The sequence below is a fragment of the Danio aesculapii genome, chromosome 5 (assembly GCF_903798145.1).
Source record: "Danio aesculapii chromosome 5, fDanAes4.1, whole genome shotgun sequence".
Classification (NCBI taxonomy): domain Eukaryota; kingdom Metazoa; phylum Chordata; class Actinopteri; order Cypriniformes; family Danionidae; genus Danio; species Danio aesculapii.
In genome coordinates, this window is record NC_079439.1 from 37,267,419 (window position 1) to 37,411,597 (window position 144,179).

The window sequence follows — 144,179 nt, forward strand, 5'->3', positions numbered from 1 at the left end:
GTCTTGTCTCCCAATTCAACTTTTATAAGCTCAACTAAAAAAAATTTTATATCAAATGTATGCACATATAAGGAGCAAGGTTAACCCAGCAGCACACAGCATTTTTGCGGGTTTTATAAGTTCATCTGCAAAATCATCTGTCATAAACCTTTTTTTAATCCTTAGGTTTGAAACTTAAAAATAATTTTGTGAACATTAAGTCAACTGTGACCAAATATATAATATTATTCATTGGTAAAGCAACCAAAATACAAGCTTGAATTTCTTTTAGTTAAAAGTTATTTTTTTTCAAAAGTGGGAAAATCCAAATGCTTCTTCTCTGTGTGCTCAGTGCACAATATCAGGAATGTTAATTTCCACTGCTTCCCAAGGATGAAACATTAAAAAAAGTATGGATCCATAATGTGAGACTTTAAATTAGGCAATTAATATAACCACAGCAGCCTGTAATATACATTAATTTCATGTCCACGGATGTAATTTAAGGTTGGCAATGCAACAATGCTTCCTGTGCCCATTTCTTTTGTTTTTGTTTCAGCAGAATAGATTGATATTCGAATCAGGCTTTGTTGTCTGACTTTCTGTGACTAAAACTCTAACCTGCAGCTATACAGGGTCCAGCTCAGTAAGCAGATGACTGACCTTGGATGCTTTTTATTAAGCCTGAGCACTGCAAGGGAGATCAGGGAGTGTCTTTCTTCAGTAAAGCTACTCTTTGATAATGAACTCTATCCTAAGTCTTTCTTACAAGACATTGTCTGAAAGCTGATTACAATACGTAAGATGTAGGAAAAGAAATCAGGACTGCCAAACAGCTTCAGTTATGTATATTTAAATAATTATTATTTATTTGTTGCAATTATTTGGTTTTTACATTCATTTTTACATACTTTAGACAAATGACAATCACATCAGACAAATGAAAGCTGTGAACTTCATGGATAATAAAATCACACAATAAAAGTCATGTAATCTTAAAAACAGCAACATGGATCATTTGACGTCAATGTGAACACATAATTATCTTTATTTCTTTGTACTTTTTAGTGCTGTGATTGTTTTTATTGTAATCTTTCATGGTTGAATCGTTTCAATACACATACTTCCTTCTCCACCATATTTATTTTCAATTTGGTAACACGTTACTTGAAGGGGGTGTTCATAAATGTCATGAAACAATTATTACATGACACATATCATGAATATGAATGACATTTTATGCATGCTTTTATGCATTCTCAACTGTCATTGAGTGTCATTTGTCAGCTGTGTCATTTTAAATACAAAAGTGAAATTGTTTGAAATGTCGTTGATATCACAACTTTACAGAACCAAATACATCACAACCTGTCAGTGTCTTTGTCATGACAATTTGACATTACCAAGACAACATAACTTGTCATAAATCTGTCATAAACATGAATGTAATTATGTCATTATATTTGTGTCATGGATTTTATAATCTAAACTACCAGTGGTACCAATTGAATTTGGCATTTAAATGTCATCAATTATTAATTATGCTGTTATAAGTTTATTGACAGAGTACTGACACCTGAGAAACTGTAATGACAAACTCTGTTTGTTGTTGGGATAAAAGTGATCAGAAAAATATCAATGACGCAATGGGCTATATGCACAGCTAGGGTTTTTCAGCCAATGATGAACTTCCAGTAAAAGTTTAATGTGACTTTTTTTAATCTCATAAGGTTCCTTTTACAGCATTGATGTTGTGATGTAATTTGAATATAATCAGTTAAATAGACTTAAGCGTCCATTTGGTTGTTAAGGCATAAAAAGAAACAAAAAAAAAAATGTTTAAACGCAGGTGCTGTCATTAGCTGCAGGCAAGTGCAGAAATTCCAGTGAAATTACTGGGGTAAAATTAATTTCCATATTTTAAAGACGTGGCACGGAAAAATAACATTTATTGCAGTGCTTCTTGTTTGGTTTGAGACCCACTTTAAATCACATCTCAGCCAGGCAGTGAAGGTAGCTGTTTTTTTTAAAGAAATCAGATCTTAAATGCGGCGATTTTAAGATGACAGTTCACTGAAAGCCCTGGGGCTGGCTGCATATATATAAAAGTCTGTGTGCATATACCCCATCATAATGGCATCATGACAATCATGTTCATGACATATTTTGATAAGTTATGTTGTCTTAGTAAAGTCAAGTTGTCTTAAAGACATATCAAACAATGTCACATTTGCATTTAAAATGGCAAGTGACACTTAATGGCAGTTATCATAAAAATTCATTCATATTCCTGACATGTCATGTCATGATTATAAAGCTGTCATGAATGGCCCTTCAAGTAATGTGTTTTTAGATCCTGACTATATGCAACTGCCATCCCTGATTCTTTGTCTTCCAAACACAAGCAAACAAAAATGCAATTAAATCAGTCGGAAGTATTCCAATCCTCATCCCGCCGGGTCCGTCCCGAACAGTCTCCTATCTGCTCCTCTGACAGCCACAGAGTTTGGCTTTCTCCGCGTACACATGCGCTGCTCCAGGTCTTTATGGCAGTTGAAGTTTCTTAGGTTTACTGTATGTGCATTCTTTGCTTTTCCATATAAGGCTGGTTTTACATATTAATTGCATAAGCATATATTGTTGATGATGGTCTGCTGGTTAATGTGGCCGTGTGCGCTCTCATTTCTTCAACCCTGCAGGCTTCTGTAAGCCTTATTAACTTGTGCCGAGGATGAGAGCGTCTTGTGTGTGTTTGTGCGTGTGTGTGCTGAATGTGTGTGGGGTCATTATCCTGTCATCTATTAACTTTTTAATCCACATGGAATATTAATCTCAGAGCAGATGCATAGTGTGTGTTTGTGTCAGTTAGTCTGCTGGCAGCGATATTTCAGGCACTGTTTAAGTCGCTGCTGAAATGCGCTGGTTGTGATTGTGTACAGGATGGGGTTCAGGGCACTGTTTATAGGAAGGATAAAAATCACCACCCACAGAATGATAGTACCTGGAGAAGAGAGACAGACAAAACGAGAGCGAGAGAGAGAGAAACGAGCTTGCAGATTAAATTGCATTGTCCAAGGGAAGAACTGCAAATCCATTCTAGCTGATAAGTGTTCGTGTGTGCTCATGGGGGTTGAATGTCTAATCTACGTTGTACCTGGAGCTCCAGGTCTCAGACATCTGCTAATCAAAATGCACCTCTCAGCTTAGACTGGCTACTTGCTTTTCTGTTGTGTTTTTTTAATGTTATTGGTTAACTTTTATTTGGCTTATAATTCAGCATGAAGGAAAAAAAGTACCAACAAAGTGATTGTAAAACTTTTATATAAAAATTGTATATATGTAAAAATATTATAAATAAAAGTTAAGAAATGTGTATTTGGTAGAAGAAGAAATAATAATAATAACAACAATAATAATAATAATAATAATAATAGCAGCAGCATTAATATAAATAATAAATAAAAACTTCATGATTTTATTGATTATATAAACTTACTTATTATAAACTAAGTAAGATTGATTTTCTTTTTCAATTACAAGAATGTATAAGTCTTCCCCTTTAAATTTAATTCTTTCATTCTTTTCATTTTTTCATTTGAAGGATAGCTATCACCAAGTACCTTCACTCTCGAGGTACATTTACTTGACAATAATTTAAAAATGTAGTTTGTTAAAACAGATACAGATAACAAGATGCTAAAAACAATCCCCATTTACATCCACTACATGCCAGCATAAACAAATTCTTCTGCACACAGTCTTGTAGCCTGTTGTTGATGTTTTGGTTGTCTCAGGTGTCTTATGTATGCACTCATACTGTACACAGTAAGCCTGTTGACTTAATATGCAATATGCACAGGATTTAGACATTTTCAGAAATGCACTTTTTTGTCAGTTGCAGTTTTTTAGAAACTTACGCTTTAAAAACTGTTTTTAGAGTAAGTTTTTAAAGTAAATATAGTAGCCACAAAGCTTTTTTTCTGAATCTGATACATCAAGCTGATCTAAAATCGCCATCGAAAATCATCCATCTTTATATGTTGGTTTGTTACTTTAAATTTAGGATTTATTTAGTCCTGCTTTTCAGTCTTTAGTTATTAGTTGTGCTGTATGCCATAACTACATGTCTGTTTTACCTCTACAGATCAAATATTAGTTAAATGTTCAATACTACATTTTTTGGGGTGTACAGTTGATCAAAATTATTAGCCTTCTTGTGATTTATTTATTTATTTATTTATTTATTTATTTATTTATTTATTTATATATATATATATATTTTTTTTTTTACATTTCCCAAATGTTGCTAAACAAGGCAAGGAATTTTCCCACAGTATTTATTATAATTCTGATGTCAACTGTTTGTGTCTGTAATTTAGTCTCTGTGAAATAGTTTAATTGGATTCATTGTAGTTATGTAAATGCAATAGTGAATTTTTAAAATGAGGTCTGCTGGTGCAGAAATCAGATCTAGTTGTTAGGTCCAGTAAATCCTCCTTTATACATTCAACACCAGACCCATAAGAGCAAGCCTGGGGAATTTGCATTATCATTGATTGGAAAGCAGGCACTGATATTGCAGTGATTTGCAATACACAGGCTTTATTTCTCCACAGTAATTAATGGGCTGCCTCATGACCATCATTAGCTAATCTGCATCTAAACTGCGGTCTCACCAATTATGAGTTAAGACATACACTCTGTAGCCTGAAAATTGTGATCACACATTTTTTCCCCTACCTGCGATCTGTACTCTTAGCAGTGAGAGTATCTTCAAGAGGAAGATGGGGATCCAGCACAGGGCATCTGTGAACACGATGAAAAAAAATCGCTTTGCAATTGTCACTTCCCGATCAAATACTGTTTGACGCGCTGTCTTTGCTGTCTTCTGGACAGAGTAAAACATGCTGGAGTAAGAGAATACGATCATCACAAAAGCCAGCAGATTCAGACCTGAAAAAAAACAACACACAACAAATATCAGTTACGTCCACTCAAAAATTCATTCATTCATTCGTTCATTCATTTGTTCATTCATTCATTCATTCATTCATTCATTCTTTTTGGCTTAGCCCCTTTATTAATATGGGGTTGCCACAGCAGAATGAACCGCCAACTTATCAAGCATATGTTTTATGCAGTGGATGCCCTTCCACACAGTCATTCACACACATAAAGTGTTCAACAACATAAATAACTATTCAGCAGATGTGCAGTAATTGTTTTGTTATATACTGTAAGAATAACTTTTTTCTTTTGTCTTTGGGTTGGTTATATGGTTTTGCCTTTTTTTTTTTTGAGTTGAGTGTAAAAATGACAAACAAATGCAGGGTTGTTTCTAACCAACATTTTTCAACTTTTTAAAAGGCTTAACATGGTGAACAAACCGAATATTTGGGATAAAGTCTTAAATGTAATTTTATGTAAAACATTTTATGTAAAAAATGCAACATTTTACCCAAAGTGGGTCTTCAACAACCCCACATTTTTTAAGCATGTATTTGAAACATGCCCAAAATGAGACATCTACTTGGAAGCTGTTTTATTTTTAAAGTATTTTTACACCATTGGGAAAAAAAAATCAATAGCAGAAAGTGGTGGAAAGAGTATTGAAAAATCATGTTCAAGTAAAAGTACCATTACTTGCCCAAAATGTAGTGAAGTAGAGTAAAAGTATCGGTTTTATATATTACTTAAAGTATGAGTAAAAAGTAGCCCTTTTAAAAGTACTCAATAGTAGTGAGTATTGAGTATTACTCAGTGAAAAGCTGATGCGTTTACATGCAGTTTCTGCAAGGATGTGTAAACGTAACATTCTGTAGAGCATTTAGTGATTGTTTAAGTTCATTTGGCAATTTCAGTCATCATAAATTAAACATCCGCCATCTCATCAGTGACAGGCAATTTAAACAGCTTCTGGGTCATTGCATGTAAAGATTTTGGACATCATTTTGGACACTTTTAATAATTCCTAATGGTTTGCTGCATTCATAAAGTGCCTGAGGTTTTTCATTATTGTGTGATTTACTTTTCTATGTGCGAATTGATTGGACGGGAATCCCAGAACTGATTTTTCTAATCCCCATAGACAAGAAAAAATAAAGTGGTTACGGCAGGTTGAAGGAAAGTAGTGAAGGGTAAAAGTACCAATACTGCACCAAAAATGTACACAAGGGAAAGTCAAAGTCCACATTTTTAAAACTACTTAGTACATTAAAATTCCTGAGGAAAAACTACTCAATTACAGTAGTTTGAGTATTTGTAAACTTTGATAGCAGAACAAATATGATTTTCTCTGCTAAATTGAATCAACTGAAAGCTTGATACAGAGTGTTGTTTAATTTAATTAGTAAATGCGCTGTAAAATTTTTAGATGATCCAGAAAAAATGTAATTAATTGCTAAACCATCTTCAGAGAATAAACAAACGGATAAATGCACACATACTGGCTTATCCAGCTCTCAAACATGCACAAAATCTGTACACTGCAGTGACCTTACCGAGAAAAATGGCTGTGGAGTAACATCTAGCACCAGGTTTCTCCGTCTGGTCTGAGTGAAGAGGGAAACACACTCCATTCCGCCCATAAAAATTCCCAAATGTCTGTTTATCCCAGAAGGGAATAACGGCAATGATAAATCCTAGTAGCCAGATGAAGGTCAGTGAGCACAGGGTCTGTTTTCGCCCAGCACGGTAATGCTGGAACGGGAAGACGATGCACAGGTATTTCTCTAGTGTCATGTAGGTCAGCATCATGACAGACACTTCTGTAGACAACATGGCCAAAGAGCCAATCAGCTGGCAGGACAGGCTCTCCATCCAAATCTGAGCATGACGGTTGTACTCGCCGCAGTACTTGATGTCAAAGGCACCAATGAAAAGCAGATATACACCCATGAGACAGTCTGCACCTATTGGAGACAAACAAACATCACATTACATAATTTAATAGCTGTCATCAATCTGTCCATTGCCATCAGTTCATCCCTGACCCATTTGTCCATCTGCCCATGCAGCCTTTTGCCATGTCCATCCATCCACCTTTCCATGCATTCATTAATCTTTCATTCATCTAGCCTTTTACCTGTCCATGTATCGATCTGGCACTTTTAGTCCTAAAAATATTACTGATTATTTCAAGTGAAATAACTTCTGAATGATAGTTAGAAATGCTCACTTGGAAATTACCTGAGATGAGGTGAAATAAGTAGAAAAAATACAATTGCTAAAATTAAGACTGTATGGAAAGGCACAAAAGAAAATCATGAAAACATGCCATTTACAGGCTTTATATATATATATATATATATATATATATATATATATATATATATATATATATATATATATATATATATATATATATATATATATATATATATATTAGGGATGTAAGGGATCACAGTTGATTCTTAATTCGTACAGTTCACAACCCACAGTTTTGAACACACGTGACCTGCGGTTAAGGCTAATTTTTTTTTTTTTACTTGTAAATTAATCCTAAATCACGCATGTAGGCTTTCCTGTATAATATAATGATGACGGAAGAAGTTGCGGTAGGTTTTTCGGGATGTAGTGGGTTTCATTAAAGGTGTTTTCTGTCACTACTTGTTTAGCCTGCATTATTATTAATCATTAAATGATTGGGATCTCAACACCCACGCAACATAAATTATAAACGATGGTGATTTGCATATGTTTATTAATCCTTCGAATCGCTCCATTCAAATCTGTGTTTAAAAAAATGCAAAAATCAAGAAAGACATTCAGTCTTTAGTCTTTTAAGTTAGTTATGAAGTTACAAACAGTCAAATAACACAGGAGTACTGGGATAACAGTTTATAGTTTAGATATAACAACTGATGTTTATGGTAAAGATCACTATCATATGCATTTAACGATGCTAAAAAATGAAAGTTGTAGGCAGCAATTACTTTATATAACCAATTGGTGGCAACAACCAGCCATCAAAAATATGCCACTGAATAATTCTTCTAAAGTGATACATCAAGCAATGAAACATGAAGTTTTATAGTATGAGTGAATAACTGAATCATTTATTGAAAATGAGACAAAAAATAAATATGAGTTGTACAAATTATAATGTTAGATTTCAACATTTAGAGTTATCAGCAACAGTTCAAGTAACAGTGATTTTTTTTCACAGTACTGAATATTTTACAATATATTTTTAATCAGCGCATTATTTCTTCATTTTATTTTTAATAAAATGTTTTAAGTTCTTTTTGTTAACTTTTTTTTTGTTAAAAAGTTTCTTGCAGTACTGTTTTTGTAATAAATAGAACGCAAATTACATTTGTCTCCTCCCTTTTTGGCTGATCCGAAAAATGGTCCGATCTGAGACAAAAAAAAACAAACTAATATATTTATACAGTGGATGTAATATAACCCATACATGGATCCTAGTACTCTATGGGTAAACAAGTAGTCAAGTCCAACCAAAACACATATAATCAAACCCAAACTAGACCAAATCCAATTAAAATGTTATATGGATAAGGTGTGATTTAAAACTTTAAACCTTGTCTGTTTAATATGGCATGATAACACTTGATCACAGTGAAATGCTAAAGGTGTGCTCATGTGCAGTGATGAAGAATTGACATGCCACTTGGAACAAATGAAAATTATAAATATTAAAACAAAGAGAAAAAGAACAGCAGAATGTACTTTTAAAATGAGTAGGTAATCACCAGAAAAAAAAATCATTTAAAAGATGAATATTTTAGTGGTCGGTTCTTAAAAGAGCTATTTATGTAAATATTATCTTCAATTTCATCATTTGAAATGACTTTATTTCTGTTAAAATAAAAGTTGTTCATGTGCTCTCTTAAAAATAACATTTCTTCATTGGCATAGATGGCTCCATGAAATCCCTTATTGCTCAGTGACCGTTCTATGGTTTCTTGGTTTCTTTCAGTATTTATCTCTAGTAGTGTATGGCCAGGCCTGTTTGCGTCTCTTTTATTGCTGCTCTCTATATCTCTGTATCCCAGAAACCTGCTGAGGTGTTTGTTCATCTAATAATTAACAAGCACTGAATCCCCATACACTTTCATTCACTCCAAAACATTTTCCTCCCCTCACAGAGCTCTCTCCCCACTCGTATTTTCATTCATCACTTCAGGGCTTCTGAGATGAGACACTTCACACATTGTGCGATTGTGTTTTTGCAAGTTAGCATTTATAAAGCCAGATTTTGTAAACTGAATAACAGTGTGTGAATTAAAGAACAGAGATGCAGCAGCTCATTTTCATACTGTCTTACACAGTGCACAAACCAGAGAAAGTTAGGATGCAAACAAAAACCGATGATGGTAAGACATGTGCAAAATGCGTTAACATTTTGGATGTGCGAGACATGTCAAAGTATAAAGTAAAGTATGAGGGACAGCAGCATCATTTAAAATCTGTAAGATCCAAATTTGCCATCTTTATTTTACTAGGGCACATTGATATTCTTTAGGTGAACCCATGCACTTTGTAAGTTAATACAATGAAAATAACAATTGTTTTGGTAATTTCCCTGATGACATATATATATAAATAGAACCGTCATTTTAGTACAGGGTAGCGCTCCTTTGAAATGAATGTAGGACCAAGGTGCAGTTGGAGGACTGACCATCCTAAGCCAGAGATATACAGTTGAAGTTAGAATTATTAGCCCCCCTGAATTATTAGCCCCCCTGTTTATTTTTTTCCCCAATTTCAGTTTAACGGAGAGAAGATTTTTTCAACACATTTCTAAACATAATAGTTTTAATAACTCATCCATAATAACTGATTAATTATATCTTTGCCATGATGACAGTAAATAAATTTTTTTAAGACACTTCCATACAGATTAAAGTGACATTTAAAGGCTTAACAAGGTTAATTACGTTAACTAGGCAGGTTAGGGTAATTATAGGCAAGTTATTGTGTAATGATGGTTTGTTCTAGACAGTCGAAAAAAACTATTGACACATGCTCAGGGTCCGTATGCGATATCTAGTGTATATATCTGTGTGTATATGTACTTTTTATACACAAGCACATTTAACAGGCAAGCAACCAGTTTACTGTCTAAAAACGACTTTACATGTGCTGACTTATGCTTATTTATTTATTTATTTAGTTTATATTTATTCATCCTACATTGCCTATTGATCCAGTGTTTATATGTTCACATTAGTAAATGCTGAATAAATGAGTGCTGAAGTTTATTATGTAGGCCTGCAGTGATCATAAAGCAAGCCATTGCAACCCATTATAACAGATTTTCTAGGGCTATTTTAAATGCGTACTGTTTCTGACTGTCTGACAGTTAGACTGACTGGATTTCATTAACCCTTAAAATTTCTGTTTAATTGTTATTGAAATTAGTTGTGCCCCAGGTCGTTTAGATCAGTTCACTCTAATAAATGTAATTCCGCTATTGATTACTCATCGTTATGTCATTATAATCCCCCGAAACCTTCATCTTCAGAGCACAAGTTAAGATTTTTTTTATGAAATCTTGAAGCCCTCTGACTCTTCATAAACAAGAGTCGTGAGGTCCAAAAGTCCAGAAAGTGCAGAAAAGAAACCAAAAACACTGTCAAAACATTCCATGTGAGTTCCAAGAACACTTTCTGCACCTAAAAAAACCCCTATAAAAACAACTTCAGTGTGTCAGTTTTGCCAATGTTTTCTCTCCCTCATCAGCTCATCGGATTGAATACAGGCAATACAACATAATGCAATGAGAGTTGACAGCACAATATGGATGTATTGTGTTTCCCCTAGTATAAGGGCGCTAGGACCTAATGAGAGGGGCTAATGAGAAGTTTCTACAGGTTATTTGGTGCACAAAAGTCATCTTAGAGCCTTGTATGTGTAAAATTGAACCGCTGAAGTCACATGGAAAGTTTTGACTATGTTTTTGGTTTCTTTACTGGACTTAAAACACTTCACGACTCTTGCTGTTTATGGAGGGTCGGAGAGCTCCAGGATTTCATCTAAAATATCTTAATTTGTGTTCTGAAGATTAACAAAGATCTCAGGAGATTGGAATGACATAAAGGTGAGTATTTAACAACAGAATTTTCATTTTTGGGTGAACTAATCTTTTAATGTACACTTTTTGGGGGTCTTAATTAATAGAACAAATACCACTGACTACAGCAAACCTTCCTAAATCATCTTGCTAGATTCATTTAAACTAAAAGAAAAACTTTTTGGAATGCATATGCAATATGGTCCGCAGCAAAAATAACCATGTCCATGCATCTTCATCACTCATGTGTCACTCATGTCCTTATTAAATCCTAAGAGTATTTTTTTTAACCATCAAAAGGGCTGATGCAAGCTGTTAGTAAATCTGCCCCGTTGTGTGTAACTCTAATCTGAACTGAATAAGAAAGGCCTACAAAGACAGCTTGAAACCCCACTTCCGCCACCACCAAACATATTGCACTCAATCAATAGGAAAACTCAAGATTTGCAGAGACACAACACAAACCCTTCACTCTTTCTGCATGTCTCTCATCTGACGAGGTGACTGGGATTGATCATTTAAGAGAGCGATGTGTCCTTTCAAAATCCATGTGGGTTAAAACTTCACCTATCTAGCCTTCTGCCTGTCCATCCATCTCTTTTCAGCCGCCTGTCTGCTATCTCTCTCCATCACCGAGACACAGATTAGTCTTCAGACTCTGATCCCCAGCTGAACAGCTCTAGATATCGCACACTGATCCAACCTTTTCTAATAAGCTTCCATTTCTGTGGGCGAATGAAGGTGTGTGTGTGTGTCCAGGTATGAATATGAAGTCTGCTTCATACGGGTCGGAGAGGTCCTCCATAAGTCGACAAGCTCACTTTGTGCGACATTGATATAATTATTTATCTGCCCAGCAGGCATGGAAGAGTGTATGTGTTTTGATGTTTATTAAAAGCTTGTGATACTGCATAGATGTATAATTTAGTGAGTTTCAAGGCTGTGTGTTGATGTGTATAATTAGCTGAGTGTGTATAACACACTGTGTGTAATTTCTGCAATTAGAGGGAACTACGACCCTTTAAGCTTCTTTGTTTGATGCCTGCGAACTTCCAAAATTAGACCCTGCGTTCACACACTGGCATTTCTGATTACCAGTCTCACATTTATTTATTTAATATTTATATATATTTATTATTTGAGCAAAAAGGAAAACAAAAAAAACAACAAAAAAAAGTTGTACTCTCCCATTTACTTCTAAATTTATCTAACTTTGACAAATTATTTTGCTGAGAAACCCAGAAATATGAAAAGGGTCCATTGCAATTTTGACTGTATTTTGATCAAATAAATGCAGCCTTGAGTAAGTTTTTAAAAATATCTTACGTGCCCTAAAGTGCCCTATAATCAAAATCTGGGTATACCAAAGCAAAATAAAATAATTAAAGATCAGTATATGGAAATTTGCATAATCTGAGCCTCAGACACCACTGTTTCCTCATTCTCATGTAAATTCCATGAGTGTAAAACCCTGGTGTACAACGAGCCAATCAGAGGACAAAACAAACTGTCATGAGACCTACAGGCCATACCCTTCTCATTTGCATGTCTGCCTACTTTAGGTCATTCATCCACACCTGACGAGCAGCTGATGTCATCAACAGAAAATATATGCGTCTCATAAAAAACCTTTGAAATGATTAATATGCACGCCTCAGGCTACGTTTGACAATCTAAACATTTTCTAGAGATACAACAATGATAATTTTTCTCCCTTAGTTATTTTATGCGTATATTTCACTTACTATGTATGTGGGAGTTTTATTTTGAAACCGCAAGCCCCAAATCGTTTACTGTGTGTTACTTGGCAATGACAGCACGGGGCATGTTCAAACTAGCCTCAGGATGCAAAATGCAATATTTACAGATTACACATTTATTCGTCTCATGGGGTATGATTAGCTAATTTATCAGGTTTATTATGAAATTCGATCCGTATGTTTTAACAAACACGTGTAGACTGCTCTAGTGTCAAATCACTCAGCTCAACTGTCCCCTGTTCATGCAGAGGTTCATAATAATTCCTGGCTGTTTTCTTTGACTATAGCTTCAAAATACAATGCAATACATCTCTATCATTCTCTTTTGTCAAGTTTAATTATAATTTAGACTTTATCCACAACAGATCTGGTTAGCAAAATAGGTTAGCGTTACTCTGTGTTCAGCATACATCATGTTCTGTGTATGTGTGTCTGTAAAGGGTGGCACGCCAGAGCAGAGCTTATAAATATTCACAACATGAACTATATATGGTCAATCATGGACATTTGCGTTGGTATTTTATGGAGTAATAAATGAGCTTATAAAACCTTTTCTGGAGATTTTATTAATTTACCGACGCCATGAACCAACTATGTAGATATCAAAGAACAATTTAACTTATTAAAGCAATGCAATATATGGCATATTTATATATATTTAACGACAAACCTGAACTGTACTAGTATCTAAAACAATATTTAATAAAAACATTATTCTAGACCTTCCTACAAAGTCTAACTTTATAATCTAGTCAGCTCATGATGGAAAAAAAAACGAGTCTGACTTTTTTGATGTTGAAAATCTTGTTTCAATCTGAAATGTCTGAAGATCGCAAATGGCATTTTTGTGTGTGTGTGAAGTTCTTTAGTTTAATGCTTTGACTGACTGATTGATCTTTTGAGCTTGGGGTTGAATATGAGCTGGATATTGGCCTTGTCATGCTCATGTTTGATGTATAATAGACTCACAGCAAAGAGATTTGATGGCCATGGTGTGATGTTGATTCTCTGAAGCAATACAGGACCGCAGACAGATGACGAAGATGTTTCCGAAGCAAATGATGAAGGCGACAACCCAGACAAACACCCGCAGAATGATGTTTGCGAGCAGATTCTCAAAGGACGAGATTCCGTCTGTGTTTGGTTTGCAGCTCCGCACATTTGGAGAATATCCACAGAATTCAAATCGCTTGAAATATCTGAAATTGTTCAACACAAAAAAATGACAGAAAAAGACAAACATAAAACAATCATATGAAACTTAATGATCATATATAATTTCATAAATGGTCGTTTAATTGTAATTGGTTAAGAGATTTGCTCACGTATAAATGAAAATTGGTCATCATTTTTTTCATTCTCGTGTCTTTCGTGTGGATTTGAAAACGTATCTTAACCACTTTATTTTAGCATCATGAAGTGCATGGAGACTGAGGATGTCAGGTTTCAGAATGTCAAAAACATGTCATAAAAGTGTGTCTGAAATAGTCCATGCAACTGTCAGTCATATGCTGTTGTTTGGAACAGACTGAAATTTAAATCTGAAAATCATCTTCACTTTGATCAGCTGTGGACAGCTGAACACTGAGGCAATATCTGAAAACCAGATCAGACTTCAGACCATTCAGATGCATTTTGTGAATTTATTGAAATGATCTGGGTAAAAAAAAGTGTTTACAGTTATGTTTTTTTTTCCCAGTGACGATTCTTTTCATGGCTTCAGAAAACTTGGAATTTTCCATCATATGAAGCACAATTACTTGTTCACCTTAATTACAGACATTTCTCTTCTCACATTTGTACTCTACAGATGAAGAAAATAGTTTAGAGTCACACGAGGATGAGCACAATATGGCAGTTTTCTTCAAGAAATCATGCTTGAGCGTGTTCAAGTAAAAACAGAAGCTTTACCTAATACTGTACCAGTGATGGATAAGTTACTTCAACAAAGTAATTAATTACTGATTATTAACAACATCATTAAAATTGTATTTAAATTACTTTTGTAATTACTTTGTCTGATTATTAATAAATGAGTAATTTAATTAATTGTCTCAGTAATCTGTAAGATCCCTATAAATCTCATTGCATAAACAAACAATACTTCAAATTTTTTACATTCGAGACAAACAGAGCATTTCAGATTTATTTGAAAAATAACGTTTAAGAAAAGTCAGATATATTTAGCAAAACAAGTTTCTTAAGCATGTGCAATTGTCAATCAAATCTAACCTTCTTTAGTTATTCTACTTCTTATCTACTCTGAATTTATACCATATTTGAATTTCTTGAATTTCTAACTTAAATATTTTTTAGCACGTGTATTGTTATTGTCTTGATAAATATAAAGTCCTTAAGCTGAAAAATTTATTAATTCTTCAAAATATATTTCTATAACATAAAAAACAATCACAATTGTTTCATTCAGAACTGTTGAATAAATGTATAGTATTAAAGGCAAGTTTATTATAAGTAACTGTAATTACCTAAAAATGAAAAGGAATCCATTTACCCTTTCAGTGCAAAAGTAGTTTTATTACAGTAACTACTTACTTTGTATTACATCCAACACTGTCAGAGCACATCGTACCAGTCCAAAGGTGTTTACACTGGCATCCAGTTCATTTACGATAGATTTAAAAGTATTAGTAATTGTTTATACATTGCTAAATGGTCTATATGTTCATTGAAAACAAACCTAGCAGATCACTCAGATCATTATAGTGTTAAATAAATCAGAAATTACAAGAGTTCACTCAAAGCAGGGTGATTTTTCTTTCAGCTATTACACCACTCGCTGCTGAATCCAGCTTCAAGAAGTGATCAGATGTGCTCCAACATTAGGCACTTTTAAATCTAGACTGAAAACACATCTGTTTAGCAGTGCCTTTCCCGGATGACCACTGGGTTACGTCCAACACTATTTTAGGCTATGTCCGACACTATTTTGTGTCTTTATTTCATTATTCATTTTAAACCTGTTTTACAACACATGTTTTAAATTTGTTTTAATCGTTTTAATTCTTAGTTTTTTATTTCTTATATATTTTCTTTTATTCTTGTTTATGTAAAGCACTTTAAATTACCATTGTGTATAAAATGTGCTTTACAAATAAACTTGCCTTGCTTAATGCAGCACTTACTCCAACTGAACGCTTTACCCTGTTGCACAATCAAATCAAACAATCCAGCCTGAGCCGAGTACGTGTTTCTGTCTTTTCTCAAGACCCAAGTGCTTACACACACACACACGTACACACACACACACACACACACACACACACACACACACACACACACACACTTCTGTGCACATTTACGCCTCATCATTCTCATCAAGAGTTTTGTAAAATGCAAACCTAACCTTCTATTGCTGTCACAGTCTGCTAGAGTGGGCCTGTCTCAGATCAAAAGTGAATTTTTAGCATGGCTGATATCTGCAAGTAACAATTCAGAAAACCTCATCTCCACATCAAAGTGCAGACAGGTTCAGCATGAGGTTCAGCACTCAAAAGACTTTGGTGCAGCATCTCTCCTCAGCACGCGGCGCCTCTTTTGTTCACCACTGGTGAGGAGGGCACTCGTTCCTCATAAAGAAATACTGGCATTCCATTTAAAAATCTCTCTGAAGACCTACACTCTACCACTTTTTTATTTCATTTTCATTTCCCCAGAGGGGTACACATCTGTTCTGGAGATATTAAATCTGATGGAAGAAAAGTTAGAGATAATTCTCAAGCAGAGCGAAGCACTGTAATCTTGTCACCTGTAAAAAAAAAATCAGGGGTTCATGTTGAGATGTATTTACCAGCGGGTTTGACTTCTCAAATGTAGTAATCATTCACCTGTGGACCGACAGTTACCATCCAGCCTACATTCAACAGTAATGACCTCTCTCTGCCTCTCGCACTCTTTGAATTGCTGGCTTAATAGAGGCATTTGTTGTATTTGTCTCGACTCATGAGAGACTATGCTGTGCAAGCCTGGAACACCCAGATAACTCTCCATAGAGGGCACACAGTGAAACAACATAAAAAAACAGTAAATATATAAGATAATAGCATAGAACAAAAGAAAGTAAACAAAATAGTTCAATAAAATGTATTTTAAATCCTTAATAATTTATATTTAGATAATTTTATATAATTCATAACACATTATGACAAATATGACTCCCTGCCTAAATCCTCTGTGTATTACCAAAATTACAATGACCTGCAGAAGCATAGACTTCTGAACGTGTCCAGTAATATTGGGCTCTACAGTTAGACGGTAGCTGTAGATCATTCAAATCCCGAAGATTATAAGGTGTAGCCGCCATGGATTAAACTGCTACATCTCACAGATGAGTTATGGGGAATTTGAAGGGCAGGGAAGCACCTTCAGCTCTTTATCATGCTCTTCAAACCATTCCCGAACAACATCTGCATTTTTTTTTTTTTTGGGTGAAAGAGGGCACTTCTACCAGGAAACACCACTTTCATGATGGTCTATGTTAGGTTGGTAGAATCTGTCAAATTTGCATTCACACGAAAGACTTGATAAAGTGTTTCCCAGCATTGTACAAAACATCACAGACCCTCTTATCAGTGTCCCTCAGTGCTTCCTAGAGGCATCTCTTCCTCGAGTAAATGTTGCACTGCTTCCACTTCTGCAAGGTCCAGTTCTAATTCATGCACATTGTGTAGGCACTCTGATGATTGGTCTACAGAAATGCAGCAGCATGCGATGCACTTGTGACACATTCCTCATATAAACATCATTAAATGTATTGTTGACTGGCAAGTATTTTCTGTTTATTTGGTCCAGACAGGGCTGCCTACGTTGCCCTCGTGCATCAGTAAGCGTTGGGTTCACAGCACCCCAGAACTGCTCTGTGGTTTGTCCATCCTTGGACTACTGTTGATAAATTCTGTTGACCAGGAGCAACCCACAAGCCTTGACATTTCAGTAATATTCTGAGCTGTCTTGTCATAACAATTTGCCACTTGTCAAAGCCCTACAGCTCCCTTTACTTTGAATTAAACTACAAAGTTAGTTGCAGTTTAAGGGGTTGGCTTTAATATATATTTTAAAAAAGATTTTAAATGATTTGGAATCCAAAACAAGAGGTTCTGTCTAGGTATAAAGGTCATTTTATGTGTGTATGGATGGATAAATTATGTTATCTGTTATTTATTAACCACATAGGCTATGTACTGTTAATCTTGACCAGAACACTCTTGTAAAAGATTAAAAATTTTCAAAAATCTGCAGATTGTCTTGCTGAAATATAGGCTATAATAACAGATTTTTGTTCTTGTCCATTTCTCCTGCTTTCCATGTAATCGACTCAGACCTTAATATGAGGTTTTGTTTGGAGACAATCAGTGGTTTTCGTTTCACCTGTGACCACCTTGTTTTGGCTCATCGGTGTATATATGTGACTAGAAAACCAGTGCTTTTGTTTTTTGCTCACATGTGAGTGAGGTTGGTTAGGGGCCGGAACATCCTGATGCTGATGTTAGGAATCTCCACCTCTTCCATGCTCCTGCACACAGAACAGACAGATGCAAACTTTACATTTTGTAGGCTTTGACTGTACTGAATAAACTTTAGAGAACTGAAACTGAAATAATGTCCAGAAAAATATCAGTGGATGCATGAACGAACACAAGCCGGTGAAAACTGCAGTTCTAAACATGAATCTCACTACATCTCTCAGCTGCTACATTCACTGTGAAAGGATTAGACAGTCAAGAACATAATCTTATTTCTTTCTGCCTTGCTGTTTTCTGTTTGTTACTAACACACAACCAATCACATATTTGTTTCAAAAAAACCTTTTACTTATCAGGGCAATATATTTTCACTGAACTGAGCTGTTTTACCTTAGTGGTGGCATTTCTTAAAAAACAGAGCTTGCCATTCATATATGTTAAATTATTCAAATGAATATTTCTCCTGTCTAATACAGAACATAGTTAAATAGAATTTCAAAACTGGGTGCAGCATCAAAGGTTTTACAAAATAATGAATTCAGGGACAATTTTCAGTTGTTTTCTTTTGCCTTTTTGCCATTCTGACCCTGGTCAGCAGGACTCACTGGAATTAAAATAGTGTGGGGGTTTGTAAGAAGAGGACTTAAGAATGTTGTTCCATGTTGTACAAGAAATCATATAGTTCTGGAATGTGGGCCTTCAACTTCTATTCTTATCAACAAATGTCTGATTTTCGAATTATAGTTAATTTATACTGTAGCTCCACTTTAAAGGTACTTTTTGTAACTTTTTGTTTTAAAATTGATTGAGTCAGAATGAGAGAGTAAAAGTCATTACATTGTGAAACTATCCTCCAAACCATGTGAATAAACCATCATCACTGCAGGGAGCCTGGAATAACTTATATATTTTAAACCTATAGACAACTTCAATGGCGATATCATTGTTCCATGAACAGTTCCTGCTTGTCGTCAAACTATTTCAGAATTGTAATAAGAGGTGATTAAGTCATAACTAATGTTAACACAGCTGTCATTAAAAATGTATCAATATGTAGAGCTTTCTAAGTTCTTAGAAGCTATGGAAAGCAAAATCTAAAACAGGAAATACATTAGGACCATTGCTATTGTTTACATCCCTCAAAATGGTCTATATGGGCAGAATTTACAAGAAGTGAAGTTTAGTTATAAACAAGTTTCGAGAGGATCACGTGCTTATGATTGCTAGCGGCTGGATCCGCATTATCCAATTCTCAATGCACCAATCAGACGACTCCTAAGCTACTACAAATACCCTGGGTTACGTACCACCGCTATCTTCGTTTTGAAGACAGCTCTGCTCCGAATCAACTGCTACTGGCTACAACAACTACTTCAAAACGACTACATCTCCAACTATACTCCAACAACATCAAAACCTTCCACTTCAAGTGCCTCACACAACGCATCCGCTGTGTCTTCAAACCAATTCTCCAGCAAGATCACAGTCAAACTTGATCACCGTCCATGAACTCTGCTCACTCTCAAGACGCCAGCGATTACGCCATGGCAATAAATAACTCACTGCTCTCCTAGCGGTGCACCTGCAGTAACGTATATCGCATGCTTTAAGGGGAAGCCTCGCAGAAAAATAACTACTTTCCAACAAAGACTAAACATCTATAAAGCTTTTGAAAGACAAGACTCGCATGAATAGAGAAATTTCAACCAATAACTCACCTTTCCAGCCTCCTGCCCGTCCACTGATCCATAACATTCCAAGTAATTCGACTGCAAAGATCCAGACAATCTAGTCCCTAAGCTTTGGTCCGCGGCATGTTCGTGCGTAGAGAAACATGACAGAATGCGCTGTCATCATCCAATCTAGTCACGGAGCGCAGCTGCGTCTCCTACACATTAACTCTAGTATTCTGGTCAACAAAATGGCCGCCGATCTTTTGATTGACACCTCATTGAGCCAATAGCTAAAAGAAGACTTGTCACCATCCAATGAGCTCCCAACTCGAGATGGTCCCGCCCTCTCTGACAATTTATGAATGAACTCGGCTACAACACCTTGTGAATTATAGGCTCGTGATTTAATAGCATTGAGATTCCAAACTTAATGTTAATGGATTAAAGTAAAGCCTATAACAACATTCCATTCACAGTTCTTCTAAGTGGTGACTTTATAGTTCAGAATCTGATGTTGGCAGTTGATTATATTTATATAAAAAAAAAAAAAAAAAAAAAAAAAAAAAAAAAAAAAAATTAATAAATAAATTTTTACCCAATCATTTAAATTCAACACATCTAGCACAGAAGTTAAATCGTAATGTGATTCATATGTCCATACCAAGCGGCAACCTCCCGCTCTCCCTCGGGAAGCCAATACGGAAGTAACTAAAACTGCAATTCATCAATTCCGCTAGTCCCGGATCCATAATAGAGCAAATTGCAGTTGAGCCCACTGTTAGAATGGCCAACTTTTAAAAAAAAAATATATATATATTGTTTACACCCTGGTACAAAGAACGATTTGGCTTTTATTACCCTCCATGACAACTGCGAGGGGGGTGAATCTTTTATAACTCATCCATTTCCTTTATATTAAGTTTGCATAATTAAGGGCATGGCCACTTGAGTGACAGCTAGGTCTCGCTGGTCGCTGTCACTTCACCTCAGCTGAATCCGGCAGATTAGCCACTGATCTCGGCATATTCATCGTATTTTTGTGTTGTTTTATGTGGCTTTACACAGTCAGCTGCCTTTTGGACTTATTCTTACAATTATCAGATATGGGATGCTGTGTGCACTTAATTGTGCTTACAAACCATTAATGTGGCCTCCGTTTCCCATGTGAGTAAAGTTACATACTTATACACCATCTCTATAAATGTGTGTGTTTTATTTAAGTTCATTTATCATTTATAATGTTCTTTAGAGCTGTAAAGCACTCCAGAATGTGACAGATGGATTAGCTGTAGGCTCTAGATCAGTCATCTGAAGCGTTATCATACAGTGTTATGCTGGAGTTCATCAATAGTCTGGCATTCACTAACACACACTATATCTGAAGTGTTTGGAAGTAATTCGCGTTTTCCTCCTGTAGAAAACGTCATAAGAACAATGCTTCGTGGCTCAATGTATTACAACAGTGTTTTTAAATGTCTAAACTCTTTACTGATATAGTGTACAGCCAAGCACATGCGGTCAGAACACAACGAGTTGCAGGTAATAAAGTATTAAGTGTTTCTCCCAAAGTAAAGTCTGTCTGCCAGGTCTAAGCAAAGTGCCAGCAAGTGTCTGTAGCTCCGCTCACTCTCCGCCTCTTTGCCCTTGTTTGGTATCCCGCCCTGGGTGCGATGACGCACAAACAATGGCGACGGTTGGCCGCACCCACTTGTAGCTTCTTTTGCGCTCTTCAGAAACCTATGGGTGACGTCACGGATGCTACGTCCATATATTTTACAGCAGGGGTGGGCAAACTCAGTCCTGGAGGGCCGGTATCCTGCACAGTTTAGCTGCAACTCTAATCAAACACACCTGCTTATGGATTTCTAACCATCTTAAAGACACTGATTAGCTTGTTCAGGTGTGTTTGATTAGTGTTGGAGCTAAACTGTGCAGGACACCGGCCCTCCAGGACCGAGTTTGCCCACCCCTGTTTTACAGTCTATGGTCCATACACAAAGTGACATGCAAGGTCATAATAACAATTCAGTTGAATCTGAAATGGCAAAGGAACAACTCCATGCTTAATAAGTAGGAGGAGGATATTTCTGACAGTAGATCTTCAAGAGGTATCTGTCTTCAAAAAGTACTTCCAGAACCACCAGACAAGCCACACCCCATATCCTCAGCTCTCAATCCATCTGCCATCCCGTGGGGGGACGAATGACCACCCCTACCATCCTTGCACTTCATGTCAACGAGGCTATCATACCATGCATTAACAAAGGCGCTTGAATTCACAGTTACCCATGCCCTTATTAAGATGCCTCGCATGGATATCAGCTAAAACAAATTATTATGTCTGGCGTACATGTATCATGTTGTAAAGATTTCATTTCTGATTGTCTTTGGTTTCTCGTTTCAGAGATCATGACTGCCGGCCCTAGAAGCTGACCCTCATCCAACCTATTACAATCCACATTCATTCCAAATACATTCACATTCCATGCAAAGGATACATTTTCACTAACCCAGCCCACACCATGATGCCATATTCCCACTTGCCCCTTTTAGTTTTAAGATGTTCTGAACTAACATCAAACGTCAATCCCAAAATCCACCTCACCACATATGATCTAACTTTGCTGGATGAAGAAACTCCATGTTTCTTTATTAAGCAAAGCAAATAGCTCAATTTCATAAAGGACGTTCTGGATACTTCCTCGCTATCCCCTCCCCCACACACCCATTCCAAACCCTCCAAGCATTCTTACACAACAGTAGAGCAATACCCCCTCAGGGAAGCCCAGCTGATCCTCTCCAGCCGAATTCCACCCACACGCATTTCTAGGTATAAGCACGACTATGCCTTTTCCCCCTATTCCCTCCTACTAACATAGGCGCTCCTTCACTGCCCTTCCCACTTTTTACTTCCTTTAACTTTCCCTCCAAACTTGAGCTATTCCATACTCCTATTCACTCCCATTCACCACAGCTCACACCCATTTCGGGAGCACCCAGAGTTTCAATTGCTGCAGCAGAGACGCTCTAAACAAGCTCACATACACCTTAATTTCCAATACCACTATCGTGACACTCCCACGTACTCATACAGCAGCAATGCTTCTACGGGTGCGCACATTACCTCCATATTGACCCACTGCACCTCTTCAGTAGCATAGATGCTCTGCCGAGCTGCACTTACCCATAGCACCACCGCAACTGTAGTGAAGCTCTAGCTAAGCCCTTATTTTCCTTCATCTCTACATATCACTACGGACAGTATTTACATTCCAGTAGGAACACTCATAACTCCAATACTGGCCACCACTGCACCTCTGCAACCGCAGAGGCACCCCGCTGAGCTACACTCACCCATAGCAACCAGCAACTGCGGTGACGCTCTAGCTGAGCCCCATTTACTCTCATCTGTACACATCACTATTGACAGCATTTAACATTCCTGCAGGAGCACTCATAACACTTCAATATTGAATACCACTGCACCCCCGCAACAGAGGAGACGCTCTGCCGAGCCTTATTCTCCCTCTCCACCACTGTTGCAGCAGTGACGCTCCACCTGAGCTCACACACATCTCCATTTAGCCATTCACTACCAATACACTCCCCAGCGCTACAACATCAGTTAAAACGCCTCTGCGGAAGTGCACTTGCCTTCCAATTTTGACTTCCACGACACATTTGCAACAGCAGAGAAGCTCCGCAGAGGTTACTTTCCCCTCCTCACCACTGCCGCAGCAGTGACGCTCTGCCTGAGCTCACATACACCTGCATCTAACATACCACTACTGACACACTCCCCAGCACTGCCACAGCAGTTAAATTGCCTCCACGGAAGAGTACTTGCCTTCCAATACCGACTTCCACTGCACCTTTGCAACAGCAGAGAAGCTCCGCTGAGCTTCTTTTTCCCTCTGCTCCACTGCCGCAGCAGTGACGCTCTGCCTGAGCTCACACCTCAAGGAAACCCAGCTGGCCCTAACCAGCTAACACAATACTCCAGAACAAGGGCTCGAGCATGACCCTCTGTATGCGTGCGTATGTGTGTACACGGATCTATGTGTATGTGCGTGTGGGTGTATATGTGTATGTACGCGTGTGTATATATGTATATGCATGCATATATGCGTACATGTATATGTGTACGTGTGTGTGTGTGCTTATGTATACATGTATGGGTTTGCGTATGTGTATGTATGTGTTATGTATGCGTGTATTCATGCGCGTACTTGTGTATGTGCATGTGTGTGTCATGTATGCACGGTATGCACGCATGTGCATTTGTGTGTGTCATGTGTGCACGCATGCATGTGATGTGCATGTGCATATGTACCTGTATGTACATACCTACCTTTCTGTTTCCAAGCTTTGCTATGCTTTGCCATCCCACCCAACAGCTCTGACCCCCGCAGGGGTCTAACCCGAGCTTCGACTCCCGCAGGAGTCACTTCAAGCCCATCCCTGGCCACCCCTTCACAGTCACACCTCCAGTAGGAGCATCCCTGCCCCCTCCTTTCTCCCCACTCTTACTGGAACCCCACCCCCCCATGGCTCTAACCCCCGCAGGGGTTGCTCCGAGCTTCGACTCCCGCAGGAGTCATCACCGCCCCCCAGCCTTTAGGAATGGTATGCACACACGTACGAGCAGGTATATGTGTGTGCATTTGCATGTGTGTGCGTGCATGTGCACGCATGCAGGTACATCCCTTCTCCTTTGCTTCCTTCCGGCGTCGAGATCCTCCGCCACCCTCTTTTTATCCATCTCTTTTCAGCGAATTACTTCGCTACTCTTTCTCTTCCCTTAGGCCCTCAATCCTCAGCTCTAACTCCCGCAGGAGTCACTAAAACGAGCTTCGACTCCCGCAGGAGTCTCGCCCCGGCCACCTCCTACAGTAGTCTCCACCGCCCCCTCCCTCCCTAGACTACAGCAGGAGAAATGCCCACATCAGCTCTGACCCCCGCAGGGGTCGCCCCGAGCTTCGACTCCCGCAGGAGTCATTCACTGCCCCTCCCTGGCCCTTACTTATCGATTTTTATATATGTATATATATTTTACATTTATACTCTCCTTTTCTTCTTTCCGGCGTCGAGATCCTCCGCCTGGCAATTATTTGCCCTTTCTCTACTTCCTTACAGCGTTGAGTGCTTTTGCTACCTTTCTACCGCTTCTTTTATCTCCTCCCTTATCTCCTTATCTGTCAATTCCCCCAATAATTTCCTCCTTCCTGCGGCAAATTTTCTCCGCTAACTGTTTTCTTTCAGCATTGATTCCGCTACTTTTTACTTCCGCTTAGGTCCTCAATCCCCAGCTCTAACTCCCGCAGGAGTGACTAAAACGAGCTCCAACTCCCGCAGGAGTTCATGCCCCCCCTGGCCCACCACACACCATCTCATGCAGGAGTCTTCACCGCCCAATACCTTTCCCCACTCCCGCAGGAGCCTGCCCACCCCAGCTCTCACTCCCGCAGGAGTGTATCCAAGCTTGACTCCCTCAGGAGTCAATCCAGCCCTTCCCACGCCTCCGCTTGGACTCACGCAGGAGTCTACTTTCCTCTGCTCCCGCAGGAGCCTCTCTTCCTAAAATATCAATATATCCAGCAGCCGGATATGGCATTGTTACATCTGCATTTTGGGGGGTTCTTAAATACGCGGCTGCTGTCCCGAGCTATATATGGCATTTTGGGGAGTTCTCGAGATCTACCTGAGCTCAAACTCCCTTCTCGCCTTGCAACGGGAGGGAGCCCCGGGCTCGAGGATCTTATGAGCTCAGGGCTCTCTCCCGGGACAGCATGCCAAACAAGCTTATAATTAATCATCAGCTAAGTGTGAACTCTTGAAGTGAAGTTTAGTTATAAACAAGTTTCGAGAGGATCACGTGCTTATGATTGCTAGCGGCTGGATCCGCATTATCCAATTCTCAATGCACCAATCAGACGACTCCTAAGCTACTACAAATACCCTGGGTTACGTACCACCGCTATCTTCGTTTTGAAGAATCCCCCCATCCACCCCTACTCCTCCTCCTTCCTAGATGGGTGACACGGTGGCCCAGTGCTTAGGACTGTTGCCTCACAGCATGAATGTCTCTGGTTCTAGGCTTTACCAAACCAGCAGACATTTCTGTGCGGAGTTTGCATTTTCTCCCCGTGCTCACGTGGGTTTCCCCCGGGTTTCCCGGTTTCCTCCCACCGTCCAAAAAACATGCAACATAAGTTAATTGACTAATCCAAACCGGCACTATAGACATGCTCCTAGTAAATGGTTATCTCTCAAGAGCAATCACTGGCTGTTCATTGGTTATTACAGCGGGGGAGTTCTCGAGATCTACCTGAGCTCAAACTCCCTTCTCGCCTTGCAACGGTAGGGAGCCCCGGGCTCGAGGATCTTATGAGCTCAGGGCTCTCTCCCGGGACAGCATGCCAAACAAGCTTATAATTAATCATCAGCTAAGTGTGAACTCTTGAAACAACCTTTATATGTTATTCAACTGATATGTGAATCTTACACCTGAACTAATAGGTCTTCAGTTGTCAAAATAGGTCACCTTTCCATTTAAACATAGATGACAGTAGATTTCATTTTGTAAATGGTGTCGCAAATCGCACAGTATTGCACACATAGTTACAGCACAGCCAGAAGAAAGATCTTCTGCACGATGCATAGTTTAAAGTGCTAATAATTACATATTGTAAACGTAAGTTTGATTTCTGTTACCCAGAGAAAATTAATCAGTTAGATTTAGTTCATATCTATTCTTTCTCTAAAACTTTCTTCAGTTAAACATAGAGTAAACAGAAGTCATTGCATTTTGGAACAGAGATGAGGTTCTCAAGGTGAATGTGTACCTTGGCTCTAAAGGTCAAACAACAAAAAATAAGGTCAAGAATCTTGTTGTGATTCTGGAGTCAGAAATGAGTGTCAATAGTCATGTCAAAGCAGTTAGTAAATCAGCATACTATCATCTCTAAAACAAGAATTAGGTGCTTCGTTTCCAGTGAGGACTTGTTCATGCTTTTAACAGCAGCAGGGTGGATTACTGTAACGGCCTCCTCACTGGACTTTCTATGAAAAAGACAGCCAGACAGTTGCAGCTCATCCAGAATGCTTCTGCCTGGATTCTGACCAGAACCAGGAAATCAGAGCACATCACACCTGTCCTCAGGTCTTTACACTGGCTCCCAGTTACATTCAGAATAGATTTTAAAGTATTACTACTTGTCTATAAATCACTAAATGGGACCTCAATGCATTACAGATATGCTGACTGAATACAAACCTAACAGATCACTCAGATCTTTAGGATCATATAAACTAGAAATTCCAAGAGTTCAGTCAAAGCAGGGTGAATCGGCTTTCAGCTACTACGCCCCTCACTGCTGGAATCAGATTCCAGAAATGATTAGATGTGCTCCAACATTAGACACATTCAAATCAAGACTGAAAACACATCTGTTTAGCTGTGCCTTTACTGAATGAGCACTGTGCTACATCTGACAGATCGCACTACTGTGTCTTTTTCATTTTTTTATAAGCTGTTTTTATCTGTTTTTATATTATTTGTTTTTATTTTCTTATACTCGTCTCTTTTATTCTTGTTTTATGTAAACCACTTTGAATTACCACAGTGTCTTGCCTTTCTCCTAGACAGAATTAAGAATAAATTAAGAGAAAAGAGCAACTTTAGATTTTTCAATGAAAGTCGTACTATTCAGACTAAAAAAATCTCATAATATTAAAAATGACCCTTCCAAAAATGTATAAGAGATAAAATTTACTTTATAGCTTTAAAAGCTTCATATCAGCAATTCTTTGGTTCTATTTTTATTTCGACTAGGGATTTGGGGTTTGATCCTCTAAGCAATAGACATGTCTTGTAAGTAGGGCTATGACTGGGTGAATGGATTGACTTTCCAGAAACGCATGATGCTGATCCAGGAACATGTCCCACTTCTGTAAATCACATGGTAGTGTACAAGTCTACAGAGTGTAATCTAGCAGACCTCTGTAGACAACCCTGAGCTGCAACACTAAAAAAGATTCTGTCAAGGAAATGGCAGTGACAGAACCAAGATGTTTCAAAAACTCTTTCAAGTTCTCAATTAAAACAAACATGGTTATCCTAAACAACTAAATTCCACCCATTTTTCGAAACTTTACCCTTGGGGAAAAAAAATTAATCACATAAAATTAAAATTATATGCATTTGTGACCATGATTGCTACCTAATCAGAGTGAACTGAGAGTATAAAAAGCTCATTCAATGTGACTTTAGATATTTGATTGTTCTCTGATTAACAGTCTGATGTTGTTAGTCCTGTACTGAATGTGAATATCTTGTAAATATTATGTAGATTTCTGCATGCATTATACAGAGATAAAGGATCTCTCCTAACATGCAGCATTAATGTAGTAACTGATGGTGTGTTCACTCACAGAGACTGCAGATTCACCAAACTGTCAAATTGATTGCTGTATATGTTCACCAGGGGATTGTTGGAGATATTTCTATAACACACACACAGACAGAGAGTAAAATAGTTATTGATGAAGCCAATAATATGCTTCTGCGATTCATAAGACCTGTCACTTTGTCCGAAAGGCTTTCTACAAATGAATCAATCACTGGGCAGATCAGAACGACTACAAATGAAAAACACGGAGATGCTGCTCCAGTGAGTAACCTCACAAACAAAAAAAATATTGTATAACCTTTAACTTGAAACAATGTGTTTTAGAAAACATAATTTGCAACATAAATAACAAAGTTCAGAATGTGGCTCTCACAGCTGCTTGAGGTTCTGGAGGTTCTGGAACAGAGATGGAGGCAGATCTTTAATCTGGTTCATAGACACGTCTCTGTAAATCAAATCACAGGAGATTCAGCAGCTCATTTTTCATCTTAATCATTCATGAAATAAAACAGAGCTTCAAACAGAAGCTCTGTTCCAACATTTGAGCTTATCGGGCTGAGATTATTTACACACAGCAGGTGTCTCTCTACGTCTTTCTTTCTCTGCCTTCCAATCTCAGTAAGGGATTTGCTTAAAGGGATAGAAATGAGAATTCTGTCAACATTTATTCACTCTCATGTTATTCCAAATCTGTGTGACTTTGCTTCACAGCAAGCCTTTCTTGTGTTTAGAAAAAGTCTAATAGATGTCTAATAGACATCTAAACGTAAACATCTTAGTTAAAACAAGGCTAAATTTGGGTTGTCAGTGTAAATCTAATAGACGTCTAACAATAGCCCAAAAAAAAGACTATGGAATGAATGACTACACATGTGAAGTCTGCCTGATCTGTCTATTTGATGACTAGTCTAGTTTTCGACTATTGTTAGACATTTAGAGACCTCATCAAGATGGCGCCGCGGATGGCCGCTTCGGTGTGGGGCTCTCCAGTGTTTGCACTGTTTTTGTTAGTCTGTCCTGTTTTATGTTTATCAAATATGATCAGTTACACCAGGGACGAGCTGCTGAACATTCGGCAGTGCACTTACTTTCTCATACGCACTTGTACACAGCACCTTATATCAATATACAATGCAATACTCTCTACATTCGCACTTGTACACAGCACCTTATAACCTGTATATTTATAACAATCTGTACATACAACTCAACATCCAGGTTTCTTCACTAACCGCATCTGTTTAATGTTCATCATTTTTTATTATTATTATTTTATTTTTTCAGATTTATTTTGTGTTGTCACTTGTCACTTTATGTACACTGGAAGCTTCTGTAGCCAAAACAAATTCCTTGTGTGTGTGAAGCACACTTGGCAATAAAACTGATTCTGATTCTGATTCTGACATTTGTTACAATTCCAAGACTTCTATTAAACATCTTTTAAAAGCTAAATTGTTTGGTTGGACTTTCTGTGAAATAATATTGAATAACAGCAGTTGTCCAGTTCTGAGAAAGGCTTCATATACAAAACATGTGCTCTGAATTCCAGGTCTTGTAAAAGAATATATAACCTTTGACTGAAAAACTGAACAAAAAGAAATGTATTGACCCAAAGTCTTGCCCTCAACCTAAGCTTTCAAATCTCACCTATGCATTTATACAACTTTCAGGCTTTGTATACAACCTTCATTTCTTTATGCTTTTGTTGTGTGGTGGAGAGCTATAAACATTTTTTTTTCTGTTCCAGGGCAAGCAAGGAAGAAATACAGGATGGAACAACTTGAGGGTAAGTAAATCAGAACGACAGACAGAATTTGCATTTAGGTGATCTAACCCTTAAACGCTTACAAATACAATGTCTTTTTCTCTCTCTCTTGGCACACACATTTTATAAACAATGAACTGAAAAAAATGATAACAAAAATGTAATGTAGTGAAAAACGAATGCCTCCATTCATTTGTGATTGTGCAACTACTCACAGGTCTATCAATCTTTGCATGTCTGTGAAAGTTCCCTGCTCAATGGTGCTGATGCGGTTTCTCCTCAGCGCTCTAAACCACGAAAAGACAGTCATGTAAAAACACCATCTCCGACTTATACTGTACTTCAATTCACCATTGCAATGAAGTAATATGCTGTACATCTATATGTAAATCAGTTCTGAGTCTTAAGAGACTCTGAAGATCAAACTTAAGAACCATCCATGTAGTTCCTGCTTCCAGGAACTATCTCGAACGTTTCCTGTAAATGCTTGAGTACACGAAGACAAACTCACAGTCACAGATTGGGTCTCAAAAGCACTGGAAGTATCAAATATTTACATATTTGCAGAAATATGGTCTGCTGTGATAACTACAGCTTTGAATTGGGAATAGAGTGATTGGACTGGATCAGATATCACAACAAACACACTGTCACTTCAGTCGATGTAAGATTCAGTAACATCTTGTCCACACAGAAATGAGAACCCAGTCTCACAAATGGTAAAATATTAATTTACTCTTCAGTGAACTGTACATTTTTTTCATGGTGTCACTGGGAGTTTCTTTGGACTATAAGCACTTTTGGCCCTGTGGAATTCCAAAGGAATCAAATTCCCTTTAAACATGTTGCATGCTTATGTGTTATTTGTTTACTTACAGTCAGTATGTATTAAATGAGAATTATGTGATTTATGTCATATTTTCTTAACCAATAGATTTCCAAAACATCTATAAGCATTATACAACATTCTCTAGTGGAAATGACGTTTGGGAAATGCATTTGTCTTGCTACGGCTTGAGTTGATCATTTAAATTAATTCTGAAGTTCTAAGCAATAAGTCTACCCATATTAAGATTTTCTGATATTATATTGTCATGTATTACTCAAACTTGCAAGGATACCGTATTACATTATAAGTTTAAAACTCAAAACTGCAATATGCAAACTCATAATTAAACAAAGATCATAATTTAGGGATTACAAGGCAATTACCTTATCTGGGAACGAAACGCAGAAACAAGCTTCCAGAGATTACACTGCGTAATAAAATTCTTTAGTCTTGATTGGATATACAACAACACTGTAAAAAACATCTGTGAATTGACAGTTTTTCCGTATTTTGGGATTAATTTTTTTTCCCATTTATTTATGCTTTTGAATTGCATTATGTGACCTTGATTTTTTTTTTCAAACAACTTTTAACCTTGAACAATTTGAAAAGGTGAATTTTATGAACCTTTTTAATAGTTTAAAGTGATATATTGTCTAGGTTGGTGTTGTATTACAGTACAAAAACCTTGAAATAAACTGGCAGTACATTTTCTGTTATTTTACAATCCAAGTTCTCAATATATTCATTCATTAATTTTCTTTTCGGCTTAGTCCCTTTATTAACCTGGGGTCGCCACAGCGGAATGAACCGCCAACTTATCCAGCATATATTCCAATTCAGCAGATGCCCTTCCAGCTGCAACCCATCTCTGGGGAACACCCATACACTCTCATTCACACACATACACTACGGTGATACCCAATTCACCAATAGCGCATGTCTTTGGACTTGTGGGGGAAACTGGACCACCCGGAGGAAACCCACATGAACACGGGGAGAACATGCAAACTCCACACAGAAATGCCAACTGACCCAGCCGGGGCTCGAACCAGGGACCTTCTTGCTGTGAGGCAATTGTGCTACCCACAGCGCCACCGTGCTGCCTAGTTCTCAATATATTATTTCTTAAACAATATCTTGTCTCAATCGACTAAAATGTCAATAAAAGTGACTTTGTTAGAGTTGAATTTTCAACATTAAAAGTCGACAGAGCACAGATCAACATCCTGTAATGCAATTCACAACCGTAAATAAACGGGAAACACAAAATATGGAAACTGTTAATTAATAGATATTTTACACAGAGGTCCTATTTTGTTTGAATTCTCATACTTTTCTTTGGATATTAACAGTTTAAGAACATCTGTTGTAAAATATAAAATTAAATATAAACCTCCTTGCACATTGAATTGCCTGTACATAAACAAGAACCAAAATACAGAGAAAAACGATTCCCACAGGATAAAGTGTCCTTCAAATGTCACTGACAGATCAAATCAAAGGCCTTACAGATATCAAGGATGTATATCAACATGTACATCTAAAACATGAGTAATTATTGTAATTTATTCGCTCCCGATGACTTTAATCGACTCAGGTCGTAAATTATTCAGTTCAACCTAAATCTGCATTTATTTGGATTTATGTGGATCCAGCAGAGGCGAGAGACTCAGGAGCGTTAGAAGAGTCCCGCTTCTCTCTCCTTCCCCCACACTCAAATAAACTGTCTATAATATAATAACCCTGGATCCCACAACACCAATTGCAGTTTACACCTTTTGTTACTGTGTGTGTATGTATGTGTGTGGTTTGTAGATACTCACAACACGGTGAGAGAAGAGCAGTTTCTAAAACTTGATGCCCAAAGAGATGAAATTGTATTCCCCTCCATTTCCCTACAGAAACAAACACCTGCAGTTGATCGCTGGAGCATGAAGCGCTCTAGTGAGTGATGTGAATATATAAATCATCTTTAATAAATACTGAAAAATCATTAAACGTCAAGGTTTTCCTTTAGATAAAAATGGTCCATAAACATTTTTGGGCACTTAGACAACAAACTCAAAACTTACTCCCTAGTCAATAAAGGATGTTTACTAAGGCAAAGCCGTACTTTATTGCCCACATTTTAAACATCAACAAAGCCAGAAAAACTGGATGGAGGCTATTGTTCCTAAAGTCAGAGGAACTAGCGATAGAAATGTGTCGGAACATCTTTCAAAACTTTTGCTACCACAGCCAAAGTGTCTACAAACCAATAATAAAAGACTTTTTCTTCAGAACTGGTTTTACTTTTCTTGCCATTTTTACTAATATTCTTAAGCAGCTGGATGTTTCTGTGTGAAACCAATTCCCTTTCCGCTTTATATACTGCTTGAGCAGACTAACCAGGATATCAAGGAGCCAGATTTACTAAACAAGGCACATTAATATTACAATCACTTAAAAGAGCAGATGGTAGTGGGAAGTATTTGTAGTAATCTGACAACTGTGCAAATTAAAGTGGTCATGAACTGCTTTTAATTTGTAGTGATTCCTATATTTCTGAGATCCACTCCAGTTGCGTAGCGGACGGGGTGACAAGGGGCCCCCGCGCGATAACCCCCCCCAACCCCCCCCCCCCCCCCCCCCTCACTATATGTTCGCTACGTGGTGTAAAGTAAGTAAATATGACTATAACGTCAACCAGTCCCCCCCACACTGAGCGTGATTTCTGCAACTGTCAGACCGACTCCCCCCCCCCCCCCCCCCCTACTGAGTAGGATGTCTGCGACCGTCAGACCCAACAATCCACCCCCCGCCCCCCACACCCGATGAGCATAATTTCCCTCAGTAATCCGTGCAGGGGGGCCCCCGCATTTTGCACTACGCCACTGATCCACTTATAATATTTTCTAGATTTTTCCATCATAGTTTTAAAGTAATTGGCTACAGTATTTTGTGTCCATCTTTGAGGCCCCTCATTAGAGCACACTGTTTAATTGACTGTAGGCTCAGAAGTAAATGCCCACTGGTGTTTGACTAACATTGTGCATATTTGAAAGTTTTCAATGCTTTGTTTATAAGACGATAGGTTCAGCTGTGTGCCCAATGAGGCACATTTTAAACAAAATGTGGGTTGCAGAGTAAGTTTTGGCTTGACAAAATCAAAAACTGCTTAAGGTCAGGTTAAGTCATTTCACAAGGCTTGATATAAGTGTTCTCTATTAACTCTGGGTTTAATCCAGAGTTTTTGATTAATTCTGGACTACATGCAGCTGAAAGTTGCATCCAGCAAAGAGACAATCACTTAAGACTCACAAGCATCAGTTTGATTATTATCTAATGAGTCAGTGCAGTCAATTTCTGTGGTGAAAATAATAGATATCATTATCAGAAATACAATGAATTTAAATAGATTTACAAGGCAAAATAAACCCTGTTGATGCAGCAAAAGTTCATTCATTCATTAATTTGCTTTTTGGCTTAGGCCCTTTATTAATCTGGGGTCGCCACAGTGGAATGAACCGCCAACTTATCCAGCATATGTTTTACGCAGCAGATGCTCTTCCAGCTGCAACCCATCACCGGGAAACATCCATACACACTCATTCACACACATACACTACGAACAATTTAGCCTACCGAATTCACCTGTACCACATGTCTTTGGACTGTGGGGGAAACCGGAGCACCCGGAGGAAACCCACGCAAACACGGGGAGAACATGCAAACTCCACAAAGAAATGCCAACTGACGATCGTGCTACCCACTGCGCCAACGTGCAACCGTAGCATAAGTTTGAGAAGGCAAATATTATATTAATCACCTAACTGATTTTACTAATGTAGATTCACAAACTGCTAAAAATATAGTCAATTTAAAAGCTTTATATGTCAAAGCTTATTTAGATTTTCATTTAGTTTTAAAAAAGTAAATTGCACAATAAAGCCATTATTAATATTAATTGACTATTCAAAACAATTAGAATATATAATATAACATATTAATAATTATAATTCTTATAATATAAAAATAATTAATAGCAACAAAAGACAATTTTCACTCAAACCCACACTAAATCCTGCAGGTTACTAGTCACCAAGATGACAAAAACAAACTAAATGTCAACTTACAACTTAAATGGCTTTGTGAAACAGCCTCTGATTTAAACTGCAAATGTGTTTTCAACCCACATCTTTCATAGACTGGCATTACTGTAATTTAGATTAAAAACAGACAGCAATCTTGACTATAAACAAATATGGTCTGTATATATATATATATATATATATATATATATATATATATATATATATATATATATATATATATATATATATATATATATATATACAGTTGAAGTCAGAATTATTAGCCCCCCTAAATAATTAGCCCCCCTGTTTATTTTTTTCCCCAATTTCTGTTTAACGGAGAGGAGATTTTTTCAACACATTTCTAAACGTAATAGTTTTAATAATTCATTTCTAATAACTGATTTATTATATTTTAGCTTAACTAGGTTAATTAGGTTTACCAGGCAGGTTAGGGTAATTAGGCAAGTTATTGTATAACAATGGTTTGTTTTGTAAAAAATATAGGTTAAAGGGGCTAATAATTTTGACCTTAAAATGGTTCATCGTATATATGATATCATTGCTGTCTGATCCAATATAGTCAATGCAGCATCATCTTTTGCATTGACTTGTGCCTTGTTTGTAAATGTGGTATAATGAAGTGAACAAAGAACCAAAGTTCTAATTGAAACTAAAATCACTGGTCATCCACTCTTTCCTAATGTTGGGATTACAAAAATGGCAATGTCTTATTGTTATCAGAGTAATAATATTGGCAGCAAAAATCACTGTCACACCTTTCATTGTTTTAAATCCTGATCATATATTTTTAATGGCAAAGAAGGATCTACGCTGGTCAAGCAATTAATAAATCTTCCACCATGTATTGTAATCAAGCTAAAGTAGGCTTATGCTATTATTTTCCTTAAAGTAAATGCCACTTGACTTGACATTTTGTCTAAATTGATCTAAATTTGGGGGGATGGGGAATTATATGGGGTAATATATGTTAAAAGTATGTTTCTATCTGATTGTAAAAATTGTATATTCTCACTTTCAAAATAAAAAACTAAATTACAAAAAAAAATAAATTGATCTAAATTTAAATGCCCCAAAATACTTCATAGATCCATTGCATTTATGGGATGTAAGATGTTTAAGTATTAAATGTATAACTCACAGCCAGTTGAGACGGGGCATTTCATGGCAAATGGAGGTTTTAGGAAACTGTTCGACAGAATTATTTAATAAAGACCTGCAAAACACATAAACAGACAGCTGAGTTGTAAAATACAACTGGGAAATCAGTTCAGAACTAAATGAAAAACATTTGACAGTATAGGTGTATGTAACTTGAAGGGCCACACAGTAGCTTTGTATATTCTATTTGATCCATCTGTCAAGGTCAATTAAATGTTCACTCTTACAGGAAAAATAATGATTTCAGGCCTTCAAAAGACTTCTGGCGCAGAGATGATATTCTGTTCTCGTCCAGAATCCTACACACCCAGACAAACACACATCAAACAAATTAAAAGCTCACAAATCACTATGCACATTCACAAAGGGATCCTGACAACTATCTAAACTTGATCTGAAACAACCATCTCTCAGAAAGCAAAAGTCATTTGAGGAGAGCATGTCAAAACTTGGTAATGAGAGCAGGTCAGACTTGTCTCAGTCTGGGCCTTGAAAGGGGTTGAGATTCATTTAAATAATTCCGCATTTCATTCACAATCCATCAATTAGGTCTGATTGAAAAAGAGAGAGAGAGAAATGGCAAAAGCGCTAAGAGAACATGGAGGGAAAGCACATAAAAAAACAGGCAGAAATCAGAAGAATGAGACAAAGAATGAGAGAGAAATTACAATTGGCAAGTAAATCGCAGCTATCATCTAATTTTATCTTCCATATGTGCATGTGAGCGTGTGTTTTTATACTTACAGCCACTCCAGACTGCTGAGGTCACTAAATATGCCTGCTTTCAGAGACGAAATCTTATTCTGACTCAAAAAACTGCAGAGAGAGAGAGAGAAAGAAAGAAAGAGAGAGAGAGAGAAAGAGAAAATCACATTAATAGAGGTCTGATGTTAAATGGGTTTTGTTAAGCTGCGTTGATTTTAGGGCATCTGCTGTATGACCATCACTGCTGTTCCTCTTGCCTTCATTTAGTCTTTTCTCTCTCTCACTCAAGTTCAAGTTGCTTTATTGGCATGACGTTTAGTACAGTATTGCCAAAGCATTTTAAATATGTGTAAGATATATAATATATTAACATCATCTAATTAATAAAATATACAGCAAATAAGAAATAAATGAAAACAAAAGAAAAAACAGAAATACATTTAATAATTATAACAATTACAGTTATAATAACAAAGAAAATGTAGATTATTTAATTAGGACATATTCATTTACATGAACCATTTTTTTTGGTGTGTGGGGTGTATACATGTTTTGCAGCTAGTTTGGATGTCAATTCATCCTTTCCAAGTATATGGTAAAGAGTCATTTAAAATTAACAAATGAATGAATTAATGTTTCAAATTTAGGGGAAAATATTTCTCTGGTTGTGGTGTATTTGGGGCAGAACAGAAGGAAGTGTGTCTCATCCTTTATTTCATTTTTGTCACACTGTTCATATATGCAACAGGATTTTTTATGTCTGCCCTTTTCTATTTCTAGGTCATGATCACTGAGGCGATATTTAAAAAGAAGGTGTTTTTCCTCAGAAGGTTTCCTATGTGTTTTTTTTCCTTGTTTTAAGGATAAACAATTTGCCAACTCCATGGTTCTGTTTAGGGCCGAATAACATTGAAGTTTAGTTTGGAGGTTGAATTCAGTTCTCTTTCTCTCTCTCTCTCTCAATTCAATTCAGTTCAATTCAATAATTGGTTTATTGGTACGACAAATGTTTTCAAATGTATTGCCATTTATGACGTTTACATTAAAAAGAACATAGTAAACACAGTAAATACTAGTAGTAAAAAATAAAAAAGTAAATAAAAAACAATAATAATATTATCTCTTTCTCTCTCTCTCTCTCTCTCTCTCTCTCTCTCTTAATTCAATTCAGTTCAATTCAATTCAATTCGATTCGATTCGATTCGATTCGATTCGATTCAATTCAATTCAATTCAGTTCAATTCAATTCAATTCAATTCGATTCAATTCAATTTAATTCAATAGTAGCTTGATTGGCATGACAAATGTTACAAATATATTGCCAAAGCATTTATAGAGTTTACATAAAAAGTGGCATACATATATAATAAAAAACAGTACACACAATAGATAGTAGCAGTAGTAAAAAAAAAAACAATAATAATAAAATAAAAAAATAAAATGTGTGTATATATATATATATATATATATATATATATATATATATATATATATATATATATATATATATATATATATATATATATATATATATATATATATATATAATTAAATAAAATAGATGTCATATTGTTCAATATATCATATTTATGGTGGCTTGAAAAAATCATAACTTTCCGCCAGACTGTCATACAGACATAAGTTTGGGCTCATTTAACTCAGACCACCAATCTGTCAAACACTGATGACCTTTCAACTTACTAGCCACACCCTAGCAACCACTTACAGCACCCTACCAACAGTCCCATAGACTTCTATTGTAAAAAAACTGCCATTGACGTTACATTGGACATACTAACAAAATACCAATCTATACTAGCAATACACTAATCCATACTAGAAGCATACTAATCATACTAGCAACATGCTATTTCATACTAACAATATACTAATCCGTACTGGAAACATACTAACAAACATACTAATCATACTAGCAAACATGTTAATTTATACTCAATTCATGCTTATGGCATGCTAGTTTAAACTTGAAATATGCTAGTGACATGCTAATTCATACTCAATGCTAACGACATGCTAATTTATGCTAGAAACATGGTAATTTATGTTAGCACTTGCCTTCAGAACACCCTAGCAACCACCTAGCAAGAAACACATCAATCCATACTAGAAACCTGCTAACCTATATGTTTTCATCTATACCAACTGTTTCAACTTAAAAACCATCACAGGATACTGTGTGCAGTTTTACTCTCCGATTAAACTCATCCTGTGGGATTTACAAGCTTTTTGAGAAATGAGGATGTCACCAATGTCCTCATATTTCACCTCTTTTTTGTAATACCTGTGTAATACCTGTGTCATTATACAGCTTTGTGTCCTGACATGTCACAAAAACACGTAATCATGTAATCAAAAACTACTTCAATTATTTAAATTTTATAGCTACTTTAACCTTTCAGACTAGGCTTTCTCAAGACACCATAAAGTTTGTATGCGAACGTTACTTTTCCAGTATTATTCAATATATCATATGTATCATATTTTTCACATATATCAAGAAAAAATAATGATAGAGCTGAATAAACTGTACAATTAACAATCAACATTTTAGGATAAAACAAATAATAAAAACAGTAATAATGTGTGTGTACATGTTTTTGTGACATGTCAGGACACAAAGCTGTATAATGACACAGGTATGACACAGGTATTACAAAAAGGAGGTAAAATATGAGGACATTGGTGACATCCTCATTTCTCAAAAAGCTTGTAAATCCCACAGGATGAGTTTAATCGGAGAGTAAAACTGCACACAGTATCCTGTGATGGTTGGGTTTAGGGGTAGGATGGGCTTAGGGCTATACAATATACAGTTTGGACAGTATAAAATGAATGGAAACCTATGTAATGTACCCACTTCTCTCTCTCTCTCTCTCTCTCTCTCTCTCTCTCTCTCTCTCTCTCTCTCTCTCTCTCTCTCTCTCTCTCTCTCTTCGGTCTCCACCCTCACTATATTACTGATTAGTGTGAGTATGATGCTGATTAGACCAACAGATATGTAAGTGTAGAAGCAGACCTCTGGAAATAAGTACCTATGTACACATGAACTCACAACATCATTAGGATGCATTAAAATGTATTCTTTGATCATGGATATCCGTTCTGCCTGAACCAAGTCTAATCCACCGTCGTCATTGTTATATTCATTTCACCATTGCTTTCTTTCACATGGATGAATGCGTAGATGATGAAAGCCTTAGACTGACTGATGGCACAAAAAGGTGTCTGATGCTCATAATTGCGCAGAGAGATAATCAGTGTTACACATTCATTTAAACCAGAGCTCTGAGAAGGATTGATGCCACGTGTCATTGATATAATTGCACACACTGAGTGAGTCGTTCATTGACAGATTACTCACAGTTTACGCAAAGCGACCAGTCCTGAAAATGCCCTCTTGGAGATCATTTCGATACTGTTGCTTTCCAAATGTCTGCAGAGACAAGGAAAATATTCACAGTAGTTTGAGTTTTTTTTTTTCATGCACACTGTATTGTTCACCTCATTAAAAACAAGCTCTGGCCCTTAAATAACAGAATAATCAATCAGAGCATCCCGCGTTTTTGTATAGTGTTGGAAAGCAATGCCTGGAAACCAATTCCACATTATGTTTCATGATGGAGCACTGCTTGGTTAACCAGTCATTACTGCAAATAAACGTTCACAGGTTATATAGGGCTTCTGTGAAGACACACTCCATCACTGTTTATTTCGGGATAATGATTGAATGAGGCTTTATCATGGTGAATTTTTGCAAATCCCACCGATTTACATGATAGTCATGCTAAATACTATTCATAAGTTTAGAGTTAGGATGACTTGTTATACTTTCATTCATTCATTCATTTTCTTTTCAGTTTAGTCGCTTTATTAGACTGGGGTCGCCACAGTGGAATGAACCACCAACTTATTCAGCATATATTTTACTCAGCGGATGCCCTTCCAGCTGCAACCCATCACTGGGAAACACCCATACACACTCATTCACACTCATACACTACGGACAATTTAGCGTGCCCAATCCACCTTTACCGCATGTCTTTGGACTTGTGGGGGAAACCGGAGCACCCGAAGGAAACCCACACAAACACTGGGAGAAAACTCCACACAGAAACGCCAACTGATCCAGACGAGGCTTAAACCTGCAGCCTTCTTGCTGTGAGGCGACAGCGCTATCCACTGCGCCACTGTGCTGCCTGTAATACTTTAGTTTATTAACTAATTGAATGAATTGATTAAAATGTGACAGTAAGACATTTGTAATTGTGATAGGGTGCATGAGGTAAGTGATTGTGACTGACGTCTGCAATGACCAATCAGTGCAGAGTACTCCCCTATTTAGAGCTGAGGGCTGAGCCTGTCGTGAGGCACGTTCTTAATTCCACTTCTTGTGTGGGTGTGTGTGTGTGTGTGCGCCGGCAGTGGCTTCCAGGTAAGGTGCAGTTAGCATAGCAGTTTGCTAATTGTTTGATGGCTGAGGGTGAATGCTGATCCTGTGTTGCATTCCAGCCTGCCTGGTTTGTGTGTGTGTGTTTTTCCGTCAGTGTTGGGACTGATTGGATGACTGACTGCCCCACTGTCAGGTATTTGTGCTGTAACAGATATAGCGTCTGTCTCCGGGGCTTTGACTGGCAGCAAAGAGCATAGAATCACCAAGAGGTGACACTCTAGTGCGATTTGGGAAACAGCTACTAGATGCAGCTAGTGTCACGCGGTGGCCATTTTGGAATGAGAATTCCAATAGAACAACAGCATATTACAAGTCTGTAAAATAAACTATTAAAAGTGCTGATGATTGTCATAGTTAGAGTTGTATTGTCGTCTTTTAGGTTGTATCTCAGTTTTATTGCTCTTTTTAAATAAATAAATAAACAAAGCAGCAGCTTGCAATTGCGACAGCAAAAAGATCCAATGGATGGCCGATCGCTTAACTCCAAAATGGCGGAAACGCGGGGCTGTTGCTGGGCACTGCTGTTGTAATGGAACGTTCTATTGACTGTTGCCTCTTGGTGATTTCAAGCTTTTTGCTGGCAGGTGATTTAAATAACCACCTGAGTTTGCCCGGCTCCGCCACTTCTGTTTCAATTGCTGTTTTCTGTGGATCCCACTAAAATTTGAGGCAGCAAAAAGTTGAAATAACATGCCTTTCTCTGTGCTGTAGTTTTAGTGCGGTTGGAGACTTTATATCGATCGATGAATTTGATATAAGAGCACCTCATTCATGTTTGGTAAGTGTTTTGCATGTGTTTGTAAGTGGGAGAGTTAACCAATGCAATGGTGTGTATGTGTGTTTTCGTTCGGACAGTAAATGTGCCCGCATTTCTGTCGCTGCTGTTTAGGAACGTTCATGCTACAATGGATAAGCATTTGATGCTACTTGCTGAGTGATTCTACTTTCTGACTGATGCTACTTTCTGAGTGATGTCTGAATTCTGTCCAAACCCCTTTTGACTGTATTTTAAATTGAATTGAAGGTCCAGTCGCGTTGGCAGACCCAGAGCTAACAACTTTATTGAGCGATTTGTCATTGATGTTATGAAATTGTCTCCGTGTTGGTTTGCACCAAAGTGTATTTTGTAAATGTTACTTTGCTGTGACTGTCTAATCAGCAACTCCATCTCAAATGGCTCTCATCCACCCGTGGTTGTTGTATTATTTTATTACTGATTTCTGTATCTGTGCTTTTTGTGTAAAATTAACCGCTTTGTGTGTGAAGCCCCTTCCCTGTTGGTGGCTTTTGTTATCATCTTTCATTTATTGCAGGAGCTGGGGGCCCACGGGTAAAGAAACCATTTTGGTGGTGGTGCTGCTGTGCCAGTGTGTGCTGTGGTACACTTTTGATGCATTAGGGTGTGTTACTGGAGTGTGCTGTGGTGTGAAGGTCTATGGTGGATAACTTTTACAGGTTATCACTCCTGTGGGTAACCCCAGTCCTGTTATAGTTAATGTCACAACTTGTGATAACATTTTCCTTTGTGTTGACTGATTTGAGAGTATGACATTGAGTAGTCCATGCATGTGTGGATTGAATATTGACCACTTTCAGTGCTTTTCATGAGTAAGCCCTCTAGAGGTGACTGGCCATCAGGACCTATTTTAGTGTTTTTGTGTCTTTTTAAAATATTCATTGTGAATAAACCTTTGTATTTTTGCACATACTTGTGTCTCCTGTCTGGTCCATTTTAAAAGAGACAAATCTGTGTTACCTTTTATATTTTAATTCTTGGGTTTGAATCCCAGGTGGCGTAGTCAGTTTCATCAATTTAAATTGAGTTTAGATTGGGTTGTGGTTCAAAGAGAGCTAAACCTAGCAACCTAGCTTCTCCCTCCCTGCTTGTCCGCTCTGCCACATTCTGGTGTAGTCTGCAGGGTTGGTGGTTGTTTAAAGGGAGTTAAACGAACTGCTTCTCCCCCGTCCCCCTCCTAAGTTTCCGCCGCTCCGCCTTATAATCAAGACTTTCAATGGCTGTTTTGAGGTTTCTGTGGATCCCACTAAAAGTTGAGGCAGCACATTTTTTCAACACAGGAATAAGTTTCTTTTGAAATATATTAAAAATGAAAATGTTATTTTCAATTGAAAATCAATTTCACAGTATTACTGTTTTGAATACTGAGAGTTAATCAAATCTTGGTGAGCATTTTTATTTGTTTTACAAATCATAACTGAATCCAAACATTAGTACATTTACAAATCCAAACACATAATTCCTCGAATCTCAAGATCAATAAACTGACAGAAACTGCACAATGATCAAAAGCAGTTCATGCTATACACTATTGATTCATGGTTGCTGTGGGAACAGAAACATTTTAAAAGGAGCCTTTAATCTACATCAAACAAAGAACCCATGATTGTTATCTTTATTCTAAAATTGTTTTTTTGGTGGTGGCTTTTTCATGCTTTTGCTGATCGGACAGTAGAGACCGGAAAGCTGGGAAAGGGGAGTAAGAATCAATGCCAGAGTGCCAACAGCAAAGCTGCCTTAAATGTCTATGCGTTTAACCACAAGACTATAGACACACTGACTGTTCTAACATTATCTGTGCAATGCCTGTCCATTTATTATGAATAATTGATGTGGTGTCTTGTGAGAGCCTCTTTTTCTTTCTTTTGTCTTTTAAAATGTTGTCTGGCTACATTTGAACTTTGATGCACAATAAAAATGTCATGCTGTCTGAAGAAATCTTCAAAACTTCAATTGCACTTAACAGCAAGTTAAGAAAAGATGAAGCTATATTTACTTTTAGAACAAATTGATGCACAGTAAGTCATATGTTGCATATAGTGTCAATCACCTTTATTACCTCACACTCTGTGTTTTAACATCAAAACAACTGTTCATTTCTTAAACATTTGTTGTCTAAAATGCCTAAATTGTCTAACTGCCTAAAATGTTGACATCTGTGTATTTTTTTTCTATTAAGGGAAAACAGTAGGTAGTGCTGTCGCCTCACAGCAAGAAGGTCACTGGTTCGAGCCTCGGCTGGGTCAGTTGGCGTTTCTGTGTGGAGTTTGCATGTTCTCCCTGCGTTTGCATGGGTTTCCTCCGGGTGCTTTGGTTTCCCCCACAGTCCAAAGACATGTTGTACAGGTGAATTGGGTAGGCTAAAATTGTCCATATTCTATGAGTGTGAATGAGTGTGTGTGGATGTTTCCGAGAGATGGATTGCGGTTGGAAAGGCATCCGCTGCGTAAAACAAATGCTGGATAAGTTTACGGTTCATTCTGCTGTGGCGACCCCAGATTAATAAAGGGACTAAGCCAACAAGAAAATGAATGAATGAAAACATACTGTATGCAAAACGTACAGCATATGGTAAACACCGAACTCATAAACAGAAATAGAACAGAAATGGAAATAACAGAAATGTGTAAAAACAGCATTGACAATCAGATTTATACTGGTAGTGTTTAAATAGTAGCTGGTGGTGCAAATGTTCTCCCTGTGTTTGCATGGGTTTCCTCCGGGTGCTCTGGTTTCCCCCACAGTCCAAAGACATGCGTTATAGGTGAATTGAGTAAGCTAAATTGTCCGTAGTGTATGTGTGTCCTGGTCCTCCATGTTGGGGGTTGAGAGTTGGGTCAACAACCCACCTCATAAAAAAATACTAGATTTAGCTAAGTATCAACTTTGATATAAATGGCCCAGGGAGTACTGTAAGTACTGTAAGTTTTTACATTGTATTTAGCATTTATACTGTAAAAATAACAAAACTAATTAATAACTAATAATAATAAAAATAAAGTTTGTGATGATAAAAGTAATGTTCTGTGATAACAGCAAGAGTGATACTAAAATATTAAATAGTACCAGTAATAATAATATTATTATTATAATAAATATGGCTGCAAGCAGCAATTATTGGGTCCAAGCAGCCCAGCGACCACATCATAAATGAGCACGGCAAAAAGCTACAGAGCAACTGGAAAATTTTATAACTTTTTGGCGGCATGGTCTAAGCTAATTTGGTTGGCTAACGATCTATGGAGAGTTTAAAACAACAGATTTTCAAACAAATTCACAATGGTGCACAGGAAGTTGTGTCAAATAGGGAATAAATTATATCAATGTTTTCAGTATGATCCAAGGAATAATAAGACCAGTCTCATGACAATAAACAAAACTATTCAAAAGTCATTTGATAAATTTTGTATTATTTCTATTGATAAAATTTAATTGTTTGTCAATTTTACCCAGAAGGTGGCTCAAACTGACGTAGTTTGGTCAATGTCAGGTCTAGATCACACACATTAAGTTTGGTTTCAATACTTCAAACCATTGCAGTGATTCAGCCTGTAATATCATCTGGCAGCATTACATCAAGTTTCCGCATATGCTAAATGACAACAGTTTTGTCTATCGACATGAATTCCATAACTTTTGGTCTATATTGCCTGAAGATGATCTAAGTCAAATTTGATAAAGATTGTAAAGTTTTATTCTCACGTTAATTGAAAACAGATTGTCTAATCAACTTGAATTTCAATAACTTTTGGTCAGCATGGTCTGTAGATCATGTGATTCAATTTTGGTGAAACGACCTAGGACGAGTTTGTTCAAATAGGTTTTACGAAAATTCAAAATAGCAAAACAATTTCATTTGAATGTGTTTGAATCGGCTTGAGCCAAGGAAAAAATTTTTTTTGGATTGATTGAATTTAGATTGTAGCTCATTTGGTTCAACAGTTATAAAGATAAACATATGTGAAACTTTGGACAAGTGATGGCACTAGACAGTTTAAGTTAGAGATTCCAAATTTGTTGTGGTTGAAGTTCAGACTGTCCTCTATCAGTGTGCCAAAGCTTGCGCAAATGCCGCAAACGGTTCATAGAACTGCCATAGACTCCCCGAGCAGAAGAAGAAAAAGACAAAAAAATAAAAATAAGTAACGGAACGGATAAATTAGGTGCCTACGCACCTTCAGTGCTTGGTCCCTAATAATAATAAGAACGATGATGATGAGACATGCTCAACATCATCTATTCCTTCTTTATTGTCAATGATCTTGTTTTTTTGTGTGTGTGTCCCCACCCACTATTTTTTAGAGTAAATGAAATAATCATGGGCGACGCAGTAGCACAGTAGGTATTGCTGTCGCCTCACAGCAAGAAGGTCGCTGGTTCGAGCCTCGGCTGGGTCAGTTGGCGTTTCTGTGTGGAGTTTGCATGTTCTTCCTGCGTTTGCATGGGTTTCCTCCAGGTGCTCTGGTTTCCCCCACAGTCCAAAGACATGCGGTACAGGTGAATTGGGTAGGCTAAATTGTCCGTAGTGTATGAGTGTGTTTGGATGTTTCCCAGAGATGGGTTGCAGCTGGAAGGGCATCCGCTGCGTAAAAACATGTGCTGGATAAGTTGGCGGTTCATTCCACTGTGGCGACCCCGGATTAATAAAAGGACTAAGCCAACAAGAAAATGAATGAATTTGTAGCTAAACATAAATATATAATGACTTAAACTCAATGCAAGGATACATTTAAAAAGTGTAGATTAGTTAACGAAGAGAGGGATGAAGGAGTAGTAAATGAGATTGAAGGATGAGCTGTCACTCACAGTCTCTCCAGGTGTCTGTAGCGGATGAACAGATCACGAGACAGAGATTCAATTCTGTTACTGTTCAGCTCTCTGAGGGCAGCATGGGAGAAAAATAATGATTATAACACATGAAAAAACAAAAATTGCAATTTGCATCTCATTTTCTACAGACAAAACAAAAAACATCAAAAGCAAAAAATAGAAACCAGTCCTGTAAAGTGGGTCTTTCTTGCTGGTCAGGCTTGTGGCCTTCTAGACTGACCAAAAACCCCTCTAAAACAAGAAAATGGCAAGCCAGAGCACTGCTTTAAGGTTAAGTTCTGTTGCTCTCTGCTGCTAGTGTTATACTTACAGTGCAGTCACATTAGAGGATACAGCAGGGACATGGAGCAGGTTTTTGCCATTACAATTCACCTTCCGACCCTCACAATGACATGTGTCAGGATAGACATCTAACACTGAAACACACACACACACACACACACACACACACACACACACACACACACACACACACACAAAGAGAAAAAAAGCCATTAAACATCCCACAGGAGTACTGTTCATTGAAAATAAATGCTGCGTGGTACTATTTGCAAAGCAGGGATTTCCATATTAATAATGAATATTGTCGGCTAGGCAATTGTATTTCATTTTAGATAAGAATGTTAATGTGTACTTGTAAAAGTACTAAGTGTATAATTAGAATTCAGTGATAGTGCATGTGTTTTTTTATTGTTTTTTATGAGGCAGGCTGTAATATTTCATTGGCATTTGAGCCTGTGCTAATTAGAACATACAAATCATTGATGCAGACACAAATTATGAAGGAGATAATAAGAAAGGTTACTCTATGTTTTCCCAAATAGAGAAACTCCTGCCATTAACTTGACAAAAAAGGCTTTTTTCGGATTCAAACTCCTTTTGTGCTTCCCATTAGTGTATAAAATCTGTGCTTTCATGCAATTTTCAATCTATTTAAAAACAGCAGGCTATCACAACCATGACCATTTGAAAGCTTTTGTTTCCTTGTTAAATAAATTACTATGTTCCATGCTTGCTCCAGTTAAATTGCGTAAACAATGTGTATTGATGTTACGCTGAAGAGAGAGACTGAGAACCAAGACAAAGAGAGCGGATGATTTAAATGTAAAGTCCTTATCATGGAGAGTGCCTTTCATACCGCAGCACATTCATATTTCTCATTTAAATAGATCTCATTTTATATACCTGCCATTGCTAATTCCCCATTTATTTACATTTTCATTCTTGTTAACTTCATATACTTCATAAAAGAGCATCACATTAGTTCTAACTTTTTATACTTGTTGTTAAAACATTACTTTAGTAAAGTATAGAAGTATAGATGGAAATTAAATCTCTGAATACCTCATAATTAACACAATACTTCAACAAAGGCTCAATAAAAGTGTGTGTCTCAGCCTACATTTTTGTGAAACTACATGTACTTCAACATATGTTTGACTCCAGTTTCTAGTTAAAATGAACATCACGGGGCAGTATGGGGTACCAACAACTTTTCTTCCTTTTCACTCACTCGTTCATTTTTCTTCAGCTTATTCCCTGCTTTATCAGGGGTGGCCACAGAAGAATGAACCACCAATTACTCATATGTTTTACGCATAAGTTTTACCGGCCTTTTTAGTTGCAACCCAGCCCTGAGAGTACATTGCTCAGTGCTGGGAAATTCCCACTAGGGATGGGCGATGTTGACTAATTTGGCATCATACGATGTATAATGTCAAACATCACAATAGACGATGGCATCATCGTCGTAGGCAGCGGAGAATCAATTATTTATGAATAATTAATTAATTTATAACAAATTAATTATTTGTAGCCTACCATTTCAACCACCTGACCTGCATGGTCTTTGTTTAACCCATAACCGAGTCATAAATAAATGAAGATAAGTGACACACAAATTGCCACCTGTCAATCACTTTTTGCGTGGGACCCTGGCATGAATAGGCAGAGTGATCTGTGTCATTATAATGGCGTCAACAAACTTGGTTGGTAAAAAAGGTGCACAACCAACAGGAACCAACCAACCGTATCTGAGGTTTTCGCTAAAATTACAAGCGTACAAGATTGAAGCAGTGTACTGACCCTGAGACACGTTACCTGATAGATTCAAAAGACCATAGAATTGTTGGATAGAGACAAGATTAATTAAATATTACGTTTAACAACTATAGTGAGACGCGATCCCGCAGTACATCCTTGATAAACTGTCAGACGTGCACTGCTGTCTGGGGTTTTGTGCTTAAAGCACCCGCTGACTGCCTGGAGCTCAGACGTATATGCTGCTGCGGAATGCCTATGTGTGTGTGTGGTCACGTGATGTGCGTTTTCAGCGGTATAGTGTGGAAAGAGGGCTTTTCAGAAATGCTAGATGAAACGCCAGTGTGGATGTGGATTGTTTTAGTTCTTAAATGAAAGATGTATTAGTGTAAACGGGGCCTAAGTATGTATTTTTCTCGAGTGGGTTGCTGCTGCGACGGGGGAGGAGCAGAGGATTGCAATGCCGGCTCAGCATTGTGATGTCTATTGGCCATTGGCAATAGACAATGGCATCGTCTATCGACCCAACCCTAATTCCCACACACTCTCTCACTCACACACTATGGCCAAATTTGTTTATCTAATTCACTTACACTGCATGTCTTTGGACTGTGTGGAAAACCGCAGCGCCCAGACAAAATCCACACAAACACTAGGAAAACATGCAAACTCTACATAGAAAAGTCTTTTTGCTGTGAGGCAACTGTGCTAATTACTTAGCCGCTTCGTTGTCCCCTTGTTTCTTTTAACACTAATGATATTTACAGGGACATATTATTGACAAATTAAGGATTATTTTTGTGCAGTTCTTTGCACAGCACCAAATACATACAGGTACCACAATACAGAAAAAAAGATAAAAGCAATGCAAAATCAAGGTAAAACTATGTTGTCACAGTGCACTTTTCTCTAATGTTTTTAATGCAACTTTATAATGACAATAGCTACGTTTTCATTAACCTATTTTTATGCGCATTTTGGATATTCCATCGGTTAATGGAAACGGCAAGATGAGCATAAATTTTGAAAATATGCATAAAAACATGCGCATAACTAAGTAGGATAAACTTTTTATTCGATTAAAAAAAGATGTGCATAAACTACGATGCAAACACTTTTACCATACAAATTCCAGTATGCGCATCAAAAAAGTCAAGTAATTTTGTTTCAAGAGATCAAGTGATGATAAAAATGTGTGTGAATGGAGAAACCAGCAAGCTGAGTACACAGTAAAACATATCAAATGTTGTTTTGGTCATTCTAAAACGCCTTAACCGTTTCAGTATTAGTGTTATTATATTATTGATTACCTCCAGAACTGTCAATAGTGTCTGTGCTCTGTGTTTCATGCCTTTTAACGTCCCTGCGTGTTCATTGTTTGTCAGCATTGTCTTCTAAGGCGAAAAATAATTAATTAAATAAAGAAAAGATTCACACAGTTTCTTCTACTGCATCAAATTCTGTTTTTACTGTTGATAGTTAGTGCCAGATAATCAGGAAGTGGCGATTTTGTTCTCTTTGACTCGTTGGTTGGAAAAGCTGCTTTATTCACACATCTTATTTATTGCGATATTCCAGTTTTGCGCATAAAGTTAATTCGCATTTTTGGATGTAAACATACTATTATGTGCAACTCATTGTTGCAGAAAGGCTTAAATAAACTCCACGCACATGGGAACACTGGATGGGGAGAACTAGCTCATTCAGATTCAGAAAGGTATAATAAATAATCTGATGAGGATTTTGAGATGAAACTTAACAGACACATTCTGGAGACACAAAAGACTTATCTTAAATCTTGAAAAGGGGGTAAAATAGGTGCCCTTTAAAGTTAAAAAAGCTATTTCACCTCTTTCAACTCACTCAAAACATTTGAGACATGTACAGCTTAATCCATTGAGTCTGACACAATCACTTTTTCCAACACAATCTGGCTCTGAGCCAACTGGGTCTCCCTCACCCAAGTTTGACAGTAAGGAGGAAAATCTATGGCATTTCCTATGTTTTTATATTGAGTATTGAGTTTTATATTGTATTTTTACTCCACTACATTTGAATAAAACCTCCCTTTCTTTGTTTTTCTTTTTTCTTCTCAATCTAAAGAAATAAGACCTGCTGAAAGATATGAAAGTGATATGAAATGTTTGCATTTTAAAACACTGTTGGTTGCGTTTAGGGCAGGCCCGTGCACAGACCCTTACAGGGGCAGGTGCTCAACGCGATCACAAAGTGAAGCGCAGGGGGGTTGTGGGATGTTGGTGGGTGCACGTTTGCAATCACAAAATGAAGAGCAAGGGGGGTGGCGGTTGCGATCGCAAAGCGAAGAGGGGGAGTGGGGGTTGCAAAAGTGAAGGGGTGGGGGGGGGGGGGGTGTTGGGGGGGTGTTGAGAAAGATGGGCACCTCTGGCAATGAGGGCAAAGGGGCAGTGGCCCTAACCATGGCCCTGGTTTACATAATACACTAGTAGATTTGTCATGTGAAATGTAGCTGGCACAGCATATTATATCTTTCGCAGTAATGTAAGCTAATGCACGTATTTTCAGTGAGCCTCTGTTGCAATTTTCTCAATGTTTTGACCAGTAGAACAAGGAGAAATCTAAAAATGAAGTAGAATTCAAAGTTGTTTATTACCAAAACATTGCCACAGTCTTCTCACATGTCTTTGGTTGTTATGTCTCAAAGTACAAAAAAAGACTTTTTTACCTCTTTTAACCCACTCAACACATTTGAGACATGTACACCTTAAACCCCATTGAGTCCGACACAATCACTTTTTCCAAAACATTCTAGATCTGATCCAACTGGGTCTCTCTCACTCAAGTTTGACAGTAAGGAAGAACATCTACAGCATTTCCCGTGGAGTTTAATGTTGTATTTTTACTCCACTGGATTTGAGTAAAACCTCCCTTTTATTGTTTTTTAAGCTAAAGAAAAGACCTGCTGCAAGATATCAGAGTGATTTCTGAATCATGAATGAAGCAAAGACTTGAACAGATTCTTTTGATTGAATCAGATGAACTCTAATTTAATGGCTGCATATAAAAAGCTTAGGTTTCTTTTATTTATTTATTTATTTATTTATTTATGTATTTATTTATTTATTTATTTATTTATTTATTTTATATAGACATCACAATTACACTGGACAACCAAATGCATTTAAGTGTTTTAGCAGACTTGCTATTCCTCAACACCTCTCCACGTCGTATGTCTTTTTTGACATAAAATGTAAATAAAATAGATACATTTTCTCAACATTATAATTCTCTACATGAAATTGCTTTAAGGCAAAAGCAAAGGTGGCATGATCAAACAAACTAACAGTAAAGTAATTGTGTAAACACTGCTGTTTTGTTTTAAATCACTTTTTAAGTACAATAAAACATTTATATTACTTTCTAATTTTAGGCTAACAGGTAAATCATTCCACTGTTTGATTTCCTTAACAGAGAAAACAGACTGACCAAAAGAGGTCTAACTTTCTGTAAAAAGAGGTCTTACTTGCTGATTTACTGCCTCACTGCATTGTCAGGCAATGATGTTGTCAGCAGTGTTTGTACATGAAGATCATTCATGAAACTGATATTGGACAGGCTTTAGACGTAGCATATTGAATTAATGATCTCCAACTAATTAAAGATGCTTTGTCATAACTAAGCAAGTAAAAACTACAACCCCAATATCACATTACATTTAAAAAACAAACAGTCCATCAACCACAACTGCACAACCAATGAACAATCCAAAACCACAACACAGTTACTCACATTTGAGACTCAAAAAGTTATATATGGGCTAAACAAAAAATAAAAAATTATAATAATGCTTGTGGTTCCTGAGGATACATTATTATGAATCAATCGTTAGTCTGTAAGAAATTGTGTTATGTGTATATATATATATATATATATATATATATATATATATATATATATATATATATATATATATATATATATATATATATACATGTATTCCTCCGGGTGCTCCGGTTTCCTCCACAGTCCAAAAACATGCGGTACAGGTGAATTGGGTAGGCTTAATTGTCCGTAGTGTATGTATGTGTGTGGATGAGTGTGTGTGGATGTTTCCCAGGGATGGGTTGTGGCTGGAAGGGCATCCGCTGCGTAAAAAACATGCTAGATAAGTTGGCGGTTCATTCTGCTGTGGCAACCCTGGATTAATAAAGGGACTAAGCAGAAAAGTAAATGGATGAATGAATGAATAAACTTTGGGAATCTGTGAAAGGTTCGTTCATTTTTTTTCGGCTTAGTCCCTTTATTAATCCGGGGTCACCACAGCGGAATGAACAGCCAAGTTGTCCAGCATATGTTTTATGCTGCGGGTGTTTTTTCAGCTGCAACCCAGCACTGGGAAACACCCATACACTCTCATTCACACACATACACTACGGACAATTTAGCTTATTCAATTCACCTATAGCGCATGTCTTTGGACTGTGGGGGAAACCGGAGGACTCGGAGGAAACCCACGTGAACACGGGGAGAACATGCAAACTCCACACAGAAATGCCAACTGACCCAGCCGAGGCTCAAAACAGCGGCATTCTTGCTGTAAGGCAACAGCGCTGCCCACTGCACCACTGTGCCGCCCAATTGTGAAACGTTTATCTTCCCAATTAAGATTGAGTTTGTAAAAGTCATTTTATATGCGTTGCAGCATCCAGAACAAGCACAAGTAGCATTTTGATGAACAAAACAGCACACATGTCCTCCCTCTCTGTTGTAAACAAATAGCATCTCTTGTTTGAGTTTGCACCCGCACATATGTCATTATGAGACAACAGGCTTGTGCTCCAGACTGTTGTGAATGTGTTTCGCTTCATAAGACTTGAATGTACAGTACTATAATCAGGAACAATTTATTTTGGTTTGATTATACTGTATATGCTTTATCAGGACTAGCGTCTGTTAAAAAATGTCTTTAATGTTCGACTGAATGAAGATTCCCCTACACCGTGGATGGCCTAGAAGTAGGTAAATTAACAGATTTAAGGCAACCAGAAGCAGTAGACCTAAACCTGAAATTTAAAGCAGCATTACATCATCCAAAATAGGAAATTTTGAAAGTTTAGAGTGCCATTGGGATACTTTGAAAGAACAGCCTAGACTTTGATGCCAATCCATATTTCAGCTCAAGTGCTGGATCTGTTTACTTCATCCACCTTTGCCCTGAACCTTGAAGATTTCTGAATGAAAATCCCCCTTGACACTCACTTCCACTCACTTTGAGCAGCAAGTCATGGCAAATATCAAAGCCCAGTTATCCCAGCTACTATGCACCCTAATCAAAATGCCTACAGGAGTAACCGCTCAACCGAGGACGCCAAAACAACCACCATCCATCTCGCACTCATTCACCTGGAAAATAAAGACCCCGATGTCAAGACACATTGATTTCAATTCAGCAACACAATCTTACCTAAGACCGTAATCAACAAACTCCTCACAGGACCTTTTCACCCTGCTGGTGCTCCACAGGGTTTTTATAAAAATAAAAAAATTCACTATCTGGCCTATGGAAATTGTTTTGGTTCTGACAGCAATGCCTTCTAACAGATAAACTGGCCAGTACATCACGTCCACCATCAGGTAGCACCCCATTTATCTCTCAGACCCGAGGCGAAGGAACACTATACACAAGTATTTCCTTTCCACAGGCAGTCAGACCTCATCTCTGCATGCCATACCTGTACAGACTCTGTATATTGCACATATATTGCATCATTTACCACACAAGCCATTTAATAATTAATAATATACATTGATAATCAATACCTTGTCTCCAAATCATGTCAATTACCGATTTAATTTACTCCGTGATCATTATAGGATGTACGACTAGCAGCTTTATTCTTTGTCTAATTTGTATAGTTGTGCTGCCCTTTGTGTATGCAACATTAGGACTGTTTTTCTGTCTTCCCTGCCAGGAATTTTAATTTTAAAAGAGCATAAAATAGACTGGCATAGACAGAACATTTTGGCAGTCACAACCTGAACATTTCCACCACTCTACATTGTCACCATTTAAACCTTGAAACATTTTTTATGGTCTTGTCATTATAATCCAGTAGGCCGACTGTGGAATGCAAAAGATGATGCTTTGAACATCGTCTAAACCCTTGTTCATACAGTATGATGCAAGTCAAGGGGTCCAATGTTGTTTCGGACCTTACTGTTCAATGGGCCTTGCTCATTTAATTAAATACTGATTAATTTATATCTAAGACAGACCTTCGCAAAAATCTTCTTTACATTCACAAATGCTTTGTAAACATCACAAACATGTGCATGCATTCCAATCATTCACAAATAGGGCGCGAGTGCAGGCTCATTCACAATTAACATAATCCCCACAAATAAATTACAACAAGCCTACATTAATTATGTGTCCAGGAATGCAGGGGTATGTTCTAAGTATAATGGTGCATCCGCTTTTAAAGTCTGTCTCCAATGTGCCAATGACTAATAAGCCATATTCCTAATAATAAATATTGAAGTAACGTGTTTCCACCAAAAAGCCAGCTGGTGCTGCCTGAGAAAGTTTTGGTGGCACAGCATTTACCAGCTGAAACACTGTGGTTGCACTGATTTGCAATCAAAGACAGTAACATATTACTCATGTCTCATTTGTGACACCTTTTTTTAATGTAACAGATATGTGTGTGTTGAGCATCAGACAACGTTAGCACCTGTCAGCTTTAATTGTGGGGAAAACTGAATAATTTGAGCTTTTGTTAGCTAATTTCATCTTCCGGGTTTAAATCATTTTTGGGGCAGGATCAAAATCATGACATAGCGTCGATCTTTCTCATTATTATTCATAGCTGAGTTTTCTTATCCTATGAGAAGACCCTGCTGATTAATTATTCACGACTGTATGTGCTTTCCGAAGGCAAGGAAGACCTTCCAAGCTGTAACACTGTGTCGGCGCACAGAACGCAGTATTTAGCCGTTCATGAAGGGTCGTATGTGTTTGTTTACATTATTCACAGGGTTTGTTGTATGTTTTTCCCTGCGATGCTGTCAGGGCAATACAAAGCTGTTGGTTTGCAGCAAGGGTTTTTGTTGGGAGAGCTGTACGAGAATGGCACAATGGCAGACTTTGTCGTTTATCAGTTGAGTGTGTTACCATTCAGACACATCGCCTATATCCGTGCTGCTGCTGTGCTGCTCATTTATAGTGTTTATATAAACATGATTATCTTTATAATGATATAACAAATTGTGGTTATGTGTATATGAAATTACCAGTAACATATGTAGCAGGGCATTAAATTACTTACTGTTTATTTCTTTGCATTTTAACTTTGTAAACTATAAACACAAATGGTAACACTTTATTTTGATGGTCCACTGTCTGCTTAATATCTGTTGTAACTGCTCCTTTAACAGGCATTTAACTGACTATGAGAAATTTAGCAAGTACATGTCAATTTACACTAACCCTAACCCCAAACCTAACAGTCTACATATAATCTAATCAGAATTGGTTGGCATGTAGATGCTATGTAACTTGTGTCAATGTAAAAAAATTCAACAAACGGAACATCAAAATAATGTGTGACCCCACAAACTCCTCACGGTTTGTGTCTCATTTTGTGAGCCAACTGACAGTTGTTCACTACGCTCCCCTCTTTTCCCCCTGCTCCGCTGGCCACGCCCACTCCTCCCTCTGCTCTCAGAGCTCCACGCCCATCACGAAGCATTTTTTGAAAAAATTCTGAGGTAGACTTCAACTAAAAGAGGGGGGTTTCATGACCCTTTAAAGACTATTACTGAATATAAAAAATCAGTAATCAGTTCTATTAACTTCTTCTTGGTTCAATTGTTGTACAAGTACAGTAGGATGCCTGATTGGTGTATTTTTTTCACCTCCACTGATTGGATGACTGAGTGACAGTGAAGAGCACTACTGTATGTTTAACCCAGACTTAAAGTTACCAACTCTCTGCTACACAAATAAATAAATAAATAAACAAACAGATCAAATGAACTTAAGATATTATGCCAGATACAACACGTTTATGTGGTACGAATTAGGTGTATATTTCTTACTAACATTTGGAGAATACAAAGACTTAATGAATTAAAAACATTTCTTCAGAGCAATTTTATGATCAGTTTACACAAAAATGTGTTCTGTTGGTGTTGAATGAGGTGCGACATGCAGACAAAAATAGTTGAAACATTTTTCTAAATATGGCTGAGCTCTTTGTCCTGCAGATGAAAGAAAGTTATAGAGGTTTGGACCAAAATAAGGTTGATTGAGAAATGAAGACATTTATTTTAACCTGATTTCCTTAACTATGGAGTAGGCTATACCATAACCTCGGGTAAGACTACAGTGATCATAATTAATTAGTGTAAACTAGTAGCATTTATTAGCTGTGTATCAACTTTTGGGAATCAATATATTTTCGATGAACAGATGGAGACTTATGTTTTTTAAATGGCACTTATTGAACTTGAGTCTCTATATCTCCATCTGTGGTTGAAACATAAAATTGCTGAGATTTTTTTATCAGTCAGTTTTGCTTAAGAACTCCCAAAAATACAATGATTTCAGGCTTTCAGTAATTGATTGTTGAAATGACACATTGTTTGGAATGTGTACTTTCTTGTGCTGTGTGCACAAACTATAGCAAAACCAAATATGACCCTTATTTTAATTTTCGACGGTACATTTAAAGCTCCATAAGCAGCCTCTTCAAAATGCACTCAGCTATTTTTGTGGATTGGACACACAATCTGCCCATTCCCATTGAGGTTTTACAGTATATAGTGTTGTGTGCCCGATAACCATCCTGGGAGCCCGGCTCAGCCCATGTAAGTAAGACAGCTTCATTCATAAAGCAGCAGCAGTCTATCACCATCCATTAAACCCCAAGCTCTGGAGAGATGTGCATAACAAGGGGGAAAACCCTGTTAAGTGCTGCATTACATCTGGAGTTAGAAAGACCGCCTCTGACAGGCTCAATCTGCCATCCACTGACTGCACAATTTGTGGCAGTTTTGTAGAATTGCTGAATAAGTAAACCAGGAGGTCTGTGGAAATACTCATGGAAAAAGAATACAAACATGCTTAGAAAAGTGAATGTTAAATGTCATTTTAATATGATATAAGACAGTATTGACAGCATTCACTTATTAATTATTTTTCTCTCAAAAGGCAGGTTGGTATTCATGAGAGCAGTGCTGTGATGGAGGGGGGGGGGGGGGGGTCAATAACAATTGAAACATGATAAAAAGTATTATAGCATTTAATGCAAGCACAGATTACAGTTGAATGATAAAAGATACAACGTTGAAAGATTAAGTTCTGACAACACACACTGTCAAACAAAAATGTAGGTTCCATAAAATGTGGTATGTTTTTTAAAAGTATTTTATGCTCACCAAAGCTTCATTCATTTAAAAAAAAATTAGATCTAGTGAATCAAGCAGATTCAACCTGACTACAAAATCATCTCAAAGGTGGATTTATTTTAGACACTTCACTGAAGTTAAATTGCAATATTTTCTCATACTTTACAGATGCAGTATAGACAACATAGAGCTGTAGTTTATTGAGAATTGGTGCAAACAGCTGTCAAACTGCAAATCTTCTATTTTAGTATCAATTAAATCATCAGCGATTTTTGGATATCTAGTCAATGAACTATAGACCTGTGTAGTAAACACTGCTCAATTTGAACGTAGGAGATTTACAGCTGATTGTAGAACAGGCTTTACTGACAAAAAAAAGGCTTTTTATTAATCATGTAGCCTTAACCCTTAGGGTGATTCGCATCCACTAATCTACTGTACACAGTGACTGAATTGCTCATTGCTAGGGCCAGACAGAATCTGCTGATTTTTTTTGCTATTTCTGAGGAGAATTTCGTAAAAAATCTGCAGATTTATGTGGAATGATTTTAGGAGTTTTGTAAAAACAAAAAACAAATAAAAACTAAAAACAAAATATATGAAATAAAAAATAACACCTTTTTGACTTTTACATCATTTTTACAATGCAAATCCAATTTAAACCACTTATTTGGTAAACAAAGCAAGTCTCTCTTGTAATATATCTCCTTCAAGACAGAAAATATTAGTTTACGAACTGTATTCTAAATAAATCATATGAACATTTTCATTTTAGTCAACAATATTACTGAAATATCAGTTTTCAGTATCACACAACAGTTCAAAGATCATTCTAATTTGGTGCTCAGTTATTAATAATCATTAATAATGTTTCTTTTTTTGTTAATGCTGAAAGCTATTTCATACTTTTTTGTAAATTGTGGTTATTTCCATTATTTTCAGGTACTGTATATACAGACATTTGGCCTGGTTGTGGAATTTGTTGTTTCACCAGTGTTTGCCCTTTTTTGTCTGTCGTGGAATATCATAGATTTTTGTTCATTGCTTTAATTTTTATTCATTTATTTTTTTACTTAATTTTTTTTTTGTCGTTTTATCAAAATATTATTGTGTACCTTACGGCTTAGGCAGCTGTTTAGCTCAGTTTTATTGCTTTTACCCTCTTCAACTGGAAGTCATACTATAAAATTTTTATGTACTATATGCATGCTGCAAAAAAATGATAACAGTCACCAGACTATACCTGGCAAACATGTCAGGATAATTTATATTTTAAGAGCCTTGGCTTCAAAACCACCACTTCAAAGATAGAATGATGAAAAGTAGATGACAGATACTACTATAGAGCTATCAAATATGGGAGAGGGAGCGTGCAAACTGTTAACTAAAGACAGTACAGTAAAAAAAACATAGAAATAAAATCTTTTTAAAATGCAATTTTCAAATTCTGTGGTAAGTTAAAATCAGAAAATCATGTTAAATCCATAAATATATCATTTAAATATAATATTGTAATATATAAGCACAACAGTGGCCTGCTTTTCCATTCATTAAATGTCATGGAAATTCAGGGAAAAGTCAGGGAGTTTGAAATTTGGCTTGCCATGGGAACCCTGTTTTTCTAAGTATTTGTTGGAAGAATGAGTGTTTGAGGTCCTCGGTGAAACATGGTTGAGTCTCTGTCCTTGTTTGGGGCTGCGTTTGTTCTAGGGTTGTTGTTAGGGTTGTTGTTCCCAAATTGATGGGATCATGAAAGTACAGACAGGTTAAAATCCATCATGTCATTTATTCTGGAAAGCACCTGCTTTGTAATGGTTTTATGTTTCAGCATGATAATGATTCCAAGCACTGCTAATGCAGTGAAATCATATTTGGAGAGAAAAACAGCTGATAAAATGCTGACGGTCACGAACTGGCCTCAATAAAGTCCAGACCTGAACATTTTAGTATGGCAGTATGGGATTACCTGGCCAGAAAAAGATAAAACAGCAAAAACTAAAGAAGAACTCTAAGAAGTGCTAAAAGAAGACTGGTATTGAATATCACATTATCTCAGAAAACTTCAGGACAGCCTCCCCTAAAGAGTTTAGGTTGGGAGGTCACACTAAATATAGATTTTTGCTTAAAGAAGCAATTTTGTTCTTTTATTCTACACTGTAAAAAAATGATGTTCCGCATAATTTCTTAATGTTGTGCCAACACAAATAGATCAAGTTAAAACTTGACAACATTTTTTCAAATTTAGATTGAACATAAAACGTTGTCCCACAAATATCTCAGAAATTGTGTTGTTTCAGCTCATATTAAAAGTAGTTTAAACAAACAGCATTTTGAATGTATTTTGTGCACACACTTCCTGCACTTTTGTGTCTTAATAAGGAGAACAAAATTAAATATTGATATTTATACAGTATTGTGCAAAACCGTAGGCCATTAAGGTGGTGGTATAAGATTTGTACTCAGTGTTGCATATTGATCATAATATTTACAGCTTATGCTTTTAAATCCCAGCATTAAGCAATTGCACAAAATCAATTTACACACTGCCTAAGTGGAAATGCCATTATCACACTTTGATAGGAATTAAACATTATGTTGATCCCAGCGCTGCTTGATAAATTCAATTAGTTATCCGAGTCCCACTAGTGTCTTCAGTGATAGGTGATGTCGAGGGCAGCCACCAAGCTCATAAAAACTATATTTCCCTTGGAAGAACATGTCACCACCATCACACTTCTCTCTCATCGACCTTTAAAAGCTTTTTTCTAGTTCTCGCCCTTACCAGTCTGTTATTACGCTGAGTAATAACATTCAAATGACCTAGAATCTGAGTTCATGCCACTTAGGTTAGTCTATTAACATAGCACCAGCCAAAAGTAATTGGTGTAAACTTAGAAGTAGACAGAAAGCAAACGCTGAAAAGCTAAGAAGTGTTCAGAAAAAAATGCCTTCGCTTGGTCAACAGAAAGTTAAATTGAGTTTAAAGAAGAATGCTGTGCAGAAATATTCCAATTCTCATCTATAATAGAGCTTGCCCTATAACACAATTACAGAAATCAGTATCCACGATCTTTCTGGGGACTTCATTTAGCACAATCTGCGCGTCTGTGCGTCACACTCTAAGACAACTGTCCCCAGGCATTGCTCTCATATTAAAAGAATCTTAATTCTATAGCTCTTACATCCAGGCCCTGTTTTTTCATAAACATTGCACTGCAGTAATACCTCTTACATTTAAAGATAAAACCCAAGATGAGTATTTTCTTCTACTGTCGCAGGTCTCAGGCCTTCACATTTGCTCTCTGCTCACACTCACATGGCTATTATATGATCCTGATTCTCAGTGGAGAAAAGATAGCAAATAGCTGTAGAGTACATTTTGAGGCGGGCATATATTAACATACATACATGCATACATACATACATACATACATACATACATACATACATACATACATACATGCATACATACATACATACATACATACATACATACATACATGCATACATACATACATACATACATACATACATACATACATACATACAGGTGAAGTTTTTTTAAAATATTTTTTATGTTTAACAGAGTAAGGAAATTTTCACAGTATATCTGATAAAAAAAATTCTTCTGGAGAAAGAATAAAAGCAGTTTTTAATTTGTTATGAACCATTTTAAAGTCAAAATTATTAGCCCCTTTAAGCTATTTTTTTCAATAACCTGCCTAGTTAAGTTAATTAACCTAGTTAAGTCTTTAAATGTCACTTTAAGCAGTATAGAAGTGTCTTGAAAAATATCTAGTCAAATATTATTTGCTGTCATCATGGCAAAGATAAAATAAATCAGTTATTAGAAATGAGTTATTAAAACTATTATGTTTAGAAATGTGTTGAAAAAAAATCTACTCTCTGTTTAACAGAAATTCGGGAAAAAATAAACAGGAGGACTAATTATTCAGGGTGGCTAATAATTCTGACTTCAACTGTACATACAAAGGGTCCATATTTACATTGCTGCTTGTCAGAGTCATATACAGTTCTTGTACCCTACATTGTGTCTACCTAAATGTTTTTAGCCAGCACTTGTTCTGTTGTTGTGCTTCTCTTTGTCATTTGTTGTAGTAGCATTTAGTGTGTTGATGGTTGGTTGGTGTGGTATTTGGACTGCTTTGATGTGATTGAATGGCTGGGTAAAAAGACAGCGATGAGTGCTTCATTTATTCAAAGTAGAATATTTTCACCTCTCAGTGACCAGAAAAAAGCCAATCACTCAGCGTGAAATAGATACTTAATGCTCCACCAGCTGAAGATTTTAAATACACTGCACTGGAAAAAATTCAAAGCTTAGAAAAAATGCTTTTGTCAACACATCCTTATGGAGACAATGAAACATTGTTGAAACAAACACAGCTGAAGATTCTTTAATATTGTTGTTACGTGTGGCCCTTTAGTAGTCCTGCATGATAAGTCACAGGCCAGAGAGTGCTTTTGCATAGAAACTGCAAATACGATGAAAAGAGGAGATCAAACGAATCAAACAGATTCAACCTGACTACAAAATCATCTTAAAGGTGGATTTATTTTAGACACTTCACTGAAGTTGAAATGCAATATTTTCTCATAGTTTTCAGATGTAGCAGCAGCATAGACAACATAGTCAAATGTCAAATTGCAAATCTTCTGTTTCAGTTTCAATTAAATCGTCACCGATTTTTGGATATCTACTCAATGAACTATAGACATGTGTAGTAAACACTGCTCAATTTGAACGTAGGAGATTTACAGCTGATTTTACTGACAAAAAAAAAGGCTTTTTATTAATCATTTAGCCTTAACCCCTAGGGTGATTCGCATCCACTAATCTACTGTATACAGTGACTGAATTGCAGAATCGGCGGATATTTTTTACTATTTCTGAGGAGAATTTTGTAAAAAATCTGCGGATTTATGTGGAATGATTTTGGAAGTTTTGTAACTGAATACAAAATATATTAAATAAAAAATAACACCTTTTTGACTTTTATATAATTTTTACAATGCAAATCCAATAAGAACCAATTATTTGGTGCACAAAGCAAGTCTCTCTTATAATATATCTACTTCAAGACAGAAAATATTAGTTTACAAACTGTTTTCTAAGTAAATCATATGAACATTTTCATTTTAGTCAATATTATTAGTGAAATTTATATAAAAACTACATAAATATAAATGTACACACATTCACACAAGTAAATAAATATACTCATTGATGGGCTAAAAATCTGCGGATTTCTGCATGCACAGATTCCGAGTGGGCCTACTCATTGCCCTCTAAACCAGTGGTTCTCAATCCCTGGGACACGTTCGAGCCTCGGCTGGGTCGGTTGGCATTTCTGTGTGAAGTTTACATGTTCTTCCTGTGTTCACGTGGGTTTCCTCTGGGTGCTCTGGTTTCCCCCACATGTGGTACCGGTGAATTGGGTATGCTACAATTGACCATAATGTATGTGCGTGAATGAGTGTGTAAGGATGTTTCCCAGTGATGGGCTGCAGCTGAAAGGGCATCCGCTTTGCTAAAACATATGCGGGATAAGTTGGCAGTTCATTCCACTGTGGCAACCCCAGATTAATAAAGGGACTAAGCCAAAAAGAAAATGAATGAATGAATGAATAGTCCAGTCTCCAATATCAAATGAACCTGAAGAATCATTCTATAAATATATATATCCTTTCTAAAGTGTTTATTTTGAAAGGTAGCACCTATAGTCCTAGAGGTTATGTATTAACCTCCTATATAGCCGGTGCCCTGCATATTTTAGTTCCAAACTCAATTAAACATACCTGAACCAGCTAATCAAGCTCGTTCTAGGTGTACTGAAACTTCCAGGCTGGTGTGTTAAAGGAAGATGGAGCTAAACTATGCAGGACAACAACGCCCCTCCAGGAATGAGTTTAGGAACCGCTGGTCTAAAGTGACTGCTGATAAGATCTTTATCAAGTCTTGAACTGTTGTTTCCTTTAGACACAATCTGAATATCTCTGTATGAATATCTGGCTTGTTTGAGACACAGAATATGTTTTTATTACTGCAGTGCTTATTTCTTGAAAACCTCACCACTGTTGGGGCTTTACAAATTTTATTCTGAGCCTCCTCCTGACTGAAATACAGTCTCTGTATAAGACAGTCACAGTGAAACTGACAGAAGCCTTGTTTCATCACCGTCCCTCTGTGGATTATCATAGTCTACAAAATTCATTAAATAATACTTTGTGAGATGTCAAATTTCAGTTTCCTTTCCACCCTTTCATGCAGGCTAATGTGTTTATTTTTTGTACATTTTTAATTTGCTCAGAAGTTTATTTTATAATCAAATCAGAAGTGTGACGGATTGGTTTGTCGCAGTGTTTAAAACAGTTTGTTGTTTACAGTTTTTGAAAACAAATTGATCTTCAGAAGTGAGACAATGAAGCGTGTCCAATGTATTCACCAAACTAAACACATTGCGTGTCCTTCTTTTTGGCACTCAAAGATGAAAGGGACAAACATGCATCTGTTGCAGAGGACAAACTGCTCAAAGACTTCTTGAAGTTTCAACATATAAGTCATATTTCTGTGTTCTATCAAATGAAGAATTTGTATTTTTTCCTCTCCAAATAAAAACTGAAAGGGACAAGGGAAGTGGATTTCACCTTCTTTCTTGTCATTGACTTTCCATTTAGAAAAGAAAAAAACAAAAGAAAACCCAGTTCTAATAGAAAATAAATAACACCCTATGATAAAACCTTCACGATAACATCTTCAGATAATACCCGCTGATAACACCTACAGATAGCATCAATTTTTACCACCTTTTGATAAAACCTGGTAATAACATTCAATAGATCTGTTCCATCCAGCTGAGCGCTAAGTATTAAACTCAGCTTTAAACCCATCTCACATTCATGAATTTACTCACCTTTGTTTTTAGATGAGCACTAAATGAAACTGATAACTGAGCACTTGCAAATAAATACAACGAAGGAAAACTACGAAAAGAAAGACACTCTCACCTTACTATCATATTTGTTTAGAACAGAAATGTTACACTGCAGTTTTCAATACAGCAAACAGTAATCAGCCTTTAATGATTATTCATTCATGTTTATCCTGTAAGGAATTCACAAATATGTTCAACGCAACACAGAGGAAAAGAGAACAAATGTGATACTCACTGCACTCTTTTGATTCCTGGACCCTTGTTTTCATGAATGCGTCAAATAGATGAGGCCAACCACTGTTATCCACTGCAACACACACAGAGACACACACTTTTTATGGCAATATAATGGGTAGACGTCTGCAAAGTTGTATTAGTGGGTAACATTTTAGATACACTTAAAGGAACACGTTCACTACTATCCTAATAGACATCTAAGCTAGAACAACATAGACCTGTTGACTTAAACCAGGCTGAATTTGGGTTGACAGTGAAAATGTTTTGACAGTGAGATTTCTAATATGAAGCGTCCAAAACTAGACAAGTCATCAAATAGACATCTTAAACAGACTTCACATGTAGTCATTCATTCCAGTTTTTTTGATGACTAGTCTATCTTTGGACTATTGTTAGATGTATATTAGATTTTTACTGACATCCATGACATCTATGTATCATATGTCTGTTATACACCTAGTAAAAAAATCTTATAGTTGTTTATTAGCATGCACATGTCTATGATAGTGGTCACTAGCACATTAATATCTAAATGTGCTTTATTTGCTTTCTCACCAAATTTTAAATGATTGATTACCTTTGGATGGAGTTGCATTAATGCTACCATCAAGCTACACATCAGTTTATGATATTGTTATTACTCAAAACCCTTTTAACAACATCATTTAGTGCTTGAAATTAATGACAATTGCACTCTAAAATGGACTTTAACAATATAATGGGCAGACATGCATTATTTGTAGTGTTTTAACCTTTTTCACAATTAATACAGGACATAATTGATGTAATTTTATTTCTGTCTGGCTTCATTTATCACCTGTAGTCAAAGTTCAGTATAATATGCAGTATAATTATATATAAAGTAAACGTGACAATAAATCTGTTCTCAGTGATACTGTTCAGAACTGATAAAAACAACATCCATTTTGTATTGCCTTTACAAAACAGCACAACATATTACTTTATAAAACAGTAGTGGCTTTGAACATGTGATCAAAAGTTTAAATCTAATTTGATTGTTAACTTTTATTGCTGGGCATTGGAGTAATCAATACATTAATAAAATCAGTCGAAAAACCTGTCATGCCACCATTTATCTCAGACAGTTTTAACAGCTTCTCTGCAATTCTGAGCTTTGTCCTGTAATACATTTGCATTGTTTAATAACATTTATTCTGCATGGCCATATTCCAGATTTAAACAACTTCTACAGCAACTAACATGGCTACTTTCATTAGCAGTAATTAGTTTACTGAGGAAAAAGTTGTAGTTAGTGAATATAGGGGTCTTCTGGTTTTGATATGAGAAAATAGCCAACACAATCTCACGGCAATTCGTAACTTTTTGATTTAGTGGCTAATTCGTACGAATTCGTACGATCTAATTCATACAATTTAGTACGATTTGCTCATCCCCCAATGACGGTTGGGTTTAGGGGTGGGGTTAGGTGCCACACCTCCTTTTTAAAATCGTACAATTTCGTACGACTGAACTCGTACGAATTCGTACGAATTAGCCACTAAACTGACAAAACGTAAAGTACTTACTTTTCCTCGTGAGATCAGGCTGAAATAGCATGCACTTTATGATGGCTTTGTTAAAAAAATATTAGTAAAAATAGATCAGAACATTTCTTTAGTAAGTGTACACACAAATAATAATCAGGTATTTGGTTATATTTTGGTTGCAAAGTCAGGGGAGCAAAATTCAATGTCAGTTTAACGTCAAATGATGTCATAATAAGACGTCCAAACAACGTCAGTATAACATCAGTAGACGTTGATCTTTAGTTGATTTTAGGTTGTGGAATTAATAACCAAAGTCCAACGTCATCTTAATGTCATAACGTGATGTCTATACAACGTCAAAGTCTAACATCAGTAGTGATTGATCTTTGGTTGGTTTAAATTTGTGGCATTAACTGCCCAAAATCCAACATCATATTAACGTCATAATGTGACCATGTCCATACCATGTCAACGTGTAACATCAGTATGTTACAAACAATGTCCTAATGTCATTATTCTGTTTGATATTTCACAAATAGTAGAAGCAGATAGTATTGCAGTCTTTTTGAAGTATTAACAAATATCGTTTTGCTGGCTAAAAGAGTATTGATATCATATCGACAAGAAGAAAGTAGACATTGATCTTTGGTTTTAGGTTGTGGACTTAACCAACCTAAATCCAACGTCTCGATGACGTTGGGGTACAGTGTCAATCTGACATCATATTGACGTCCTGTGCCTGCAGGGCTGCTAGTTGACTACAGGATTTAACCCTCTACCGCATAGTGTTGCCATATGGCAACATGATATTTATGTTCATTTCCCTGCCACTGTTTCTTTAAGACCAATGTTCTAATTTTTTTGTTGGAAAGAGAAGACCTTAGTTTAGCCAATGATGTGCTTTGGTTAAGTCACATGACGTGCTGTGTTTTTCTGACAAACTGGTGTTTATTGTGAGTAGCTGCTGAATGCAAATGAAAACATCAATAAAAGGATCAACTCATGTCATCCACAAAAAGACATCACCTCCAGTAAGTTATGATGACATTTTCAAAACCCAAAAAATGTTTTCATCAATTTCGTTTTTTTGTAAATCGATCAAATGTATGTGCTGCCAAACGGCAACACTGTCCAATAGTGGAATGTGCAATATTGCAAAAGGTTAACTAACTAGCAAGGTCAGCTGTGATCCTTTAAGTTGTAACAATAACAACATGAATGCTAATAATATAATGTTGATTAGTCATATGTTAATGACATTTGCATTATTGATAAAATCTAATTTTATTGGCAATACTTTTGATTAAATATAAATACAGGGAACAGTGTATTATTGAGGAATAAATAAAATATATACAGAGTAAATAAAAGCTGTTGGAATATCAGTTGTTGGAAAGTATGTTTAAGGTGTCATTTATAAGTTGTGTTAAAGCTTATAATACTGCAACACCTATTAAATCAAAACAAACAACATTTCAAACAACAAAATTATTAATTATAAGGAAAGATCTAAATTAGAAATTTCGAAGTTAGATCCACTGCTGGACATTGATGCCATATAGCGATAAATCATAAAGTACCTTAAAAAAAATTCCCCATTTTTAATTTTTTTTACAGCACTTCAAGTTCAGCCATTCTAAGAAATGAAAAACAGTAAAAAAAATGTTTATATATATTATAATGTGTTCAGTAGAGGGTTAATTTCAAAGATTAAAGTCATGATGCACGCTCACAAAGTATAACAAGCTTGATCCCACTGCTTCCACTTCTTCTGACACAGTGGTTAAGATGGAACAAGATTTGGCGAAGCTAAAAAAAAATTGTAAATGTGTGTTCCATAATCTAAATTGTTACCAGTATGTAATGTATGTCTGTGTATATATGCACTATAAAGTTTTATCTTTGTGAGAGTGTATGCGGCTTTGTGTGTCTCACCACAATTCTCCTCGTCTGCTCCATTTGGACAGTCCTGCTGCCCATTACAGTGCTGTGGTTGAGGCAAACACACTGACAGATTCCCACATGGAAACTGACCCAATGGACACATGTCAGAACCTGAGGAATCTACATACAAACAAACACACACACATACACTGAAACAAGTCAATGCAAAAGTCTGCTAAGGCATAGGTTTGGGCATTACTTTATGCCTAGCTGTCAGGGGGAAAAAATGCAAAGCAGTACACAAAAAGTGCAAAATAGCTCAAATGAATACAGTTGCTATGAAAATGAGCAAATATGCCTTTCAGAATTAATAAAATTCAACTGAGAGCTGCATCCCAAATGGCCCCGAGTCAATCAATCAGCCTGCAAAACTGGTTCACCCATCACATTACACTGAATGAATAAGGGCACATCCACACAACAGCAGAATAGAGTTGTCAGCCATGTTGTCGCCCCTGAGTCAATAATGCACTTGCGTTCACATGCAGTTCAGTTATTTAGTGGAGTGATGACTGCATTCTCTGACTCAACACAGAACTGTCAATCACAACCATACTTTCAGTGAAACCCTGCTGGGTGAATGGAATCAGACTGGACAACTAGTTATTTGTCATGTCACCAAACTATGCTTCAAATTATACCACCGTATAGGCTGCTTGTTTGTCGGCTTCCTTAAGTACAACCTAGGAGACTAAAATACTTTAAAAAATAATTGTATTTTTTGCCATGTGAATTGTTTGTTAACTGGTGTACTTCCATTATGTTGTTTTGTAAAATAACTTATACATTTAGTCATTTTAAGACACATTAATAACCCTGTATTATTTATTTGTCATGTTATGCACGAATGCTTTCCTGCATTGTTTATTTTTTTATATTCATATTTATTTATATTCTTATTCAAAAAGTGTATTTCTCATCATTCAATTAAGCATTCATATTATATTCTCCGGTTGCATTTGTGCATCAATAACAATTTAATTTGTTCTTATGTTACTCAAAATGTCCTAATGTCATTATTTTGTTTGATATTTCACAATAAGTAGAAGCAAATAGTATTGCGGTCTTTTAGAAGTATCAACAAATATTGTTTTGCTGGCAAAGAGTATTGATATGACATCGTATCATGACAAGAAATTTGTTTACACTCCTTTTCCCTACCAAGAGTGAGGCCCAATCCCAATTCTACCCCATAGCCCTACCCCTTACCCCTACCCCTCGTTTTGCGCGTTCCCGTGAAGGGGTAGTGGTGTACCAATTCTCTTTAGCTTGAAGGCGTAGAGCTAACGGGAAGAGGTAGATATCCCTTTGAACGAAGATTTATCAGGACTACATTCGAAACCAAGGAGAAAAAAAATTTACCGAAAACACCAGCCACAGCGGTAGGATAGTTACACCTGGTAGTAAGTAGATCCACAAATTAGAGCTCTCTTCGGGGTTGGATAGCTCAGGCCCCCCGCTTCAGGACAGCAAGGCTAAAATCGTTTACCATGTTGATGCAATTGATTGAGCAGGTGAACTTGTGAAACAGTAAGCACAGTATCTAGTTTAAGCACACAAGTAAACTCACTAGTCGAGCACTGATCTAAGCACACTGTCAAATTCCTCAGTGAAATCTGGTAAAACTTGTCAAGTATTATTAGCATTATTAATTTTAGGCAGTTGCTAAAAAGAAAAAAGGAAATGCATACACTCAACATCAGACAATGCACATCTTATTTATTCAGAAAAGCAATGCAGAACAATAGAAAAAACAATCAATAACCTCACAGAAATCTTAATCTTTACATAACATTGGCCACATTAAAGGCAAGTCAAAAGCGATAGGAAAGTTAATCAAGAAATAGCATAAAATGTTTTGAAATATACTTTTATAAAATATATAATTTTATAATTTTTTTAATAAACTTCATGTATGTTATATTGTCTAAAAAAACACAATGCAGCAATGCCCATTTAACTTACTCAGATCATGTGTTTTTGTTCAGTGAAACGAACATGTCAATGTTCTACAAGAAGACCACTTGTCAGGTCTCATCTTCCATGTGGTCTTGTGGAAGACGGGACCTGTGGCAACTCCTGCCCTATTGATGCACTCGGTCGATAACAAGAGAAAGCACATGGACAGCTGATACAGAGTGAGCAGTGGTCCACGCCAATGAAGTCCAAGGGCACCTCAGCATTGTCAACTACATGCTGTTTGGCTCTGTTACCACTTCTCAGTTGGGGGAATAGATGACCCTTCCAAGTACAGCTCATCTCTATTCACAGACTCTCTATTATCATCTGCAAAGAAAGCGCTTGCTTATGTGCACACCTTGCTCATGTACTCAACAACTGACATGAAGAAAATGCTTGTGAGGTCTTAATTAGATTCTGGCCAGATTTTCTTTTAAAAAACAAGCATTCAATTCTCAATTCAAGCATTTAATTGTAGCTTTACCTTTAACATTAAAATGTTGGTAATTTGAAGAATTTAATCTTGTGTAGTCGACTACTGTTTTCAGTGTCGACTAGTAGGAGCCATACTGTTTACTTTTAGTCGACAGGTTAACAAGACTTGCACATCATCAATCCAGTCCCACTTTTTTAGTGTTCATCAACGCTCAAAAGACAGTGTCTTCACTTAACCCGCCGGAGCAATCGCACTGGAGTTTATTTTAATCAAACCAAACCTATGAACATCATTAGTCACGATCACTGTGGGCACAGGTTGCAAAGAGTTTGTGAAGGAGAATAGAGCTTTGACTTCAAGTGCACACTAATACTCGAAAGCACTCGAACCTCTATTAAGTGGAATGTCTTCAGTGCATTTCAAAACTGAGACATAAAAGTATGGCTTTCTTTTCCAAACACTGACAGAGTAAACCTAACCTACTGTCCTTGTTTTTTAAGTTTAAAAATGAGCCTGTTGTGCAGCATTGTGTTTACTTTAAATCTTCTCCTTTTCTTTAGTGAATGTGGTATAAGGCCTATAGGTGATGCACATCTTTAAAGGGCAAGTAAACATATATTAAACTTTGCCAATAGCAAAACAGCCATCTCAGGAAAAACATCTATTGTCGTTCAAATCTATCTGGTGCAGCACAGTGGCTAGGCTGCAAAAACGACAAGGATGACACTCACATTAAAGTCAGTGTGAACCAGAAGTTGCTAAGACTTTTATTGTTAATGTACTTTCATTCATTCATTTTCTTTTCGGCTTAGTCCCTTTATTAATCTTAGCATATGTTTTACGCAGCGGATGCCCTTCCAGCTGCAACCCATCACTGGGAAACACCCATACACTCTCATTCACACACACTCTCATACACTACTGCCCATTTAGTTTATTCAATTCACCTATAGCGCATGTCTTTGGACTTGTGGGGGAAACCGGAGCACCCGGAGGAAACCCACATGAACACGGGGAGAACATACAAACTCCACACAGAAATGCCAGCTTACCCTGCCGAGGCTCGAATCAGCAACCTTTTTGCTGTGAGGCGAGAGCGCTACCCACTGTGCCACCATGCTGCCCCTAATGTACTTTCAACTGAAACAAAAAAATTTAGTAGGGGTGGGAATATCCTTTTGCTCATCATTCCCTCATACACTACCTGACAAAAGTCTTGTCACCTATTCAAGTTTTAGGAACAACTAATATTAACTTAACTTCTAGTTGATCATTTGGTTTTAGAAGTGGCTTATATGAAAGGCAAAGGCCTCTAGATTACGCTTATTTTACCAAAATAAAATATGATCATGCCTTGATTTTTAATTATTTAATTAGGACAGTCAGGTCTGACTTTGCTTAAGTCTTGTCACTTAACAGAAATAATGTACAGTGTAGAATATAAAGTCATGGTGCAGTGGAAAAAGAATTAATATTGTGTATGACTCCCATGAGCTTGGAGGACTGCATCCATACATCTCTACAATGGCTCAAATAACTCATTAATAAAGTCATCTGGAATGGCAAAGAAAGTATTCTTGCAGGACTTCCAGAGTTCATTGAGATTCTCTGGATTCATCTTCAATGTTTCCTCCATCTTACCTCAGACATGCTCAATAATGTTTATGTCTGATGACTGGGCTGACCAATCCTGGAGAACCTTGATCTTCTTTGCTTTCAGGAACTTTGATGTGGATGCTGAAGTATGAGAGGGAGCGCTATCTTGCTGAAGAATTTGCCCTCTCCTGTGGTTTGTAATGTAATGGGCAGCACAAATGTCTTGATACCTCAGGCTGTTGAAGTTGCCGTCCACACTGCAGATCTGTCACACGCCCCCATACTGAATGTAACCCCAAACCATGATATTCCTTGAGTTTCCACCAAACTTGACTGATTTCTCTGAGAATCTTGGGTTCATGTGGGTTCCAATAAGTCTTCTGCAGTATTTGTGATTGGGATGCAGTTCGACAGATAATTCATCTGAAAAATCTGCCTTTTGCCACTTTTCCAGATGATCAACTATAAATCAAGTTATAATTTGTTGCTCTAACAACTGGCATTGATGACAGGACTTTAGTCTGGTAGTGTACCAAACTAATGGTAAAGAGGGTATTGTGGCTAAAGCCATCAAACTGAAGTCAACAGAAAAGGATCGCCACCCTAAATGTGGAAGCAACCGGTCAGACTTTTTGTTTAGATTACTAAAACAAGCTTTTTTCAGAGGGCTAACTTAATTGCTCACCTAAAGAAAAACAATGTGCACTAGCACATTGTAAATTTTAATATCGGACTTTAAAGGCTAGTCAACTAAGAAACTAAACTCTTTTACATTAGAAAAAAAGACATTTGTACACAGGTAAAATATGAGTAAGAAGTAATAAGATCCAGGTGTGCTTTGATTCTATGGTGAATGGTAAATGTAAGAGCTGTCAATTCGAGCAATCAATCCAATCCAAGTACGTTCCTACTGTAAAATAGTAGCCAGTTAGTCTTTAATCATTGTATCTAAATCCAATCTCTATTAGTAGAAATTCCCAATGGTCTCAAATGGCATGGTAAAACACCAATCAACACAACCGGATCCCAGATGTCCTATAATGCTACTCCATGAGGATTATCTCAAGATGTGTGCCTGGTTGTTATGTGTCTGTGCTTGTTGAAACAAGAACACTGAAGACATATGTGGTCTAAAATGATTTACTAATGTTTGATGAAACTTCAAACCAAAATACAACCCAAAACCTCTATGTATACTCTTGACATTTACTTGGTATTGTTCACTCTCTGCCTGACACAATTATGGGTGTTGCTTTCTGCCAGCTGAGACCTTTTCAAAAAAATACGACTGTCTGTCATGTATGATCCTTTACAGAACACATTTTCAGTTTTAGTTTAGACATGTATTTTCAGCTCATATTTTTGTCCCCTTTCTCTCTCAGCGCTTTCATATGTCTTATCTCATGTATTGTAAAGTGATATACTTTAGTTTGAGAGGCACTTTGTCATCAAGTTCCACTAATTTAAAAATCTAGCTTATGTTGTTGTCGTCCCTTTTGATGCACTTCTGGAGGTCAAAGTTCATGATGCCGGTAGGTCACGTGACTGATGGAAGATTTGGTTAGTTTGTGGTAACCCTGCCACCACTCGCGTGACCTCTCAGCCTCACAACATCATCACAGTGTATCTCTTATAATGATGACATCACAGCACCTTGTAACAACTTAGAAATTAAAATAACATGCAATCTTGCCTTTTAAAATGATCAGTTTTGAGGAGCTTGTGGGATTTTAAAATACTTCAAATACACAATCCTTGCTTGTAAAAAGGTGTGAAATCAGTGGCATCTGCTGCTTTTGATTATATATATATATATATACACACACACACACACACACACACACACATATATATATATATATATAGATATATCACACAACACACACAAACACACACATATATATAGCTATATAGAGGGTAGAGGGATGGGCAGTATTTATGATACATGTATTTCAAATTTGTGATTTTAATACAAAATATTATTTTGTAATTTGTATTTGATAGGATTTATGAAAATGTCTTAATGTTTTGAATCAAAATACTTTATTGTATTAAAATACGATTGAATGCTTTGTAAGAGGTCTGCACGATGACATCATAAAAATGCGACCTCTGATTAATGCTCTCTCAGTTATTTGCCTAGGCTTGGGATCAGAACAGAAAATTGATTAAGAATGTGGTCGATGCTTGGAGTATGGATGGAATTATGCCACACATAGAGAAAATAACAGACAGATGGCAACAAAAGTCAACAACCATTGAAAATAGTATACAGCACAATGCCTAGACCAGTAATATATAATGGCAGTATTGTGTTCAATTTGGCATCAGCACTTTTGTTTAGGAAATGAGATGGAATAAAATATTAGTCCTAAAGAACAGGATGCGGAGCCTTAAACACATAATCATTCTCAGCCTCAGTGCTGCAGGTGGAATGCAAAGGATGTTTAGAAATATAAAACACCTAAAGATGGTGTACTGGTGCTCACTAAGGGGGCAAACTGGGACACTTCCAGTTAAAGAAGAACTGAAAACATCTTGGGAGAATGAGTATACTGTGCAAATAATAGGAGTTTTGGATGGATTGCTGATGTGATGCCAAGACTACAGTGGCGATTCCTGCAATTCCTGCAACGGCTGTTTCAAATGCCAGTAGATGATCTGCAGATGAAGGGTACAGTTAATGAAAAGATGTCAAAGTGGCACAATATAGTATATAATAGTACTCCAGTCTATACAGACTGGTCAAAAACTCCAGACTCACATTACACGGCAGCAGCAGGATATATATGAAGAGTGTATTTGCAAAAACAGACAACTCCATTTTTTAGCAATATCATGTTTTATGTTCAATATGCATTGAAGAGTATAATTGCAAAAACGTGATTTGTGGAAAATACTAAACTGAAGATTTTAGTAGTTTTCAGAAATCATATTTTACGTTAAGTATTAAAGATTTCACTTGCAAAAAAAAAATACATTTATTGAACAAACAATACTAAAATTACCTCTTCATATATCATCCTTTTAAAATTTAAGACTATTCAGAGATTTTTGCTGTTTTACTGGCCACGCAATGGATGGAAACACAATGAAGATATATAGTACTCTATTCCAACTCATTATCTGTATAACATGGTTTTTACAGTGATTTAAGAGATCTTCAAGAATGGACTTTCTGTATGAAATTTGTACAAAACTTATGCTAAAATAAAAGAGAAAATCAGTTTTATGGCAAAGGGATTGATCAAATATGCCTATTGATTGCAGGTTTGCGAAGAAATGTAATGCTCCCTTGTAAAAGTATTCTGTAGTATTTTCAAAATGCAGTATTATATTTTGATACTTGGTGTGACTTCAGTATTTTGTAGTTTATTTATTTTTTTATGGGTTTTCACCTTTTTTGAACAGTGGAGATTTACAGACAGGAAAGTATGGGGAGCAGAGAGAGGTTAAGGATCGGCAAAGGACCTTGAGCTGGGAATCAAACTCAGGTCGCTGTGAGCACCTCAGTGCCTTTAGGCTATTGGTGCCGACTATTTTGTGGTTTATTTTGATCCACGTAACACTGGTGTGTTTGGTATTTTATTTTAAAATACATTTCAATGTGTTTTTGCCCATCCCTATATACATGAGTAACAAAACAGCCACCAGTTTCCAGCCAGGATTACATTGTATTGAAAATAAAATTAAAAAGTTCTAGGACTTTTTGAGAAATACATTTACTTTTCATGTAAAGAGCTCAAAGTAAAAGCTCTCAAAAGCTCTGCAGGGTTCCATTCCAGGCAGAGTTTTTATATCTGGACTAAGAAGTTTCCACTAAAGTAACTGGGAGATTTCAGGCTTATTTTTATTGTTGCCAGATGTGTGCAACTGACAGCTAAATGTTAGCGTTTCTGAAATTACATGACTGAAGCACCTTCTGTAAAGCAATGTGATTCAATGGAATTCTTTTTAAATGCAGTTTTTCAATTGATTTATGAATATTATTATGAAATAAATAACAATGACATTCAACAGCAGTAGTTCTCAATATTTCTTATTCATATTTCTGCGTCTAGCTACTCTATCATAATAAAACACCAAAAATAAATATTTTTAATTGGGCCAGAACAGTGGCTCAGTGGGTAGCACTGTCTCCTCAAATGAAAAAGGTCCCTGGCCTTTCTGTGCAGAGTTTGCATGTTTTACAGTCCAAAGAGATGTGGTATAAGAGAAATGGATAAAGTAAATTGGCTTTGGTGTGTGGATGTTTCCCAGCTTTGGGGTTTGCACTAGAGTGCACTCTCAGGGCTGAGCTGTGGCGGGAAGGGCATCCTCTGGTGAAACATGTGCCAGAATAACTGGCACTCTTGATAAAGAAAGGAAGCAGCCGATTGAAAGTGCATGAGTGTTATAAAATTGTATTATGCCTTGCCAGTCTAGTAATCACACTTTAAAATCGTGCTACTTCACGAATCAATTCTTTTTTAAAAGATGTGTACTAAATGGGTGACATGGTGGCTCAGTGGCCCCGTGTTGGTGTGAGTTCCCTCCGGGTGCACTGGTTTCCCCCATAGCCCAAAGACATGTGCTATAGGTGAATTGGGTAAGCTAAATTTGTTCAAAGTGTATGTGTAAATAAGTGTGTATGGATGTTTCCCAGTACTGGGTTGCAGCTGAAAGGGCATCCACTGTGTAAAACATGCGCAGTGGCGACCCCTGATGAATAAAAGGACTAAGCCAAAGGAAAATGGATCAATGATTGAATGCTTCCTAAATATGTCAAGATCAAAAAATTTATTTAATAAAATATTCTTTTCCAATATTATAAAACGTGGTGTGCACATTATACATGCATATTCATATGTTCATTGTCTTGTTGACCTATTAACCTGTAAGCCTGTTCATCTTGGAAACACAAATTAAGATATTTTTGAAGAAATCTCAGAGCTACCTTTCAAAGGTAATAAAAAATCAGTCCATGTGTCATTAGTGCTTCAACAGTGTATATAAGGGAACACCTTGGTGTGCAAATGAATAAACAAAATAACAGACAAAAATTACTACTTTATTCAACAATATCTTCTCTTCAGTGTCAGCCCAGGTCATGCTTTTCCAAAGATGAAAGAGGGGCTTATGCATTTGGAAAGACTTGAGGGGTGAGTAATTAATGACAGAATTTACATTTTTGAGTGATCTATCCATTTCAAATACCATCAACTATAAAATGTGTTTTCCATTAGCCTAAAGTTATTACTTTGCAGTGTTGAGAACTTTAGAGACTCTCATCAGGACATTGCTCGAGTTTGTATCACTCTGACAACAGCCATGATGACGTCACAGAGAACAATGGCATTTTCGTGTGCTTTCATTCACTGTCACAATAACATTCTTTCACTGTCCATCCAGCATCGCTCATTCTGCTTTTCATCTACACTACGTTCTGGTCAAAGGACTCTCTCTCCCTCTGCCTGCAGAAAGAATACAAAGTAGTGGCTGGTCTATGTCTCCCTCCAGAATCTCTTTCCTTCATAAAAATCTCTCAAAAACAGGCAGGCACGAGCACAAACACATGAACAGGTGTTCTGTTTTATCAGTTTTACAACAAGACTACAATTTAAAAAAGAGGTGAGATATAGAAGGAGAGAAATCCAACTTGCTCTGAAACTGAAATGTGTGTTTGTCACGCACACGAGCAGCCCGGGGGTCTAAAATTGCTAGTCTGTGTTATTTATCACTTTAAGGCAGGGCTGTAACAGTTTTAGACATCGGCGGGACAATAATTAGAAATGGCCAATTGTCCTCCCAACGTTTGATAGAAACTGTGCTAGAATGATGAAACATCATCTGCTCTGAAGAATAGATTGTGTGTGCAGCTGTTTAGATTTCAACGGTAGCAGGACTCTCCAGGATTATTGCTAAATAATAACTAAGAAAGTATATGTAATCTACATAAGGAAGTCTCCTGATTACAATTCATTAGGAATATCTTGAATGTCACATGAGATACACCATGCCGGCTGTGCTGTCAACCTTATACGGTTATATCTGAAAACAGAAACTTAATAATTACTACTCTGTAAAAAATGGCCGTGATTTCAACGGTAAAAAAACTGTAAAAATGCTACAGTAAAAATGGTAGCATGTAAAATGTAAAAACCTGGCTGACAGTATGTTTCCTTAATATATACGGCGAATAACTGTAAATTGACTTTCCCGGAATTCCCTCCATTCCCTGCTTTTTGTTGACATTAATATAGATCTTTTTAGGTGTTTCCCCATCAGTTATGTACATTAGAGATTTATGTTACATCTAATGTTGATTAACAATGTTTATTTCATGACTTTAATTTTATGCGTGTTACCATACTGGTGTTAGGTCGCTGTGTGAATGACACTGAGGACCTTCTATTATACACTGATACTCTTTTGTACTTGTGGGAAAAGTTGTTTGTGATGAGCTTTGATTCATTATGTAACTTTCTAATCATCACCTGCATATGGCTGTGTTAACGTGTCTATCTGTGTAACAAAAGATTTGTAGACGATGTTGGTAATTCAAAATACAGACATATTACATCTATAAATTAATGAAATACTGTAGTTTACTGTAAAAATTAGAAATTACTTTTTTTTTTTTATTACTTTTACAATTTTAACGGTAAAATACTGGCAACCACAGCTACCGTTTGTTTTCCCGTAAATTTTACGGATTTATTTTTTACTGTGTACAATACACTGGGATTTCCAAAACAGCAACGGGACGTGTAATGAGAGTAGTATATTTTAAGTTTTGATATTATTGTGTTAGTTTGAATGGCCATCGGGCTAGTTTTTGGCTATTATGATTGATTATTGCACTATTTATTTATTTTTATATATATATTTTTTTTTTTTTGCAAAAACCTGGCAAGGTTTCTAAAGTTTAAAAACTCTTTATCTGAAAGAAAGCATGTGTTTAATGACTGAGAAGCTATGGAGATTATTTCCTTTACAGACGTACCCATTAGAAATAATTGCCATCTGAATAAGGATTTCATGCATCAAACATAAAAAAAAAACCTAGAAATGACTTTGTTCTTCCGTGCCTTCCACATCAGGTCATGGTGCGCGTTTAAACTTTTTACAGTCCGCTTGGCATTGAGTGTTTGCAATTAAAATCATTTAGCGGATGGCAATCTTAATTATCCCTTACATATAAAATAAATATAAACATATATTTAGATAGATAGATAAACAGACAGACAGACAGACAGACAGATAATTATCATTATATTAACGATTCAGAATACTAAATAATTTTTTATCGATGTTTCTATAGATAGCTGGATTAAGAGTAAGAGTTCATCATTATCATCAACTCACGAGTTTAATTTTATATGAGATTATATTGCAATGACCACAATATGTTGGCGGACAAACACTTAACACTCCTTTACACTGAATAACACTTTCCTTTTTACCTCAGTACAGACATCTATTCATCCCACCTTCAGGGCTAATTCACTTTGTTATGAAGCAAACAAAGTCAAGATCAATTAAATAATGTACAGTGAGTATTCAGGATAAACAACCATCACTTTGGATTTTGCTGTTCTAGAGAAGAAATGATAACCTCAGACAAGATTTCTAAAGACCGCAAAACATTAGTTGCTGTTCTCCATGGAGAGACTGTCCAGGTGATTTATGCTTTCAGAAGGTCACTAAAACCCCAAGGAAAAAGGGACCTATCTAAAGACGTGTTTAATATTGATTAATTTTATCCATGTACAGACATACTGTTTGTAGCTGAAGCGATATTATATATTGTAGTCAAAACTAATATAGTTTTTTCATGTTTTGACTTATAAAGCCAATAACCACAGTATTACCATACATCAATTAATTATTTAAACAATTATTTAACTATTATTTAAATTATTAATTCAGTCATTTTCCTTTGTGGCGTCATGGTGGCGCAGTGGGTTGCATGATCGCCTTACAGCAAGAAGGTCACTGGTTCGAGCCCCGGCTGGGTCAATTGGCATTTCTGTGTGGAGTTTGCATGTTCTCCCCATGTTTGTGGAGGTTTCCTCCGGTTACTCTGGTTTTCCCCACAGTCCAAAGACATGCAGTACAGGTGAATTGAATAAACTAAATTGGCCGTAGTTTGTGTGTGTGTGTGTGTGTGTGTGTGTGTGTGTGTGTGTGTGTGTGTGAATGCAAGTGTGTATGGAAATCCGAAAAGAGTATGAATGAATAATTTTCCTTCAGCTTAGTCCCTTTATTTATCAGGGGTCGCCACACGGGAAGGAACCGCCAACTTATTCAGCATATGTTTTATGCAGCAGATGCCCCTCCAGCTGCAACCCAGCACTGGGTTTGCACACACATACACTCTCATTCACAAACATACACTATGGCCAATTTATTTTATTCAATTCACCTATAGCGCATGTCTTTGAACTGTGGGGAAAACCGGAGCACCCTGAGGAAACCCACACTAACACAAGGAGAACATGCAGACTCCACGCAGAAATGCCAACTGACCCTGCCGAGGCTCAAACCAGAGACCTTCTTGCTGTGAGGCATGATCCATTTTAATGTCCATTTGGGATTGTTGATTGTTTAAATAAAACTTTAATTTTGTAATGGTGAGCCCTTAAAATGTATATAAAAATAAATAAATTGCTGTAGATGACTCTGGTACTGTACATATGCAAACCAGCTGGGAAAAATTAACATTAATTTACTAATCAAGAACCAAACACTGCAAGCCAGCTAAAGGATCTCATCTGCATGAGGTGAGAGTATCATAATAGCATGCTTGCATCCTCCAATCCCACAGGGAAGAGTGAACTTTTGATTCATACTTGCGTGTCTCCGTGAACAAAAACATAATAGATTATGAATCACTAGAGATGCCACAGGTCATCTCTCAGAGCATACAAACCTGAGAATCTCTCGACAGGTGAATAAATACAGCCTTACTTTCCAATGCCTTAGGGGAATTTTCAGTGTGTGAGACGGTGTTCTTGCATGTGTGCGTGTGTGTGTGTGTCTGTGTGTGCGCGTGTGTGAGCGCGCATTAATCAATCTTCAGACTTCTCAATAATTTACCACAACCACACTCTCTCTCTCTCTTTCTCTGTCTCTTTCTTTCTGACAAACACACACACACATTTTGCATGTCTTAGGAGACGCTTATATACTCCATCAAATTATCTAATGCAGGCTGAGTGTCACATATTAAAACATTACCGTATATTTAAGCAGTGTATCTATGAAAAACACTGACAAGACTCAAATACTGTATCATTCAAATAAACAATCCTTAACAAAAACTAAAACTAAACTTAGTTAAACTGCATGTACGTGGAAGTCATTTCTGCTGACTACCCACTCAAAGAAGACAACCAGTATTTCACATCATCTTAGCTGCGTTACACCAGCCCAATACTGACAGGCATTGTTATAACCCTTTTAATTACATTAATTTAAAGGTCTGATCCCGACAGGCACATCCAATTCCCTGAAACATATTTGCATAGGCAAAAGCTCATTATCACATTCAAATTCACACGGTCACATTTATGAAACCATTAAAACATAGGCTACTCATACAGTTAAAGCTTCTTTTAAAAGTGCAAAGCATTACCTAAAAGGTAAACGATTCATTCTCTCATTCATCAGCACGTGTATTATTTTACCCATTCTCCAAGCAGTTTTACAGTGTTTCCACCACTAAGACAGCAAGAAAGGAAAAGTAGTAAATTGAGGAAAGACATGCCTTAAAGTATCTCCTGAGACCAACAGCCATACATTTACCTGTATTCAGTGACATGCAGTTACAGATGAAGAGATGAGGTACAGAGAATGCAGAAGAGGGTCTTACCTGAGAGAAAAGCAAGAGAAAAGGAAAGAGAGGAGAGGAAGAGAGGAGGAAGCATGATGCGTGGTGCTCTGAGAGACTCAAGTGAGGGTGCTTCTCCTAAGCTGCTAGTTTCTCATCTGAGCAACACAGAGAGAGAGAGAGAGAGAGAGAGAGAGAGAGAGAGAGAGAGAGAGAGAGAGAGAGAGAGAGAGAGAGAGAGAGAGAGAGAGAGAGAGAGAGAGAGAGAGAGAGAGAGAGAGAGAGAGTCACGTCAACATCGCTCAGACATGCTGGACATGACTAAACTCACTGCCAAACCAGCAGCATGATAACACACACTAACACGTGTGTGCTTGCGTAAATAAAACCACAAGCTGTCTATTATTTAAGGCATCCTGTTGCTACTGTCCCGTGACGTGGTAGGGCAGGAAGGCTTATTGAGATTGATATTGGCTACAGAAGTGTGTGTCTTTAAATGTTAAAAACAATTACATAACACACATAATGTTTGAAGTCAAATATGTGCCATGTGGTGATAATCTGAGTGGACCTTATTTAAGATGCTTCAGCAGTGACTGGAATCTTGTCTTTTCCTCTCAGCTTTCAGCTTTATATGGCAAAAACAAACAAACACATAAATAAACCACCAAAGATAACTGCATACTGAAATTTGTGCATATACAAATTTTGTTTGCCAGATTTAAACAATTAAACAAGACAACTACAAGTAACATCTGAGATTCTCTCTTGATCAAGGTCAGACTTTTCAATCTTATAAGTCAATATACTAAATATATTTACTAAAATAGATCAAATATGTTCAAAAATTATAATAATATTAAAAAGAAAAAAAATATTATTATTATTGCTACTAAGTAGACATTATAATACAGACATGTGGGGTTGGCTGTGGGGGGGGGGTGGGGGTGGTGTGGGTGGTTCAGACCCGGGTGGTTTGAGACCCCTCTCCCACCCCATACTGACAAAGTCCAGAATTTAGCTGCTTAGTTGTCTCATTTTGACATTATAAATTGTGAAAATATCTAAAAGAAGAAGGCTTTAAGAAAAATTTTATTTTTAATTATTTAAAAGGACAAATTCTTACTGAAGAAATGAGCTGGGCAGTTTGTTATCTGTCTAAAGGCTAAAGTTTTTAATTTAAACAGATACCTGAACAGAGACCTAATTGTTTTAGTTTTTTTTTAATGATGGAAGATAATAAATTTGTATTTTAAAAAGAAGCATTTTTTTCACATTTCTTTGTTCAAAATGATGAATTAAACATTTTAATCTCATTACATTATTAATAAAACTGTAATAACTTACTGTTTAAATGCACATTTGTAAATAAACACTTTGTGGTAAAATAGTATGATAAGCACTTTGACAAAAATGTAGGAATTTTTTTTGTTTGCATCAAAAAGTGTGGTTATGATCACCATCTGACAAGCTAGTCCAGCATATATTAGTGCTTAAAATGTCACTAAAACGCAGTATTCGAACCACATAATTTAATAAAAAATGAAGCGAATAACTGCAAGAAGGTCTGCTTTTGAGAAAAAAGAACCACCCTATTCAATAGGCTGGCTACGGGTCTGTATTATAGTAATATAGCCTATATTATGACCCTAGATTATGAAAAACTCTTAATAATATATAATATATTAAATAATAATAATTATGATTTTAATAGTAACAACAACAACATCAATAATAATTCTAATAATACTAATAATAATAATAATATTAATAACAACAGCAATACTACTAGTACTACTACTACTACTAATAATAATAATAATAATAATATAGACCCTAACTAATATACAAACTTGTAAATCCGTTTAGTTTATTCCTGTAAATAAAGTAATAAAATAAATTTATTTTTGCCTCTAACCTACTACTACTTTTATACATGAAAGTCACACGTGAATAATAATTCAGTGTATTAGCAAAAACGCCCTCGCTCGTTGCTGTATCTCGGTTTTATCAGCGTTTATTCATTTTCCGCGCATGAATCCAGTCATTTTTTAATATCCACAGCGCCATCTAGAGGAAAGTGGGCAAAAGATGAAAGGACTTCCCTGACTCCTCGACGAACCATACGTCATCACCGAGCGACAACAGGACAGTAAACAAGCTTGAAAACACGTATCACCGATTCTGAGTTTAAACACAACGTAAAAAGAGGTTTATTATGCCCAAAGTGGTTTCTCGCAGTGTGGTGTGCTCGGACACGCGTGACCGGGAGGAGTATGATGACGGAGAGAAACCCCTTCACGTGTATTACTGTCTATGCGGCCAGATGGTGTTGGTTCTGGGTGAGTATGTGAGTCGTTAGCGACTTCAGCTAACAGCAGTAATCATGGCAGACGGTCCAAACAGAAATGTACTCACTACATTCAGAACACAGTGACTAATTGTAGGAACTCTTCAGTGCTTTGAGAAGGTTTAATAGTCTTCACTTCCTTTCAGGAAGGCGAAAAACTTACAAGCTTATCTCAAGAAATACTGTGGTAATTTATTGTAAATAATATAACGTTTTTGAACAATACTACAGTACAATGTATTATGCTGTATATAATTATAGTATTCACAACTCTTTGTTAATGAATATGAATCGATTAATTTGCTCTTGAGTGTTTGGACTTGGAGCAGTGAAAACTAAACCACACTGAACTGAACTAAACTGAACTCTGAAAACTGGACCAACACAATTCAGTTTACCAGAACTTCTATGTTAAGCTGCTTTGACACAATCTACATTGTAAAAGTGCTATAGAAATAAACAGCAATTGAAAAGTAAATTGTATCAAATGAATGCTACGTCATACTGTTGTTTTAGCTATAGTGAACTGACATGTGATTAATACTGTAGTATATTATAGTTATTAACCACAGTAAAATGCAGTGTATTGTAGTGAAATATACCCTGTTGTAGAAAAGCTAGTATGGTATTAGCTAATTTGCTTTAATTACTAACAGTGTATTACCACATCAAAAGAATTACCACAAAATATTAATACAAGTACTCTAATATATTTTCATTCCAAAATCAATATACTATGGTATTTGCTATAAATTACTGTAGTATTTATGCAGATAATGTTATTCTTTCCTTTGTCTTTGAACTGTATCATTTAGTAGTTCCAATCTGGCGGTGTGTTTGGTTTTTAAACAAATTAGCAGTTTTGTTCACTGTGCACTAGGTGAGATTCTGATGGCATGATAACCTTGGATAAAAATATCATGTTATTGTGATTACTGCTGTAAAATAAGTTCTTTTTAAATGTCTGGGTAAAAAAACAACAACTTTTTTTCCCCATTGAACACAATATATTTTATTTAAAGAAACATTTCAAATATTTTGGAGCAGTAAACACGTCCGGCTCAATAGTTAAAATAAATTGACTTCTGCTGTCTTCATTAGTTTTAAAAACACAGATTTCTTTACAACATGAAAAGCCATCTTTGGATATTTTTCTTTTCTTTGAATTTAAATAAAGCCACTGCACTGTTCAGGTCTATAGCATATTTGAATGTTTGTGCATAAGCGATTACTTTTCCAGACCAACCCGAGCCAGTCCTCCTGCACCCTGGCTCTCTGATGTTCTCCGTGAGCATCGCTCAAAACTTCGGGCTGCTGAGAGAAGCTGGCGATAAACAAAAAATCCTGAACAGCTCTTAACATACCAAACTCTTCTGTCTTCTTTCTCGACTGAGGTTACTTCTGCAAAGCAGACATACTTCCGTCAGAAAGTCAACAGTGCCACCAATCCTCGCTTGCTTTTTAAAACATTTTCCTCCCTCCTCTACCCTCCTCCTCCACCCGCATCCTCCACACTCACTACTGATGACTTTGCTACATTCTTTTGCACCAAAACTGCAAAAATCAGTGCTCAATTTGCTGCACCTACAACAAACACGCAAGATACACCACCAACACCACACACACTCACCTCTTTCTCCCAGCTCTCTGAGTCTGAGGTGTCCAATCTCATGCTATCAAGCCATGCAACCACCTGTCCGCTAGATCCCATTCCCTCTCATCTCCTGCAAGCCATTTCTCCGGCAGTCATACCAACACTGACTCACATAATTAACACATCTCTTGACTCTGGTCTATTCCCTACTTCATTTAAGCAGGCTAGGGTAACCCCTCTGCTAAAGAAACCCAACCTGGATCAAACGCTACTTGAAAACTACCGACCGGTATCCCTGCTTCCATTCATGGCCAAGATTTTGGAGAAAGTAGTGTTCAATCAAGTCCTAGACTTTCTTACTCAAAACAACCTCATGGACAACAAGCAATCTGGCTTTAAGAAAGGCCACTCAACTGAGACTGCCCTGCTCTCGGTCGTGGAGGACCTCAGACTGGCTAAAGCAGACTCTAAATCATCTGTCCTCATCTTGCTGGATTTATCAGCTGCTTTTGACACTGTAAACCACCAGATCCTGCTATCTACGCTTGAGTCACTGGGCGTCACAGGCACTGTTATTCAATGGTTCAGTTCCTACCTCTCGGACAGGTCATTCAGGGTGTCGTGGAGGGGAGAGGTGTCCAACCTACAGCATCTATACACTGGGGTACCTCAGGGCTCTGTGCTTGGACCACTTCTCTTCTCTATCTACACGGCATCTTTAGGAACAGTCATCCAGAAACATGGTTTTTCCTACCACTGCTATGCTGATGACACCCAGCTATACCTCTCTTTCCACCCTGATGATCCCTCGGTTCCAGCTCGCATTTCAGCCTGCCTGTCAGACATTTCACTCTGGATGAAAGATCATCATCTCCAGCTTAACCTCATGAAAACGGAAATGCTTGAAGTTTCTGCCAACCCGACTCTTCACCATAACTTTTCAATCCAGATGGATGGAGCAACCATCACTGCATCCAAAATGGTAAAAAGCCTTGGAGTTACGATTGATGACCAACTGAACTTCTCTGACCACATTTCTAGAACTGCCCGATCTTGCAGATTCGCACTCTACAACATCAGAAAGGTCCGACCCTTCCTATCTGAACATACAGCTCAACTCATTGTTCAAGCTCTTGTCCTCTCCAAACTGGACTATTGCAACTCTCTGCTAGCCGGGCTACCAGCTAGTTCTATCAAACCTCTTCAGCTGCTTCAGAACGCAGCAGCACGAGTGGTCTTTGATGAACCCAAAAGAGCACATGTCACTCCGCTACTCACCCGTTTGCACTGGCTTCCAGTTGCTGCCCACATCAAATTCAAAGCTCTGATGGTTGCTTACAAAGTGACCTCTAGCTGTGCTCCTTCGTATCTGCTCTCACTTCTGCAGATATATGTGCCCTCCAGAAACTTGCGTTCTGTGAATGAACGTCGCCTCGTTGTTCCATCCCAAAGAGGGAAGAAATCACTTTCCCGAACTCTCACATTCAATCTGCCCAGTTGGTGGAATGAACTCCCTAACTACATCAGAACAGCCGAGTCACTTGCTGTCTTCAAGAAACGACTAAAAACGCAACTGTTTAGTCTCCACTTTTCCTCCTAATCTGCAACTGCAATTGCCTCTCTGGCTATACCACTAACTGAGCCCTCTTTCTCTCTCTCTCTCTCTCTCTCTCTCTCTCTCTCTCTCTCTAAAAAAAAAAAAAAAAAAAAATTCTACTAATGTTTTGCTTCTTAGACTTTTACACGCCTGAAACTTGTCTATAGCGCTTGTTCACTGCTGCTCTTATAGTTGTGTAAATTGCTTCCTTGTCCTCATTTGTAAGTCGCTTTGGATAAAAGCGTCTGCTAAATGACTAAATGTAAATGTAAATGTTTGCTGAATCGTGGGCCGACCTGTAGCTTTTGATGTGGAGATACTGTTGCCCTATAAACTAAATAAAATAGTCGTAAAACAAAAACCTTGCGTATACCGTAGGAAGTAGGAACAGTATAACAAAATTTTTGTGGTTTTAAAACCTTGACTTCGAAATCGAAAACCTTGAATTCGCTTATTATTTCCTGCCTACTGTGCACCAACTCACAATAAATTAAATCTCTAAAATCTTAATTATCTGTTAAAGCTTTTTTTTTTGCTTTTAAAAATGGACTAGCATGAAAATTATGATTTGGAAATAATGATAATGTGATATCTGTGATTATGTACTAGTGAATGGTAAACAGATTAAAACTTTTTTCCAGTAGCTTATTTATTTACATCTTATTTGACAATGCAGGGTTAACAGGGGATCTAAATGAAATAGATATTCATTTTATTCTATTTAATATCAAACAGTGAGTTCTGTAACTCAACAATCAGTGCTGGCCTTGTACACACTCCAGCTAGATTTCGTTACCTTTTTATTGCTTAATTCTGATCTGTTCTCACACAGTTGGGAACCACCTTCCACAACCAAATTAACTAAAAAAAGTGCATGTAGTGAAAACAAAAATGATAGTCAGCGCATACAGAACCAAACACAATAACTTGTTTTAATAATGTGTTTTTTTTTTTGTATCTTACTGTTTGCATGATGCAAGAAATAGCAAGGATCAAGGTATGTCTTGACTTCATAGAATAGCTTGACTTAGCTAGGAAAAAAGCACACAAGCCTAGAATAAAACTAATTAACTAAATAAAAACAATCCTATTGGAGAGAATACCAAAAAGTCCCAACCGCATCTGTGAACTTTAACAAATATATCGCCTGTTTTGCCATAAACTGCAGGAGCCAAGCCAAAAGACTCCTACTAATATTAGTTTGGCATTACATGTAAGCGCAGTATGGAAGCAGACTGCCTAGGACAAAATAAATCTTTGATTGCTTTAAATTACTTAAACAATAGAGGATATCAAACACATCTTGAGATGAAAAATAAAGCTGTCATTAGCATAGCTATGGTAGGAGAAACAATGTGCTTGAATGATCGATACTAGTGTATTGTAATTGACCCTTAGCAAAGCCTCGCTTGCTAACAAGCTTTCAGTGTCAGCCATGGCACTCCCCTGTCAATTTGTGCTTTTCCTAGGGGAATAGTTAATAGTTTCTGTACAAATTACGTACTGATTTCAGATGAAAGTAGACATCGAGGTTTGCAATATGCACAGGATGAAACTATTCAGTAGTGTAAATGAAAACAAAACTAAGACTGAAGGTATAAAGATGATCGGATCATTTGAATACATCCTTACGAAAGATTTATTAAAAGTATATATTTGACTGTTTTTCTTTTCTTAGAATGGCTAAACTTGAAGTGCTGTAAAAAAAATGGGGAATGATATGTTTCCATAAGACAAAAACGTCTAACAGTGGATCAAACTTAGAAATTTCAAATTTAGAACTTTCCTTATAATTGATAATGTTGTTGTTTGAAATGATTTGTTTGGTGTTGCGGTATTATAAGTTTTAACACAGAACGTATAAATGACACCATAAACATACTTTCCAACAACTCCTATTACCACAGTTTTCATTTATTCCATTCTTTTTTGCTGAATATTATTGAAAACAAACATAATGTTGTATTATCATGTATACAAGATACAGTAAGTATAAATATTTCCTCCAGTAAATATTGCAGCAATAAAATAACAAGTTTAATATATCCAGATGCATCAGTATAATGTAGCTACCAGCTAACAATGTTTATATATTATACTATATACTATTCTACTCCTGTCTTACCTACCTTTGAGCTAACTTACCTGAACTGTCTGCATCACAGCTCTTATCAAATATCCAATCTACATTCTCCAAGTCAATAAAACCCATCTCATCCTCACTTTCATCTGTAGGAAGAGCCAGTTTTGTACTTTTCTTCTTTCACTTACCATAGAACATGGTGGTGCTCGCTAATACACTGTTCCCTGTATTTATATTTAATCAAAAGTATTGCCATTAAAATTAGATTTTATCTTTAATGCAAATGCCATTAACATATGACTAATCAAAATTATATTACTAGCATTCATGTTGTTATTGTTACAGCTTAAAATATCACAGCTGACCTTGCTAGCTAGCTAACCCATTGCAATATCGCACATTCCACTATTGGACAGTGTTGCCATTTGGCAGCACATACATTTGATCGATTAACAAAAAACTAATTTGATAAACCTTTTTGAGTTGTGAATATGTCATCATAACTTACTGGAGGTGATGTTTCAGGTTTTATTGTGGATCTAAAATAATTTGATCCTTTGTTTTTATTGATGTTTTCATTTGCATTCAGCAACTGCTCACAATAAACGCCAGTCTTTTATAAATCATGCCACAGAAAAACACAGCACGTCATGTGACTTAACCAAAGCACATTATTGGCTAAACTAAGGTCTTCTCTTTCCAACAAAAAAATTAGAACATTGGTCTTAAATAAACAGTGGCAGGGAAATGAACATAAACATCATGTCGCCATATGGCAACACCATGCGGCCGAGGGTTAAGATATTATACATTGATTCCCTAGTATAATTCACAAACACATGCAACAGTGGCATCTTGAACAAGACAGCTATGCATCCATGAATATTAGTAAAGATGAATTGATTGTTTATTTGCGTCTCTTTATTTTATGTGGTTTAAGCTAGCTCATCTCACCTGCCATCTTTCTCAGATAGTTCAATAGTTATGGTCACAGTTGAAGCACCGTTGGTTGATGGCTGGGGGTGAGACTGGCATCCACACAAACATATACATTTTATACACTTCTAGGTTTCAGGTAAAGATTAAATGTATGGCCAGTCTTTCTGGCTACCTGTCGTCTGATTTCTAAATCATATATATTACCATTTTCACCATTTGTCATGTTATTCCTCTACTATGCCTGGTTAGTCTGGATTTTCTTCTTGTCGGAAAAAGTGGTGCGGGCTGGTGGCAAGCAAATTGTGAATGGTCAATTGGAGAACAGAAACGGTCCCAGGACAGATCCCTGAGTAACCCGTCATGACTAGCTGATGAATCATTTTGGAACTGAATCCAAAGATTTTACTCATTGAATTGATTAAATCATTAACGCGTATGGCTTGTCCTCTAACTTCACCTTGTTCTCATCACGTTCGTTTTCACTGGAACTCAGTCGAATGTGTGAACAGGGAAACGCTTTTAGGGAAGACAGACTGATATTCACACAACAGGACATTGTTCCGCTCAACCTCACTTAAGTTGTGATATTGAAAGATAGGTGTCATTTTATACATCTGCCTCTTCAAAATGTGTTGTACTTTACCTTGGCCTGCATGTGGATGTTATATAAGATGCTCATTTTTTTTTCTCAGTACGATGTGTTCTGAGGAGGTGAACGAAATAAAAGAGTTTGAAAAGTTGTGCAGATTATGTGATTTTGGACTTGTTGCAGTGTGTGCTTTTGAATTGTTTTCATTCATGTTAAATTAAAGGGATAGTCTCATCGTTGAGTTGTTTCAAACCTTTACGAGTTTCTTCTGGTGTTGACCACAAAAGATATTTTGAAGAAGACTGCCTGACAACCTGTAACCATTGACCTCCATAAGAGGAATACGAAAAACAAACATTATGGAAGTGAATGGTTAGATGTTTCCAACATTTTTAGAAAGATCATCTTTTGTGTTCAACAGAAAGAAACTCATGATGGTTTATAGCCTTCATGAAGTATAGCGAGAGTAAATGATGACAGAGTTTTCTTTTTTGGGTGAAATATCCCTTTAAGTATGCAGTCTAACCTGACTATAATGCGAGTAAACTCTGTTATTGTGGCCAACAATAGATTATACACATGTTCCTCCATGAGTTTGTCCCTGTAACACTCATAGTAAATTACTTTGTATACATATGATATGCTGCGGAGTGTGAGTATTTTTGTGATATATTTAATAAGACATATAATTAATAGGTTAATTATTCTATTAATAATCTTTCTCCATGATATCCTAAGGTGAAACTCTTTTTGGGATACAAAGGAGTCCGAATTAATGGCCTTTTTTGCCTTTAAGTAAATGCTGGCTTCTCCAGCACAGTTGTAGACTTCTTCACCTCAGCAAGAGTGCAATAATGAGAACTAACACATTTACTTGAAATGGAACCAGTAGCTGAGGGTAATTAACACACCATTGTGTTGTTTTTCTTTCGTTTGCCGTTAATCATGTGATTCCCTGCTGGAAATAAAAAGAGTGTGATTAAACTCGCTCTTGTGGTATTTTTGTTCATTATAACGCACGTGAAATTTGTCCTGAAGCTATTCATTTTGAAGTCTCCTGGTTTTTTTTTTTTTTTGAGAAACATAAAAGAAAATGAGAGAAATGTCATGATTATAATTATTATTTGACCATACAACATAAATCATCAAAGCTGTTTAAAACCACTTTCTTCAAAATATTTTCTCTTGTGTCCTGCCAGAGAAATGAAGGCTTTTTTAGATTTTTAAAAACATTTTTGAGTGAATTGCTTTTTTTATGTATATTGTTAAAGGTATGGTTCACCCCAAAAATATAATTCTGTCTTCATTTACTCATTCTTTCTTCTGTTAAACATAAAACAAGATATTTTTAAAATGTTGGAAATCTGTAACCGTTGACTTCCAAAGTATTTGTTTTTCCTACTAAAGGCTGGTTTATACTTCTACGTCAAACGCATGTGTATGCTCTGGTGCTGCCTTAGCGTGGTCGCATAGCCCTCACCATGGCTGACGCCGACGCTGATGCGCACGTCTCAAAAAATGTAACTACATATCGCAACGGCTCATAGAGCAAGCTCTGTAATTGGTCGGCTTGATAGCTGTGTTGAGTGTGAGCGCTGCTGAGAGCCGCGAGCCTGATGGAGCGAGTGTTTACAAGTGTCGAATTGCGTGATGAAGCTCCAGATGATTTGTGTTTGCCTTATGATTAAAGATGTTGCACGTCCGCCAGTTCACACCACTTAATGAGCATTTAGAAAAAACAAAGGAACTCTATACAGAGGAACATAACATCACCTACTGCCAGCTAGCATTTCGGAAGTGTTATTGGAGAGCAACACAAAAAGCACGCAGAAATATAAATGCACGGCTACGCGCAAGGCATTCACCATGGGTCATGCCGATCCCTCGACGCAGAAGTATAAACCAGGCTTAAGGATGTCAATGGTTATACATTTTAAGCTTTCATTAAAATATCTGCTTTTGAACTGCTAAAAGTAAAAAGTAAGTAAATGTCCATTTTTGAGTGAACTATCCCTTTAACTGGAGAGATCTTTCCTTTTAAAATGACTTCAAATTGGACTTTGATCTGCATATTGTCATGCTTTTTAATTAAATATGACGTATACTACAATTGAAAATTGTGTGCATCTAATATAGACTTATAGTTTAGATATCTGAAAGTCCTAGCTGATACCTATATAGAAATGTTTAGTTAAACCACACTGGTTAATAGGGCATGACCTTTCTGCTTTTCAAGAGTCTGTAGGTTTTGTCTGTAGACCTTGAAATGTGTGAGCTTTGTGTAAGAAGTAAGGCGAAAAATAATTGAGCTCTTTTGTGTTCCTTTTTAGACTGTCAGATAGAGAAATTACCCATGAGACCTCGGGACAAAGCCAGAGTGATTGATGCCGCAAAACACGCCCACAAGTTCTGCAACGTGGAGGAGGATGAGGCTGTGTACTTGAAAAGGTGTGCATGTTTATATAGTTGCGTTGAGGTTTTGGACTGCAGTGTTGAATCATTGATCAGGAATTACTAAGCAATTTATGTCCCTGTGCAGGTCAGAGGGCATTGAAAGACAGTATCGAAAAAAATGTGGAAAGTAAGTGAGCCTGCATACTAATTTTACAATATCTACACACAACATGCACAAAATGAAACACAATGTGACATAAAAACACAATTATACTGTTAGTATTTCATTAATCTGCTATTAAAATTTTTACATGCCAAGGCTCTCTGTACTGATTGATTTTCATTGGTCATTCTGTTGATTTGTGTGCTGTATTTTTTTAAGTTGGGTTATTACAACTGTACAAACTGTATTACAAACTGTAATTTAACAAATTACAAACTGTAATGTTAATGCTAACTCTAATATTCACTACTTGTGGTAATCAAATATGTATTAAAGTTGAATAAAGGTGACAGTAAAGTCACTTATTATGTTCAAAAACATTAGAAAATGAGCATTTTGGAATTTCTGTTCCTCTTGAAAAAAATAAATCGGGTTTGACAGAATTAAGCAACATTACCGCTTTCAATACTCATAACAATAAGTGTTTCTTTAGTGCAAAATCAGCATATTACAATAATTTCTGAAGGATTATGCAACACTGAAAGCTTGAGTAATGAAAATACCGTTTGTACCATATGTAAAATACCATATGTTGTTAATATTTTAATATTATGCATTGAGCATCTGATTTTTCCTCAGTGCCAATGTGCTTTCATTTTCTCTGTCTCACTTGCTGTGAGTTTAGGCAAGGGACTGTTTAATAAGTAGCCTGAAACTGGCCACAATTTAGATTAGTCTGTGTTAAACCTGCAGGAAAATATCAGGCTTTGCTGAAAGGTTGGTTATTTTACCAGCAATGAGGGTCAATAGTGGTAGCCTCTTACAGATTTCAAAGAAAATAGCTTGGTATTAAAAAGAAAACATAAGCTGGACCACAACAGATCCTATCAGTGTCACAATGAATGCTCAAATAATGTAGCATAGTTTACAGCAAGCATCAGGTTTTTAGTGAATTGTGTGTGGTCTGTCATTTACAGTAGGTCTATAGGTCTGTTATTTTTACTAAAGAAGATATATTATTTGAATTTATGATTAGCAGAACTATAGAAACAAAGAACTATAGAAATAAAAATGGCACAGGATTGGGTCGGATCTGAATTTTTGGTATCTGGATCGAATCGGTTCCAAAAAAAATTGTATCAGTGCATCCCTATTTTGTATATGTTAACATACTTAAATGTTAGAAAAAACATGAGATCTGGAGATTTTGCAGAAATAAAGAAATCTCTGAAAAAAAGTGCATCACTGCAATCAAAGTACATCACTTAATGGCCATGAGAAGTGGAGCATTGATAAATATTTGAATTAATATTCCATGAACATTTATTTATTAATTTAGTCATTAGCCCTGCGTTAGGCTGGATGTCTTATAGATGTCATATTAAAATATAAAACCCATTAAAATGATAGTACAAGATCCGGTCAAAGCCTAATTTGTGTTAACAACCTCCTAACTTTACACAATAATCATCATGTAGTCCTGAAATGAATGTCTCAGTCATGTAGTCCATGGCCTTTTCTAATCATAATACCCTGTGTGCATAAATAAGCATGCACAACAGCCAGTACTGAGCTTCCCATGTCGCTATGATGATTCGGTCATGCTGAGACTAAGGAGGATGACGTCAAGGCTTAAAGATTGACTGCAGCTCTGGGGTTTGCTTAAAATGTGATAATTATGTGCGATCTCAGCATTTTTAACACGTTTGATTTCTGTCCGAGTCAGCTGAACCGGTCATGTCTCATATGTCAACACTGAGAGTGTTTCATGTTAGAAAATCTGCATAACTCTTATAAGATTTTGAATAATTGTGCTGTTTTTGTGTGTGTGTTTTGGTGTAGGTGTGGTTTGCTTTTGTTTTATCAGCATCAAATGAAGAGCACACAAACAACGTTCATAGTGGACGGAGCTTTGGTGAAGTTTGGCCAGGGATTTGGCAACACAAGTGTCTACAGTCAGAAACAAGAGACACCCAAGAAAGTCAGAGTAAGATGTCACGTTTTTGTTGGAAAAGGGGTGAGGAAAATTGACTTGTGAATTCTGGTAACATTTATGTGTGTGTGTTGAAGGTTATGATGACCAAGCGCACCAAAGACATGGGAAAGTTCAGCTCTGTTACTGTTTCAACTATTGATGAAGAAGAGGAAGAGATTGAAGCGGTGAGTTTTTTCTTCGGTGGACTTGTCTCTTACATCCTCTCTCTTTGTTGAAAAGCTGTGATTGATTGTGATTGGTTTATGCTGCAGCGGGAGGTGGCAGACTCTTATGCCCAGAATGCCAAAGTGATTGAGAAACAGCTGGAGAGGAAAGGAATGAGCAAGAGACGACTTCAGGAGCTGGTAAGATGGGCATCCATGCTTGAGGCAGATTGAAACTTTAATAAAGTCTGCACAGCTAATGAATGTAGAGTTAAAGATGACAGAGAACCTTCAAACAAACACACTCACTCAATTTGTCTTAATCTTATTTACCTCGGAAGTTCTTTAAAGTGGTTGGTTAAGCAGCTGAAGGCTTGTATTTAATTTTCTTCAAAAGGGTGGAGATAGGCGCACACACACACACACACACATACACACACGGAGTAATACTAAGTAAAACTGTACAGTGACATTTTGTTAGTTTTTTGAGCTGCGTTTTAATTTAGTCTAGTGATAATTTCAATAGTAATTCCAACAAAAACAATGATACTTTGATTCAAGAAATCTTGCTCTTGTTGTGTCATTCTCTTTGCTTTATTAAAAGAATTATGAACCAATTACCAGCAGGTTCGTTTGACGAATCATACGAAAGAAGATTTGCGTTTTCATTCATTCGTTCATTCATTCATTTTTCTTTTCAGCTTAGTCCCTTTATTAATCTGGGATCGCCACAGCAGAATGAACCGCCAACTTATCCAGCATGTTTTTACGCAGTGGATGCCCTTTCAGCTGCAACCCATAATTGGGAAACACCAATACACTTTCTCTCTTTCTCACACACACACACAACGGACAATTTAGCTAACCCAGTTCACCTATAGCGCATGTCTATGGACTTGTGGGGGAAACCAAAGCACCAAGAATGCAAACTCCACACAGTAATGCCAACTGACCCAGCCAAGGCTCGAACCAGCGACCTTCTTGTTGTGAGGCAACATTGCTACCCACTGCCACCATGCAGCCCAGATTTGCGTGTTACTGAATCAATATGTAAACAAGTATTAAAGTCAGGCAAATTTAATTTCATCCATTTTTAACACTGAACATAAATGTTTTAGAGCACCAAATCAGCACATTTGAATGATTTCTGAAGGAAATATAAAGTAGTTATGCTTAAAATATATATTTTTTTCTGCTAAATCATGATGTAAATGAAAAACAATACACTTATCTTCCTGTAAGCAACAAAAAGTGGTTTTGAGTTACAAAATTGCTCAATGGCAAGCATAATATTGTTTTTATGGTGGCTCTAAACACTTGCAAATAATAAAAAACACTAACAAATTGAGAAAACATCTCACATGCACAAAAATTCTCACAACACATACAAATACAGAATCGTACTGCAAATAACGTAGACTGCAACTGAAATGTGTTTTAGTGCAAGGTAATCTTGTAAATGTACTCTTACAATCAAAGGACCAAAACTTTTTTGCTGTATTGTTGATGAAACACAAGGAATTTTTATTTATTTAAGTTTTACTTCTTCCTCCACATTTGAGCTTGCTCCTGTTCTGTTGGAAATGCTCCTTTGCAGACAAAAACTCATAAATCAAGTCTACATGAGCTGTGGGACTTCACTCTGGGAATATATTATGGACATAATACTAAAACTACAACAGAGAAGAACAGCGAGAGAATTTTTGCAGATCTAGGCAAGAGTGAGACTTGCTGAGGTTGTTCAAATAGTATCTTTTTCACACATCAGGAAAACCTAACTGAACTCACACAGAGTCTGCTAATGCGATCTGTATGATATATCTTTGAAATGATTATAAATGATAGTTCCTTACAATATTGTGTGAAAAATGTTAATGGTACCATTGGTTTTAAAGCCATCATGGAAAATGCACTAAATGAATTTAGAGACAGTTGAATGACTTGACTTGAGGATATGAGGATGTTTCACAGTAATATGGATGCATTTTATGGCTGATTTTGTCTGTGAACTGAATACTTTTTGTCCGCATACAGGCGGAACTTGAGGCCAAGAAAGCCAAGATGAAGGGAACTCTCATCGACAACCAGTTCAAGTGAAGACTGTGTGTGAATGAGACTGAGCAAATGGAAAGAGATGCTGCAAAGAGGAGGGATATTGTTTTTTACTTTATTATTTTTTTAATTACACATTTGTTAAATGTTTGAATGGTAAAAATCTTTTTCACGCTAATGTTTATTAAATTAAAAACAACTGAATGTCACTGTATATGTTGTCAATATTATTTTAGAAAATTTATGTTCATAATTCCTTGTCTACTATTATTTGAAGGCTAACTTTAGCTGTTGTGTATGCTTGTCCTTCAACTCAGCATGCAACGTCCACACAAGCAGTCATGAACAGTTTTGTGCAGACGATTGATCCGTCACAGTACTGGAAGTGTCATGTGGACAGAAGCTCTTGGAGAACCTGTGAAGAGTGATGATATGCACCTGCTGGAACACAGGTGTGGGTGTTTGTACGGCTGGGCCACTGTTGTTCAGTTCTGTGTGGTCTGTGATTAATGATTCCATTCTGGACCAGTGAACAGTGTATGAGCATTATTTCACACCTGCACAAACCCCGGTGCGACTTTGTACCTGTACAGGTGCAGTTAATCGGCCCTCACACTGGTCAAACATCATGCCAGACCCAACTGAACTGAACCAATGAAGCGCTCACATGCTGCTGACATGAGAAGAAAATAGAACAGAATTAAATAGAATAGAATGTTTAAATGTACTGTAAGGGTGTTGTTGATGTGAAGTTGCTTTTTAACCGTCACAAATAACCATAAGCTCACCAGCCATTTTATTAGGTTCTCCTGTCCAACTGCTCATTAATGCAAATTTCTAATCAGCCAATCACATGGCAGCAACTTATGCACTTACACACTCAACAGCATAGTACATGTATGTAGTGTCGTCCCAAATGGAGCACTAATGTTTTTTTACTAAGTGGAAATTCAAACCGTTTCCCTGATGACGTTTGACGGTTGCCAAATCAGTGAAATAAAAGACCAGACTATCAAATAATACCTGCCATGAGTATAACCGCATTCACCATCGGGAGGCGCTATAATCACTCTCGTAGGAGAATTTTGCTTTTACCATGCAAAATAAAGTTATCCAGCCTGATCTCACGAGAAAACGCAAGTATTTTACCTTTTGTCAGTTTAGTGGCTAATTCGTACGAATTCGTACGAGTTCTGTCGTACGAAATTGTACGATTTTAAAATGGAGGCATGGCACCTAACCCCACCCCTGATCCCAACCATCATTGGGGATGAGAAAATCGTACTAAATTGTACGAATTACATCGTACGAATTAGCCACTAAATCAAAAAGTTACGAATTGCCATGAGATGTTATCCAACATGTGCGCCCGATAGCTCCCCCCCCTCCACTACGTGACCAAACCTGCCGTCATTAAGTGCGTGAAGTGTCCATCATACCACAATTTGTTATACTGGTTAAATGAGTGCATCATCCAAGGGTCATTAAAACACGCTTATTATTTTTAGAGTTTGCAGTGTGACTGCACTACTTACACTATTTATTCCACAAAATGGCGTAGAATAGTGACGATAAAGACGATCTGCTGCAGTTCAAACCGAGCATCAGAATGGGGAAGATAGGTGATTTAAGTGACTTTGAATGTGGCATGGTTGTGGGTGACAGACGGGCTGGTCTGAGTATTTCAGAAACTGCTGATCTACTGGGATTTTCAGTCATCTCTAGGATTTACAGAGAATAGTCCGAAAAAGAGAAAATGTTCAGTGAGCGGCAGTATCCAGTTCTGTGTGCGCAAATGCCTTGTTGATGCCAGAGGTCAGAGGAGAATGGCCAGACTGGTTTGAGCTGATAGAAAGGCGAAAGTAAATGCACAACACATCCAGCCTTGAGGCGTATGGGCTACAGCAGCAGAAGATCACACCGGGTGCCACTCCTGTCAGCTAAGAACAGAACACTGAGGCTACGATTTGCACAGGCTCACCAGATTTTGAAAATAAAAGATTGGAAAAACATTGCCTGGTCTTATGAGTCTTGACTTCAGCTGCAACTTTTGGATGGTAGGGTCAGAATTTGGCATCAATAACATGAAAACATAGATCCATCCTGCCTTTTATCTACGGTTCAGGCTGGTGTGGGGTGATATTTTCTTGTCACACTTTGGGCTCAATAGTACCAATTGAGCATCGTGTCAGCAGAATAACGTGTCATGTCATAAAGCGCGAATCATCTCAGACTGGTTTCTTGAACATGACAGTGAGTTCACTGTACTCAAATGGCCTCCACAGTCACCAGAACTCAATCCAATAGAGCACCTCTGAGATGTGGGTGAACGGGAGATTCGCATCATGGATGTGCAGCTGACAATCAAGTCAATATGGATCAAAATCTCTGAGGGATATTTCTAGTACCTTGTTGATAACACGAAGGATTAAGGCAATTCTGAAGGCAAAAGTGGGTCCATCCCAGTACTAGTAAGGTGCACCCAGTAAAATTGCTGGTGAGTCAGTGGTGGTTCTAGGGGGGTCCGGTGCCCCCATTTCAACAAGCTTTGCTCCCCTCTGGCCCACCTATATTTGGACGCTTATTTTTAATGGGAGGGTAAAATTTTTTTACTTCAACTGTATCTGTTAAAGTTCACAGGTGCAAAAATGTACCTGAATGTTAAAAGTGTGTTGTCCTACTACAATACAAAGTTGCTTGTCAAATAAATTAACATGGAAGATTATTTTGAGTAAGTTATTTAATTCGCTTGTATATTAAGACTGCTGAGTGATGCATGAAAAAAATTACTTTAATATTGTTAAAGTATTTGTGATGTATGTTAAAGTGTGCCCCCTAAAAGTACAAGTGTGGCTAACTGATGTTATGAAGCGGACAGGAGACAGAGGTAAGGAAACGTTAGGGTGTTTATTAAATGACAACAAGGAGCACATGAAGGATAGCCAGGAGGATCAGGAATGATGTTGGGGTCTTTTCCTCCGTGGCTGGGTAACAGGAATACACGAGGATGGACAGCACACACCAGATACAGCTGACAGAGGATGACACAGACTTGGAAGGACTGGAAGACAGGACGATTCGGGAGGACCAGGAAGACTAGGAGGAATACAAAGAGAACAGGTAAGTAAATCGTTTGTTTTAGCTGAGGATGACTACGCTGAGTGGTCGCTCAGTTGTCCGCTTTCGTCGAGACGAGCCCGGACAATGAGCGACTGGAGTGCTGTGCTTTTATCTGGTGCTCGTGAATGTGATGCAGCTGTGTGCTCATTAGAAGTCAGGTGATGGTGATCTTCGTGAGTGGGGTTCGTGAGAGCCTGACCAATCCATGACAGTACCCCCCCTCCCCAGGGCCCGCTCCTGAGGGCCGACACCTCCGACGCCGTGGTGGTCTCCCTCTGCCTCTAGGCGCTGGGAACTCAGGGTGGCTCTCATGAAACTCCACCATGAGACTAGGATCGAGAATATCAGCTCTGGGAACCCATGTCCTTTCTTCGGGGCCGTACCCTTCCCAGTCCACCAGGTACTCCAACTGGCCACCACGACGTCGGGAACGCAAGATCTCCTTCACTGCGTAGACGGCTCCTTCTTCTAGGAGCAGTGGAGGAGGGGGTTCCTCTTCGTGGTCAGGCTCTGTGGAGGGAAGAACAGGATCGTGATAGGGTTTCAGGAGTGATACGTGGAATGTAGGGTGAATACGGTAGTGAGAGGGTAATTGTAGTTTGTAGGTGACGGGGTTAACCTGTTCCACGATGGTGAAGGGACCAACAAATCGGGGACTTAACTTGCGAGAGGGCAGTCGCATGCGTATGTCCCGGGTGGATAGCCACACCTTTTGTCCGGGTGTGTATCTGGGTTCTTCAGACCTTCTCCTATCGGCGGTTACCTTGCTTCGACGGACTGCCCTCTGCAGATGTTGATGAGCCTCGTCCCAGACTCTCTCGCTCTCCCGGAACCAGTGATCCACTGCGGGGACATCAGATGGTTCGCCATCCCAGGGAAAGAGCGGTGGTTGGAAGCCCAGGACGCACTGGAATGGCGTGAGTCCGGTGGAGGGTTGCCGCAGTGAATTTTGGGCATATTCTGCCCAGCCCAAATACTGGCTTCCAGGAGTTCTGGTGACCACTGCAGAAGGTCCTCAGGAACCGTCCCACCTCCTGAATCTTCCTCTCTGTCTGCCCGTTGGTTTGGGGATGATATCCAGAAGAGAGGCTGACGGCCACACCTAGGAGCTTGAAGAAGGCTTTCCATAGACGTGAGATGAACTGTGGACCTCTGTCCGACACAATATCTTCTGGAATACCAAATGACCTGAAGACTTGATTAAAGATATTGTCGGCAGTTTCAAAGGCTGTGGGAAGACCTTTCAGAGGGATTAGTTTGACAAACTTTGAGAATCTATCTACTATGACTAGAATACAGGTATTACCTTCTGACGAAGGGAGGTCAGTGATAAAGTCCACTCCTAGGTGTGACCAGGGACGGTTCGGAATCGGCAAGGGATGGAGCTTTCCAGCGGGTAGATGACGTGGGCTCTTGGATTGGGCACAGTCCTTACAGCCCTGAACATATTGCCTCACATCCCTTGCCATGTTTGGCCACCAGAATCGTTGGGATACTAGCGAGAGAGTATTGTTGATCCCTGGATGTCCAGTGCCTAGCGAGGTATGTAAGGAGTGGATCAGATCTACCCGGTGTTCAGGTGGTATGAACTGCCGATGAGGAGGGCATCCCGGCGGAGCAGGGGCTTCCGGAGTGGCAACGACTGGAGGAGCGTTCCAGGTGATCGGACAAATGGAGATGTGTTCGGGAAGAATCTTCGTTGGGAGTTCTTCATGATCGTGATGCTCGTGTAAACGAGAGAGAGCGTCTGCTCTTAGATTCTTGGGTCCTGGACGATAGGAAATGGAGAAATCAAAACGTGAGAAGAAAAGTGACCATCTGGCTTGACGTGGACATAGTCTCTTGGCCTCTTTGATGTATTGGAGGTTTTTGTGATCTGTGATCACCTGGAACGGATGTTTGGCTCCCTCCAACCAGTGACGCCACTCCTCCAAGGCTAGCTTGATTGCTAGAAGCTCCCTGTCTCCTATGCTGTAATTCTGCTCCGCCGGGCTCAACTTCCGAGAGAAATAGGCACAGGGATGCAGTCGGGGCGGTGTATCATGATGTTGAGATAATACTGCCCCGACGCCGGTGGTGGATGCGTCCACTTCCACCACGAAAGGAAGATTTGGGTCAGGATGAGTCAGGAGTGGGGCCCTTGTGAACTCCTTCTTAAGAAGGCGGAAGGCTGCGGCTGCTTCTTTGGTCCACTCCAGTCCTTTGGGTTTACCCTTGAGGAGATTAGTGAGAGGTGATGTAATCCTGCTGTAGTCCTTGATAAACCGTCTATAAAAGTTAGCAAACCCAAGAAACCTCTGGAGCTCCTTAATGGAAGTGGGTTCTGACCAGGATAGAACAGCCTCAATTTTCTTCCCATCCATACGTATACCGGTTTGGTCAATGATGTATCCCAAGAAATGAATCGACTTCTGGTGGAATGAGCATTTCTCCGCTTTGAGGTAGAGGTGATGTTCTCTCAATGTGTGTAGGACCTCCGCAACGTGTTGGCGATGTTCGGCCTCACTCCGGGAGTAAATGAGGATGTCATCTATGTACACTATTACACAGTGGTGAAGAAACTCCCGGAGGACTTCATGAATGAAGTTTTGGAATACGGAGGGGGCGTTGACCAGACCGTAAGGCATGACCTCATATTCATAGTGGCCAGTAGGGGTCACGAATGCTGTCTTCCATTGGTCCCCCTCACGTATTCTTATCAGATTATACGCGCTGCGGAGGTCCAATTTAGTGAAGACTTTAGCTTCTCGGAGCTGTTCCAAAGCGGCTGGTACCAGAGGAAGGGGATATCGGTATTTTACTGTACCGTTATTTAGGACCCTGTAGTCGATGCATGGACGCAGCCCTCCGTCCTTCTTGGCCACAAAGAAGAAGCTTGAGGCGGCTGGTGATTTTGAGTGACGTATGTACCCCTGACTCAGAGCTTCCCTTATGTAATCTTCCATTGCCTGATTCTCTGGAAGCGAGAGCGGGTAGATCCTACCTCTTGGCAACTGGGCATCTGGAACTAGGTCGATCGCGCAGTCCCATGGCCGATGCGGCGGTAGCTGGGAAGCTCTCTTGGGGCAGAAGACATCATGAAAGGAGCTGTACTCCTTAGGAATGTGGATAGACTGCTTCTCAGGAGGGCTCTCGACCGATGTTGCAAACAAAGAAATGGGGTTTCCGACCTTGAAGAGGGAGATTTGGAAAACAGGCAGGTGTACATCCAGATCCCCATTTCTTTATCTCTCCTGTGCCCCAAGAGATGATGGGATCGTGCTTCACCAGCCACGGGCGCCCTAGAATGATGTCCATATTTGCACCCTCCAGAACCAGAAATTGAATCCTCTCTTGATGTAACAACCCCACTTGAAGAAGGATGTCTTCGCATTGTCGATGGATACGGGTCGAAGATCGAGTGCACTGGGTTATCGGTTGTATCTGGTATATATGCGAGGACGCCTCAGTACGGAGGTGGAGTTGACGACAGAGGGATTGGGAGATGAAGTTCCCTGCTGACCCGGAGTCGATGAGGGCTGTGACAAGGAGAGAAATAGAGGCAGTAGTTATTTGTACGGTGGTAGTAAGTGGTTTACATTGTTCAATATTCGTACTGAATACACTCACTGAAGTCCGAATGGGACGAAGGGGACACTCCATACGGGTGTGTCCACTGACACCGCAGTATAGACACAGACCCCGGGTCAGCCTCCTCTGTCGTTCCGCTGATGTCAGTCTTCCAGACTCTATTATCATGGGTTCTGGTTCTGGAGAGGCTGTTGACTCAGGCGATTGGAGGAGTGCAGACGAGGGGGTGATGGTGTCCTGTTGATAGGAACGGAGACGATCGGAACATCGGAGAGAATGTTGGATGAATCTCTCCAGACCCATTGTATCATCTAATGTGGCCAGTTGGATTCGGAGAGTGGGTTCCAAGCCGAGCCGGTACGTGGTCAACAACGATCTCTCATTCCATCCACTTGCAGCTGCTAGAGTGCGAAACCGGAGAGCATATTCCTGTGTAGATAGAGTACCTTGCTTTAGATGATACAGCTGCTCTCCAGCGGCTACTTCCCCATCAGAACGTCCAAACACCTCTTTGAAATACTCCGTGAAGGTAGTGATGGAATTCATGACCGGCCCGGCTTGGTTCCAGATCGTCTCAGCCCATTTAAGTGCAGGTCCAGAGAGTAGAGATACGATGTAGGCGATCTTCGACTTATCTGTGGGATATAGAGAAGGTTGCATTTCGAATATGAGGGAACATTGTAACAGAAAACCATTGCACTCCCCCGCTCCGCCTGAGTAGGGCGCTGGTCGGGCCATGGGACTGGAAGGAAGGGCCGAAGAAGAAACTGTGGAGGCGGAAGTGCTCGGTGCTGGTGGTGCGTTGGAAAGTGGAGCTGGTGGCTGTAGAATCCGCTTCAACTGGTCCACCAGCTCTTGAAGGTGATCGGGGGTGCTCATGTTGTCGTCGTTATGGGTCCGGGCTTCTGTTATGAAGCGGACAGGAGACAGAGGTAAGGAAACGTTAGGGTGTTTATTAAATGACAACAAGGAGCACATGAAGGATAGCCAGGAGGATCAGGAATGATGTTGGGGTCTTTTCCTCCGTGGCTGGGTAACAGGAATACACGAGGATGGACAGCACACACCAGATACAGCTGACAGAGGATGACACAGACTTGGAAGGACTGGAAGACAGGACGATTCGGGAGGACCAGGAAGACTAGGAGGAATACAAAGAGAACAGGTAAGTAAATCGTTTGTTTTAGCTGAGGATGACTACGCTGAGTGGTCGCTCAGTTGTCCGCTTTCGTCGAGACGAGCCCGGACAATGAGCGACTGGAGTGCTGTGCTTTTATCTGGTGCTCGTGAATGTGATGCAGCTGTGTGCTCATTAGAAGTCAGGTGATGGTGATCTTCGTGAGTGGGGTTCGTGAGAGCCTGACCAATCCATGACAACTGAAGCCACTGTATTTTGTGAAAGTGTTTAAAACCCTAAGATCATTAATGATTGCAGTACAAAGAAAGATCTCCCAAAACATGACACTTTCTCCATCAATCACTGACTTCTTTAAACACTAAAGCTTCCCAGTTTTTACAACACCCCACTCCATCATACTAAACAGTGTTTTATTTATTTATTTATTTATGTATCTTTTTAATTAAAAAAAAAAAGTGTATTCAAAAATACAACAGCAAGCGACTAATCTCTCAGAAGGAGAGTCCTACAGGTGTTCGTGTGGGTACTGTGATCATTTTAATCCGTTTCGGTGTCTCGCAGTTTGTGTGCGTCCAAGCCCTGGTATTGTTAAATAAAGCTGACATATGGCTCCTCAACACACTATTACTCTCAAATACTCCACCGAGCTCCACATCACACTGCCGAGCACGGATATCAGTCTGGTTCGACTCTTCTCATGGGCCCGGGAGAGCTGCCAAGCAGACCGCAGTGAGATACTCGTCCCGGACGCTCGGATTATAATGCGGCCTCGCTGCTGCTGTCCCGCGGCTCCTCTAGTCAGAGCCCGTCACATTGTTTGCCCTGCTGGCATTTAATTAAAAATCAGGTAGTAATTGAAGTTGTGAAAGGGTTCCCTGCAGTCCCGAGCGCACTGAAATGCAGATGTGTGTTTATCGCAGTGTCTGACGTAAGTCATCAAAGTAAAGACGGTGTGTGAGGGAGAGATCTGTTGAACTTCCTATATGTCAAGCTTTTTGATTGTTTGTGTGCTTATTTTAAAGAAAGTCCTTAAGTTCAATTTGACTGGTGCCAGCTGTTGTTAGACATAAGGGGCGGCATTGAGCCAAAATTATTTTTGAAATTATCCTTATTAATTGTTTACCTTTAATAGGACAGTAGAGATTACAGATGGGAAAGTGTGGGGAGCAGAGAGAGGGAAAAGATTGGCATTGGACCTTGAGGTGGGAATCAAACTCAGGTCGCTGTGAACACCATGCCATGTGTCTTTACACTAACCACTACACCATTGGTAAAATACACTGTATTAAAATGATGATGATGGTCCAGCACGGGGAGACGGTGCAAAAAAAAAAAAAAAGTCCTCTAGTAAAAGCATTGAGACACGATTTATTTTATGCACGTGTACTAATTTAGAGTGGCAATCCCAGAATAAAGACATTATAGGTTAGTCACGTCTGGCATCTTTTACACGTGCAAGTTTGTTATTCTCTATGTGCAACCGAAACAATGCTGCTGAAAGCAAACTTAGGCATGCGCGCAGAAAACCATTTCCGCGCACTTCACACGCACCACTTGCCGTTGTTTGCAAACCGCGTGAAACCGGAGTAACAGTCTTGTCCAGAGGTGTCGGCACCAAGTGGACAAAACTAAAGTTTATGTAATATGATGATGTTACTTTCACTATAGCATTGCTATAATTCTGATTGTAATAATTGTATAATACCAATATCGACAATGATAAATATAAATAAATTGTTATATTTATTAAAAATAAATATAACAATATAAATTGGTGAAGGGAGAGGGGTGTTTGTTGTGGTTCGCCCAGGGCAGACATTTAAACTAGAATTGCCAATGGTTATAAATAATTTTAGACATGCCACTTTTTATTCAAAGGTAAATAAGAACTGAGAAAAAAATACTCTTGTTATTGAAAATTTGGTATTATTAAACATCTAATAAGACCATTAAATCCTATAGGCTACACTACAGCCTGTTCTTTTAACTAACAGTACTTTTACAGTTATGTGGCTTTATGACATTTTGACTCAGACATTTGCAAAGATATATAGAAATTCATAGTTGAAACTGAATTGTATGCTTTCATATCATTTGAAAAAAAAAGTCAGTTAATTTAATTACACTTTATCAGATTGAATGACATACAGTAGCAGCTCCATATCCTTTGATGTCTGAATAGCGGCGAAGCCTGGAGAAATGATCTCAACATGCCCTCTAGTGGCCATCATGATAAAACAACATGAACGGGATTAGCTGTAGTCCAGCGATTAGCCGGATTTCTGTGCAGTCAGTCACTGTAGAAAGGTAAAACCTTTTAATAAATTCCTGTCTTAGTTCTCTATTTTATTAAGTTTAACGTTTGGATAAAGCCGAAGGGAGCTCATATGGCTAGAAGTTTGTAATGACAGCACATTGTTCAGTTTGATTTAAACTGATTCATACATAATTAGTAGCTAAATAATAAAAGCAAAGGAGAAAGGGAAATATGCATGCTATTATTTAAGTGAGAAGCAAATTTACAAATACCTGGAGAAAGCTTGCTGTTAGCATTCACATTGAATTAGTTCGCAAAAAAACTTCAATTTCAAGCTTCAATAAAAATCTTAAACTAGTACTTTTTAATGGTGTGTCGTGTGTTTGGGACATATTCCATTTGTTTTTATTGGTTTTAACATGGCACCAATAGACGGCTAGTAATAACAGAGACCCAAATGACCATTAGTTTCCACTAAAACTAATAATTTTTCATTATATCCATTAAATTATTTCAAATTCTGGGAGTGACGCCATAAAAATGCATTTTGAAATCAGATGGTGTGGTTATGGCCTCGTGAAAGTTTAATCTCACCTTGAAGATCAAATACACAGACACATTCTGTTTCAAAGATCGATTATTAATAGATTACGATGTATAAAACAAGACCACCTTTGCCACCTGACTCATTCACAATATATCAAACATGGCAAGCTGTTTTAGCATTTATTCTGTAAATCATACTAGTAAACTTGTCTATTTTTATGCTACTAGTACCTTTTTAGATATTTTCCATTTATAATCTTTCTTTTTTTTTTAGCTACAAGCTGTTTTTCTTTAGGTTTTTACTTTTTTTTTACTGATTTCACACCAAGGGTAAATGTAATTTTTCACATGATTCAAAGATTAAATATAAAGTCAATATAAAGTTTAGATGTAATGAACACAGGTGGAGCGGTGGCGCAGTGGGTAGCACAATCACATCACAGCAAGAAGGTCACTGGTTCGAGCGACGGCTGGGTCAGTTGGCATTTCTGTGTTGAGTTTGCATGTTCTCCCCGTGTTCATGTGGGTTTCCAGGTGCTCTGTTTTTTCTCACAAGTCCAAAGACATGTGTGTTATAGGTATAGGTGGCATAGGCTAAATTGTCCGTAGTGTAAGAGTGTGTATGGATGTTTCCCAGTGGTGAGTTGCAGCTGGAAGGACATGCAGTGCATAAAACATATGCTGGATAAGTTGGTGGTTCATTCCGCTGTGGCGACACCAAATTAATAAAGGCACTAAGCCGAAAAGAAAATGAATGGATGTAATGAATACACTGTTAACAATTTCCAATAGAATCAACAGTAACTGACTGGCAGCCGTTCGTAACATTTACTGCACCATTTATCTTGCTGTATCTACAGCATTGTATCTTCTGTAAGATTTACAGTAACTTTCACAATGCAACTTACTAAAATACAGTAACATACTGCATATTTGTCCTAAAAAAAATTGCATGACATGAAAAAAACATCCTTCAAATAATCAAGAGCAGTATTTCACAACCTTTTTTTAAATTGTAGCCAACAAACCCAAACTAATATTTTTTTTGCAGGCCACTGCAGTGTTTGAATTAACCTGCTATTTGTGGCGGGTTGGTACCTTAATTAAGTTAACTGTCTTTATTGAATATCGCGAACATGCAGAGACATTTTGAGGGGTTGGGACTCAAGGAGAAGATGGCACATATCCTATTTATTTAATAAGTAAAATACATTTAAGGATAGTTCACTCAAAAATTCACCTTATACTTACCCTTTAGTGGTTCAGGACTGATAGCCACAGACGTAAATAGTACGAAAAAACATTGCTTCGGAAGTAAATGGCTACTGGTAGCCAACATTCTTTAAAATATCTTCTTTTTTGTTTTTGGGATTGATGGAGTAACTAGGATAAGAAGTTTGGAGAAACTCCCATTAACACACTCTGACAGCTTTTTTTTGTTGTTGTTTTAAGTATTCATAAACTTACATAAACTTTAGCTATCTTATTACATGAGTGAGTCATGGATGGCTCAATCACTTGCTGCTTCTTGAGTGTAAGGGCCTTAATAAGACATCCTTGTTACTTCTGTGAGTTAGATCAATAAACATTTTGCAGAATACATTTTGCAAGTATTCTATACTTGATTTTACGCCCTACACTTAAAAAAGTGTTGCATGCAAAACTGTTGCAAACAATTTATTTGTGTTGAATTTAAACAAACAAATTAAATTGAGCAATGTTCAACTTAATTTGTTTGTTTAAATTCCGCCCAAATAAATTGTTTACAACCACTTAACGTAAAAAAATTGAGTAAATCCAAGGAATCATCTTTGAATAATTTTTTTCAGTGTATCTACAATCACCAATCAAATCTTGTCCTGATCGCATTGTGAACTGAGAGTGCAGGTTAGACAAGACTCTAGGTTAGACAAGCAGTCAAATCTTGCAGAGAATTGGAGCACTACCTGTTGACAGCCATTGTTCAGCAAAAAAATATGTTTTGAATTAGTGGGTTGTTATTGAACCAGCGAAATTCAATAGTGACCACTAAGGAAAAACGTATATTTATTTCTTGTTGTTTAATTATATACCAACAATTAATTTTATTATGCTTCAAATCATATATATTCGCTTGGAATTAGCATTAAGGCAGTTTTATTTTTATTTTTTAAACATACAATAGATACCTGTACTTATTCATTAATGACTATTTTATTGTTATAACAAAGTTTTGCGCAATGGATTTCTCTCTGGACCTTTCACCAAGATATCAAACTATTACATACAAATATACAGTTGAAGTCAGAATTATTACAGTAATCTAGCCTTGAAGTCATAAAAGCATGAACTAGCTTTTCTGCATCTGAGATGGATAGCATACTTCGTAACTTAGCGATATTTCTCAGATGAAAGAAGGCAGTTTTTGTGACATGGGATATATGATTTTCAAAAGTTAAGTTGCTGTCTAATATGACACCCAGGTCTTTTATAGTAGAGCTAACGCTAACTTTGTATCCCTCTAGTTGTAGGTTGAGTTGTGAGATCTGCTGTGTACAGGATTTAGGCCTAATAAGTAATAATTCTGTTTTGTCTGAGTTTAAGAGAAGATAATTGTTTGTCATCCAGTCTTTAACATCTTTAATACACTCAGTTAGCTTAGACAGTTTAGACGTCTCATCAAGTTTAGTTGAAATATTTAATTGAGTATCATCTGCATAGCAGCGAAAGCTGATCCCATGTCTTCTAATAATGTCTCCCAGGGGTAGCATGTATATTGTAAACAGCAAAAGGCCTAAAACTAATCCTTGAGGCACCACATACTTTACTGGCCTGACTTGTGAAAGCTTTCCATTAACATTCACAAACTGCTTCAGCTAAGTATGACGTAAACCATTGTAGGGCCTGTCCCTGGACACCTGTAGAATATAAGTGATTTATGAGGATATTGTGGTCGATGGTGTCAAACGCGGCACTAAGATCAAGTAAAACTAATAGCGAGATGCACCCTTGATCAGCAGCTAAGAGTAAATCATTGGTAAATAAATGAAAGATTTGAAATAGGCCAATAATTAGCTAAGTTGCTGGGGTTCAGTTGTGGTTTCTTAATAATAGGCTTAATAACAGCTAGTTTGTAAGGATTTGGAACATGGCCTAAAGATAAAAAACAGTTGATAACGTTAAGAAGAGGTTCTCCTATTACAGGTAGCAATTCTTTCAGTAATTTTGTTGGAATTGGGTCCAACATACACATAGCTGCTTTAGAACTATTGAAAACTTTATCTAGCTCTTCCTGTTCTATGATTTTGAAGCACTGTAGGTTATTTTGATTCAGTGGAATGTTTACTGGATCTGAAGTATAAGGTGGTGCAAAAAGTTTAACATCTTCTATTTTCTGTCTGAAGCCTTCTATTTTATCATTGATAAAATTCATGAAATCATCACTACTAATTTGCGGTGGAATATTTTTTTCCAAAGATGACCGATTATTTGTTAATTTAGCAATGGTGTTAAATAAAAATCTAGGAATGTTATGATTATTTTCTAGCAGTTTGCGGAGGTGTTCAGCCCTGGCAGATTTTAGGGCCCTCCTATAGCTGGAAATACTGTCTTTGTGCGCAATTCTAAAGACCCTTTAAATTAGTTTTTTTTCCATTTACTACATCAACTGGTTACTACATCAAGGTCATTTGCGTTTGAGGGTGCATTTCGAAATAGAGAAAGATCAGGTAAGTTATTTGTGAATTCATATGGACGGTGGACAGAACGATAATTCTACGAGGGTGATATATCGTTGCGGATCTGCTAATCTCAGGTAAACACAGCTAATATAGTAAGAGGAAGTGGTCTGTGTGGTACTTTGTGGTATAATATCTACATCAATGACCTCAATTCCATAAGACAGAATTAGATCTAATGTATGCTTTAAGCGATAGGTTGGACCGACAACATTTTGCTTTATCCCAAGTGAATGTAGTAAATCCATAAACGCGAGCCCTAATGTATCGTTAGCATCATCTATGTGGATGTTAAAGTCTCCTACAATTAGTACTTTATCAGTTTTAACTAGTAAGTCAGAAATAAAATCAGAAAACTCTTTAAGAAAATTGACATAGGGTCATGAGGGTCTATATCTTGTATGGTGATTAAAGCGAGAGATAACATAGGTTTTTGTATAATATTCGGAAGCATAACATTAAGTGCTAATACTTCAAAGGAGTTAAACATCAGTCCGTTTCTCTGATTAACATTAAGAATATCACTAAAGATTGATGCAACTCCACCACCACGTTCAGTTTGACGAGCCTCATTAATTAAGAATACCGGAGGAGTTGTTTCATTTAAATTAATATAGTCATTTTGTTTCAGCCAGGTTTCTGTGAGAAAGAGTGCATTAAGATTGTTATCTGTTATTATTTCATTTATGATAAGTGCTTTACGTGCTAGTGACCTGATGTTTAGGAGACCAAGCTTTATGAAATTTATATCTTCACTTTTTAGCGTTTTTTTTTTTTTGTTTGATTCTTAATAGAGTTTTCTAGAGCACACAGTTAGTTTATTTCTTGATCTAATAATACGAGGAACAGGCATAGTCTCTGTGGGTTAGCCAGACAAGCATTACTGTGATTTAAGTGGGACGAACAAGAGTCTATATGGCTAAAATGTTGATTTTGTGAATTTTCATTCACTAGTCAGACAGAACGTGTCCTGGAGGTGTTGTCCGACAGGGGTTCAGCTCCAGCTTGACTGGGGTGCAGGAAAAACCTAGGACGCTCCCAAAAAAGATTCCAGTTATTGGCAAAGAGCAATTTCTGTTCTTTACACCATGTTAATAGTCATTCATTCTGAGCAAAAAGTCTACTGAACCTTTCATTTCCTCTGCGGTAGGTGGGAAGTGGTCCAAATATGATGATATGCGTGGCGGGCGAGGTGCGTCGAACCGTCTCGATCAGGCTCCTGAAGTCCCTCTTCAAGATCTCCGTCTGCCGCAGCCCGGTGTCGTTTGTCCCCACGTGGAGGACGACAGCACCGATGCTCTCGCCAGCGCTCAGGATAGTGAGGAACTGGGCAGAAATATTCTTAACCCGAGCACCAGGTAAGCAGTGAGTGTGTACGTTGTTACCTTTAGTGGAAGGATGTGCGGATGTGGCGAACAACAGAGTCACCGATGATAGCCACATTGCGACCCGTCTCGTGGAGAGAGGAGAATTGGTTATACGTGGAGATCTCAAACACAGGAGGAGGAGACGTTCTACTCCGAGACCTGGTAAGCACCTTACACGGCTGCACCCAGGAGCCGTGGTAGACAGGTGCAGGCATGAATGACACCTGGACGAACCACGTCCTCAGTGCGCTGGGCCTGGACAGAGAAACACGTGGGGTTGAGGTAGAGTGTTGAGATTGTATCGCACACTTACCTCAGTTGAGCGAGCCACAGTGCGGGGCACACCGAGCAAAGCCGACTGTTCCCCGAGCTGCGCTCGCTTCATCTCCAGATCGCGAATCTGGCATTCAACTGCTTCCAGCTACAACTCCAACGCCTCCATCGTTGCTTCTCCTGCACTCAAGGACAGACACACAAGCGACATTGTACAGGGGGTGAAGAGCAAAGTCAGTAAGTGAGAAAATGAGTGATTGAAAGAAATCGGTAGCTTTAGCTGACTAGCGGTGCTAGCAGGCCAAAGCTAAAAACAACAAGCGGATGCTCGAGAGACAGAACGTTTTAAAGTAGATTTGTTTGTATAAATACTTAGCGAATGTGGAGGTAATTTAGGATAAAAATGTAAATTGAGAATCTCCACAACAAAGCTCCAAACACACGCAGCAAGGCTACCGTAACAGCGACAGTGACGTCCTATATGTGTGCGTGTGCGTGTGTGTGTGTGTGTGTGTGTGTGTGTTTCATTCATCAAATGTCAAAACGGCTTGCCATACCAATGACCTGCAGACACAAAACATAACCTCTCTGTCTGTCTGAATGCAAGTAAACTTTCAGACTGCTTGTTCTCCCTCAAACACAGGTGTAGCAGAATTGATTTGTGCTCTGTGTGTGGGATTGTTGTTTTTATTTGCTCATTTCTAATGCACATTGCTATACCTTAACTTATACATTGTAAGTTTTCAGTTGAAAACAAACTTTTTATATATATACCACAAACAAAAACACAGGATGATTTGTACTGCTTATTCTTTAGTAGCACCTTTTAAAAGGATACTACTCCCACACTTACAAAAATTTGTCATGGTTATATATATAAATGTAACCAAGCCTCAAAAAAGACATTGTTATTTTGGTTAAACCATTGTAACCCCACATTACATTACATTACAACCACATCATTGTTTTATGACACTAACCATAGTTTAATCATGACATTTTAGTAAATATGTGGTTATACAAATAATAATAATCAATGTGTCGAAATGGTTAGTGCGGTTTTACTATAATAAAACCATAGTTAATTTTTATAAGGGACATTCAGTTCTCTAAGGTTTGATTAGGAACATTGGGAACAGCCAATCCATGTCTCTGTGCACCAGACAAACTAGAAAGACAGACATTTGCAAGCAATGAAAATTTAAGATACATTTTTAAAACTCACACAAATATTTCTCTCAGTGCCTGTGCTAAATAAGATGAGTGATTTACTTATAATGGATTCTTTTCATTTGCACGTTTCATTATTAGCTGTAATGAGCATTGGAAAATCATTGAGCAATAAGTTGTCTCATGTTCATGAGCAAGTGACTCAAATGTAGTTTTTGCATGATTTGTATCGACAATGCTAACTGTTAAAGAAATCGGTAGAATGTTAAAGAAGATTTTTAGCTGAATCTATATTCCTTGGAGATTCATGAAAAGCAACCCATTCAGAGTACCAAAATATTGATACGAATAAATGCTTACTCTTTAGTGTATGTGATGAATCTGCTTGGGTCAGCCCAACAAAGTCCCCATTTTACTTGACCCTTACCAGTCCCATCTGGGGTGTCAATAATGTGTCGCGTCAAATCATCCCTTAAGTTAAAACAAAAAATTCAAGCCAAGGAGTTCCAGGTGTAAATGTCCTTGAATAAAGTATCAGCTCACATCTCCTTGAGAAAATATATGCCTACTCAGGCTATGTCTTAGTCCTATAAGTGTATTAACATTAATGAATTGTTGCTATAAGGTAAGATAAGCAGCGTGCTTGGTGTATTTATTTTTTTTTACTACAGGTAATGTGTTTGTAGACCCTTCAGTGACATCAAAACCAAATTCATTTAGGCTGTTTTCACAGAACATAGTTGCAGTGGCTGTTGAAATGCCAGTTTGACTAACTCTAAATGCATTCCTTTACTTGAGTTATTTTTTTCTTTGTTTATTGTTATAAGAAGGATGTGAATGTTCTCTGCACTATTGTCAGTGAAGACAATTTAGGAATGCAGCACACAGAGACAAGGTGTCTTAATGCATCAGTTCCTTTTGTGAGTTTCATTTCAATTTCTCTTTGTGAAGATCTCGTCCATCTGTTTGTTATCGAATCCTTGCTGAATAGTTATCAAACCAAGAAAGTCCACAGAAGATTGATGGCTTTTAATGTTTGATAGGTTTTCCAGACTTTCCAAGGCAGTCAGCTCCAATAAGTTTCATCAATTATAAACACACAAGCGCTTTATGTAACTTTTATTACATGGCTGTCAGGAATACTTGATTCTGATTTGTCAGTCATGACATGCCAAGGTATGTTATTCTGACATAACAACCACTGAAGAACATAGGCTCATATGGGAATTTCAAATCATCTTGACCATCGTTGATCCATGTTTTTGCAGAATAAAGCCTGTCAAACGTATTGGCAGCCCAACGCAAAACATTGCTATGAGCCATGATTATTTTGCTTCAGTACTTTTTCTGAGAAATACACAGTAAAATTTGTGGTTTCCAAAGACATGTGGTACCTGTGAATTGAATAAGCTAAATTGGCCATAGTGTATATGTGAGTGTGTGCAAGAGTGTGTGGTTGTTTCCCAGTGTTGAGTTGCAGCCGAAAAGGACTAAGCCGAAAAGAAAATAAATAAATGAACGAATGAGGGCCGCACAGTGGTGCAGTGGGTAGCACGATCACCTCACAGCAAGAAGGTTGCTGGTTCAAGACTTGGCTGGGGCAGTTGGCGTTTCTGTGTGGAGTTCGCACGTTCTCCCTGTGCTGGTGTGGGTTTCCTCCGGGTGCTCCGGTTTCCCCCACAAGTCCAAATAACATGCACTATAGGTGAATTGGTTAAGCTTAATTGTCTATGGTATGTGTGTGTGGATGTTTCCCAGTGATGGGTTGTGGCTGGATGGCCATCTGCTTTGTAAAACATATGCTGGATAAGTTGGCGGTTCATTCTGCTGTGGCGACCCCAGATTAATTAAGGGACTAAGCTAAAAAGAAAATGAATGAATGAATGAATAAATAAAAGTTGAAATATTTAAAAGTTAAGTTAAATTAGCATATGCTGACATAACTTATTGATAATATTTTTTACAGTATGATAAAATAAATGTTATAGTTCAAGCTTATATAGTGTAAACATCTGTTTATAAAGTATTTTGAATATACTTCTAAGTCAGGATAATAAAAAATTCACATGCTCCATACTGAATCCCATGAAGAAGCAGATATATTTCAGAAGTTCTAGAAGGCCACGGAGCCTTTTTTTTAGTATGATCTGTTAAAGAAGTTTTTATAATCGTACTGACACAACGAGCTTTGGGTGCAGCTCCACCTACTTGTTTAATGAGCCCCATGGTGCAGCTCCACCTCAGGGCTCAGTGAATCCCCTGCTAAGATGACACATCTGGGCTCAGTGGTCTCCACGGTGCATTGTGGGTTTAATATCACAGTTCCGCCTCTGGGCTCTGTATAGGTCTCAAGGTGCAGTTCTACGGTACCTCTGGGCTCAGTGGGTCCTGTGGTGCAGCTCTGCCTCAGGTTAAATAAGTCCTCTGGTACAGCTCTACTTCTAGGCCATGTGATGCAGCTCCACCTCTGGGCTCTGTAAGCCCTGGCCAATTTAAAATCTAGGGTAAGTTTTTCCATGAAAACCGACCCAAATTTCAATCTGTTCTGCACACATAGTTTAGTTTATGGCTTCAGGAGAGAGTACACAAGTTATTTATGTTTTTTTTTTTTTTTGCTTTCCCTAAGCACCCCAACTTATATTTGACGAATTAAATTATTTTTAAAATCTTTACAAAAAGATTATTGAGTTGTATAAACAGAATAATCTGATGACTTTATAATAGCTAAAAACATGCTCGATTTAATTTATTATCTATTAATCAACATTGATAATGCACACATATGGTGAACCATTTCTGACACTGATTACAATAGGATAGTCAAAACAATTAATCTATTGCTGTGAGCTGCGACAACACTATATTGTTTATCTGCATTCTGAGCAGTTTTGAGGAATTACTTGTTTTCAAATGACTTTTTTTACTTGTTTAATTTAAGCACAAAAGGCAGTGCTACATATTCTAGTTCAGATGTTAAATTTAGGAAGGACCCAGTTTCCTTAGATTTAAACAAAAAAACTGTGACAAAAAGACTGTAATTTAAAACTTTTTTATAATAAGACTTGTATATGACAATAATATGTTCATGGGTGCTTCTTCTGTTGCTTCACCATCGTAATAATAATAATAAAATATTAGCCTACAATCTGATAGTGGCAAAGTGTTATATATTAAAACGTGGCCTGATTAACACTCATCTTGGCCTCTGAGATAATCCTGATTGTTCCTCTTTTGTTTGCAAGTGTTGCAAGTGTTTTGTTGCAAGTGCTGACTGGATTACAAATATAACCTTATTATACTACTTTAGAGTTTGACTTCATGTATATTAAGAACCAGTGACACAGTGGCTCAGTGGTTAGCACTGTAGCCTCACAGCAAGAAGGTTGGTGGTTCAAGACCCTGCTGGGTCAGTTGGCATTTTTGTGTGAAGTTTGCATGTTCTCTCCGTGTTCACGTGGGTTTCCTCTGGGTTGTAAATTGGCTGTAGTGAGGAGTGTAAATGTGAGAGTGTGTATGGGTGTTTCCCAGTACTGGGTTGTAGCTAGAAGAGTATCTGTGTAAAACATATGCTGGATAAGTTGTCGATTAATTTTGCTGTGGTGACCCTGGATGAATAAAGGGACTAAGCCGAAGTAAAAGGAATAAATGAATATTAAGACCCAAAATCTACACCATTTATGACATTATGTTACTAGACTTTTGTGATTTATGTTTATTACATTATTTAACTGAAAGATCAGAGAGAGAGAATGTATATGAATTTATTACTGACACCTACATTTGTTTTAAGTTTATAAATGATCTCTTAAAGGAATCCAGTCTGAAAATGGATGACAAAAACCAATATTGATGACAATTTGTACAAAACAATAACCCGTGAATATTACTTTAAAATGGTTTATAACATGCTAATGTCTATTTATTTATGTAATTTGATTTTATTAAAATTTGAATGTTTATTGATCTGCATTTATGTTTAAAGTTAAATCTCAGCGATGTAGTTCATCTGGGTAATCACTAGGTGGCAGCGCCATTTCATTTGTTGCAGGTCGGTTTCAACAGGTAGCACGTGGAAAAACAAGTCGAAACATCGACGGAAAAAACATGAATAATGAACGTCTGAAGGTATATTTATAGGTCTTTTTTGTGTTTTTGTATTTTCTGTTTATTCAAAATGGAGAGGCTCTGTTGTGGCTGTTTGTGTGAGTAAGTTTTCCAGAACAAGGCAGGCCTAAACATAATACATTTAGAGGACACAGAGACGGGCCGAGTAATGGACAGCAAATTTATCCAAAGGACGAGAGGACAGACAATCCGGCTAAAGAGACAAACAACAATTGTGGCAGCAATCAAGATTATGTTTCTGTGTCTCTTATTTGAAGTAAGGCGTGTAAGATTAGCCAGTCTGCTTCCCTCCGAGTTTGTGTGTGTGTGTGTGTATGAAAGATGAAAGCCATAAACATTGCTCCTTTCATTTCTCAGATTTCATTTCTCAGTAACTGGACTTGATTAACGTTACACGAGCCAAATGAGAGAAAGAATATCCTCTGATCGCTGCTGTCTTCATTCATAAACGAGGAAGACAGTCTGTACTCAAATGGATGTGGCTCAGATCAACACTGCTGTATTCGGATTACGCTGAACGACCTTTACAGTGTTCTCCATCAAATCACTGGGCATCATGGCTGAAACTGGCACCGATGCCATCAAAATATATAGAGTCAGATGCATCATAGTCTCTGTTTCAGCGTCTGTCTGAATCTCTCCGCTAAAAATATTTCCTGGTTGTCTGACATTTGCAGCGATGTTGACCTTTCCTCTCACCCTCATCTCTCAGGCTATACCCTCCTCTTTCCCGTTTTCAGGAAGCTCATCCTGTCTCATCTTCATCATCCACATTTTCAGCCATGGTTTTTCTTTCACATCACACACACACACACACAGTACTTGAAAATTGATTTTTTTTTTTCTGTTACTTTTCCCACAACACTTTTCAAACAAAGCTGAGGTTTTAATTGGCACTGATGGTTTCATTGGAAGGGGAGAAACATTTAAAGGTTCTTTACAGTGGAAAATGCTTTGTTAATATTCTTCACATTAGGAAACAAATAACTATTTTAGAAACTGTTCACTGAAAGGTTCTTTCAAAACTTCATTGCGTATTGTTTTTATAATATTTAAAATGTCTACTGGTAAAAAATATTTTGGTATAAATGTAACTTTGAATTAGAGATGCTCATTTCGGTTAATTTTGCCAACCGGCAACCGCCTCTCATTAACAGAATATTAACCGTTAAGTGGTCAGATTCAGGGGTGCTTGCAGGCTTTTATTTTAAGGTAGGGCTGGGCGATATGGGCAAAAAATCACATCTCGGTATTTTTAGGAGGAATGTCGGTATACGATATATATATATTATTTTCCCATAAATGGTTACTGGAGAGTTAAAGCCTTTATTAAAACTTTAATAAACAATTTTTCAGCAAAATATAATTCAAACACAGGGGTTTCCCTCCCTGTTTACAAATAAACAGCTGCACAAAAAATAACAACGGCACAAAATCTTTGATAAATAAAATACAGTACAGATTTTTCTCTTGCTTAAAACCATCAGTTGCACAACATTTTAAATTATAAACAAAATATTTGATAAATAAACACAGCACAGGGTTTTTTTTTCTTCTTAACGCTATACACAGCAGTATTGTGCTGTTGTGCAAATAACAAAGTAAACAGAACCATAGCAAACACAGCTACATTGCAGAGCAAAAAAGGAACACTCTTAAATAGTAACACAGCAAAAAGCATTGTAGAATAGAAAAGAACCACATTGAATGTAAATATGAAACACACAGTATTTTGTCACAATTACAGTGTTGTTATAAGTAATCCTGTATACTACAGTTGTGTGATTTACAAACAACAATTAAATCAGCTGTATATGTTTTTTTAGTCACACATTTAGTTCCACATGCTCCTCCGTGTCGCGTAGGCGATGGGTCGTTTTTGAACGATTCGTTAATTTTGAACATATCTTTTGTATGACTGAAGTGAATCATTCATTTGTGCATGCACACATTAGTGCAAGTGGAGCTCGCATGCTACCTTGGAGTGGTCTGTTTCGTGCAGAATGCGCACGAGTGGCCTCAAACCATATCGATATGAAAGATATTGGATAATCAGGCCTGTAGCCTGCCTGGTGAAAGGAGTGGTTCTTTTTTCTCAAAAATTGACTTTTTTGCAGTTATTCGCCTCATTTTCTATTTAATTATGAGGTTTAAATACTCTGTTTAGTGGCGTTTTAAGCACTATTTTTAGCTGTATTAGCTTGTCTTATGGTCATCATAACCACACTTTTTGATGTACCAATAATATTTCCTAAAGATTTAGACTAAATAAATATGAAAAAAATAAATTAAAATACAAATTTATTACATCATATATTATTAGAAAAAAAACCCAAAACCAAATGTAGCCCGATGACTGCAGCCTGTATTAGGCTAATAACAAACTGGCCAGCACATTCAACTTTCCAGTCACAGTTTGTCCATTTGAATGATAAACAAAGCATAATAATAATGAGAATGTAGAGCTTCATGATTTTTTTCTAGCCTCTCTTGTAAAAAAAAAGTAAATTTGAAAATTCATAGACAACAACTGCCTAATTATTAGTATTAAAATGAACTATTATGGGTCGCTTTTGGTGCTTACACCTTTTCATTGGTCAGTTTTTCTTTCAAGAATAAGGTCCAAGATTTAGTATAAAGCCTACTTGTAAAATGTTTTCTCTATTAAACAATACAGTACGTAAGTAGTGAAAGATATCAGTTACTTCAAATTCTGCTTGGTCTTAAAGCCTTCGATGGGTTATTTTCACAGTTTATGATAGCGTAGCAGTCAAAATTGGATAAGCTCATACATTTACATTAGACAAATTCTGGACCTTTGTCAGTGGGTTTTTCGAACCACCCGAACCCTATATATAATAGTATTCCTAAAATATTATTGTCATTATCAGTGGACTTTACTTATTAAATAAAACACTATTTTTAAACTTATTAATTTATGGACTGCTTTTGGTGCTTGACACTTTTATTAATCGTTTATCACAAAAAAGTTTAGTCAAGTTTAAAAAAAATTCAGGATACAGAAGCCTTTGTGCTTCACTTATAATAAGGCAGGCTCCATGATTAAGCTAAATTATTTTTTTATATAGAACATACTTCCCCCCCCCCCCCCCCCCCCCCCCAAAAAAAAACATTTTGCCTTTGAAATCAAATGAAATGTTAATGTTAATGTCTATTTTTTCATCTCAATTCTTCATATTAGCCTAAAGATCGATTTAATAGAATTTTGCACACTTTACGTGTGTTTGGCTGTAAAAGCGCACCTACAGGTGTTTCTCTAACAGGCGTAGGTGTGTAGCTTTTCTCCAGGTCATAATTTTTTTAAATCATATTAATTTTGTCTAAAAAATTATTAGACCTGTCCAGTTTCATCTGGAAATGAAATTCCACCTTCTGAAGTGGTTTGAGCGATTAGATTTATATCCAATTAGAATAAAACGAATGAAGTGACCCAAACAGCCTCAGAAACACAGACGTGTCAGGATTAGTGCCTTTGGCGGTGAAGTGACATCTGATGGCTGAGGACACCACTTGCCATTAAAGCCTTCGTCGGACAGTTATTTAAAAATAAATATAATAATAATGGCAAAAATAGGGAAAGGGAGGTCATGTACTGGACAAATCAATAAATATACATGACGTCCCGGCTAATGTGGCCAGTTAGCCTAGAATGGATGGGGACAGATTCTCATCTGTTTGGAAGTAACATTAGCCTTACCTTGTTTGGCAGTCTTTTTGAACATATGTTCGATATTTTGTGATAATGACGCCACTGCCTGATTTCTTTTCCGCCTCTCATGCTCTTTTCGACCCATAGCGTTACTTAGTATGGATGTGCTATCAAAGATGCAAATGTTAACTGCTTGGTGGGTTATGTCACATGACTCGCGTCACATTGTTGTGGCTTTGAGGCTCTATGAGATTCGAATTACTGGCCTTAGTTATTTAAAATTACACTTTATTATAAAATATAAATATTTTTAAATTGCATAAAATACTTAAAAGGACAAATTCTGGACCTTTTGGCAGACCCCTCCTTGGCTACGGGCATGATAATCCTGCATCGCGTTAGGGAATCATATCAATATATCCCCAGAACTCGATATACCGCCCAGCCCCATTTCAAGCTATGCACATATCTGCCTCAGCCCGTCATCTTTTATTCCTATTTCAATGTCAAGAAACACTGATGCTTGCTGTCAAAGGCTACAATATTTAAAGGCATTCATTACGACATTGATTGGTTCAAACTTCTGTATCGTCATTCATTCATTCATTTTTTTTTCGGCTTAGTCCCTTTATTAATCTGAGGTCGCCACAGCAGAATGAACCGCCAATTTATGCAGCACGTTTTACACAGCGGATGCCCTTCCAGCCACAACCCATCTTTGGGAAACATCCATACACTACGGACAATTTAGCCCTCCCAATTCAACTGTACCGCATGTCTTTGGACTGTTCAATTCAGTTCACCTATATTTGTATAGCGCTTATACAATGTAGATTGTGTCAAAGCAGCTTCACATAAATGAAGTATATATATATATATATATATATATATATATATATATATATATATATATATATATAATTTTTTTTTTTTTAATCATTTAACATACCAATTATCACTTAAAAACGCAACGGTTAATTGGTTATTATGAGCATCCCTACTTCGAATTCTACAGATTGTGCCTCTACCAGTTTTGTATCATTTTGTATCGTTTTTGGCTGAGCTTCATATGTTTTAACATAGTTGGTGCTCTTAAGATTTTAAGAGGTTACACCACCCTGAATGAAATCGGCAGCCATATTGTCATTGTGTGATAAATGTTTTTTTTGTAATGTTACAATTATTGCTTCAATAAGAATATTAGGTTGATATGATTTTATTAGTTTCAAATAAAATCAGTTGTAATCATTCTCAAAAAATAAATGGCATCAAGGTTTTTTAATTTATCGTCCTATAAGTTTTTGGCTTCCAGATATAAATGTATAATTGTTATCAATATCGACCAGCAGTTCCATGTCGATGCACACATCCTATTAGGTAGTTTAGGTCTGTTTTAAATGTTTATTTAGTCGATCGGATTTTTAAGCAAACCAGATTTTTTTTCTCAAGTCAAACCTATTCAGGTGGATTGTGATCAAATTAGCTTTTTAAAATTTTTAAATCTTTCTTAAATCAATGTGCTAAACCCTTAATTTCATTAATAGCTTACATAAGCAGTGTAGTGACTCAAAAAAACAACTGTTAAACTGATTAAAAACTTAAAAACATTCTTATTTAATTTTCTTTGTGCTGTCCTGATTATTTTGCTGAAAAAAAAATCAATCTTAATATGCAAAAAAAAAAAGTTATTTAACATAAAAATTTTAATAATACATACCGTTAAACTGTATAGCGGTGATCAACATTTTGAAAAAAAGCTTCCAAAGTGTAAGCAAATGGAAAACGCTTGTGAATCCCAAGCTTTAGGCAGCTTTTATTATTATTTTAAAGTGTATAACAAACAACAGATTAAATGTGGCATATTTTGTCTTACTGATATTTGAATTTGAGTGAATGACTAAATTTGTCATAGATAAATTTCAAAAAACAGAAAATCAAATTGAATGATTACATTTATTCAACGTCAATTTGTCTAAGAACATTCACTCAAAAGGGGCAATTGTACAGTCCATCTGAACACTTTATGAAGGCCCTTTAGATCCTATTTCTCTCTGTCTCTCATATTATGAAGAATCATATTTCATCCAGCAGTCCTTCTGTTCACCTTCATTTCTCTCTGTCTCAGATGTAGCGATCAGGTGTTCACGTTAAAGGGGACAAAAATGTCATTCCTGTCATTACTCATCTTCATGTTAATACAAACCCAAAATAATTTTGTTCATCTTCCGAACACAAATGAAGATACTTTTGATGAAATCTGTGGTCTTGATGACCTTCACTCAATGACATTTTTAGTTTTTTTACAGCTCACTGTTGACATGTTTAGCAATAAAACTTGATACTGTTCAAATGTTTATTTTATCAGTAATTATATTTTAATATTCAAAGTTAATGCAACAGGATGCTTTAACCAGCCAATTTACAGAAACAGAAAAGTTTTTTAAAGGATTTCTGTGTTTTCTTTTTTATTCCCAGGTGAATTGAGGATCTGAGCTGGAAACACAAAGGTCACAAGTTTGATCCCAGGTATGGATGACGCCATTGTGCTTTTAAGCAACTCACTTAACTCACCGTTGCTTCTGGAGCCTGTCTTGACAATTGAGGTATTGTAAGGCAGAAAGCAGCTATTAAATGAAAAGTAATCAACTCCTCTTTTCAATCTTCTTGTCAGTTTTTGTCTTCTTCAGAACTTAATTTTAGCTCTGATCGCACTGCAATTGATTTGGTTGTCTGCTCTGTAGAGTATCTTCTATTGGCCGTATTATATTCTCCCTTGCTTTGATCATATTTTACCCATTTGAGAGAATGAAATGTGAGTCACTGCTGACACGGCAGATCAATCCTGAAATACAATGAAGGAGAGATACTAAAAATGGATGATGGAAGCTGGATCTGTGTACATGTTTGTGAATCATGAATAGATATATATAGCTTCATCTTTGCAGAATGTGGACCTTTAAATGATTGGTATGAAAGAAGAATTTGTTCCAATAGGCAAAACATATAATTTTGCATGATTAGAGATTTTTGTTATTGTTTATTTCTGCATATGTAATTGTTCATGCTCATTAATCTCCATTTTTACATTTTGATTACCTTTGCCATCTCTAAATACTCACTTAAATTGAACATTCATTATCACAAATATATTAGGTTAAATTTTTTGTTATAATTTCAGAATTAAGGTTCATTTTTAACTTCAAAGCACACATAACATAGGTTTTGAAAATGAGAAAAATATCTATGAAAGTGCCCGTATTATGGATTATTGTATACCAGTAGTCAATTAATATATCCTCAAAAGGAATCTTAAAGCGCACCATGTATAATAGTATCTCAAAAGAAAGAGTCAACTCAGAGTCATAAAAACAAATTGTTTTTAAAATGAATCCCAAGGTGTTTTATGTTGACGTCAACAAACATTAAACTTTAGCCCACCCACTTGTTGAATGCAAGATACAGGATAGCATCATGCCAAAGCGGCAACCTCCCGCTCTCCCTCGTGAAGCCAATACGGAAGTGACTAAAACTGCAATTCATCGACTCGCCTTTGGAGGCTGGCTCCAGGAAATCCAGATGTTCTCTGTGTGCAATTTTAAATTGGCCAGTTTTACAGCTGATAAAAAAACATGTTTACAGCCTGGTACAAAAGATGGTTTTGGTTCATAGCTAATTTTACCCTTCATGACAACTGTGAAGGGGGAGAATTTTTTTTATAACTCATCATTCGTTTTTATTAAGTTTTATTTAGTTTGCATAATTAAGGGCGTGGCCACTTGAGTGACAGCTAGGTTTTGCTGCTCACTGTCTCGTCACCTCAGCTGATTCCGTCTGATTAGCCGCTGAATTCAGCATATACATCATATTTTTGTTTTGTTTTATGTGGCTTTAAACAGTCAACTACTTTTTGGAATTCTTTCTTACAATTATCAGATGATATGGCATGTGTGCACTTAATTGTGCTTACAAACCATTCCAGTGGTCTCTATTCCTCCATTTGAGTAAAATTAAATTCTTGTATTTTTCTCTCTATAAATGTATCTGTTACTTAAGATAATTTATCATTTATAATTTTCTTTAGAACTTTAATGCACTCCAGAATCTGACCGATTGATTAGCTGTAGGCTATAACAGTCATTTGAAACGTTGTCATACAGTGTTATGCCTGGATTTGATAAATAGGTCTGCATTTACTAACACAGGCTGTATTTGAAATATTTGGAAGTAATTTGCATTTTCCTCCTGTAGAAAACGTCATAAGAACAATGCTTAGTGGCTCAATGTATTACAACAGTGTTTTTAAAAGTCTAAGCACTTTATTGATATAGTACACAGCCAAGCACATGTATTCAACATAAACAAGTGGCAGGCAATGAAGTATTAAGTGTTTCTCCCAAAGAAAATCCTGTCTAAGCAAAATGCTAGCAGGCGTTTGTAGCTCCACTGGCGCTCCACCTTTTTGGCCTTATTTAGTCACCCGCAGTGGATGTAATGACGTGCAAACAAAGTGGCGACAGTTGGCCACGCCTACTTGTTGCTTCATTTGCGCTCTTCAGAAACCTATGGGTGACATCATGGATACTGTGTCCAAATCTTTTACAGTATATGATAATGCCAAGTAAATCAGCGCATACTTTTAGAAGTATCGCTATGCAAAAAGATCTGTGTATTTGTGTGAAAATATTGTATAATGAGAGCCATTATACAAGACAAATAGATAAACTTCAGTAAAATTAAAGCCGTTTTGTTTTTTTATACATAGTATAAAATCTTCAACACTTGATAAGCTGTATTCATAGTGATGGGCGTTCCCTTCCCAACATGTGCTGCATGCAGTAAATCACAACAGGCTACTACTGTAGGTTATTGGACAGCAGATTAGCTTTAGGTAAAGGAGTAGTTTGGAAAAAGCCATTCAACAAATAAGGTAAAAATACATGCATATTATAAGAAAGATGAAAGACTTTTTTGACCTTGCATGCTAGTCTGTTCTTGGAGACTCCCAAAACCGAAATATGAACCTTTCATAATCCATAATAGGGACACTTTAATTTTTAAAGTGCCTACTGAGTTTTTTTTAATGTTATTAATTCACTTGACTTTTTTAGGTCTTTAAATCACGCCTCTTAAATGAGGCTGCATTATATATCATAAATCAGCGTTTTATATCTGTTGGCATATTTTGAATAATTGTTGAATGTCTCGGGGCTCCATGGATGAGTACTGCTGATGTAGATGGAGCAAATAATGTTCACAACATTATAATGTAATATTTATCTTTGAAACATTTTTTTTGACAATCGTATGGTGTTTAATGACAGCCATTTAGTGGTTATTGAGAATAATATATTGTTTTATGGGTTTGGCCGGAAGAAGCCTTCTTTCTGTTAGTCATGAGGATAAAATCATTTGGATTCCCCGTGCAGTTTTGTGAGATTGTGTTAAAACCTCCTGAAGCTCTGAGTAACATTGCATTTTATGCCTGGCCTTTGAGGACATTGTTACTAATGTTGAAACAGTGACCCAGCAGGTAATTGCATGGTTTGCGGCGTGCCAATTTTATAACAAGGGTCTTCACGGCTGCATAATTCACTTTTATTATGTACAATTTTTGGCATAGTGGAGATCTGGACCCTGCCACTGGTATCTGAAGCACCCGTTTAGAGTGGGTCAATCTTCATAATGTCTGATAAATGGAGGAGGGCAAACCAAGAAGACCTTTTCAAGCCCATCTGTCCATGCAAAATACCTGTATTACCTCCGCTTTGTTGAAAGCTGCTTACGTTCTCAACTCTTGTTCTTCCACTCAATGAATTCCAAGAATCCTCCAGCTGAGATGTTTCCTCAGGGTCTTTTGGCTTCAGCAGTCTACGGGCCATGTGTGGAAATGAAAAGCGTCTGTTTGTTGAGACCAGAGGATTTTGCTTAAATGATTGATGCTCCATGAAATTCTCTGTCAGTCTTGTCATGAACATATGCATTAGCGTGCATCCCGCGTTTTGTTCTTTTTGTTTTTTTCAGTGCTCACACCACAGATTTTTTCTGTCTGGATCTGATTCTGTCTGAACGCGGCCAACATCAGTGCATTTGGCAGATTCTTTTATCCAAATAGACTTAAATTGCATTCAAAGTACACAATTTATCAATCCATGCGTTCTCTGGGAATTGAACCAATGTTCTCTAGCGACGTGCCTTGCTGTTTTAGCTACAGGAAATGGTGAAATGGAAGTGGAAAGCTTCACTGGCTTCATAGGTGGTTCTTGCCTTCCAAACGCAATTTAAGATGATTGAAGTGAGACATTCACATTCAGATACATTGAGATGAGAGCGATGAATCACAGAGAAAGAGTTATGGCTTTTTGCTCAGTAGGCTGCCTAAAAAGAACAAAGGTCTCTCTGAGTTCACACACTTTCTCTGACATTTGGCCCTTAAGCCTGCATTGTTATGCTGCATAAGGTTGTAATCTTTTGCATTTCCTCCACTGCAGAGAAGTGATGTTATAGGCTGGAAATTTTATGAGCCGTGTCACAGTATCCATGGTGTCTTTTATTTTCCCGCTCAGTTTGGCATACTACACTGCTTTATCAATAATGCAGCGCAATGCTATTAGTGCTGGGAGTGCAGCAGTTAGTCTGCTTAACAGACCCTTGTGTTGTCCACGCACAGAACTCCATCAATAACACATATGCCTTTTCCAAAGCCAAGTGATATTTTTTTCATGATAGTTTGCCCCAGAATACAAATTCTGCCCTTATTTGCTTACTTTAATGTCACAACAGTGTTTTGCAGAAAGTACAAGCTGCTCTTTTCCAAATAAGTAGACGTGACCACAGATGGTTCAGCATCCAAAAGTTCAATAAATGATATTTTTATGTGCAGTACAATCATACTACACAGTTATGAAGAACACAAAATACTAAAAAGAAATTTATTAATAGCTGAAAATGTTCCACACTGTCATTTTCAAACATATACTGTAGGTCATAGATGATATTTTCAAGCTGTTCAAGCATTTAAACAGTTATTTTTTGGAGTAAAATCATCCACTCTCATGAAGTTTTAAAATGTCATTCAACAATATTTTTAATATGTTTTCAAAACCTCTTGTCATTCATCATAGGCTCTATATCTTAATGTTGCAGTATGTAAGTTTGACCACCAAGTGTAGGTTGCCAGATTGACAACATCAACAGGAGTGTGCCTGACTCTCGTGCCTAAAGGCTGATTTAAACTGTTAAATAAAAGCAGCAGTACATGACAGAAGGAATATTTTCCATATTAAAAGGAGTTTTTGTTGTAACCAACACCTGAAATATATATTTTATTTTAGAAACGGCTTCTATTTCTTGCAGCTGAACAATAGGGTAAACTGACAATGATCACCTCAGGTACACCACATGTGCTTTGTTCGGTTTTAATGAGAGTTTCAGTTAACTAGTGAGAGTTTGAATGCCATTTTACATGACATTTATTGCCATACTACTGAAAGCAGCAGCCGATAGTTCACCTCAGATCTTGAAAATAAAATAAACCGTTTGAAATTGAACTTTAGAACTGACTCAGTGCAAACCAAATAAACAAATATCAGCCATTCAGCATGTACACATAATAATGTTAAAGAGGTTTAATATGTATTAATTAGATTGTAAATCTTGTTGGAGTACTACAGTAAGTGCATTATTATGTGCTTGCATGTTGCTGTATTTTAATTTCTGTCATGTTGCGTGAGTGTTATTAGGACACGGGGCTACAATGTAACCTGCTCTCCTAATGTTTACGTTCATAATATTTAGATTATTTGTTAGTTAACAACCATCACGTGTGGAACTCTGAATCTGCATCTCATTTTATAGGCTGTTACTGTCCACAGGAGGTCGCATTTTGTTCACGGACGCACACTATAAGAGCCTTCCTGACTGAATGAGTCAAGTATACTGTTACACGAAATATGATTGACTAATGTGGCAGTGGGTGGGTTAAAAGAACCAAAACAAAGACCTTTAAATTTCTGTACATTTGAATGTAAGTTTGCAACCGTTGTGCAAAGTAAACTTTAAACCTTAATTTAGTCTGCAAACATGAAACTCCTTCATTCTCATGGAGTCTTCATGCTTGATATACAGTAGCCTGCTTTGATTATTTTTAGTTCTAGTCAACATATGTTGACATGCTTATGCTGGACCTAAATGTTGGGAAGAAGCCAGCAGTTTGACTTCGTCCTGATACGGGCTGTGCGTCACCTTTTGGGAAACCCTGCCCTGTAACATCTGTTTTAGTGCTTTGCTGAACGTCTTGACTAATCTGCGAATCTGCCGTCTTCAGACTTACAGTCATGAGCTCTTTCTGGCATTAAAATCAGGTACTCAGGGAGTCTGTAACATACACATATAGTTGGAAGAACCAGTTCTTTTCTGTGTTCCTCGTGTTTCTTTTCATTTGGTGACTAGTCATGCCAGCAGACATGCCTGGTTACTTTGCGCCAGCCCAGATCTTTTGACCTCCACATTTTTAGAAAACAAAACCATCCATTAGGATAAAACCTTGAGGTGGTCTCACCTAATAATGACAGTGGTGCACTTTAGGGCTGACCTTGACTAATCACAGCATTACAAAAGTTCAGTTTAGTGAATTACCTTTGAGTGGTAAACGTGATTTACCATTTTAACACTTTTCTTTTTTAAATAGTATGTTATTATCATTTGTGTATCAAAATGGTTACAAAGTTTTGAAAGTCTTTTAAAAGAAATACTTTACTCTGAATTGCCAAAATGATTTTTTTTTTACTTGACTGTCTTGCATAGATTGCAATGGTTTGTTTGGTTTGTGTTCATTGTGCTAAAACGATTTATCATGAGGCCTAAACATTTAATATAAATCGAAATACGCACTTTCTAAAACACACATTAACTTGCTACAAATGAAATGAATTTTTACTTGCATTATATCTGCTCTTTGTCTTTTATGATTAGAATTTTGACAGCACGTAATTCAGCCACTCATTATGCATGCACTAAGTCCACTTGAAATCAAAATTTTAAATAATTATTTTACTAGTGCACATTCTTAGTCTTAATGTGAACAATTAAACAATGCAATTTAATTCAAAGAAAAAAACTAATTGGTCTACAAATCAAGTTGATCTGGAATAACAATCCTTCTCTGATGATGTCAGTTTGACGGCTTGGGTGAAATATGCTTAGCCACACCCCCTCAAATGTTAAGTTACTGTGAAAATCTCTCACAAAATGTCCCTGATAGCCTGAATAGAAAAACATTATTTACTGAATAAAAAGATAAAAAAAAAAAAATATATGAATTATAGGCTACATATATATTTCTAAATAACCACATTTTTAATTTTTAAAATATATTTCTTTTGTTAACTTGGTACCAAAGTATACCAGTTTGTTTACCACACCAGTTAGCGCAAATAACCCAATTTGTGAGAGAATACAAAAGCACTGAAATAGGCTTTAATTTTTCTCCTATTAAGATATAGCTCAATGGGCAGGCTGGGTTAATTTTTGGTAACGCGACTGGAAAACATGTTAGCTCCGGGACATCGAGCTAGCAGTTTCACGAGTTCACACTCACAGATATTTAACTGAATTGAAAATGCGTACTTGGCATGCTGTCCAGGGAGAGGGCTCTGAGCTCGGAAAGACACCCTTACTCATGTTATTACCCTTATTAGGATAGAGAGAGAGTCAGAGCGCAGTATCTAGCCTGGCTCCAGAACACTCCCCCCTCAGATTTAAGTAGGTATCGGGTTTAATAGTGTGGAGTTGGGGTGGTGGAGGGATGCTGAAGTCAAGAGAAAACGGAGGTATGACGTGTTTATAATAGAGTAATAGAATGATTGTCTGTGATGAATTAGTCTCGTCAGAGACTGATGGTGCTTCTCCCGAAATTTATGAAACATTACTTTGTGTGCACTGGAGTGAAAGATGAGAGGAGGAGTGCAAAAATAAATTCCCTCCCCTACTCAATTAACTGTTTTAGTTGGAAATAGATCATCATACTGATATAAAAGTCTGCAGCAGCTTCCAATTTATGCACACTTTAACTGTGGTGTTTTCAGCATGGACCAAATGCATCTGATTGGCCATTGTAATAAGCTTAACAGAAACATGTGATTTGTTTGTACTCTCTAAACTCACCTCAGAGAAGCATACTGCTAAAGTTGTGCTTGCTTGCAATGGAGGTTCAGGGTGAACAACCAGTTTTTCCAGTGTTTCGTCATCATTAAAATGTTATAATCCTGTCTAAGTTGATCATAGCTGCAATTGTTCTCATTTTTATTGGCAGCTATATCCATCTTGAGAATAACCTTTTCAGTTGGAATAGGAGTTGAGTCCAAGTAAGTTAAAAAATGTACTCATTAAGATATTGTTTTTATGTTTCATTTCATAGGCCCATTCACATCATATCTGCCTTCGATAATATATTCAGGAACTAAACTGTCACCCATCCAGTTCCAGACATGGGTTACAAAAGCTGCTGAAAGCAGTTTCGCTGAACTCTGCTGGTTTAGCAAATCTATATTCCAGTCATTCACATTTCTTTTAAGCAAAAACCACAGCCACAGAATTGGACACCCCCAAACTTCGCACAACTCTCGAGGAAGCTCTTCAGTCGCATTTAAACTTGAGCATCTTTTATAACAGATGAGCTCAGCGAGACCTCATTTAATAAAACCCAGCGCTACCAGAAATCTGCCCAAGCATTTGCTCTCGCTGCACTATTGCTCTCAAACATTTGTCTGCTGACGTCTTCACCAGATCATGATTTCAGCCTCTGTCGTGTCATGATGTGCAGTCGAGCGTGCAGCAAAGCTCATTTCATTTGGTTGTCTCTCACAAACAAATTTGCTCCAGTCCATCACTACCCAACACTCCCCAGATGGAACTCGAGGGAATGAATTGTTCATTTAGATATACAGAAATAATTTTTTAACCATACGGCAGCCATCTTTAATCAAATTACATTAGATGTTGCAGCAGAAAATTTACCCGCTGCATTTGCTCGTGGCTTGGTCCATGTGTGTTCAGTTGTGCATGACATTCACGTTAGGGCTGCACAACATATCATTTCAGCATCGACATCACAGTGTGAATGCTCAGTCGCAATAGTCACATCACAGAATGTGCAATGTCGAATTGTTGACCAGGCACAAAATTTTACAATTGATTCTACAGTTTACATGTCTGAATGCTGTTAGACTTCCCAAAAACAACATTTAGGGCTCTATTTTAATGATCTAGGCGCAAAGTCTAAAGCAAATGGCGCAAAAGCATTAAGGGTGTGTCCGAATCCCCTTTTGCTATTTCAAGCATGGAAAAATAAGCTTAACATTTTAATCCTTTAATTTTTTTCATATGTAAAGATATTTGTGTATTGGTGTACTTCCTGTGTGTATTAAGCAATGTGCAAGCATTTGGACCTGCATAGGTGCATAACTAATGTGCTCTGTGCTGGACTTTAAACCTGCTTTTTGTTGGTCAATGGCGCAGTCTATTTCAGTTCCTCAAAATAGCAATGCGCCAACAATGCGCTTTAACACACCTCCTTTTTAGACCAGAACACCCATGAGACCACAAAGTGGCGCAAATGGATTTACTATTTAAGCAATGTAGAAAGTAAAAATTAGAATTGTGCTGGTCTAAAAACAGCAACAAATCGCGCCATGCACATCTTGCGCCTTAATGCACCAGGGGTGTGATAGAGCCCTAAAACTGTACATTTCATCTGCTATTTATCTGTTTGTAATTTGTTTATCATATTTTATGCATTGCACTCCACTACAAAATCTTTTACAAATCCCAATCTTTTTTGAAAAGATTAACTTCCATTTCCATATAGAGCTACTCAAGCCAGCTGTTAAAATCGCAATATATTGCAGAGAAACAAAATTGCAATATTAGACAATAACTATGACTTCTGCCTTAATAAACCTCTAATAGTAAGTTAGAAGTTAAAGGGATAGTTGACCCAAAAATGAAAATTCTGCCATCATTTACTCCCTCTTTACTTTTTTGAAATCTATTTGAGTTTCATTCCTATGTTTAAGATACTTTGAAAAATACTAGTAGCTGACACCCATATTTTTATAGAATATTATTGACTATAGAATTCAATGGGTGAAGCAACCCACAATCTTTTTGTTCAATAAATGAAAGAAACTCGTTAAAGTCTGCCACCAAAGTAAACAATGAGGTAATTTTCAATTTTGGGTGAACTAACCCTTTAGGTTTAGATAGGTCTATGATGTAGAATATGACACAGTATAATATGTGCTTTATAATTACTTACAAACAGCCAATTTGTTAATGATTGGCATGCTATTAAGCAATTAGCTTATAGTGAGAACTGGTGTTTACTCTCTATACTAAAGTGTTACCATGGAAGTTTATATTTTAAACTGTTGTTTATTTCTAGTGAGTTTAAAACATTCAGGTCTCAAAAATAAAAGTAGCGTTTATAGCATCTTTATTATACATTAATGAAGATTAATTGTATTCAATTATTTATATGATGAATGACTATACAGTTTTTTTTTCCCACAATTTGGTTCTCCAGTTTCTGTACACGAATACTGTTATACTCTCCAGAAAATCAAAAAATACTGTTTATTTAATTTGTGTATTTTCTTTACATGATCTTTTATTTGTAATTGACTTATTATATTTTATGCAGATGCACTCCCCTAAAAAATCATTCCAATCAATTTAAATGACTTCAATTGAGATTAAAGAATTCTTTCCAAATAGAGTTATTCAAGTCATTTGGTGAAATTCTATTTGTATCGCAATATAGTATAAACAAAATATTGCCATTTCATGCAATAATCTGACTTTTGCTTTCATTAACTTCTAATTTGCTGCTTATTAATAGTCAGTAAAGTAGTAATGTGTAGACGTTGGGTATTGGATATTGCTTTGGGCTGTGTGTGTGTGTGTGTGTTCAGTAGTGTGTGATGTTCACATAAATGCATCATGTTTGCTTGCAGTGATTTGATAAATTCAGACAGAAGATGGTGGGCACAATGAACATCTCAGTGCCCGCAGAGAACCATGGCGCCACAGGATGCCACCGTCTGTCTGCTACTGTTGTGTTTGAGTGTGTGTGTATGAAAGGGCACCTTGTTTTGGTGAATAATTAAAATCCTTGTTAATCAGCTCATCATTGGCTGCACAGTGAGTGAACAGGCATCCAACCATGATATAATTATTCACACACACGTACACACACTCCATCTGATTCCCATTTCATACACAGACATATGCACACACACACACGCACACACGCATACACACAGACCCAGCACATTTAATTGAATGATCATCGGTTTCTCCCTCCCGGTCATATCCTGCAGAATCAAACAATCAGACTACTGTCCAAATCAGCACACACACACATTTTTGTCAAATGATCTGATGATCAGGGATGCAATGAGAGGTCATTGCAAATTCTTACAGTATTTTTAAGTTCATCTGAATTTGCCCCCAAAAAATCATACTGTTTGGTTATAATATTGAGAAATACTTGTAGAAACATTACATTTTATTAAATTTAATTTGGTTTTAATATATTAAGTTTTAGATTATATTTTTAAAAATAACAATATTACAATTTTATATATATATATATATATATATATATATATATATATATATATATATATATATATATATATATATATATATATATATATATATATATATATATATATATATATATACACACACATAAATACATATGTTATATTACTTTATTATTATTGATGGTAATAGTATAAAAGCAATAATGACTGGAGTATTAATTTCATTTGAAACTACATACAATAAGTATAATAAATAAATATTTAACAATTTAACCATTTTTTTTACATGTATTAAATGTAAAAAAAAGAATAATGTTATTTAATTTATTAAATAAAATTAATTATAATAAATAAAACTGACCCCAAACTTTTGACCGGTAGTGTGTGTGCATATATACAGTTGAAGTCAGAATTATTAGCCCCCCTGAATTATTTGGCCTTGGTTAATTTTTTTTCTCCAATTTCTGTTTAACGCAGAGATGTTTTTAACACATTTCTAAACATAATAGTTTTAATAACTCATTTCTCATAACTGATTTATCTTTGCCATGATGACAGTAAATAATATTTGACTGGATATTTTTTCAAGACACTTCTATACAGCTTAAAGGGACATTTGAAGGCTTAACTAGGTTAATTAGGTTAAGTTAGGGTAATAAGGCAAGTTATTGTATAATGTTGCTTTATGTAGACAATTAAAAAAAAATAGCTTAAAGGGGCTAATAATTTTGTCCCTAAAATGTTTTTTAAAAGTTAAAAACTGCTTTTATTCCAGCCAAAATAAAACAAATAAGACTTTCTCCAGAAGAAAAAATATTATCAGACATACTGTGAAAATTTCCTTGCTCTGTTAAACATCATTTGGAAAATACTTAAAAAAGAAAAAAAAATGTAAAGGGGGCTAATAATTCTGACTTTAACTATATATATATATAGCTATCTGTAAAAAAAAAGTGCCTAGAGGTGTTCCTTTGTGCATCTAGGTGTGCGGACGTCAAAAGGGAGTTTCTACTTAGCAATCAACTACATCTTCTGATATTGCAGAGGAACAATTTTGTAAGTTGTTTGTAAATCTTTGACACATACAATCACAGCAGTTTGATCAGTATAGTTTTGTCCCTGGATTGTGCGTTCACTCTGGTGTGGTTAAAACATTCAGTGCATCTCTGATCAGCTGCTAAATTCAAATCTTCCTTTCCGCAATGGTTGGCACATAGACAGAGATACCATTACTTTCATTGAAATAAAATTAGCTTAGCTTGCTGAAATTGTAATACACGTATTTACTGTCAAATCAAAAAATGTTGATATCTATGAAAGATGGCAATAATGCTCATTTTGCTTTGATGTGGATTTGGAGAAGTTGATAAAATGATTTGTTGTAAATCCAGCAGGTCTAATCTTCACTATGTATGGGGCTGTGGCATGTCATGTCATAAACCAGATGCCATAGAAATATAAAAGTGATGCATTCTATCTAACTCACTAAGGGTGTCAGCTGAAGTAATTAAAACTTACGTGTGAAAGGGATCAGATTTCCCTCACATCCAAAAGCACACATTTTAGGTCCTGTTTTTATTTGCAGCAAAGCACTGCTGCAGGGTGAAAGCCAGAAACTTGGAAAAGATTTTTGGAAAAGTAGTACTCTGTGTCATGTCCAAATTATTTTTTAAAAACTTGACCTATGATTGAACATGAGTCTAATTTCTTAACAGCCGTGTAAATGACTCTGAATTCATTAAATAGCACTAGACCACCCCTTTAAATAAACCAAACTTGGCAGTTGTGAACCGTTAGTTGACCAGGTAAATGTAAAACAAACAAACAAAAACAATGTTCTTGAATTCAAATTTTCTGAAAAAGATGTTATTCTTTGCCGTATTGTCCATCTCTAATTCGAGTGCTGATGTGCCTCATGTCTCAAACAAAAAGGCTCTTGCATTATTAAAACAGCAGTCACAAAGTTACGTTGTTTTGGTGTCTGTCTCAGTTTGGTGCTTAAGCATCCGTGGAAAAGAAACTCTTCATTCTCCTCGAGATGAAAGAGCTTACCGTTCAGGACTGTTTTCATGCTCTTGCTTATGAAGAAAAACAGCCGCTGGCGTATATGAGGCTTGCTTTATTTGTTTATTCTGCCAGAGAGATATTTTATTATTACTGAGAAATGAAACCGTTTTCATAAAGATCAGTATCGAGTTTAAATAACAGTTTCTTTCTTTATTTATATTTCCAGATTCTGCCTGAATGTGAAGCTGGAACATTTTGATTGGTCTGTGCGCTTTATTTGGTTGGTTTCAAAAGGGAATGTTTCCTTTGAGTTTTTCATGAGCTGGAACTCTTAACCGCTTGAATGAAACAGCTCAAGCGCTTTAAATATTCAGTTCAATGTGAGCACCGGATCTTTTGCTGTTCTGGGAGATGGGAATTGTCCCAGCGCGCTACATGATGAGCAGATGCATTGAGCTTCTGTTCCTGACATGTGAACTGAGTTGAACAGATGAGAAAATCAATGCATATATGAGCAAATCAATGCAGAACGGGGTGTCAGATAAGCTGTAACTGAGCTGAACATGTTACATTGATATTACTGAGAGGTTGGGGGGGTTGGATGATGTTCGTGTTACAGTGATGGTTTTGTGCATCAATATATTCTGTCCGATACTGATAACCTAATATTTCTATATGTCATTCATTCATTCATTTTATTTTCGGCTTAGTCCCTTTATTAATCAGGGGTCACCACAGCGGAATAAACTACCAAGTTATCCAGCATATGTTTTACACAGCGGATGCCCTTCCAGCTGCAACCCAACACCGGGAAACACACATACATTACGGCCAATTTAGCTAACCCAGTTCACCTATAGTGCATGTCTTTGGACTGTAGGGGAAATTGGAGAAAACCCACGCCAACGAAATGTTAACTGACCAGCCACGGCTCGAACCAGCGACTTTCTTGCTGTGAGGCGATCATGCTACCCCCTTCGCCAGCGTGCTGCCTTCTGTATTTAATACAGGGTGAGACGGTGGCTCAGTGGTTAGCACTGTCGCCTCGCAAGAAGGTCGCTGGTTCAAGTCCCAGCTGGGACAGTTGTTGGCTTGGGTTTCCTCCGGGTTCTCCAGTTTCCTCCAGAGGCCGAAGACATGTGGTATAGGTTTTTTGGATGAAGTAAATTGGCCATAGTGTATGAGTGTGTGTATGAATGAGTGTTTGGAGTGTGTATAGGTGTTTCACTGCGTAAAACTTATGCTGGAATAGTTGGCGGTTCATTCCGCTGTGGTGACCTCTGAAATGGAGACTAAGCTGAATGAATGAAGGAATTAAAATTACAAAATATATAACTAAATTGAAAAAAAGATTTTAAATATCACATTCACAAGAATTTAGGTATGACATCGTTATATACAGTATGAAAACTGTAGTGCTGTATTGCTTTTTCATCCAAAAAGTGGCACATTTTAATTCATTTAATTGTTCGTTAATGCAATAAAATTATAAATTCTTGTTTATTAACTTATAATTCTATAAGTATATAATGATAATATAATATTATCAGTGATTATTGCTGCTGTTGGTGTACTCTGACAAATAAACGTTCTCTATTGGCTGTGATAGTTCCATAAAAAACCTTTAAAGGGCACCTATTTTACCCCTTTTTCAAGATTTAAGATACGTCTTTTGTGTCTCCAGAATGTGTCTGTAAAGTTTCAGCTCAAAACCACCCATTAGATTAATTATTTATTATACCTATTGGAATTTTTAAATTTTCCACCCACTGTTCCCACGTGCCTATCAGAGTGTGCCTCAATCTCCGCCTCAGCTGCATCAGATAAACAGCACAGTGACAGACTTCAAGGAAGCAGATCTCATGCAGTGTTTGTGAAAAATACAACAGTAAGAACTTTCCCAATGACTATTTGATGTGGAGTTAATTCAAGCCTTTCTGCAACGATGAGTCACACACAATGTCGTTACAAAGTTCACACACGTACTTACAAACACACACACACACACACACACACACACACACACACACACACACACACACACACACACACACACACACACACACACACAGCGGATACACACAATCCGCGCGTTTAACTTTGCACTGTTTTTGCACAACAAATGTGACAGGATACAAATATATATCCACTGCTGTATGGATCTCCGTTATGTTAATGTACAAAATAAACCTGATTAATGTCTACAAACCGGGATTGAAGCGTCTTCTTTTCTAATTGTACAGACACTATGCGGCTGTGCTGATAAAGACGGTAAAATCGCTGTAATTCATAACGAACATGCACTGTTTTAAAAACGTTTTAAACTTGTAAAACTCATTCCTGATCACGTTTGATGATGACTGATGATCACAGAGAGCTGAACAGATCTTTTTATGCCAGTTGCTTTGTGCACATCCTGTCTTGTTGACAGATTATACGTGTTACTGCAGAGACATGTTCATACGCGGCTGTCAATCAATTCCGTGGCTGGGGAAAACAACCATCCTACGTCATTGCGGTGGGCCTCAAAATGGGAGGAATTTTGGATCCTATTTTAACGTCAGGAAAAAAAAGAGACTTATTGTTTTTATATCAGCCCAATATGACTGTGGACACACTATACCTACACACAGTTCTGACCAATGAGCTTACAAAAGATGATTTTCATCATAGGTGCCCTTTAACATCCATAGAATCTTTCAGTTTGGTGTAAAACAGCATTATAGATAATTAGGGTTGTTTACACTAAACAAATGGTTTAAATGAATGGTTTAAGAACTGTTTAATGAAAGCTCATTTGGGAATACAAAATGGTCCTTGTATGGATTTTTAGAGTGTAGTACTGCTGTGTTTGTGTCGTGTGTGTGTGTGTGTTAAATGGCCTAACTCAACTCGAGAAAACATTCAATTAGATTTACAAAATTCCAGCGTTAATAAAGGAGAATCTGACATTCAGAGAGCCGCCCACCCTTCTCCCTCTCTCACTTCTCCACTCCTACTCTCAGTATTGTGTGCACTAATAATAGGCATTAAAATGAGTTTCTGATGCCTGTCTTCCAAATGCCACGCTGGGGATGAGCGATCGTTCAACAGAAACGATTAGATAATTACACCATCCTCTCGCTGTGTGAATTCACACACTCGCACACACACATATTGATCTTTTGAATGATCACCGTACAGTAAATAAACTTCAGCTTCTCAGTGGCTTCACCCTTAAGTGATGATGACACCGCATTGTCTTAACATTCATCATTTGAGATTTCTTAAGGATAATTGTTAAAGGAGCACTCTTCTATCTGTTGCAGAGCAGTGGCATGTGCATTTTAATGTTGAAAGGAACCATTAGGGGGCAGTGCACGTATGTTTCAGTGTGATAGTAGGCTGAAGTGGTCCTCTGGTTAAAACTTATCTGTCAATATTTGCACTTCTCAGGAAGTGCAGACACAAAGGCAAATTTTTCTGCAATTTGGTGTTGATTAAAAAAGAAAGCTTTTATTATATGTTAATAAGCGGCAGTGTGATCTGTGAACAAATTGATGTTGTTAAAGGGAAAGTTCATCAAAAAAATGAACATTTACTCACCGTCCTATTGTTTCAAGCCTGTGTGAGTTTCTTTCTTTTGATGAAGAGAAGATATTTTGAAGAACATTGCCAGCCAAACTTCAATACATAACTCCAGAACATAACATTGTTTTGGTTATCAGCATTCTTCAAAATATCTTATCTTGTGTTTTGTAAAGAAAGAAAAAATGAATCTTTAGAGTGTGTATATTTTATTGAGGTTGAATATTTTTGAATATATTATTGAGGATTTATTGAATATTTATTGGGTGACCTGTACCTTTAAGACCTGAAGTTTGAAAACATAATTTTGTCCCTTCAGTAATTTGTAGGTTGTTTGTAAAAGCTTGTGGAGAAAAATGTTTGTTGCGTGTTTTGATTTGAAGTCCTGCGTGTTTTGTCTGGTTTCAAAGTGAAGCTAGTTTGACCTCTTGCGGTTCTGCTCCACTTTGGAAAGTGGAGGTCAATCTGGATTTTCAGTATGATGTCAGGCAAGTCTGGAGTTAAACTCCATTCTCCCGCTCGGTCCTCCCAGTGTGTGCCCCCCCCCCTTCTCTCTCTAGGTTGCGCCGTCAGCCCTTTTGTTCCAGTCTCATTGTAATGCGTTGGTGTGGAAACGATGCTTTCTGACACCTGGCCCACATGAGCCAGGCCCAGTGAAACAGACCTCATCACCACCAATCAGATCAGCTCTCCCACAAATCACAACCAATCAGATCACTAGCCTCGCAGACACAGCCGATGCCACAGCGACCGCCGACCTACTTGTGCTCTTAAAGGGACAATACGCTCTCATCTACAAAGCCCTGCACCCACCAGCACACACGGCTGTTTAGCGACTCCTTCATCTGCAAATGGTGAACTTTTATTTGTTGATTGTCTGAACGGAGTTTGCACAAAAAGAATCCATATTTTCAATTTAAAACTCATTTCCAAAATATTTAGGTCTCCAAAACTCAAAACAGATCATGGGCTAAGAATCCAAGTGCCATAATTGGTTGAGAGAATCATTGTTTAGATGGAGACTCAGTCCATTGTGTTCATCTTTTTATTACTTAATTTATAGGAAATATCAAGTACAAAAAGTAATCAAAACTTTAATATATAGTAATAATATATTAAGTAATTAGATTTTTTGAGCACTATAAAATTATTTTTCATATATCTAAAATCGGTCACACTTTACAATAAGATTTCATTAGTTAATGTATTTGGCTACATGAACTAATCATGAACAATAGGGGAGAGCAGGGCACAAAGTCACACTTTTTTGGTTT

The 144,179-nt window shown here is 37.3% G+C and overlaps 2 protein-coding genes across 2 annotated transcripts; one reads left to right on the forward strand and one right to left on the reverse strand.

Moving 5' to 3' along the window:
• Window positions 1-2,274: 2,274 nt before the first annotated feature.
• On the reverse strand, window positions 2,275-82,985 carry rxfp2l (relaxin family peptide receptor 2, like). The gene is made up of 18 exons (XM_056458098.1): window positions 82,918-82,985; window positions 69,062-69,190; window positions 65,617-65,688; window positions 47,306-47,411; window positions 46,972-47,043; window positions 40,281-40,352; window positions 36,938-37,009; window positions 36,421-36,492; window positions 36,174-36,248; window positions 32,762-32,833; window positions 30,322-30,393; window positions 28,715-28,786; window positions 28,364-28,435; window positions 18,236-18,307; window positions 13,747-13,976; window positions 6,480-6,890; window positions 4,720-4,932; window positions 2,275-2,980 (listed from the first exon to the last, which is right to left on the reverse strand). The coding sequence occupies exons 1-18, from the start codon at window positions 82,970-82,972 to the stop codon at window positions 2,841-2,843; spliced, it is 2,079 nt and encodes a 692-aa protein (XP_056314073.1). The 5' UTR covers window positions 82,973-82,985; the 3' UTR covers window positions 2,275-2,840.
• Window positions 82,986-85,013: 2,028 nt separating this feature from the next.
• steep1 (STING1 ER exit protein 1) lies at window positions 85,014-98,989 on the forward strand. The gene is made up of 7 exons (XM_056458099.1): window positions 85,014-85,217; window positions 94,358-94,475; window positions 94,567-94,608; window positions 96,427-96,571; window positions 96,655-96,744; window positions 96,832-96,924; window positions 98,758-98,989. The coding sequence occupies exons 1-7, from the start codon at window positions 85,094-85,096 to the stop codon at window positions 98,818-98,820; spliced, it is 675 nt and encodes a 224-aa protein (XP_056314074.1). The 5' UTR covers window positions 85,014-85,093; the 3' UTR covers window positions 98,821-98,989.
• Window positions 98,990-144,179: the final 45,190 nt, after the last annotated feature.

What these genes read in the sequence shown, in the direction of transcription:
- rxfp2l (XM_056458098.1), bottom strand. Translation starts at nt 82,972, where the DNA reads ATGCTTCCTCCTCTCTTCCTCTCCTCTCTTTCCTTTTCTCTTGCTTTT. An exon ending in CTGAAATCATTATTTTTCCT is followed by an intron (nt 36,249 to 36,420) that starts GTAAGAGTGAAC and finishes TGTGTTTTGCAG; the next exon opens with GTCTTTATTAAATAATTCTG. An exon ending in GGCCATCAAATCTCTTTGCT is followed by an intron (nt 6,891 to 13,746) that starts GTGAGTCTATTA and finishes TGTCTCCAATAG; the next exon opens with GTGCAGACTGTCTCATGGGT.
- steep1 (XM_056458099.1), top strand. Translation starts at nt 85,094, where the DNA reads ATGCCCAAAGTGGTTTCTCGCAGTGTGGTGTGCTCGGACACGCGTGAC. An exon ending in CCAGATGGTGTTGGTTCTGG is followed by an intron (nt 85,218 to 94,357) that starts GTGAGTATGTGA and finishes GTTCCTTTTTAG; the next exon opens with ACTGTCAGATAGAGAAATTA. An exon ending in GAGGCTGTGTACTTGAAAAG is followed by an intron (nt 94,476 to 94,566) that starts GTGTGCATGTTT and finishes GTCCCTGTGCAG; the next exon opens with GTCAGAGGGCATTGAAAGAC.